Source organism: Gymnoscopelus braueri, assembly GCF_963280865.1.
Source record: "Gymnoscopelus braueri genome assembly, chromosome: 3".
Classification (NCBI taxonomy): Eukaryota; Metazoa; Chordata; class Actinopteri; order Myctophiformes; family Myctophidae; genus Gymnoscopelus; species Gymnoscopelus braueri.
The window spans coordinates 34,094,232-34,238,410 of record NC_137612.1 but is presented as its reverse complement, the minus strand read 5'-3'; the positions used below and the strand labels follow the sequence as shown (position 1 = coordinate 34,238,410).

The following is a 144,179-nucleotide window of genomic DNA, read 5'->3' as shown; positions in this document are numbered from 1 at the left end:
AAGCTGTAGCATTTCCTCTCTACCACAGCAAGTAAGTTACCATGGTGCAAACATATTTATAACTAGAACTGAGCTCATTTAGCAGCAATGCATTAACAGCAAGTACAGTAAGCATTTTATCAATTAGAGTCAATTAACATTTTTATTAGCCGAACAGAGTGTTGTCCAACACTGTACAGGGAATCCAGGGATTCCACTCTCTATCAGAATGATTTATTGAGCTCCAAGGACGTACAATAGGCTACCCAGCCCAGGGGCATGTAACATCACAATAACAGTATGTTGCGGTGGGAACAGCACACATTGGGTCAAACCTTGTTGCACCCCCTGTCCCAAGGCAATTAGAGAAAAGAGCAGTTTAAAGCCATTTTTGTCTATCCGTGCATTTATTTGCCGTCTGCGTGATATCACAGATGTACAGTAGTATGAATCTAAAAACCAGCTAAAACAAATACTGTAATATCAGGAGGGTGAGAACTAGGGGTGTGCCGATACTAATACACTAATTTCACCAAACGATACGATACGATATTTGGCTCACAACTTTGATACGATTTCGATACGATACGCACTTTTTTATCATGAAAATATATGGGGGAGAAAAAATGCAAACAAATAATTCAGTTTTTGCATTATTCAGACGCAAACTTGTAGCTTTTCAGCTACAATAGCCGTTTTGAATCCAAATAGGGCAATAGTGTGACACCTGACCCGAAAAAAAACAACATGTTGCCACCCTTTTCACCTCGGGGCTGTTTGCATGCCTGATTATTATTGTTGTAAAAAAAAAAAACGATTTATTTTTTTTCCAAAACGATACATATCGTCACGAAAACGTATCGCGATATATCGCGGGACGATATATCGGCACACCCCTAGTGAGAACTATGAGGCAGAAAGTCTCTGATGGTACATACATTATCCTAAGGCTAGGAAAACCGACATTTAATCGAAACCGACATTTAGTACCAATGACCAACTTAATGCTTGCCCATTTAGGTCACTCAACTAATCCAGAAGCAGGTTTCTTTTCTTATATATCAATGAATCGACACAAAAAAAATCTAAAAGATTGACTGAATTAATTTGTCTTTGTCTGATTAACCACTTAACCCTGTATATAATATATATATATTCATTGTACAATGGTGGCTTGTAAAAATAGCGAAAACACGTCGCATTGTGAGCTTGTAGATCTGCTATTTTCACTTCTTGCACACTCCTCATTGCTTTAAAGGACAGCCAATGAGGAGAAAGTAAGAAAGCGACGACTAGTTGCAGCAACTGAATGTAGACCAGCTTTGCGAGCTGGTAAAAAATAAACCTTCACTAATCGAAATCGAGGTAAATGTTTAAATAATCGTGATACTGATTTGAAGTCATATTGTCCAGCCCTAGTGAGAACTGTGAGGCAGAAAGGTTATGGTACATTACACTCTCCTGGGAATGACGAATCGACAAGCCAGAGAACTCAGTAGGAACCCAGTAATTAGGATCATCCACCACTACTAGTGGAGCCAAGCTATGTGTCTATGGGAATGTTAATGAGGGCTAACTCAACACAGTCATTGCAGCAGGGAATAGAAGACAGACACAATTGCTGTAGGCAAAGTGGCCCCATTGACAAAGGTAAACAGAACCTTCCAATTTTCTGGGTCCATAATTTTCCATTGAGTAAATTAATAGTAAAATATATATCATTAAAATGCTGAGAGAGGAGAATTGGGATTATTATTAAGCATGCAAATACAGACAAAATACAACCATGGTAATTTGTGGCAGTAAATACTATAGTTACGTACTCTACCCTTGACATACTTTCACTGGGGAAAGTGACTAAGCAAAACTGTCAAAGGCAACAAGGTAAAATCACCTTAATTCTAAGAATAATTTAACCAAGACTCTTCTCTTGCGTTTTCTGCCCCTCATTATTTCAGCTGCAGCATGTGAGTCACATAACCAACATGACATCACACAGAGGGCAGCAGAGTAAAACACACAGCTGCTGAACAAACTGTGTGGTGATAATCCCACAGAGTTCCTCACACCTGTGAGTTTCTATGTTTGTGTATCACCGTCTGGGAGCGCATGCGTATATGTTTGTGTGCATGTGTGTTGCCCTACGGGTGGTGCAAAAACAGGGGTAATGAAGCTTGTCAGGCCACTAAATGTTGACTACAGGATGATTGCAGAGTTCAGTTTAGGAAACACTCCCACTGGGGCATCCAGCAGACCGTAGAACGCTCAGGAGGGCCTGTCACAATTATTACATAATCGTCTGATCGCAATTATTTGAGATAATCACAATTAGTTTTTGCATCGTCATAATCGTCATCGTCATAATCATTTTCATGTTCAAAAATGTTCATATGTTGCCAAAACATACAAAATGATACAAGCTCAACTTTTGTATAAAGTTATTAAATTATGCGAGTTATTTGTCATCAGCCCTGTGCAACTTTTGTTCTAAAAGCCAAACAGAAAAGTGATTTTTATTCATAATGTTCCAATGTTCAACGAACACAATTAAATTGTTAATCGCAATTATTTGAGCGACAATTAATCGTTAAGTAAAATGTCATAATCGTGAAAACAGCCCTAGAGGTGTGAGGAACACAAGACTACAACAGTGATTTCCAAACTGGGACCTGGTGCCCCAATGGACATTCCATGGGTCTCAATGGAGCCTCAAGAGAGGCCTCAGTAAATTTGAGATAAACACAGTCATGAATATTTAACCAGGCCTTGCTAAATTAAACCTTGGTTAGAACCAAAGTCTGTTGTGCGAGAACGAAGATGGCAATCAAATTCCATTCAAGGTTGGAGTGTTACAACCTCCAGCCTCCAAGCACTGTTAAAACTGAATTGAAGGGGGGGGATTTCCAAATTGACTTGCTCAAACACTTTCCCCACACACTCCCCTTTATGTTTTCATAAAATAACACCATACAACAGAATTCACATCAGCACGGCGGTATTAGAGTTGAAACAATAGGCCCATTTGTTCATTTCCATAATGGTCTCCAACATTTTGTCTCCAGAGAGACAAAAGGCCTTCAATTTGCAATGTATTGGTAAGCCAAAAGCTGAGGCTAGTCATTTTACCATTGAACTGCACACTGACTTTGTTGAGTCATGTTATTTAATTTTGGGCATTTATTTACATTCAAGTCAGCTTTTTTCCACTGAAATGCAGTCATCAGCTAGAACAAATGTGCAGCCACTGTGTCCCAGAAATGAGCCTACCATTCTCTGTTAATGCAGCAGAGCCACAATTTCACTCGATGACATCATCATCAAGGCACTCAGAGACTAGTCTTGGCTCTCTTGATTCATGCTTAAGGGGCATCTGACCCGAGTCCTCATTCAGTAACCGTCCCCACTCCCCCCACTCCCTCTTTATAAAAAAAAAGGCATAACAGCCCCCCAAAAATAAAATTCAGTTCTGTCAAATTGATGTCACTTTGAAACATTTTGAGGACAATACCCTTGAACTGATCATCAGTAAGACAAAGAGCTGTGTTGTGAACTTGTGGGGAGTGCCAGGCACCTGACACCCCACACCATCTCTCTCTCTCGGACCACTCAGTCTGGGGGGGCATGTGGTGGAACAGGTTGAGATCACTGAAATCAACTACCACATGTCCATGCGGACAGGGCAGAGTCCTGCACGGGTCCAATTTTGAGAACCCGCGCCCGCCCCGCCCGTCAATACTCAGATCCGTAGACCGACCCGTCACCCGTGATTATTTCAAAATACGAACCAGACCCGCCCCGCCCGTCAAATAAACGACCCGTTGTCCGCCCGTTTACCCGTGTAAAATGTAAATCCTATTGAAAAGTGTGTTGAAAAAGATAGCAGCCTTCAACAACAGCGCTACATTCAGTGGTCAGGTTTGTACAGAAATCAAGTGAAGACGGAGGAGGAGCGAGCTTAAGCCACGCGCGAACGCGCATCTACGCAGCAAACATGTGTCGTTGTTTACGTCAGCAGATAGTTTTAATTTGAAGGTTTAACAGGATGTTCAATGTGTTTTTGTGAGTTAAGATAACTGACCAGCATGCTCCATGCAGTTGTGCTGTGTGAAGTTACACAAGTGACGTTATTTGGGCGGAAACAGTGCTCTCTGATTTTCACAATAAAATGATACCCGCCCGCGATTAGTTCAGTACCGCCCGTGCCCGTACCCGTGATCTTATCAAAGTAACATTTTCACCCGTTTTCACCCGTCAAACGCGGGTACCCGTCGGGTATCCGCGGATACCCGACCCGTTGCAGGACTCTGGGACAGGGTCTACAAAAATACCCAACAGTGCATCATGTTTCTGCTGAGGAGGCTTTAATGTTAGACAGGCCATTTTAACAGCAGTATACCAGTCATCAAATCAGTCCTCACATTCAACAACATTGCATCCTGGTACAACTTCCTCACAGAGAAAAGCAAGAAAAGCTCTCAAGAATCATCAAGCATTCAACCACTGGTACCACTCAGACCTTTTCAGTCGCCCACAGTAAAAAATCTAAAAAAGGCGGACTACATCACCACTCCTTCCAGTTACTCCCATGACTCCCTTGGACAACTCCCTTACTCCATTGGACAACTGTTATGATTGACACTATGATTATTATGAATAATAGTGTAAATATATTAACCAAATGAATTAATTGTATGTACATATACATATTTTTATATATATATATATATATATTTATCTATTTTGTATTTTGTCCAAAGGAACTGAAAATAAAACTGAACTGAATGCTGCCACTCAGAGCACCTCTGGTCTAAAAGAAAACTCACAAAAAGTATTTCTTAAAAGTATCTCTGCCAGGCTAAATCTAGGCCAGGGACGGCCTAGATTATGTTTTCGCTGTGTGTGTGCACGCGCGCGCACGCACGCACGCACACACGCACTTTTCAATGCGGCCTCATGATGGCGCTATACCAGTCAACTTTACACTTTTGGCCTATAACTCTTGAACCTAGCTAGATTTTCAGCCATTATCTGTGGGGTTATGTGATGACGAACATACACAATTTTTTTTTTAATCCAATACCAATTGGCTATAATTGGCTTCCAAAGTTGCAGGAGGGGTCTATTTTTGCAAAACATGTAAAAAATCCTGATTGCATCATCTGATCGACACCATTTGAATGACATATTGAGGGCCCCCTCTAAACAACAGAGCCCATTCCACACAGTTCCATACTATTATGCTTGATATTCCATACTGTGTGTGAAGAAGGCAAAACAATGCTTTTACTATCTCAGGCTGAGGCAACTGAAGACCTTTGGCATGGGTCCCAAGGTCCAGTGTACCAACGAGAGCATCCTGACAGGCTGCATCACACCGCCTGGTAAGGGAACTGACTGTACTGACCTCAACCACAAGGCACTGCAAAGTGCACATGAGTGGATGTGAACTTCCTCCATAGACATATACGATGAATGCTTTTGTCAGCTAGGCTTGCAGAATCATCAATTATTGCAGTCACCCCAACCATGGTCTGTTTCAGTTGATGCCACATGGAATGGCTCAGAAGCCATAAGGCTACTGGCAGTAGATTACTTAAGAGCTTCTTCCCCCAGACTATGAGGCACATGAACAAGCCCCATGTAACAAAAGACCACCTTGTACTGTGTAACATTGCTTGCCTGTAATTGGTTTCAAAATGAGTAGGAGGGGTCCATTTCTTACAAACAAATACAAAAACGTGGATCTCTCTGGATCCACATGGGAACAGCGTGGCTCTAATGTGGATCTCTGACTTCATGTGGCCACTGGCCAGACTGTGACATCAGTCATCTTTGACATCATCTATGACTTCTGACACAAGGTTTCAGCCACAACAATGTCCCATGGACTTTATTATAAATATTATACTAAATAAATAATATGGAAAGGAATTTGTCACTGATCAGTCCAACGTTTTGCGTAACTGTGAGATTAGCTCCGGAAACACAGACAGACCCTCTCATAGATGGCTAGCCTCCTGCAGAGCCATGCTCTACAAATACCATATATCATGAGCGCAACCAATCAATCCCAAACTGGATCACATCATTGAGGGGTGCAGCTCCAAAAACGCTTTCACTTCTGACCATAGGGGGCATTACAAATGTGAAATGTTGAAGAAACTCTACCCTGCAACTTCCTCTGGTCCCGACAAATTACACATCCCTGGGTAGGCTTTTTTTGTTTGTTTGTAAACACCTTTAAGCATCTTTATTGTGATAGACAAAGATTTTTGAATCTTTGAAATGACAACCAATATGTTTTCACAATATGCAATATTATATTATATATATATATATTATTATGTTTCTACCAATTCTTTTAAGAAATTATGTATTTATTATAGAACCGTATTTGGGCCTTGAACGAACACTAAAGAAAACACTTTCATCTAGCCGATCTATGATTTATACTATAACACAAATGCAAGAAAACATACAAGCTTAAAATTAATACTCCAGCATGGTTACAATAACATAAGTCCCATCACAACAGGACAAGCCAATTTGATTATGATTACAAATACTGTTAGATAGCAACACTGTGAGACACTGTTACTGTAGCTCTTTATAAGTATTCAAACAGAGTCAGACAAACGCTATGACACCGTTACCTCTGTAAATTCATACACACACACACACACACACACATGCTGTTGACATATGCTATTCCAGGATACACGACTACTCTACAGGCATGTCTGAGGGGAGGCCAAGGTTTCTACAGTATGGGAATAACAGCAATTGGCTCACTAACAGAGATCTGCCTTTCTCTTCACTGCCGCTTGTTTCAGAGCATTCAACAGCTTACTGCACCAAACCAAACCTCTGCAGCCTGTCTCTCCTGCTTTCTACCCAGCCTTGGACCAGAGCCCACAGGCAGTCACACATGTACCACACACACACACACACACACACACACACACACACACACACACACACACACACACACACACACACACACACACACACACACACACACACACACACACACACACACACACACACACACACACACACACACACACACACACACACACACACACACACACACACACACACACACACACACACACACACACACGGCTGTGGGCATGCATGCGTGCACACACATAAATAAATTTGTGTGGGCATGCATGCACAAACGCGTCGCACTGCACTCACACACGCATACACACACACACAACACCCACTGCTCCAGCCACCGGCTCAGCATGAACCCCCAACCCAAGCACACACGGTGTGACAGCATAACACATGGCCAACTGTCACAACCTCTCAAATGCAGTACACGCAGGTCAACAACTTGAGTTTAGTTAAAGCCCAGCTTCAGGGTGTTACTGACCCTGTCTGCAACTGCAACCAATGAGCACTGCAGCAGCATCAGGGGCAGATAAGGCGAAATGGACGCAAGCCTTCTGTGTGTGTGTGCTTTACCTTCTAGAAAACCTATTTTAAGCTACCTTATTTCTTATTTTTTACAACTGGCAGTATTGGCTGGTCCCTGGGAAGAATTCAAGAGGGAGGGGTATGCATAAAATATGACATGCAGACAGAGACCGTGAAATACATTCCAGTGTAATAAGGTATGCAAGGATAGTTCTCAATGCAGCAACGGCCAGCATACAGAGACGGCGAGTGGGAGAACAACGCAGAGATCTAGACGGGCAGAAAAGCCCTACGATCTACGATACTGTTAACCATATGAACCCTAGCATCCCTTTGCTGCGGCGAACATTCAGCGAAAACAGCAGATCCACAAGCTCACACCGCGAGAATGTAAATCTGCTATTTTCAGCGAAGATATTTAGTGTAGAAGAAAAAAGGAGGGGGCCTGGTATAGACCCGTGGGGGACTCCGTTCAGCTAAGAATATAGGGTTTAAGTCATTAAACACTACTGCCATGCAGTATAGCATCTGCTGCTCCTCTGGAAAGAATGACAACACACACACACACACACAAGCATCACAATGCTCACTGTCATAGGGGAGGAGTAGAGAAGGAGTGAGAGTGCATGAGAGAGGGACCGAGAGGTGTGAGAGGGAGACGGAGGTAGTTAAGACCTATAGAGCCACAGACCTGGCTGTGATGCTCTGAACACCCACCTCAGTCTGCTGCTGAATGCCTGACGCAACGATCCCAGCTCCGAACGGAGGATGGCAATGAGATGGAGCAGTAGCCAAATTCCGAAGAAAGAACGAGAATGAGGGAAGCAAACACAGAGCGGAGGAAAGGAGGAATGACACTGACCCTGCACATCTGAGATTCCCTGTCTGTGCCGGAGAGCCGTGTGTGTATGACATGAGACAGAGAGACGGAAAGAGATAGACTCAGACACGCACGCGCGAGAGACTGACCCACAAGAAATGCGGGGGGGGGAGCAGGGAGAGGGTGAGGGAAGAAAGAGAGAAAGAAAAATTAAGAGAAAGGGGGAGAGAGAATGAATATGTCAGCCTAGATAGTCGCAGATGAATTAAAGGCAATGCCCCGCCCCTCTCGTTCCCTCCTTCCTTACTTTCTCTCTGTCTCCTTCTCTCTCTAAAATGAACACACCTCCCTTTGCATTGTCAGCACTAGAGTAAGCAGGTATTCAAAATAGAGGGAGAAGGGGTACTCAGAGGAAAACTGCAAGAATGATTTTGAATAAATCATAAGGCACAGGCTTCTCTGCCTTTTCTCTCTCACCAAGGAAACACCAGTTATATAAAAAAACAAAACACCCAGGGCCGTTTCTCAATATGCGTACTTGTCTGTAGGCCTACTTGTGTCCTCGCAAACTTGTGAAACGTCATGCAACGCGTTGTTAGTTTGTAGAACTGCACTGAAATCTATGTTTATGAACGATATTCTGCGACCGAAGCTATGAAGAACAGAAATAGTGATGTTTATTGATGTCGGTACGATGCCTTAGAGCAGTGGCCAGTCTCGACATTGCACATTAGAGACGGTCAGCCAATTACTACAAATCAAGAGTGAGATGATACACAACAGTAATAGTTACATTTGGGCTTGGTTGTGATTGTGAACTAGCATCCTTCCAGCCAATGGAAAAAAAATCATGTTGCCAACCAAAGACAAATTTACCTTCTGTACGTTTTTGACACTATCAAGTTTTTGGCAGGCAGTAGACTGTGAAGAGATTTGGTGTAGACGGAAAAAAGGAGGGGGCCAATGACAGACCCAGTCAATTAAGTACAGTATATACTAGTGATGAGGTCTGATTTTGAGTCCAAGATGGCGGCGCGTGTAGACGCAGCGGCCCGGTGCTCCGCGACACATAGCAGTGTAAAGAGAAGAAGGACTTTTACCAGAACGGAAATTCTGCGTTTAAGAAACTACTACACTGACAGTGTACCCGAGGTGTTTAATGCCTTCCCGGCGGAGATTATACGCTTATCGGGACACACAAGAAGGAGCCACCGGCCAGAGAGAAGGCACAGGCGGCGTTGTGAGAGGAAACAACGGCGGGGCAAGCGGGCTGGAGTCCGAGCTAGACTTGCGGCTGCCCCGCACAAACCCTCCGTCCCGAGCCTCTTCCTTGCCAATGCACGCTCTCTGGTCAGTAAACTAGACGACATCCGACTACGGATGACAGACGGACACAGGGACAGCCGCTTAGATAGCTGTGTCATGGTGATTACGGAGACTTGGATGAATGAAAACACACCCGGCCAAGCAGTGGAGCTAGCTGGCCGCACCATCTTCCGAGCCGACCGCACATCTGACTCCGGTAAGGGGACAGGAGGAGGTGTATGTATATATGTTAATAACATCTGGTGCACGGATACCGTTGTTGTTGCAAAGCACTGTTGCCCGGACCTAGAATGCCTGATGATTAAATGCAGACCATTCTTCTTGCCTAGGGAAATGTCGGCAGCCTTTATCACGGCTGTTTATGTACACCCCCGAGCTAATGCTAAAGTAGCCATGGGCAAACTGCATGACATCATTAGCAAGCAACAGAATAAACACCCCGAGAGCCTTTTTGTGGCGGCGGGTGATTTTAACCATACGAACCTTAAGACTGTCTTGCCCAAATTCTATAAGAATGTGCACATCAAGACCAGAGGAAACAAAATATTGGACCAAGTGTACACAAATGTGCCTAGAGCCTACAAGGCATTTTCCTCTCCTGAACTCGGGACAGAGACAAAATCTGACCATATGTCTGTTGTCTTGATTCCAGCCTATCAGCCCCGCATCTGCAGAACCAAACCACAGTCCAAGACGGTGCAAACCTGGACTGAGGAGGCCTCATCAGCACTGCAGGATTGTTTCGAGGATACAACGTGGGAGCTCTTTGAACACCCTGACATTGAGCAACACACCTACACGGTACTATCCTATATAAACTTCTGCATTGACATTGTGAGCACAAAGAAACACATTAAGATCTACCCTAACCAAAAACCGTGGTTTACCAACAGGGTGCGATTACTGATGAGGGCCCGGGATACTGCATACAGGTCGGGAGACAGGGAAGCCTACAGCAGTGCCAGAGCAGCCCTAAAAAAAGGCATTAAAAACGCAAAGCAACAGTACAAACAGCGTATTGAGGACAACTTCAGAGACAACGACTCTCGCAACATGTGGCAGGGCATCAGGAACCTCACAGACTACAAACAGAGCCCCAGTATTCCCACTGTGACAGACCCCACCCTCCCAGATCAACTCAACACGTTCTTTGCCAGGTTTGACAACAGTAATGATGCAGGCCTAGATATTAACATCTCAGCAGAGGGGGGTCACCAACTTACTCTCCAGCCATATCAGGTGAAACAGGCCTTTCAGAAAATCGACGGCAACAAGGCAGCCGGACCTGACGGTGTTCCAGGCCGTGCACTGAAAGTGTGTGCTGCCCAGCTTGCCACAGTCTTTGCAGACATATTCAACCTGTCGCTTAGGCAGTCGATTGCTCCAACCTGTCTGAAAGAGACCACCATTATCCCTGTACCCAAGTCCTCGACTATCACCTGCATGAACGACTACCGGCCGGTCGCTCTCACGCCGGTGATCATGAAATGTTTCGAGAGACTGGTGCTGGCTAATATCAAATCCTGCATCCCCCCCACTCATGACCAACACCAGTTTGCCTATAAAGCTAATAGATCAACTGACGACGCTGTCGCCCTAGTACTACATAAGACCCTGTCTCACTTGGAAAATTTCGAGAGGAGGCCCGACATCTATGTAAGGTTACTATTTGTTGACTTTAGCTCGGCATTTAATTCCATCAGCCCCCGTAAACTGGTCATCAAACTAAAAATGTTGGGAATACAGCCAAAACTCTGTCTGTGGATACTGGATTTCCTGACCAATAGGCCCCAAAGGGTCAGGTTAGGCCAACACACATCACCCACAGTGACATTAAACACCGGCGTGCCCCAAGGATGTGTCCTCAGCCCACTACTCTACTCTCTGTTCACCAGCGACCTGGTCTCCCATCATAGCTCAAACACCCTGGTTAAGTTTGCAGACGATACCACTGTCATAGGTCTGATAACAAACAATGATGAGGAGGCATACAGGGAGGGAGTCAGGAGGCTGGTGGCAAAGTGTGAGGACAATGACTTGATCTTGAATCCAAAAAAGACCAAGGAGATGATCATAGACGTCCGGAAAGGACAGCCATGTCACAGAGGTCTGTGTATTGGAGAGGAGGAGGTGGAGAGGGTCTCGAGTTTTAAATTCCTCGGAGTCACCATCACAGAGGACCTGACCTGGAGCCTCAATACCACAAGTTTGGTCAAGAGGGCCCAGAAGCGCCTCTTTTTTCTAAGGATACTAAAACGCAACAGACTTGCACAGAACCTGCTCACTAACTTCTATCGCTCCACTATCGAGAGCATCCTGACCTACGGCTGCACAGTGTGGTATTCGAGCTGCTCCGATGTAGAGAGGAAAGATCTGCAACGTGTGGTTAAGACTGCACAGCGGATTATCGGTGCAGAACTGCCTCATCTGTGTGACGTTCACTCACGCCGTCTCCACAAGCGAGCCTCGAGAATTCTCGAGGACCCCACACACCCCAGCCACCACTTGTTTGAGACCCTGCCCTCGGGCAGACTGAAGGTGGTTAGAACCAGGACAAACAGGCTGTCCAACAGCTTTTTTCCAAGGGCGGTAAAAAGTCTGCTGGATTATGACTCTCAATCACGCTCGCGTACTCGCCGAATATGAACTAATATGAACTAATATGAACAAAAAAAAATAATGAACACACCATGGATTTTGTTTCCTTGATCATGATGACATATACATGATGATATGTTTTTAATTTATGGGGGCCTCCTTATTCTTTTCTAATTTATTTTATTCCTGTTTTAATTATTTTAAAATGACTGTGGGACTGACTGACCTGACTTTGACCAAGGTTTTTTTTTATTGTTCCTTCAATGTTCAGTGCTCTTCTTTTAATACTGTTGTTGTCTGCAGAGGTACCAAACTATGTTTCGTTGTGTATGCAATGACAATAAAGCTCTTATCTTATCTTATCTTATCTTATCTTATGCGTGTTTCTTTTTTTTTCTTCCCAGGACTCAAGCGTTAGTTTCTCTAACACTTTTCAGGACTCAAGTGTTAGAGTTAATATTCAATAGGTTGGTAGGGGGCTGAGCAATGGAATACTGCTCCAACTCTTCTACCACCACTGTATTATCAGTTACCTTCATTGGACATTTGGCTAGCTCAACCTTTCCGCTTGCAAGACCCCCACCCAATGTTCATTATTTATTAGTTCACTTGACATGAATATACAGTAGCTCCAATTCCCGCTTCATGGGGGGTCTTTAAATAAAGACACTGTGATACTTTATGACTAAATATAAAGCTACTGAAACATGACCAGCTTGCGAATCAAGGATAGTCTAGATTGAGACGTGAGTGCCCATTGCTTTCGGCCTCACGTTGAATCATGGACTCTGTGGTCCTTTGGGAACGGCTCAGAGAAGGCCATTAGACCTGCCCGCCTTGGGGATTACTAGATACATAGCAAGCGACAGGTATTAAGCAAGCAAATGGACCCTTCGCTAAGCCCCACCCACTCCACTCTGTGACTGGTGGTGCGAAGTTAGTCACACCCAGGCCTGGCAGCGCCTGGCAATCTCTGCTTCTCACCCATTGACTTGCATGTTAAATGACGGCTTTTCCCCTTAAAAATAATCGATCATTTCAGCAGCAATAGCTTCAAAATCTCTTCTAAATCTAGTCAACAAGGCCTGCAGTAGGCTATGCACTGGACAAATGTGCATGACATTATTTCAATAAACTAAAAACACGGGAAATGTTAGAGGGCGTAATAGCCATGGATACACGACGGTCGTCTGTCTCGACCGTCATGGATGAATTTCAACCTGGTGTTTGCACTTTCTCCATTTATAGCCCGTACATCTACAGAAACGTTCATATTTCAAACATAAAGTGCTTATCCCATGGCCATGGATGTTACATTTATGTACGGGCTCTCAAAAGTACCCTTATCATCCGTATTGTTCAATAAAAAGCATTTTAATCTGATTGGTGGCCATTTTCTCCATATGCTTTCAACTAAGCGACCCTATCGGTTGGTAGGTGTATTGCACTCTGATACATTATAACTCTATGAGAAAATGGCCACCGATCGGATTAAAATGCTTTTTATTGAACAATACAGAATATACGGGTACTTTTGAGAGTCCCGTGCATCATTTTAACATCCGTGGCCATAGGGTAAGCAATTTATATTTGAAATCTGAACGTTTATATAGATGTGCGGACCGTAAATGGAGAAAGTGCAAACACCAGGTTGAAGTTGATCCATGATTGTAACAGGAGTTCTCATGTACCGCAGGGTAAGACTACAGTAACAGGTAATAAATAGACGAACAAATGAATGAATATACTTTAACGTGCGGAATCCGAAACAGGCAGTGCTGTGATTCTGAATTTTGTTACGATTACGGTGATTAGTGACACCACCTGGGCGAGTGAGTCGTGTAACTTTCCCGACGTTAAGCTGTGTATGTGTTCAACAACTCAGCCATGCAGCCTTGCAGTTTAAACGCAGATTTCAGCTTGGGAAAATAACCATCCAACGGTTTTGGGTACGTGGAATCTGTTGCTGGTTCATAGTCACCATTGCGTTATCGTGGTATGATTCCTGTTCTTGCTATTATGTTGCAAATTATTGTGTGTGTGTGTGTGTGTGCGGGCGAAATAACATTGACAGCTATGGCAGGTGACGAAAGCTTGCCAGACCTGTGCCAGGCTAACAACGGTTGCTAAGCTGGCATTGGACAATCGCTTTTGGGGTGGGGTTTAGCGAAGGGTCCATTAAAGGCTCTAGAGAATTAGTCTATAACATCAAGTATAACTGTAACGCAAAGTTCCACCTAAACCTCGCTCAGCTCCTGACATGGTAGATTTATAGCTACAAGGTGCAGCATTGAGCAATCTCAAAGACAAACAGCGCCACTGAGCAGTGTTGGAATGCAACTGCTATAGCACTATTTCTAAGGTTGTGTTGTTCACCCTGTTTTCTGAGAGGAAAAAAACACTGCCTGGCAGCGGATTTTGTGCCATATGGGAAAAAAAGCCCCAAGCACATTGCAAAGGAAGGCTCAGCTTATTCTAATTCAATACATCAATTTAACAAGTCATCAAAAGAAGACACTTTACGTATGTACTAGGCCTGACCTCGACTAAGTCGACTAGTCGACTGGTTAGTCGCGGGGGGTCCGAGTCGACTGCGTGTCTCTTAGTCGAATCTAGTCAAAAAAAATAATAATTTGTTAATTGTTTTTTGGCCAAGTCTACACCTGCAACCACACGTAACTTCCACTTTATTCTTCTTATTCCTCGTCTTTGTATTGGTATTGTTTGTGTTGGAGCGCCTCAGTGCGGCTGCAGAGTTCATGTGCAACCTCTTCCAGAGAGAGATAGAGACACTAGAAACTCTGCTGGAGACACAAACAAACTGTGTAGACTTGGCCCTTTGAAATAAAATGTATTTTGGCCATTAAAAAAAAGAAAAAGAAAAAAAAAAACTTTTTTTTATTTATTATATTAGTCTATTAGTCGACTGCCAGTCGACTATTGGCAATTAGTAGCCAATTAGATTCGACTAAACAAATCCTTAGTCGGGGACAGGCCTAGTATGTACAGACTCGAGACCATACTCCACAGAGGCCCAACTTCAGAGACAGACAACAAAGAGGAGGGTAGTGCTTCTGGATGTGGTCGTTTGTCAACAGATACTTTCACTTTCTCTGTTGCCATTCTGAGAAACTAGAGGTTTGGGCCATTATGCGGCCCTCGCATCTAGAGTTCGGGCGGGCGGCGGGCCTCACACCTACGTCGCACCACCGATCCATCAAACCAATGTCTGAGTCATAGTGTTGAGGGCTTTTACAGAGTAAATGTCTGAGTCATAGAGACATGCCTATATATGGGCGTACTGGGTTTGTTTATGGTTATATCTGAGTCATAGTGATATTCCTATATATGGGCGTATCAGGTTTGTTTATGGTTATGTCAGCATCAGAATCAGCTTTATTGTCACATCACAGGTCAGGTTTACAGAAGTAAAAAAGTGGGTGTCTGAGTCAGAGTGACGCGGCCGTGGTCCTGCCTATATGCATGTATGGGCATATCGGGTTTGTTTATGGTTATGCCTGAGTCAGAGTGACGTGGTCCAATCGCCGGCCGGCCGGCCCTCCCAGTAGGCAAATTTAATATAGGATTGCCCTAATCAGTATTTTTGGCATTGTGATTGGTCAGCTCATGAAAAGCGGTTAATGTAACAAGCTCATCTGAAAAAGGGAGTGCAGCGAACTTTAAAGAGCTGACGCATTCTGAGTACCTTGCAGCTCGATCCCAGAGGGTTACACACAACAAGTCTGCCATAAAGAGCTGGCTGAATAGCAGCTGGACCTAATTATAACCTTTATCAATTAGTTGAGTCGTAAGTAGCATGCTCCATTTGCAGTACCCACGTTGTTCTTTGCTTTTTTTAACTTGACCTTGGGTCTACAGCTGACTTATCGTGACATCACTGGGTTGACACGAGCATTCTAGCAGACAGCATAAAGCCAACCGCAGCCTCAGAGAGAGTTCGGGACTCAAACAACGCTCTGAATTCTCCAACGATCTCTTACAGGACTCGAATACTAGCCCCAGACACTCTGGCCCTGACATATTATGTCCCTAAATAGCCCTGTAGCTTGTAACCCATTTTGTTTATGGAAATACTACTAATTAGGTTATATGATCACAGGAGCAGTGCAGCCAGTCTAATGATCAATACTGAAACACTGTAAGTGCAATGTGGGCGGGGCCACAGAGATCAGCATTTTTTCATTAACTCTTGCTTTTGGAAACGTGTTTACATCAGAGACCCAATAGCAATTTAGCAATTGTCTTGTCATAATCTCTTCCACAAATAAACATCCAGAAATCAATCAATCAACCCAAGTACTTGTGACGTTAAATAATCTCCTATGACAAAAGTCCATTGGTGTCCATTTTTACCCTCAGAATTAAATTGACTGACACTGAGGATTTTCTTGTGCAGATGATACAGTATGTGATCTATGGTAATGGTGTGTAGACTGCAATGGGGTATACTTGTACCGTACCCATAGCTTATGGAATTTCTACATTGTTTTATTATAAGACCATTATTATTTATAAATTACCCCATTATCTTGTGAACATTTTCAGCCAATTACCTGCAAGGGCACCTTAGACAGATGTCTTCTTCATATTTTTGCAGGCCTATGCGATTTGGGAATCTATCTAATGAGGAGATGCAAAGTGCACCAGTGTAATTGCATCATTAGCCAAATCAATGACTCAGTTATTGTTGTGACTTCACCCGACCATCCTCCCCCAACACACCCTCCCTCCTATATCCAGAAATAGGGAAACAGGCCTCAAGCTCTTAACTGTACATTACAACTGCTCAAGCAGAATCAAACATGTTATGTGCAACAGTGCAAAATGTTAACATTCCAGAAATAACTGAAAAACTAAAGGGGCATTAAAGAATGTATTTCTTTATATTAAAAGCTATACATTAAATCTATACATTAATCTCCTGAGGTAGGACAAAGAAATTAAATGATGTTTCCACCAACATAATAATTTGATAAAAGTATACCATGGATTACACAGACAAGAGTCAAACTAGCCTCTGCATTATTGTGCACCAAACATACATTAATAGGTGCATTAATGTATGTTTGTGATATTAATAGGTTAATATCATGACCTTGATGCGAGTCACAAAACTGTGGCAGAATGCTTGAGGTAGAGACTCAGAGAGAGAGCTTCCGTTTGGTTGCTGTGCTTATTACTGTATATGTGGTCCATTCACAGTTGTAAACGACAACACTTCCGTTGTCCTCTTGTTTGTGAAACCCCTTGAATGCTCTGGTTAGGTATAAATGAATGACTCAGAATCAGAAACACCGAGCAGAAGAAACCACAGTTTTCAGCGGCTACAAGTGAAACAAAGATTTTAGCTGTACATGATTTCCTGTAATTGATTCTACTGAAAGAGATGATCCCAACACTTGCCATCATCAGCATCACTCATGTTCCAGGGGATAAGTAGCCTACACCAGTGGTTCTCAAACTTTTTCATGTCAAGGACCCCCAAAATGTAATGTATTTTGCGGCGGACCCCATCTCAAAAATATTCTGTGCCAGGGATTTTTCAAAAATAGCAGATCTACAAACTCATAGTGCAGCACGAAGTGACATGCTATGAGCTTGTAGATCTGCTATATATTTGAAAAGCCAAAGTATCAAATATGGTTAAAATTGTTAAAAAATATTGATACTATTAACTAATTTAGCTGGGGACACCCTGGTACACCCCTGGGGGTCCCCGGACCCCACTTTGAGAACCAATGGCCTACATGCCAACCTTCTATGATGAAGCCTATTGTTAACAAAACGCCGCATTACTCTGCATTTCCATAATGAGAAAAACAACCGAAACATCCCCAGGAGTCAGGACATCATCATGCAGTGCAATATATAATATATATACTATATAGTATGAGACTGTCATTTAAGTGGTTGCTACAATACTGCATCAATCATTTCATATTATGCGAGTTATTAAGGGGTAAATAATCCTGCTCTGTGTAGTATAGAGGTGTCGCTTGCCGAAAGGAACAGAATTAAAAGCCAACACGTTCGCATTTGTTAGCTTGTATTTCTGTTCTTTACCACAACAAGCGATTCATGCCATGTATAGCGTTAGAAGGTCTCCTTCTAACGCTATGGACCAGACCTTGCCATGCACCTCAGAATGATGAGGTAACGATACATTATGGCGAAGGAGCGATAGATAGCTGCTGATGATACATTGTATCAGTGATGATGACACTGGGAGATGGGTGCCACATTCTGCCCGTCCATGTCAGCTAACTTACAGCATGCAGCTAAACAAAGCTACGGCTGGCTATGAAATCACTGCCCATACAGCGTTATTATTAGCCGACACATGTATGTATGTATGCCGCTGGGACTCCCTCTTTCATTGGTGTGTTGCCCAGGTTGCGCCTATAAACCAAACCATAACATTTAACTTCACAAAAACTATGCCTAAACCTAACTTGGACCCTAACCTCACAAACACTATGCCTAACCCTAACCTCACAGACATTATACCTAAACATAACCTCAAAACCCTGTCCACCTAGAGAAACACCGGGAAGACTCCCGTATGCTGCTAGTGTTTAAAAATGCCCTTTCTACATAAGTAGGCTATAAAAAGCTCATAAGACGCATTCATTAACAAGGAAACTAAATCAGGGTGGCAGGTTTTATAAGGTCTTGTCTTGTAGTGCCCAGAAACCTTACCGCACTGTGTAAACAACAAGTACACAGGACGTGTTGACATCTAGATATTCTACATACTGTACACTTACCCTCCTCTGCTAAATCTGTCCTCTCCTTTGAAGTGAAGCGAGCAAAGCCTTCTGTTCTCTCAGTTCTGCCGTCTCTGCTGCTGTTTAGACATGGAGACCACGCGCTACTGCGGAGCCCTGCCCTGTTGGCTGCGGCGCTGCTGTGATTGGCTACTGCCGTTTCACTGCAACCGCCCACATATTTTAATTGGTCAGACGAACTGCCAGTCTATTTGCGTTATGCGTTTCCCGCGCTCTATCTGGTGAGATCTGTCAGGTTTGTCCCTGATCATAGAACATTATGTTTCCTCATTAACAATAAAACAGTTCCTAGTACTGCAGGCCCGTCACAGTTAAAAATAGCAACGACTATGACGTTATTACTGTATTTAAGGCAAGACCAAGGTAGCCAGAGCATTCAGTTTTAATGACACACATGGGTAATGACATAGTCTGAACACAGCAATTTAATTGACATTTGGAAAAAGGTAGCCTATTAATACATCAATGAGGGTTTGATGTTCCAGGTTCAAGGTTGTTCTTTATTGTTACATCTTGTGTACATAAGAGTAATGGATGGATTGTCATTTGTATGTGAATATAACTGTTCAACTTATTTTGAAAAAGCTCAGTGACAAATACTAAAGTGCAAAGGTATGTCTTCCTCACAAAGTAAAGAAGAACAAAGAGCATAACCCATCATCATTACAAAAATAAATCCCAGTATTTCAGGTGACAATTATTTAAATTCCATTAGTGCTCATGACAGTAGCTAAGTTCACTTTGCCCCACCTGACAGTGCAAGGGCTAGGCTGCTAGCAGTTACAAGTGCTGCTTCCAACTCAATGGCTGAAGCAAACCGCCTTCAGTCGTCACTCAGTCTTTCAAGATCAGAGGTGCTTTGACTTGAGATACGACCTCAGCCCCCATGAGCTCCTCGACGATGGCTAAAGCAAATTCAAAACTGGTTCCAGGCCCACGGCTGGTGATGAAATGGCCGTCCTTCTGTACTCGAGCCTCAGAATATTTATAGTGGTCTAGAAAAAGAGAGGAGATAGGTAAAAATCCTTGCAACTCCTGATATATGAACCTCGTACTTGTAACATACATGATGCAATGATTGGCAATAGATACATTGGGCAACATTCCCAGAGCCAAATATAGACAACAGAAAAAACTTTATTTTATGTACTACCACTTAAATTGACCCACTTATTTTCTGTCAGAAATTCCTACACCCACTATCACTTCTGAGTGGTGTGCTCTCCTCTACCGCATACATTGCAAGGGTGCAGGGCAGGAAAATGAAACAGTTGTTAGAGCGCCATCTGCTGAACCTAATGAACAACTGTAATTGCCCTGGTGTTTGAAATCTCTAGCAGCATAGCAGAAGGTTTCAGCTCATGTTTTGCCTTACAGTCATTATACACCGGGAGCATTTATTTGTTTGTGCTTTTAATTTGCATTAATGTAAACTGCTCTTTGTGACATGAGTACATCCACACAGAACATGAATATTACGTGGCAATAAAGCGACATATTTATTTTTCGAACCAAGGTTGATTTTGAACGGCAAATCAAGAAGCATCAACCTGTAAGAATGATGCATAGCGGAATGAATAGTTTGATGTGAAATAATCGCAGATGCATTTTTGGATCATTTATTCGTCATGCTCCCGGGTGTAAGGACATTCATAGTTTCTAAAGAGATTTTCTGTAAATACCTCCAGCCATCATCTTTTCCTTCATGGCAGGGTGGGTGGTGACTGTGATACCGTAGCCAATGCCATGTGCCAGGAGAGCAGTGGGACCTGTGGGAAAAAGGAATGTTAATTTCATGTTTACATCCTTTGGCTTTTCTTGATCGAAGACTGCGTCTAATGTGTGTCCTTCTCATTTTCACAAAGTTCTAAATTGGAGAAAATATCCCTTTGATGGAGCAACAATGGCAATACGTGAAGCAACACGCACATATTTCAATGTGTATACTGTAGAAGGGGTTTATTTTGATGACCACATTAGAGAGCTTAAAATAGAAAAAAGGTGTGAAACCATATTATGCACAAAACAAGAATTTATATTTGATACAGTAGTGCCAACAAAAAAGCATTAAGAAGCTAAGGAACTCAAACAGCTTGGTGCATATAGCTACTCGACTGTAATGTGCTTCAAGCTCAGTGCATTTCCTCATAAAGTGTCCAGGATAGCAAGCCAAATGTTTATGTTCCTACTGATGATACAGCTTATTTTGTTGGAACTGCTGTAGCGAATAAAATCACTTGTTTTGTGTCATTATATGGTCTCCCCCGTGTCCCACCTTCTGTGTTAGTTATTTGATGCCAGACTAACTCTAAAGGTCATGGTCGCCTACAAAACAATGTAGCAGTATGTGCAAATAGAAATTCACAGTGATAAACTCAATACACATATTGTAGCGTTTGTAGCTCAAACCAATTTTCAACAACTGTCCCTTGGAGGGTATTTGCCTAAGAATTAACACGTACTGTATACCGTTTCAAGACCTCGCCCCATACTCAAGAGAAAAAGATATTGTCTGCTCCTGCTGTAACTTTGGCAACATCCTACCACTGCAGTGAGCTCATCCAAAGACTGTTCATAAATAGAAGGTTATTGATTATGCTGCTTGGCTGCCTTCCCATGCAGTCTAAAGATTACGCCTCTCCCTGGCAGCAGTCTGCCAGTTCAAGCCAAGCTATACATCTGTTATTGCCAGTCTCCAACCAGAACTAGCATGGAAAAGAGACTGAAACCCAGACAGCAAGGGAGGTGATGGAGGCAAGTGGAATTATATGCACCCTGCTGTCTCTGATGAGTCCTAATGTGTCTATGACCCGAGCACATGTTCAGGTAAAACTATTGCTGTGAGGACTGCTACTGTGATCCTTGATGCAGGTGAACTAATTCAAGTATACAATGCCCCTACACACTAAAACCAGACCCAATTATTGCAATGAGTAATTTATCATAGTGGTGTTCAATCAAGTTATTTTTAAACTCCTTTGTGAACTATGTCAGAACTGGAGATCCATTTCCACCTTAATGTCTGGCTACAGTTACCAGTGGTGGAAGGTTCATTATACTGTTTCATTCCATTGAGGATTGCAGTGATTTTCTAGGACGCCCTTCACTCCACTCTGCCACATGGGTCCCATGACCCAATTCAAGATGTCCTTCCATTGTCCTTTCCTAAACCACAAGCTGTCAAATAAAATATTACTGGTGCTAAATCTTAAGTCAATACATGTTGAAATGTACCTTATAAACATAGTAGCCTATATAAAAACAGTATGGAGAGAAAATGTTAATTCAACGCAGCCCTCATGTAATGCTAATCCCACAGAGTTTAGTTCACTGAGAAGACAGTACCTGCACAGATTGCAGCAATCAGGCCTTTTCTGCCATCTTGATCTTTCAGCACCTCCTTCACCAAAGGAGACTATCAGGAAAAACAGCATGGACACCAAACACACAGTGATGAGTCACTCATTGTCTATATATAATGTGTGTGATTTCTTTGTATAGTATGTCGTGACTTTAGTGTATAAGGCCGAGTGTCATAATTCTTCATAATTGCTGGCCAGATCATAGTGTATTGTAATTATCATAGTTGTAATATATTATAATGATTGTATACATTATAATAACAGTTATAATGCATTACAGTGTGACTATATAGTGTGACTATAAGTGGTCACTGGTTGGTTTCACAACAATACATTGTGAATGAGCATTGTAAGGTAAAGTACTGTATTCTATTAATGGTAAACTGCTTTCAAAATTACTCTGGGATACAGTTGTGAATAATACAAAGTTAGGCATACATTTCAAAGGGTTTGATCCTACTACTAATCCCTCTGAGTACAGTACAGTAGTACTACGTTCAGTAGTAGGATTATTGTGTGGACGGCACCACATCTTGTCTATATCGGGCACCCTTTTATTGGGGTGGACCTGATCACGTTTTTTTGCCACCGATCCGATTCCGAACATTACATTTTTTGTATCTACCGACACAGATCAAGTCCCGATCCAATATTTTGCGAATGCATTAAGAAAAAATAAGTTTTTGTTTATCTAAACGACAGTATCCAACATGGATACTTTTATCACACGTCTAATTAGTGCAGCATTGGTTCAAACCAAGCAAATTAAATCTATTCTCTTTATAGCTTAGTGGTGCAGCACAAATAAATAACCATGTAAACAAAATATAATATTTTAATATCTTGTCTTGAACAGACTAAGATGTCTTCAAAACAAAACCTCAGCTATTCCAATGCAACAAAACTCCACATCTAAGCAGTAGCAGTGATGTTAGGTTGTCAATGTAGTCAGTGGGTTCCAGGACCCACAAGTGGTCATTTGAATGGGTCCCAGGGAAATTTTGAGCCCCAGGGAAATTCTATGAGTCCTAATCAAATAAAAACGTTTTCCCATTCAGACAGAATGGCTATAGTTGTCCCCCTTTCATTGTTTTCAAGGCAAAAAACAAACCATTTTACTCTCTGCCTTTCAATTATATTCAAGGCCTTATGCCACTGCTATGTGCAAACTGCTAGCCCCAGACTTTGAAGTGGAGCATGTGGATGTAAATATACATGCATAGCGAATTAAAACTTTAAACACTGAAAACACTGTTTTGACATGTTACACGTCAATGACACTTTGGGCGTTGGGAAAAAAAAAAGTGTTACACATCATTGGCACTGAATGAGTTAAAAGGGTATGATGAACTGTATTTACCCTACCATTTGGTCAACACTAGCTCTGTTCTTCTGAGTGTTTTACAGTTAGGATACAGCTAGGACTTGTTTCAGGGTTAGGATAGCCACTTATCTAACACAGAGAGGTAAACTAGCCATCAAAACTGTACTTGTCTACCCTCAGCTGCCGATAGCAAATTAGTCAGGTCTCTCTTGCGCCTACTATGAGCACCTTGCTGTATCTCATCACTGTGTCGTCTCCCCTGTCTGGGTGAGTGACTCGTCTGAGGGTGTGTCATGTCTCTGCGAGTGTCTATTGGTCATGCAGTTCACTTTCCAAGCTCGGCCATGGCAGATGTCCGACATCACCATATCCTCCACTTCCCCTTCTACACTTGGTCAGGGCTGTGTGTCCTCGACCGATCTGTATCAGACAGCACGATATTCTACGCCAATTGTCTTGTGAACCTTACCGACGGTCAGAGATCACCTTCCCTTACCAGCTTCCCACCAGCCATTTGTGTTAAATCGAGCACCCGGTCAAGTGGTAAACACTGTGCAGAAACTTTAAACCTGCACCACCTGGACGCACCCTTCTTATCCTACTTAAAATCAATCTGTACCTATTCAAATTCTTGCAAGAGGTGGTTATAAAAGGCAACATGTCAGATAAAAATACAACAAGTATAATTGTGTATATTACTCACCTCTGCCAAACTCTGTGCCCCTGGTCCTCCCCCTGGGAGAAGCACCACATCATATGGACCCTGAGACACAACATGACTGTTATAGCAAGGCGAGGTTGAACATGACACAACACCAGCCAGCGGGGCTCAATAGTAGGGTTGGGTATTGATTGGGATTGTATCTGCGATACCGGTGCAAAACCAGTATTTTAAAAACAGATCAGCCAAAATCATCAAACAAGTACGGTTTGATGATTAACAATACGGTACCTATTTGGTACTATATTACAATACAATATTGGAGGTATTGGACGTAGCGGTACCGGTTCTCTGTACTCAACCCTAGTTGTGTTAATGAAACTATAAACTGAGAAAATATTTCAATTTCTATACAAAATATTAGATTTGGCTTTGAAACCTTATGCGTTGCTTTAGCATAATGCATACTTCATTGTATGGCCATGACAATCACCAGGTATTGTAGCAGGAACGGTAACACACACCCAAGGGTTTGGTGAGGTGCTGACCTTCGGGAATAATCTTAAAAAAGGAGGAAAGAAAGTCGTACACTCGGCACGTTTCGGCCTATTGGCCTTCCTCAGAGTCAACAAATGTCAACGTGGTATTGAACAAAAAAATGTGACACATAGCACCACAGTTTCCAGCTGCTATTTTTGGCAAGCGTCACAGTTGGACAACAATATAAGTACATATTTGTCTTAAAGCCCTAGTGCCACAGGCCCAGTTCTGCCTTGATAATGATCTCTAAGTATTACTGTTATTTCTTATTTTAAAAAGTGTGCATTTAAGTGTAATAATAAAGCTGTAAAAACTGACTGTCACTAGGGCTTTAAGGCTCCTGTTATAATAAGGATTGATCTCTCTCAGGATGATGATTTTGATTTGATTTGATTTTTGGATCTCTTTTAGCACATTGGCTAATCTTCCAGTCCAGTCCACATAAAAATATAACAGCACTAATGATAAAAACAACAACCAAGCTGATAATGATAATGATGATGATGATTCTTCCTTACCTGTTTGCTGGCCTCCTCCAGGCTGGCATCTGGGAGGATGACAACATTTCTGCTGCACTCAACAGGCTCTTTACCCGTCAGTCCTGCTAAGGTCACAGCAATCTGTAGATGTGGCGTCATAATTGAAAAGCGTTAGTAGAATTACAATGAAACAAAATGGCATATCATCAGTCAAGAAATAATGCATTTTGAGAATAGTCGTTTTTAAGTAAATTTACTTAAATTTTTGAAAGACAAAACAAAGAGCTACCAAACTTTTGATTGATTGATTGAATACTCTGTAACAGTTTGCAACAACAAAAAAGTTACAGTGGCACAGATTTATACAAAAGGATGCTAAAAGGATAACCCAAAAAAGCCCATGGCTTATTTCCATTGAGGTCCTGACACAGGACTCCTATGTATTCAAGACCAAGACAGCTACAGTGACAGGCAGTTTAAACTTTGACATTTCACTTTGGCCTTTCCTTTGCACCAGTCTTCCGTGCTTACCAACACTTAATGGAGGAAAACATTTAGCTATCTTGCCAGTGCAACTATAGCTAGCCTAGACAGAGTAACTTTTACTATCGAATGTAAAAGAAGAAAAATACGATAAATAATTACAGCATCTGCATAATTTGGCTCTTTGCAAACGCAACTCTAGTTGCTGCTTATCATTAGCGAAAATGCTGTCATGAGCTCACTCACGTTACGCAGATATCAAGTAGCTAGCTAAAGCCCCCATGCTGGCTAAGTAACGAGTAACGTTACAGACCCCAGCTCTACGCATGACGTCCACAGGAATGACCGTTTCCATCTCCTCTGCACCTTTTGCTAGGATCACTAGTGCTCTCTTGCCCGCCATGATGATGATAGAGCTGGTGGTGCAGAGGGTTGAAGACTTTCAGCAGCTCAGTTCGTGTCGTAGTGTGGCGAGAGAATGTGATATACCGACACCGGTGTCCTATCGAATTCTGTGGCTCCAGACCAGAGGTCCGGCTCCCTATCACAACTCACAATTTCGCCGTTGGTAACTTGCTTGTTTAATCTTTGGTGAGTGCAACACCGATATCAGATAACACACCGATACAAGATAATATAGAAACACTGAAGCACGGATTTGACAAAACGCAGAACACCCACCACCACCTCACATAAATCGATAGGTTGCCAATGTTGGTGTAACATACACATGGTGTAACGCCAGACAGCGGGTTTATTGACATTTTACGTTACATTATCCCCCTGTCAAAGTCCACGTTACACTTGCATGATACTTGACTTAGCACAACATTTTAAAATACGTGATGAGTTGTCAAAAAAAGTCAGATATTAAATGTCTTATTTTGTTTTGTTTACTTTTCTAATATTGTAATGTGCATCGTCACGTACTATACTTCGTCCAACAGGGGGTGGTAGTGACCTATAAATGAGAAACGTTATGTCAAATATAACACGAAATAAAGGTTGCCTTTAGGTGACATATTTCATAACTCTATGCAAATTTCCTGTCAGTTAATCACTAAAAGGTATGGGCAATACTCTGTTACAAATAAAAGTCCAGAATTAAAAATTGACTTCAGTATTGGCATCAAAATATACTAAAAGTACCAAAAGTAAAAGTACCCATTATGCAGAATGTCCCTTTTCACAGGTTTCAAATGTATAACATGTATACAAATCTTTTGAAAATAGCAGATCTACAAGCCCACAATGCATCATAAATACGATAAATACGATAAACAATACGATAAATAGAGCTGAAGTGGTTAATGTATGTTTTGTAATAATAATCCAAATCTACAAAGTAACTAGTAACTCAAGTAAGTAAAAAGTACAATATTTGACTCTGAGATGTAGTGGAGTAGAAGTAAAGGTATTGAAGTAAAAGTACCTCAAATTGTACTTAAGTACAGTACTTAAGTAAATGTACTTAGATACTTTCCACCACCGAGGATAACTGGGCCCTAGCTGGTGCGAAGTTGGTCTGGGGGAGAACTGGGTCCTGTATGCATTTTTGTCTTGAGCATTTAATTAGTTAAATGTGCAGTAAATATAATAGCTCTATATTCTGATAATAATCATTGCTACAGTATATAGAGTGTTTGCTCAATAACAGGGGTCTCTAGCTGGAGAGGCTGGGACTGGGAGAGTCTCCCTGTCTCTCCAGCTAAGCAGAAAATGTATTTTCAGGTCGGGATACCAATTTGAGAGAGAACTCATACAGGATACAAAAAAAGTGAAATTGGAAGTGATGCCTCAAAGAGGTGAGCATATCAAATTGGGACTGGAACACTGAAGCTGATAAACGGGTTCTCTCTCCTGGTTGGCTGAAATTGGTATAATTGTATCTGACTGTGTCTTATTAAAGTATTATGCTTATTTTACTTTATTTTATTTTTGTTTATTTAGTTTAGTGTAGTTTTGTACTGTATTACAGCTGAAAAATAATTACAAAAAATATTAGAGATGTGCTGAAGAGGTAGCCGTAAGCAACTCTTAGATTCTATTTTTGGGCGGTGTAGTGGGGTTGGGACACCTCATTAGTACACCCTTTGCTGTACTGTGATTGGCTCATAATTAGTACACCCCTAGCATGAGTACACCCCTAGCTGTACTGTGATTGGCTGACTCTATTGGCTGACTCTATTCAGCACTGTGATTGGCTAGCGAGATACATGATGAAATCAATAACCTATAAATAGGACTATGCACTTAAAAAAAAACACTTTTTTTGAAGTGAGCTTCCATCACTGTGATGACCACTGTGATGACCACACCGCCCACTTCACACTGGGTGTGATTTTTGCCAGACCCAGGGGGTCGGGCCTACATGAGGCTTTGTCGGTCCCCTTTTGCTATCGTTTTCGTCCATATACGTGTCCCATGTGTCATCAAGTGCCATTCGTAGCATTCTTGTGTAGTCTACATACACAGAAAATCTGTTGTGAGATTCCTTCCACTACATTCATGGTTAAAATGCTTCTTTAATAATCTTATTTGACCACCATTCCATGTCAAATCAAGTTTTCCTGTGACAATTCCCCCCTCTTCTCATCTCAAGGTGACTGTATGTTTATCAGACCTGAACAATATGAAATGGTGGGATTATAAAAAGACCACCCAAGAACTCTGCATGGCTGTCTTTGATTGGAAGGCAGGTCCTCTTAAAGGCTTTTGTGAACATAAGACTGATTGGGACTGTAAATATTTAACAAAGATGCTGACTTAACTCAGTGCTTAGTGTTCACCTGTTGCTTTTGTGTTATTCTTTACAGAATTCATGAGTGCCAAATATGCCATCTCCAAAGCAGAGGTGAGAAAACCCATTGACAGAAATACACCGGTGAGTCTCAGCATTGTTATTGTTACAGGACTTCAACAATAGATAGAGCTGTTGGATTCAATGTTTTGCAAATTTACTTCAAACATTTTGCACACAAGATGCTTAAAGGTGTAGCCTACTGTTGAAATAATATAACCTACTGTCATATCTTGACCAGCAGGGGATCATTATGGGTTAGAAGAATTGCTGTGTTGTCTCATCTCTTTGGAATATATTAAAGTCAGTTTAATTTATTTTAGGCTACACTTGCACGCCCACCTCTATCTCTACCCACTTCTCACAATGGATTTAAATACTGTATGCATGATGGCTTGCGCGTTTAAAGTGAATTGTCAAAAAATTAAGAGATTGAGCAAAATGAACCCATTGAAAGAAGTATTGTACTTCTTCCAGCAGGTGGAGGTAGTTACCCATAAATCAGAAACGTGAAAGTTTATGTGGGCACAAGTGCTTTATCAATAATAGTAAATGTCATGCACCCATGCTGTTTTGATTACAGAAGAAAAACTAAATAACGGTTGTCTTTTTACAATGTAAAAAGGTACATTGAAAGGTACACAAATTCCCTGTAAGTTATGGCAACGGAACTACTTAAGAGTAATTTAAATGACTTCACAAGTGTTATTTTAAAACTGACACAAGGCAGCAGGTTGCAAAAGGTCACCAAGTTTTTGTTGCTCTGTCTGAGAACTTCTGCACCACCAACTCTTAAGGCACCTTGGGGAATCATATTCCAGTGTAAATCCCAGACTTAATGTCTGGGGCTTTAGTGTGCAGGCACCCATCCCAGTTAATGTGCCTCTGTGCATTCTGCTGCAGAGATTTACTTTCATATTTGTGCGACAAACTAGAGCCCAGTGAAACGGCAGATTAGACAAAAGCGTAGGGGGTGCTGGCAGCAGGTTGTTTATTGCGTGCCTGTGAGAGAATCCAAGAGGCAGCGGTGATTACCAACATATGCAGCTGGGGATCAACTTAACCAGACCCACAGTGGCACTCAAGCTCATTTCCATTTGTTAATTCATTTATGTACATTTACTTATTCCTTTCATGCAGCCCTAAAGTGTGTGAGCTCACAGAATAAATATGTTAAAGTAACCCGGGAAACAGCAGGAAGGATGAGGTTTAATGCCTGAAAGAAACACTGTCAGCAGTGTCAGGAAAAAAAGTGGCATGAAGATTGATAAGGCTCATTTAGTTTCTCTCCAAGACCTTCACTCATTTTGTGTATTGCGGTAACATTTGTTTGCCCTGGCCCTGACCTGTTAGAACTGCTGAAATGTTTAAATATTATGTCATAAAATGGACATTTGGAGGTCAGATTGTGTGTGTGTGTGTGTGTGTGTGTGTGTGTGTGTGTGTGTGTGTGTGTGTGTGTGTGTGTGTGTGTGTGTGTGTGTGTGTGTGTGTGTGTGTGTGTGTGTGTGTGCGTGCGTGCGTGCGTGCGTGCGTGCGTGTGCATACTTACTATACATGTGAGGGCCCGTCCCCACAAGTATAGTAGAATTCGAGAAATAGACATCGTGAGGACCATTTTCCTGATCCTCGCAAGAGAACTTTTTGGTGTGTGTGTGTGTAGAAAAATAGGGTGTTCATCAGCTAAATGTGCTTTTATATTTAATATTATTCTCTACCTCTCCCGTTATGCCTATCGCACCAGGCCTGCCTTGTGCTCTGCTTTATCTGGCCCACCACAGAGGTCTATTCAGAAACCTGAAGGGCTTCTGGAATCAAACCTCTGTGGATTCTAGAATGCAGGATATTTTTAGAGAGAGAGAGAGAGAGAGAGAGAGAGAGAGAGAGAGAGAGAGAGAGAGAGAGAGAGAGAGAGAGAGAGAGAGAGAGAGAGAGAGAGAGAGAGAGAGAGAGAGAGAGAGAGAGAGAGAGAGAGAGAGAGAGAGAGAGAGAGAGAGAGAGAGAGAGAGAGAGAGAGGACTGAAATGAGGGAATTCCACAAATTACTGTTTGTCACAAAGTAATCCTGTTACTATTGCAACGAATATGAAATGGTGTAAACATGGAAATAAACTTGGAATGTGGATGTCGTCGCTTCCATGCTTAGGCTCTGTTCAGTTGAGATATACAGCTGCAGACCCTGTTTCAGATTCCCAGTAAGGAGGTGCTGCGAAATGCAGTGGTTTCAAGTGGTTACAGTCAATTTTCTTCTACAAGGACAGATTAAAACACTGAGAATATTTCCTCAAATGTATTTGTTGAGTTTGTACATTTCAGCCCAATTTGCACCAAAACCTGTGATAACTTGCAACTGTTGCCAGTCAACTAATGGAAGTACTCAAGTGCTTGTGTTGCAGCAGTCAGATGAATGCTGACAAACTGATGAATATTTAGGAGCATTTTATCTGCCCATCTGTGCAAAGGCTTTACCTTGCGTTCACGCATTGTGAGCCACTGAGTACATGGAATGAGTGACAAGCATATAATCTTGATTGCAGATTGATGTTATTACCTTATGCTGCCAAGAGCCCAGGTGACAGCTGGAGGAGGGTGAGCAAGGGTATCTGGGAAAAAAAGGTGACATTGAATGCACCTGTGTTGGCAGATGACAGCCACAAGTACAGCCACAAGATGGCGCCAACATGGCTCAGTTGCTCAATTGTAGTCAGTCAATGTATGAGAAAGATATAATAAATCTATAGTAAAAATGTTGCATTTGTAAAACTTCATAACACCTGCAAATCTGCAAGATTTTAGGATACATAGGAGACATTAACATGCACAAATCAAATGAAATACTTTGATGTACAGTATGTCTCAACATTCATTAAAGAATGTGTGTTAAATGCTTAAGAATTATCCAAAATGAGATTCCTACAAATCCAATGCATAACTAATTGTTTTCAAGCACAGACGCAGTATTACAAATTAAGGCAGCACATTAATGTGTTGTTTAGATTATTGAGTATGTGTAACCACATAAACCTAAATTGCCTCACAGCCATCCACTTGCAATAGCCTAATCTGCCTACCCTCAGATTATGCCTCTAACAATACTATTTTGAAGGGGGGGGGGCTAAGTGACTCTCCTTTCTCTCATTCTTGTTCATCATTCCTGCATGTATCTCTCTTGGTTGCCTTGTCTTTGCCTCTATTAGATGCCCTAATGTCGTAGAGCAGGGCCTATCTTTAAGCGGGAATATGCTGATGACACTGGCCCCGCAGCGGTGCAACCCCACCACCCCAACCCCAGCCCACTCCTCCACAGAGAGCGTAATAGAGACACAAGGAGGATTAGTGTTGTGTGCCTTTAACGAAGTGGTTGCCAGAGAGCGAGAAGGCCATGCCCATGGGCTCAACCCCAGCCCTGCACGGCTCTCCTCGGTTCTGTAGAAGCCCCCCCACCCTGAGTTTGGGCTTCCCTAAGGTCCGCTCTCTCTCAGGGAGCTCTGTGCATGTGTGATAGACTCTGAGTGGGTGAATTCATGCTGATGCTAAACAGGCAGAGAGACGCGGACAGATAATCCATGGCTTAAGCAGTACTGTATCAACTTTACCCCCTCAAACAAACAAACAAGGGAACACATGCATAAATAAATAAATAAACAGTTTATTTTAATTCCATCATATGCTTGTGTTGTGCTCGTGTTTCCCCCTCTAAGACGTTGCCACAGTAAAGTCCTCCAGTGTGTTCCAACAGTTAAGTGTTTTGAACCTGGACCGTAAATCACCAACAACAACATTATCATGACAGTGTATTTAGCCCACACAGACCAACCTGTTGGTCTGCCAGAGACCAGGCTGAGTCACCATGTGTTTGAAGTGATTTGCCCCGTGGACTGTCCAGTGCTAAAAGCATGCTAAAGATCTACATATTGGTTTGTTACAGAGTATTGGCTCAAGCCCCATGTTTATGGCTATCACTCTTAAACACATGAACCCTAGCAACCGTATGCAGGACATGCTATGAGGCCAACATTAGGCGAAAATAGGCAAACGTCCAGTGAAAATTCAGCGAAAATAGCAGCTCAACAGGCGCACAACGGGTCGCAACATAATGCATCGTGAGCTTGTAGATCGGGTAGCTTCGCTGTTGATGTAAAACGAAATAGGCTATACAGCGTTTAAATGGTTAAACCAGTGTGTTTATACAATTGGAAAAGCATATAATTCTACAAGTCTGCAAAACAGTGGGGCTGGGGCCTTGTAAATGTTGTCACATTAGATAGGACTGTTACATGTGAGATTACTCATGGAGGAACATGGCTGTAGGTGCAGACCTGTGAGGACATGCGCCTCTGCCTTGATGGAGAGCCGTATATGGGACAGGACAGGTGAATGAAACAGCTGCTACCCCCGTTACTCCTTAAAAGCCCCACCGTGACAGATCAGACCATGGCTCTCACACACAACGGCCGGCTTTTCACACGGTAGCTGTCTCAGGCCACGTTACGCACGTCTCGTCGATGGGCCATTTTGCGCACTGGGTAATGTAATTTACTCCTGAGACCCCCAGAATATGCACACATATGTTGGCTATTAATGCTCCTCTCTCCCCTTCAGCTGCAGCGCTCTCCCCCAGTCCAGCTTGTCTGTTGTGGGCCCTCTTCCCTCCTCAAGCTGTTTGCCTTTTACCTCTGTCACGCCAGCCAGGATTCACACAGCAGCATGAACCACAGTGTGTGTAGAAGAAAGGCCAAGTTCTGTTAATACTTGGCTAAGTTTACATGTTCATTCACACTTGATTATGGGGAAAAACCCATGGTTCTGAATGGTTTCAGTGTGTACGAGAAGCAAAAAAACTAGGAATGGCCCATTCCTTCAACAAGAAGCACAAAGGAAATACATATTACAGAACTTTGCTCAACTGTGTATGTTATACTGTAGGTGAAATTCCTAAAGCAGAAATATTAGGCAGGCTTGCTATGCATCTAAATTTGGGGAAATCTGTTCAACGTTGCAACTTCAACTACCGTTTGATAATACTGTAGTGTAATAGACATTACTATTACATTTTGAGTTATGTTTACATTTCCTACATTTGTAACCATAAAACATAAATTAAGAAAAAAGGCCACACCTTTTCAGGTCTTCCAAAGGCAGCCAAAATGGTGGCAGCTGTATGCAATGTACCCAAGCTACTCAGAAAAGGTCTGGCAAAATATCCCTTGGTATTGGAAAATGGATGCTCAACAGTTAAGTCAACTGTCTGAGAACGTAAAAAGGCGTGAAGGTGTAGTCTATTTTTGCCTGCCGTTTACCTGTCCCTGCATAGTTTTGGTACACTCCTCTCTAACTCTGAAATTAATCCCATACTTTTTTTTAAATATAAATGTGTATTGCATTATCTGACTTAATGTCTGAGACGCCTCCAAACAATCTGTCCTGAAAACTTCTTCGAGCTAGCATGAAAACATTTCCACGAGATGATGGCTTCTTTATTGTTGTCAGAGGGGATATTTTCAGCTTGGAGTGTAATTTTTCTGGGTCTTGGAGGACACAATCCACCTATAAACATAGACTCTGGTATCTCAATTATGTCCTCCTTTCCCCCACATTTCCCACACTTTTGATTTCCACTTAAAAGAGGAAAGTGATATACCCCTATACGATTGGAAATGTTCAATGCACTTCTGGAAGTGGGTGCACTGTCCTGTGCAGATAAGGTTGCGAATGCGAGATCCGTCTTTCTGAAATGGAACCCTGACAAACAGCGCGGCCTCTCCCAGACACAGTGGGAGACGAGAGGGGTGCGGGATGGAAGCCTTTGAGAGCAGCCTTTTTAATATCTGCGCTGCTGTAACATCAGTAAGGTGACATTTCAGCAGCACCATCAAGATCCAACGGTGACCATGCTGCTTCCACAATCAATTATCCATGCATAACATCCCACCAGTGTGAGCGACATGAATCAGCCCTGGACCAAGGCTCTGCCTCTGCCTTGATTCCCAAGAAAAGAGGGACCTTTCATTCGACCCTTAAGAGAGAGTGGAACGCTCTATGCGATAACACTGGTGGGAGAGGAAAACTCATGGAAAACAGACAAATCAGAGTTAGTATTTATTTGCATTATACTGGGAAGAACTCAGATTAGTTTACTCTGACGACTGTGAATTGTGATCCATACCTCTGCTTTTGATATCCCCCACTCATTCGTATTTTTTTTGCTGTGGGAATAATCAGGTATTTTATAACTGCTTGTGGTCAGACTGAATTAAATACATGTATTTCCTTTTGAGAAATGTAGGCTATCTGATATGTTTGATATTTATGTTTGATAATATCACAATTTAACAATTTGGTGTCCCTGTTTGGGTAAATCTGTAAAAATAAAATAAAATAAAAAAATACCACAAATCGTAGATCTACGAGCCTGTAGATCAGCTATTTTCCCTATTTGTCATACAAAGAGATAGAGCTTAAGTGGTTTAGGAAATATACATCCCTCTGCTTTTTTTATTTTGTTTGTTTCATGTTTGTTTTTACAAATCAAACCCTGATCCACAGAGCTAAATGGCCATCTCCAGTAGAAACTAGCATCATGATTGACTGGACAGAATGCATTCTTTGAACTGCATGGTGGACTGCAGGGGGGAATGCACATTTCCTCTCGCCCAAGGAAAAGGAAATATATTTCACAGTAGATATAAGTCATATCAGTTTTTGAGGCCAGTCAGTTGTTACATGATTGTTATCAATGTTGTGGCAATAACTTACTTCCACAGATAACTGACATGAACCACATCTTCGATTGATAACACTACTTCCATACCTATAATTCCCTTCAGCTTAGAATAGTGTCCTTCACATTAAAAGTTTGGGAACTCACCAGAGCAGAGAAAGTATAACCAGGGGCTAACATAAACATCTGGGCTAACATAAACATATAAAGTGTATGGAATAGGCCTTTGGCCTATAGGCTACACTTAACATAAGTGTACTGTATGCCTCACACACTTTACAAGTTTACGGGCATCTTGTATTATAAAATGTATGTTTCTTTAACATCAGCTTGCAGTTGATAAGAGAACATAAGTTGAAATATGCGTCATATCTACAAGAAAGAAACAACGTTCCAATAAACATTTCCTACAGTGCAGCAACCTTTAAAAATCCAGATTGTTATGTTCGTTCATACGTTTCCGCCTATGTGCTTGTAGAAAATAAAGCTACTGTGTCATCTCCCCACTTCTGTTTTGCCTTTGCAGTCTCGTAAATACTGTAACTTCAAACCAAATTAGTCTATATCTAGCTCCTTAGCAGAAAGAGATATTGTAAAGATATTTAACCACTTTAACCCTATATGCTTTTTGATCGGGGTCCCCCAGGGGTCTATTGGTCCCCTCTTTTCCCCCTACATCAAATCTCTTTGCCAACAATATCCTCTCTCCAAGCTTACAACGCATTGCAATGCATCGTGTTGTGAGCTTATAGATTGGCTATTTTCGCCTAACGTTCGCCCCCAGAATACGGACTCTATAGGGTTCATGTGGTTAAAATACATTTTCATGAAGACTGCGTTGTGATTTGTCAAATATGCTTCCAGTCTGACATGCATTTGACATGCCTCCTGTTCTCAACCTTTTTTCAGGCAAAATGAAAGACTCTCTGTACCATTCAAAGATAGTGAAAGAGATAGTCTGGCTTGAGAGACTAACACTATACTGATCAGAGATCATAATGGGTTAATGACCTGTTTCAGGTGTTTATTTGGAGTGAGGTTTTGGGTGATGAAGCCTTCCACAAAAAGAAGAGAAGTTAGTGGCACAGGACCCAGTTTAGCGCAGCGCTCTGCTCCCTGAACCCAGAAGCCTTCCCTCCTTCTCCTCTTGTGCTTGACAAACAGCACCATTCTGTCGCTCGGCTTCATTTCCATCTGTATGCTATCACTTGGCTGTCAGCGGCTGTATTGGCCTGTAGTTTGCAGGATGAAAGGCAGAGAGATCCTGTTGAGTGAATAATCTTGCCAGTTTACAGAGCAGAGTGAATGTCAACTTGACAGACTGTGAGTATAAGCACACAGATTTGGAATTCATGGGCAATCCCATAGTCCCTTTAAGTCTGGACGTGTGAATGTGAAATCAATGGTACATCCATACAACAGTTTGTTTGCTGGACCCTGAGACGCTTTGTGATGAAAATAAGAGTCATGGATCTTTACCTCACGGATTGGGGACACAGAATAGGGGGACTATAAACCTGTGATTTAGCCATGAAAATCTCCACTTATTCTTACTGTATATGAAAGCATGTGCTATTCAAATGCATTGATTCATCAAAACAATGTAATATAGAGAAATGAAAACGCAAAGTATAGCTACGATATTATAATGAATATGAAATCAGTGACATTAACCTGTTATATTAACATGACTCTGTTTTAAGAGAATGGTTTGCCTGTAATCAACCGTTTCCACCCACTGGTCTCAGTTAAAAAAAATCTCAGACCCAGGAAGTACCAGCATTTATGCATCTTCTCAATCCCTTAGGAGGCTATGATTTCCATATTTGACAGAGGACATTCAAGTGGTAGTAGGCTTCAATGACATCTCAGTAAAAGCGTGCATGTGCCGGGGTGTACATTATATGTACATATACATGTCAGGGTTGGCACCGCTGGAGTGCCCTTGCTGCTGTTTATTTGATATGCAAAGGAGCGCTGCGGTGCGGCTCCACGGTCCCTGGTAAAGTACTTTACTCCTCACATAACCCAAAGTGGCAGCAGCTATGTCAGGATGAGCTCCAAGAGCGAGGTGGCTCTCTTCCTCAGTAATGTATAATGCACTTAACTCCTCTACCCTGTTGATTGTCTGCATTACCAAGAATCAAAACAAGGAGGCAAAACAAATAAAAAATGCCACTTTTTATTTTGGCTTAAGACTGCCAACAACACAAGTCTTTCATTGCATTGCTCCTCATTCAGACGAGGGTCTGTGTGTTGAACAGAAATGGGGATTACAGTGGCATAGGGAAAAAAATCAGCTTCAAAGTGTCTCCATAAACACCTTCAAAGAATAGTGCCTTAAAAAGCTTGAGCAAATAATGAATGGATGAAGAGAAAATAAAACACAAAACATGAGTTGGGAAGTGTGTTCCCAATGAATAAAGTTTGGAAAAAAGCCAACGTCAAAAATTGAATAGAAAGGGGAGCACATGTCTCCGCCAGGCTGGGTGGCATACCCAGGGCTGTAAGTCATGGGTTTCAGTCTTGGGAAGCTGCAGGGGAAATGTTTCTACAACATTACGGTTAAACTTTTGGCATTTGTGGTGCCCCCTATGGGCAGAAGTGAAAGTGCTTTTGGATAAGTGCTCTATGTAGGGCCCCCTCAACATCCAATTTGGGGTTGATTGGACGTTGCGTTCATGATTGCGTGCATTTCTTGTAAGATTAGGCCCATCCCACTAATTTGTATGGAATACCGAAAAGCAGTTTGACGCTCATTGTCACATGACTCCGGAGATCAAGTGTACCTAATTTGGTGAAAAAATCATGTTTCTGCAACAACATGACATTTGACGCATTTGTGGCGCCCCTTTGAGTCAAAACGAATTCAATTTTGGCTCTGTATTGTTTGGAGGCCCTCAGTCTCGGACAATGGGTTCATGATTTTTGTCATTCTTTGTAAAATAGCTAGCCCCGTTCCGCAAACTTTGAAAGCCAATCGGTATGGAATGTTTTTTTTTTTATCAGTATGATACATGTTTATCACATGACTCCAGAGATAATGTGCTGCAATTTAGTTTTGGACCCAAAAAATGGAAAAAGTGTATTTTGAAGAAAATGCAACATGACAGAAAATGGCAGAAATGGACGTGGCATATATTGGGAGGTGCATCATGATCCAAGGAATCCAGGGGAAATGAACATGGCAAATTGCACGACATACGATTCAAAAGTTATAGACAAAAACATTAATCTGTCTTGAATAGTGGCAAAATTATTTGAAAAATTCCTTGGCCTACTGGTACACCTACCAGTGGTTTGTGGGATTACCTCCAGATTCACACACACACACACACACACACACACACACACACACACACACACACACACACACACACCGGGGTGAAAACATAATCTCTGTCCCAGGCCTTCGGCCTGGTTAGGGTTAGGGTTCTCTCCTCAGTGGTCTCGTGGTCACGCCCTTCATGCCTTTACTGCACTGCAAACTATTGCCACTCCATGTGACTGCAGGTATGTTGCTGGAGGTGGAGACCATTATTAAACATGCTCTGTGGAGGACCTGCAGGTAACTCCCAGGACCACGGAGAGACGGGACTGTTTGGCTTAAGTGTTTTTTATTAGCATAGATGGAGACCTAAGCCCCATAACGGCACTCGGGCCCTTTCTCCCAGACAGGGGCCCTCTTTCCCCTCTCTCTCTGTCGAGTCCACAGCGGGCCCATAAGAAAACATTGGCCCCTCACAGACATACAGCGTAAAGCTGGTGCATTCTCCTTTTCACTTGGCTCAGCTTTCTCCCTGTCAAAATACAAAGACTGTGTGCTGGAATTCTGCAATTTCCTTTATCATTGACAACAAGCCTAAATCTCAATTGTTAAACCCATAATTATTATGACAGAAAATAAACTGAAGAAAGGATTGACAGGGCTTGTTTGTGTGCGTGTGCGTGTGCGTGTGCGTGTGCGTGTGTGAGTGTGCGCGTGTGTGCGACACTGAGACGGCTATTAGTACATCATAAGTGTGTGTGGGGGGGGGGGTATTCACACATATGAGCGTGTGTGTTTGAATGCAAATGTGAGCTTGCGTATTTACATGTTGCATAAAAGAGTTAATATATGCAGCTATTCTTTCCTTTTCCACAATTCCACAACTATCGGTGCTACAAGAAATGTCATGAGAAAAGTAAAACATAATTTGTCCAATGTTTCCACCCCTGTTCAAACATTTTCTCACAATGGTGCAGCCTGTATTAGAGCCAGCTGGCCTTGATGACATAACTTCCCTCTTCAGCTGTAACGATATGGTGATATGAACACATGTAGACCTGCTTTTGTCCTGCCCACCACTGGAACACTCCCAACATCTGCTCTGAACAAGGGCATTAACAACGACGACCTTCATCACTCCACTTTAGCTACCAGAATGAGCGTCAGACCATTTACAACCTCTTCGTCTTGGGAGCAGACCTTCATGTGAACTTTAGTCAGTAAAATTGTACTGATGGACCACACAAATGGATATGAAGCAGTTATTATAACCACATGAATCCAGCCCATTATGGGTATGTCAAGAAAGGCAAACATTCAGTGAAAATAGGCAAATATTGAGTGAAAATATAAGATCTTCAAGCTCACAGCGTGTCACGGCAGTTTTAGATTGGCTATTTTCAGCAAAGAGACTTGGGGTAGAGGGAAAAAAGGAATTCAAGGGGGCAAGTACAGTCCCCTGGGGTCAACCAAGTATACATACTGTAAGATTTTGGTGATTAATAGCCATCTTAATAGTTTGTTTGTGACCAAAATAATAAATACAAATGTTGTCCATAATATACAGTACAGTGCAATGTCCAATCAAAGTTATTAGCAAAGCCATCCAGTTGTTACCCCATTGTTGTTAACTGTAAAGTTTCACTGCACATACTTGTATGAGTGTGTGATAAATACATCTTGAAAAAGGCTTTGATATGAGAAGAAAAGAAAAGATTTGCCCATCTGGCCTGTCATCACTCCAACGCCTGCCTAAAATATGTGGGAACTACAGTGGTCTGGCACTGGACGCTGAGAAGGAACAGAAGCTGTGGGTTGAGAAGAGCACTGGCAGTTGAAAGTTTCAGCTGTTGGGGGGGGGGGGGGGGGCGCAAAGGTGCCAAGTGTGCCAGGGTCCCTTCGTCCTCGCCAACACCATCCGTTGCAATGAATGTTCTTTACTTCAAATAATAATACAAGAAGACATTTGTCATTTTGACCACTTGAGCCCTGTCTCATATTTATGCTCCTTACACACCAGGAGTGTTGGTTTCATGTGATTAATTTGAACTGTTGTTTAGGTCATTCACACAGAAAGCACATATTATGAGCCCAAAAAGCAACGTAACTTTTATTTGTAACAAAGCCGATAGAGCCTTAAGTGAAAAGTTTTGATATTTTGCAAGGCGTACAACGGTGTCCGGTGGCGAAAAATAGCCAATCTACAATCTCACAAAACATTGCGATTTGATGCGTTGATATAGAGTGGCTATTATCAAAATATTGAAATATTTTTGCCTATAATGACGTGTCCAAAATAGGGACGCCAGGTTGAAAGTGGTTAAAAGAAAGTAGGGTTTGTATTAGTATTGTCTTATAAACACAACAAGGTGAGGGAAAACTATTGAAATGCTGTGCAGTGCAGGTGGGAACACTGTGTATAATACTGACTTCTCTATTTCTGTAATGTTTGATTGAATAAAACAAACACCCAACCCCTTGATCCAGTTTTATCCATAACCTCTGAAATGAGACTTTATGTTTCATACAAATGGCATCTCGGTTACACCAATAATCCTGCAAATGAAATCGATTTCCCCTCCCGCTCTTCCAATTCGGATCACAGCTGGGTTCCCCATATGGAGTATTAATGGGGTGGAGCACCCTGAGCCTGATCTAAAGCTGGAGAATTCTGGGCACACCACAACATCAAATCCCACTGTAATTACCTTCATGCAAACACAGGGGCCCTCTCCAACACAATATGGGTTTGAATAAATGGGATTTGTGGGCATTGTTCTTGACGCTGGAATTGATCTTGAAAATTGTTTGGTGCAATATCCCAACATGCTTAACAAAATGAGAGAGCGCTGTGCACCATGCAAATGCCTTGCTGCAAAGTGCGGTATTGTACTGACGCAAGGTGGTCCGGACCGTCGACATTGTTTTTTGTCCAGTAACAACGTTCCGGTGACACCACACACAATGCACAATGTGTAAGTGTTTTCCATAAATTCCAATTACAGAGATCACGCACCTGGACGATCACCGCTTATGTTTTCACTTGACATGAAATTTCGTCAAATCAGAGATGAAACCAATTTTATCCATGCAGATTGGTTAGCAGTGGGGTTTTTTCCTCAATTAACATTCACATGTATTTTCTTGCTTAATTCTAGCACAACAAATAAAATGCAGTTTTGTCGCTAGATTATGTTAGCTGGCGTACAGCTTTTGTCTGAATTGCCTTAGGCTGTGGTGGAGAGGAATCACTGAATATGCAGAGGACCAGTCACCAGACTATGGGCCTACCCTGTCTCATGGACGTTCCTATCCCGTCATGCTCATCCCTGCATGCCGTCTCTGCTGAGCAGGTGGGGGTGGTTATGCACCACACAACACGGCTATGGGTTTAAGTCTAAAATCTACATACTGAAATTACTTCAGCTCTCTCTCTCAGAATGCCAAACTTGCTGGAAGTCAGAGCAAGAGAGAGGGAGTGAGAAAGGGTGAAAGTGGTGTGTGTGTGTGTGTGTGTGTGTGTGTGTGTGTGTGTGTGTGTGTGTGTGTGTGTGTGTGTGTGTGTGTGTGTGTGTGTGTGTGTGTGTGTGTGTGTGTGTGTGTGTGTGTGTGTGTGTGTGTGTGTGTGTGTGTGGGGGGGTGTGTGGGGGTGTGTGTGTGTGTGTGTGTGTGTGTGTGTGTGTGTGCGCGCCAGAGAGAGAGAGAAATGAAAAAGAAAATCTATTCCTGATATTATGTTTCAGTCATTGTCTCAATGACTGTGTTCCTGTATGAGTGCAGGCATGTGCAATGCAAATTTATATATGCATGAGAGTCCATATAGCGATCAACATAGACTGCTACATTTCTGTTGCCTACTATATTTCTGTTCCGTAAGTTTCAAGTGAATCTTGTCTGCTCTCTCAGTTGTACAGTGGCCGAGTGGCTGTCCGTCTGGTGCAGGGACTCAGGTGTGTGTTATCTCCTTTTGTGCCCCTGGGAACTTTCCACAGATATGCCAGTCAGCCGGGGCTGAACTGCTCTTGTAAATTACTCACTAAACAGCCCTGCCCTGGATTCTGCATTCGGGGGAAAAATCAATTATTTGACCCCCCCCCCCTCCCCTTACATTTCACAGTCCATTTTCTGCATGCTGGGGCCAATTACACCCCAGCAGAAAGACCACTCTTTAAGTCATTCCCACGATGACCTCCATCTTGCAGCTCCACACGGAGCACTGTTAATGCACTGGCTACAAGCACTTATGCCACAAACTCACGAAGGAGCGTATTAATGCACTGGTTACCCACACTTTAGCCACAGAGAGAACGCAAATGAAGTAGCTCAGAGTCAGGACCATAGCAGCCGCACATGGGCGGTTTGCGGCATCTTTCCGACTTGGGATGTGATCCTCCCGTGTCCGGTGCGGTAAAAGTGCTCCACCGCTGATGGCTTGACAGCCCTAATGAAAGCTGATTACCAGGAGGCGTCTATTAATTTGTCCTTAATCACGACAAAGAGGGTCTGTGGCTAACAGCTGTGAAATGGCAGCCGCCGCGCGGAAATGAGGCTCGGGGAGAGGCCGGGGACGAGGGGTTAGGGCCTCCACTGTCATTAACTGCCTGCTATTGTGTGTGCTTGCTCAGAGCTTAGCTACAGGTAACTCAATAAGTGAACACGGAAAGGGCTCTGGCCCGGCCTTTGTGAAGGGACTTCGGCCGAGGATCCTGGGGTGGCTGGTTGAAGAATAGAAGGATATTGGTTTGCATGCGTTGAGCAGGAGTCGTTTTGATCCAGGTGAGAAGCTGACAGTAACAAGGTTAAAGCCCTCTTCTTTTATCTGTTGAGAGGGAGGGATTGGTCATGGAATCTCTCTCGACTGCCTGCTAAGCGGAAGTCAATCATTGGACAGGTCAGTGAATGCGCAATTCAGCTTGAGGAAAGGGAGGCCGAGTGCAACAGCTACAGTAGCTCAATCTCTAAAATGAAAAAAATATATATAAATGTTTAAAATGTGTAATGTACATGACATTTTAACTATATAAAAAAGGAAATACACAGATGTCCTGCAGAGATGTCACGTCGTTAATACAGTCATCACATTTGTAAATATCTGTATTTGTGTCAAATCCAAGTCATTGTGTCTTCTTCAATCTCAGAATAAATCCATGCACAACCTCGAACCATCACTCACTCTGCCTTGGTGGATTGGCAGTGGTGTTCAGGGGAAGCCCCTCTCATAAGCCTAAATGAACTGCCTGGCTAGAGTGGTTAATGTGGTTTATAGGGCCCAAGGGAAGCACTGGGAGGGAAGACGATTATTGTGGCTGTCACAAGGTCTGTGATCTAACAACACCATGGAGTATTTAACCAATGCAAATAATGTATCATACCACTGAATAGCACACACACACATGCATGCACGAACACACACACAGACACACACAATTTCAACATTTTTGGAAACAGTTTGTAAATAATTACAACAATTATTTGCAGAGTGGATAATGGCCTTGAATAGTACCAATGTACTATGTCAACTCAATGTTAGGTAGAACTAATCCTCTAGGACTGTATTGGCAAGAATGGCTATGGAATGCATTTACATTTCTGCTATGGAATATAATGCACAGATCATATGAATATTTTAAGCCAGAACAGTTTTAGTAGCTTTTGTAGCTTCTGTGTGGAATATGAACGTTACAGAATATCACTACCTATTTGATAAACCCCAGCCCAGTCTCATATTGGCCTTGACATAAATTAAAAAAAATATATGTATATTTTAATTACAATTATTAGTACTTTAAAAATATAAAAAGTATAATATATAAATATATATATGTATACACATACACACACACACACACACATTTTATCAAATGTAACAACATTATAACAATACTCAAACATTAAAAACATTGTATAATATTCAGAGATGACAATACTGATTTACTCTTTATATCTGTAAATATATGCTAATATTTTATTATCACAATATTGATAATCAACACAATGTAATCTTTCTCAGGACTTTCTGCCTCTCTGTCTCTATTTTCACTTTTGACCTCGAATAGTCATAGAGGGCGTCAGCGTAGTGTATATTGTGGGGATCTGAATATTGCCATATATTAGAACATACAATATAATTATTGACATGCGTATGTTAGAGCAGCAAAATGAAGCTCACTTGTGTCAAATGCTGTAAGGCACAATGTTCTTAGATTTTTGACATATTTAGGGACCTGAGGGGTCAGGAGAAAGAAGCTTTTGACGTTGTTCTTTTTGGCTGTATCAAAATTGGGTTGGGGAGATAATTTAAGAAGGAAACCTTATAATCAGAAAAGTACCAAAATTATTATTTTTTCTTTTAAATGTGAGAAAACCAAAACCCTAGTATAATGATTTAATTTAACTTGATGTGAGTCTTGATAATACAGACACCTGACAAAGACCGTTGTGTTGTCTAATAATACATTTTTCTGAGCTTTATGAAGACGGTGAGAGGATATCTTTTCTCAAGTCTCTTTTTTATCCAGCACCCGTCGCAAATTTTGGAATATGCGTGCAGTGCACCACCTGCTTTGTGTCTTGTACATAGTACATAGACTACTTTGCTTTTGCAAAGATTTTACTTCTTTACACACCTTATTTCCTCCTTTCAAATTGTTTGCAAATGTCTAGGCTATAAATGATTGGTAAAGAAATTAAATCTCTCCTTTTTGAACAAGCATTGTCAAAAACTGAAAGTACGAGCTCCCTCTCATTTGTGATCTGGGCTGGTGAATTGAACTCTAAAATTAATTCAATGTAATTTGTTTTATACAAAATGTGTTCTAGTTAAATAATATATACATGCATGGAAGCAACAGGTAAACAACAGGGATTAAACAATGGACATGAAAATAAATAAATAAAGAAAATCACTGAATTGCTGCATTCTAGAGCCTTGTTTTGCCTAATAATATAAAAGCATTGATACATCCTGTCACTTTATAGGTAAACACTCTGTTTGAATTTAAGATGTTGCCTTGTAAACAATATAACACTGGCCATGAGATAATGGAAAGCATTACTTTTCTGTGTTGACAAAACTTGACATGTGGGAAACCAGAATCTGGGCCATTTGTAGGCCTACTGCTGACTGTCTACACAGTATGAGGGAATGATTGCCACAGAAGCGGGAATGGGAATTCAGTCAGTCAGTCAGTCAGTCAGTTAGTCAGTCAGTCAGTCAGTCAGATATTGACAATTAGGCTTGCCCAAAGATCCAGTAGAAATATACAAAATATTAGTGTTATTTATGGGATGTGGTTGTTGTTATTATTAGAAACATAATTCTGATTTGGGTGGCATGTTGTGTATTTGCATTTCACAACTCCAATTGCCCCGGTAGATGCTGAATGTGAGATGCTGAGTAACTTTTTGAGCCAATTTGAAAATTCTTCGAGGTAGTGTACCATTGATAAGGCATTAGCCCGAGAACATTCAATTTGGAGGCAGGGCATGGGAAGGAGTGTCGAGCCGGGATGTAGTAATATGACAAACAAGGCAGAACATTTCGTTTGGCTTCATATGAATTAATCAGTCAAAATGAGCAGACATGTTGAGCAAACAGTCATTTAAGTCTCTGTTGAGACACTGATGGGAGCCATGATTCAATTAGATACTCTCTCTCACTCCTCCTGAAGACACAAGTCTTTTAACACGCAGCACGTCTTTTAGCCGAGAAGGAGGACAACGATCACTGCCGGCTTTCAGCAGAAACCCAGTGCTTACTGTCACTGACAGCCAGCCATGCTTCAGAGCACTCTTTAAATATACTGGCTGATGAGTAGCATTAACAGTATGAATCAATAGGAACGGAAAATGTGGTAATGTGTTGAAAAGAAGAAACGAAGCCTTTATAGATTTGCTTATTTAGAATATGTCTTGGATTTATTATTCCAAGGATTCGTAAACTAAATTGCTCAGTCAGGATATTACAGTCTTAGCATAAGACGTTATCAATCAGGGAATCATTTTGTGCCGCATTTGACAGAGGGGTCTTCTCACTGCCAAAGTTTAGTGCTAATTAGATTTTCACTGAATTGCAGAACATATTGAAGTAATTATGGGTTTCAGGGAATTGCAATCAAAATCTGTGGAATCGGTGAGGAGGACGTTTTATTCTTAATTTTGTATTGAATGTTATTCTTGCTGACGGATGCACCATTTCACCCAAGGGCAGAGACCTTGTCAGTGCAATTGTGTTGCCAGGGAACAGCTTGGGTCTTGAGTTTAATTCCTGTCAGCTATTGACATTCTCTAACACTGCAACAGGAAATAAACATAGACCCATGTTGATGTTGTCCAGTGTGAAAAGGTCTAGAGCCAAAGATTTATAAGTCCTGTTATTACCATGAGAGCCTTATTCACCCAGACCCAATTTTAACTGAAATTTTAGTACACATTTAACTTTATTAATCAGGTAATTTTCAAAGCAAACTTGTTAATAGAGTGTTACTGTAAAGCCTATTTACATAACTGTCTGAATGTACGTGATCAAGCGCCATATCGTTTACTCAGTGTAACTTATTGAAATAGGCAATAAATACTTTTAGTGGTTTAGCAATCAATTTAAGCATTATTGCATGAGAGGGAGTGCTATTATACTGTATCAGCACACCTGTGATTCAACTGTATTAAAAACCTGATGATAACAATCTCAAATTGAAACTCCACAATTGGAATCCACTGAGGTTCCCCAATGTATAATGATGATAAACCACTGATATGCTAGGTTTAGGTTAGCAACCAACGTGTTTAGTTAAAATAGGTGAATCTTGTTGCTAATTGCTGGTAACTGCATAGCAATAATACACTCAAGGCCGCTGTATTGCCTCATAACCATATTGTGCCAACAACACCCATAGCTGTGACATTATCACGATACCATGGCCTATGCTGTGGTATTGATTAAATATGATATCTTTCTGAGGAATCTACTAATGAATTGACTAATGAGGGTTTCATTAAATCGTTACAGAATTGGAATGTTTGGAAAATGAAATGCAGAGTGTTCAGGTTCTATACTGCTGTTTGTTTGATGTGGGGCGAGAGTTGTCAATTTGAGGTTGAGACCAGCGGGGGGAGGGAGACAGTGATGCCGAGTGCCTCATGCTGAGAACCCCCCCCCCCCCCCCATACCCCCCATACCCCCCCGGTGATGCCCCCTCTCATCTACGAGAAGAGGCTCTTCTCCCCTGCTAAGTTCGCAAAGTCCAATTTTCAGGCTAATACGGAGGTCGTAACAGTGGGCGCAGAGGGCGTAGTAGGACATAATGGCTACGGGATTGTAAATATTGGTTTTAGAGAGACACAATTGGAGGGCAGGCGAAGGAAGAAATTTCCATAAGAGTACGCTCTAGCACCACTGGAGGCCTTCGGCGCGGCGGAATAGATTTTCCATTCCAGTGTGTCACATTAGATTTTCGGAGGTGCTCGGTGGCAGGTACATGTCATTAGTAACACTTTAGCGCAGTAATGAACCTTTTTATTTATCCGGTGTGCCTCTCATGAATGAATAAGGAGCCGCTCTCCAGCTGTGCCCAGCCGTGAGGAGCAGACAGAGGGAAAAAGGGGTTGGGGGGGCATGGAGTGCCGTGGAGGGGCTAGGGGGGCCCGGGGCCCCGGGGAATGCTGAGGAGGGTTAAACAGTCATTATTGTGACACTCACGTGTGCACACACCAGTACACACATAAACATATGCATGGGTGAACTAAACGGCGCGCACATTCACGCGCACAAAAATACACATAAACATTCTTGGACAGACATACAAACACAGACGTGCACGCGCGCACACACACACACACACACACACACACACACACACACACACACACACACACACACGCGCACACACACACACACACACACACACACACACACACACACACACACACGCACACACGCGCACGCACACACACACACACACACACTCCCCACCTCCGTTCCCTGGGGTCCTGATCTGACACTCTATTTACACACACATTTACACAGTCTACACCCTCCTTTATAAAGCTGACAGGTACTTAAGCGGTACATTACTCTGAGGAGCTCAAGCCTCACGGCGGTGGAACCAAAATGTCCATTCATAGCCATCATTGTCTCAGTGCTCATTCAATAATGGCCTTCCTTTCCAGAAAGGCAGCGGTTCACATGGGTGGAACTTGTGTGTGTGTGTAGACCTGATGTTCTGACGTTAAACATTCACAGCCCTTTAAAGGTGGACCAACTTAATTTACGGGGGGTTCAAAAAATAAATTTGTCAGCGTTCAATGCCGCACAGAGGCTCCACATTCTCTCTCTCTCTCGCTATTTTCTCTGTCTCTTCTCTCTCTCTCTTTCTCTCTCACACTCTCTCTCTCAGCCTGCCAATGCTGATGCACCAGAGCGGTGGGCTGAACTGATGTGTTCGAACTCGGTTGTGAAATTGGCTGTGCAATTTACCATAGTGGTATCCATGCAGCAAAGCAGTCATGACATGTCAGCGTTTTGGTCAGCCAACGGACAATTATTATACAGGTGGCAACCAACCCTCAGTCTAAAGTCTGACTTATACGTGTCGTATGACGTGTCGCATGCTGGAAAATAGTCGATCTACAAGCTTGCAAAGCGTCTCGGTTCGGTGCGTTGCAAGCTTGTAGATCAGCTATTTTCCCTGCGCGACGCCGTCGTACGACGGAGTTGCATTACTCCCTCCTCCTCGGCTCATCTCAGGTCCGAGCTCGGTGCAGTGAAGCGGTTAGCGTGGCGATGGCCAGCGTGGTCAGGGCCCCCATGTCACCCCCAGCATCCTCAGTGTTCATTTCCCTTTCATCTTGAGTGTGAAATCGCTGCCGGTGCAACGCTGACCCCAGCATTAAGAGGTCAACTATTGAAATCTGATGTGCACCTCTCTGGCTGAGGGACTCCAACAGATGGAGGGAAAGAGAGGGAAAGTATGTAATGGTAGGAAAAGGGGGAGAGAGAGGTTTACAAGACATCACTGTCTGAGCTTGAACTGCTCTCGACTGGACTGGAAACAATTGTGGTGACGGGATGAATTGACCATTATAGCCTGAGCATTCGAAAGTTATTGTCATTGTAAATCTCCTTTAGTTTATCAACGACATTGGGCATGCCAGGTTTGCTTCTCCCTTTTTTGCTTATTTTTAATCTATTTGTATTTGAATACAAATTCATAAACATGAGTTAAAATTAATAGTTTTTTTTTTTCCTCCATCAAGACACTAATTTACCATATTTCATCTCATTCTAACCTGAAACTTTGGAGCTTTTGGCAGCTTTCATTCAAATTACATGAGAGAGTTTCCTCCTGCCATATGTTTCGGACACAAGGTTCTGCATTTAAAGTCAATTCAACACCTCTTCTCAGGATGAACCCCAGCAAGCAAGCACATGTGATATAAAGCTCCAGTGAAGTTTGAGGTCTTGTCTCGTATATTTCCCATGGGCTACACTTTCATCCCTCTTTCCCTAGCAGACCACCCCCAGCACTGCTGGCCAAACACAGTGCTCTGCCTTCAATGCACGCCTCTCTAAAGAATCTCAAGAGTTCAGAATCTGCCCAAACTTTGGACCTCAAACACAAACATCTTTTATTCAAAGGGTGTCTGTAATCACAAATAAATAGCATTCTGGCGATGAGCACAGGGCTGGGGGAAAGAAAGAGAGGGAAGGGGAGCCTATCTCAGGAGTAGATAACCAGTAGATATGATTTCCTAGATAAGGAGCAGTAATTTGGCTTTTAGAGATAGCTCCGGGGGTCGCTGTGCTGAGCTGCGCTGATTTACTGTGTGTACGGGAGGTTGTTTTTTCCCCACATTTTTATCTCTCCTGTTGAAGAGCTTTTCATCTCTGATGATTCTCTCTCTCTCTTTTTTATGTATTTCCCCCCAGAAGGTGAGATCACAAACCCACAGAAGGCAAGAGTGGCATGTTTTAAAGCGATGGACAAAATACAAATATTTGAAAATGTATTTCATGGTAATTATGTCAAGTTTCATGGCCCTGGCACAGTACTGAGGCACAGCCTGGATGCCTTAATTTGTATAGAAATTGTAATCATTTGTTCATTTCAAGGTGAAAATTGCATTTTTTAATTTAAATTGTATCCTGCATGATAGGCTATTATCTAGAAAAATTGTCTCTGTGTATGGCAGTCTATGCCCTGGCGTCACGCCTGTTTGAGAGCCCACTTCTCCTGAGAAAGGGCTTATGTATGTATCTCCTGACTGAATGCACCCAGTTTGTTCTTCACTTAGGGCCGCCACTGTGCTCATTTCCATTTTTGTTATTAATATTAATTAGTTGGAGAGCGCAGCTCAGATTTTAAATGTAAATCAAGCCAGGCTTCACAGCGATTTTTATCTCACTCCAATCTCTTAGATTTACAACTTCACTTGGCTTTTTTCCTCTCGCCCCTTTATCCTTCAGGGGAGGTGTGTAATGATGTGTGTGTGTGTGTGTGTGTGTGTGTGTGTGTGTGTGTGTGTGTGTGTGTGTGTGTGTGTGTGTGTGTGTGTGTGTGTGTGTGTGTGTGTGTGTGTGTGTGTGTGTGTGTGTGTGTGTGTGTGTGTGTGTGTGTGTGTGTGTGTGTGTGTGTGTGTGTGTGTGTGTGTGTGTGTGTGTGCGTGCGTGCGTGCGTGCGTGCGTGCGTGCGTGCATGTGTGCGTGCGCATAGTGAAATCCTCAGTGTTCATTTAGCTCGAGCGCAATTTTTACACTTTCAAAAAGTTAAAGAATTTAATTCTGTAGGTATACAGTATAAGTAATACAATATAATATATTATGAGCTAAGACTAAATATAGGTGAACTTGAGCGTGTTTATTTAACATCTGAGATACTGATTCTGGCACATCACAGTTTTTTAAGCTATGACAATACCCTATTTCAGACTTAGCATTTTTGCTTATACGTGGCAGATTAGCTATCTACAGTATAATACCCGAGAGGGGCAACCGTGAAATTCAAAGTATCCAAAATATTCCTAAAATACGTTTTCTTTCCTCCCCAGTCCCCATGCAAAACACAAAGTTGAGTGGGAGATAATATATGTGTGTTCCCAGCTGTGTGTGTGTGTGTGTGTGTGTGTGTGTGTGTGTGTGTGTGTGTGTGTGTGTGTGTGTGTGTGTGTGTGTGTGTGTGTGTGTGTGTGTGTGTGTGTGTGTGTGTGCGTGTGTGCGTGTGCGTGTGCGTGTGTCAGTGGGATCCTTGAGGTGGTGAGTACAAAGCTGAGGCTCAGGTACATGGCGTATGTTGGCATAATTACCGGATTTGGGGGATTATTATACTGTAAGGGCTTTCATGGCGACAGCTGGGAGCTTTTTAGGCCCAGTGACACGTAATCTGGAAGAATAAAACCAAGACCCCCAGAGCGTCACTTAATCAATCCGCAGCATACCTGCACACGTCTCCCAACTCTCTCTGAGGACAGAATTATAACATTGAAATACAATTACCATATCTTTTATAAATCATCAACCATTTCTAGACTTTTTTTCTCCTTCTTGTATAATGCAAACTTATATTTTAGCAAAATTCTGACATTGAAATTTAGGCCCAGCAGCCACCTAGACTGAGAGCTCTTTGTGGCTGTTGGCTGACGTCCTACCTTCTCATTCTCCATGGCTGCACTGGCTCTTCAATAGCAGGTTATTTATGACGGCATGGCTAGCTTCAGGGTCCCTAGGTCCTAAATGAGATCTGAATCAGAGCTTCTATTCCATGGATGATTGTGTGCAGTGAATACGAGCAGGCTGAGGCAGGGACTCCTCCATCCCTGCCTCCTGAGCGATACGGGGGCCTCCTGGTCTCAACGAGCGAGGCTCAGGAGTTCCATTTCCATCCCTGTGATCTAAACAAACCCATTACCGCCAGCCACGTATATGCACAGGGGCAGGACGCGGGGCCCTGGGCCCAGGGACACAGCCCCACAGCTAAGCTACCGTGGCACACAGCCACCTTCAATGACCGTACGTCCATTCAGTGCGGGGGTGGCGGTGGGGGATGGGTGCCCGGGCCTCTGCACTTTTATCTAAACCACTCCAGAGAGGCGAGTGGAATCGGCTCTTGTGGGTTCTGTTTATCCTCCGCTCCTGTAGTCAATCAATTAGGGGATCAAAGGGGGAGAAGAGTGAAGTGTCACAAATGCTCTCCCACATTGCGCCGTTACTGTCTGAGTGACGGGGAGCACTGAGGAGGGACCTGCTGGACCTCTGGGAGAAGAAGTGGTGCAGAGAGGGGACAACCAGAGCCCATGGCCCAGGTCTAATCCGGACAACCAGAACATGTGGCCCAGGTCTAATCTAGACAACCAGAACACATGGCCCAGGTCTAATCTAGACAACCAGAAGAAAAAACTTTAGCAGAGTATTAAGACATACACCAAGCAGAGAAACACATACTTTTAAAATGCACAGTGCGACTATTTCACTGGACAGATTTACTGTAGGAACAGCACATAGAGGAACTGTTGTTCATGTGAATGTGTAGGCTCTTTCCATTGGAATTGGTTTTCTAATTGACCATATTTTTTCCTCATTGATATTCGTCTCCTGACCACAAAAAAAATCCTTTTAATGTTTGGTTTTGTAATTGGCCGCTGAATAAAAATCTACATTTGCATTTTCTATTAAATTGAAATGAGCCTTGATATAATGTAGCGATTACCGTATGTTGTTTTCGGAGCTGACTGGAATCAGTAATAAGCCTATAGAATACACATTGTTGTGTTTCTTTTAGTACCACTGAACTGTTTATACAGACAAGTATTTATTGTATGTCATAAATGTATTTATTATTACAATGTGAGGCTAGTTAGTTAGAGACATGCAGCTATAGGGTCTGCAGGGCTCAGGAATCGAACTTGGGACTCGCTGTCAGGCTGTGTCAGAGCCTATAGTATGTGGTATGTGCCTTAACCACTAGGCCATCAGCGCCCATCTTTCAGCATGTTTAATTTGGTTATAATCAAATTATCATGACTTTGCAGAAGTTAACTTGTTTTGCCTTTCGGAAAACGGAAATCATCAACACTTTGACCAAGCTCGTCTAAAGATACACATTTGTTGTTAGACAAAACATCGCAATACTGGCAGCATAGTGATGCTTGAAAAAGAGAGGAAGGCGAGCGCTCGTCAGTTGAGTGGTTAACAGTTCATCGGGTGTATCGGGTGCACGGTTCTGGCAGAAACAGTATTTTTTCAAAGTTTAACGATACTTAACAGCACTCAGCACTGAATGACTTTAATAACTGCTTCACATACCTCTGACACAGCACTGACGCCGTGCTCATCACACCTTCCTGTTCTACACTGAGCAGCTGATGCCTCCAAAGCCACACTGGATACTTCCCCTGCATTCACAGCATACCACTGAGATCTGCTGTGAGTGAGTGTGCAATCATTAACACCCACACGCACACACACACACCATTCCAAAAGTCCATGGATGTGGGCCCCAGCCAGGTCCTAGCTGGCCAAGCCGGCGGTGGAGAGGAGAGCCTCGCTGGACACCGGACACAATGAATGACTTCCTACAGCTGTGCTCAGCCGAAGTCCAGTCCAACAACCCCCCCCCCCCCCACACACACACACACCACACCACACACACAGTCAAACAGACAGACTCTCACTCTCTCCAGAGTGAGTCTGGGATGCCTTAGCTCTAGTCTCGAGACACACTCTTGGCTCGCACAATTTTCAAATGCTTCTGCGTGACAGTCTGTACGTCGGAAGCGCTGAAAATGAGTAGAAAATGAAGTGGATGCCACCCCCCCCAACCCCCCACAGTTCTGTTTTTGCCTTTGCAGTCGCGTAAATATGTCCTACTGGAAACCAAATTCAAAGCCTATACCTACATACCTTCCTGGCAGACATGGAGATTCAAAAATATACTTTTGCGAGGCGGGGCCACAGACTGTGTGTATCTAGGGTTGCCAACCTCCCTTGAAATAGCCTACGGAATTGTCCCTTATTTGGAAACTAAAAGATGTGTTTTGGGAATCAATCAATGACACACATTGTTCAAGTTCAAGCAGCTCGTATACTGTACTAGCTATAATACAGGTTGTTTTCCACTTAAACCCCCTAGACTTAGTAAACTGGACCTGAGTTTGTCTCTGCACTTGGACCACTTGTTTCTGTCTTACACCATCTCTTTGCCAAAAATAGCAGATCTACAAGCTCAACGCGGTGCGCTGTGAGCTAATGTCCCCCCCCCGAATATGGATGCTGGGGTTCAAGTGGTTAATATAATATACAAAAACTGTACATACAGTATATATAGTGAGGTATCTTTTTCTGGGCGTCGCTTATTTTTGTTGGAAATAAGGGACGCCGGCCAGGTGTCCCTTATTAAAATTTCACACATGCACATCTAAAACATTCATTAGGTATGCTCACATCCAAATATACACACAAGCATAGCCACTGTAAGGCCCGCAACGCACAATGGGCGTTTGTTTCGTGTGATTAATTCGCCCAAAAACAACACAAAGTTGTATGTGTCATGAGTACATCCGCACAGAACGTTGAGTATTACACTGCAATAAAGTGACACAATTTGTATTCTGAATAAGGTTGAATATTCTGAGCTTCCGAATAAAACACAAATAAAAACATCAACCTTCATTAACTAACCCATTAACTGCCAGAGGTATTTTCATATTTTTTTAGCCAGTGCCAGAGATTTTTCATTGAAAAAGAAAAAGTACTCAGGAGCCAAGATACAGAATTTTTAAGTTTTAAGTTAACAAGGAAGTGGATAGGAGTCCAAATCTTCGAAAAATCATATCTCCTTGGTCAAATTGAAAAAATATATATATAAACATTTATTTATTTTTTTATTTATTTTTAGTTCACGTAGATCTACACGATTGGCACGTGGCGGCTTTAAATAGGTTCGCGTAGATCTACGTGTTAATGTCCGGAGAGTGTCAGATGAAAGAAAAATGTTAGCATATGCTATGTATTTGCTAAGCAAGTTGAGACTTCAATTTTGCGTAAAAAAATGCACTTCACGATGAAAGAGAAAAGCAGCAGGATCAGTTTTAGATCTTTAATTGATAACAGTTACGCCAGTGTTACAGTAAACACACCAACAGGCTGAAGGTAGTAAATACCAATACAAGTTTCCCACTACTCTAATACTTCATACAGCAGAATAAATTATACCATGATAATATACACACATGCGGAACAGAAAGGGAATAAAGCAAAACACAGATGTCAGAAAAGCAAGTAAACAGGTTAGGGGGTCAGAGGGAAGGGGTGGGGTTGGGTGAGGGGTGTAGGGTGGACGGGATAAGCAGTCCTATGCTTTAAATATCCAAATGTTGTTTGACGCAAGTGTTAGAAAGGGATTTGATACACTAGAGGCAATTCTAAAATTCGTCCTTCTTTTTTTTTAAATATACACAAGAGGGAGGCTTTTAAAGCAGGGCATTTGGAACCGCTCTAATTCAGTGCAGAGTCAGCGGTACTTTTAAGCAAGACTTTCTCCCAAAGTCTGCGGGAGTTGTATTGGTCCTTTGAATCAAATGTGACTGTATTCAATTTCCCAGAGGAGAAAGGCTGGTCTTCACTGGCATCAACAAACAGCTGAAGCAGCATCCAACACTCAGCGACCCAGAGGTCAGGGTGTGAATATTATGGTTCACAGTCTGTACGAGTTATCAGTCTAGACTCTAAGTGCTTGTTGCTCAAAACACCCTCAAATGCTCTGACACTTGAACATGCTTCCTCCGGTCACCTTTCAAATATACAACAGTCCGAGAAGAAAGCTCTGTCAGCTAGCCTTAATAATCCTTTTTTTATACAGTTTTAAGTTGAGTAAATTCAACGGAATTAATCCATTTTTCTTTTCCTAATTTGTACAAATTTTCCATACTTCACTGGGCCCAAAACACACACTTCTGTAAAAAAAAAAAAAAAAAAAAGCCAAAGTAAACCAATAAAATATAGTACAACAAAAACCAGTTAAGGAAACAAAAAAAAAACATTTACTTCTGATCTCTTGCTTATCTACCACTCAATGTTGTTTTGTTTTAGTATAAAACATACTTTTTATAAACAAACAATACACATTCTGCCCAGTCCAATGTACAGTTTTCATTTAAAGGTGACTGAGAACCAAGTCGGTCTTAAGATATATATTTGTGTAACAAACCTTTATGTGTAATACATCATTGCCACTGGAAGTCACCCAAGAATGAAAATCACTATTATTTCAAGCTAACAGTTGGCCAAAAAATAAAATAAAAGTAAAAAAATCTACTACGAATGCTACACAAATGTCTCATTATTCTCTATAAAAAAAGGTTTTCTTTTTTTCCTTTTTTTTTTTTACATTTCAGTCAATGCGTCATAACAGGAGATTAGAGGGGGAGGGCTTCAGCCTAAACCCGAGAGGGGGGCTGATCTGCGCTGTTACCTGCTGATCAGTGCTGTTACCTGTGGCCTTTCACAAATGACTGGATTATATGATTTACCAAAGTGCATGACAATGGCACAGCTTGCCTACTTTTAATCTCACAACAGAAAGAGCGGGAATGCTTATATATATTGAATGTGTGTGTGTGTGTGTGTGTGTGTGTGTGTGTGTGTGTGTGTGTGTGTGTGTGTGTGTGTGTGTGTGTGTGTGTGTGTGTGTGTGTGTGTGTGTGTGTGTGTGTGTGTGTGTGTGTGTGTGTGTGTGTCTGCGTGTGTGTGTGTGTGTGTGTGTGTGTGTATGTGTGTGTGTGTGTGTGTGTGTGTGTGTGTGTGTGTGTGTGTGTGTCTGCGTGTGCGTGTGCGTGTGTGTGTGTGTGTGTGTTGGCAGTTTTAATGTTTTGACCAAGTACACATTCCTTTGACACATTCCACAGACAATATATATATATATATATATATATATATATATATATATATATATATATATATATATATATATATATATATATATATATACACACGCACACACATACATACATACATAAAATGTCTGTGGAATGTGTCAAAGGAATGTGTACTTGGTCAAACATTAAAAGGGAATGTGCCTCTAGAAAATGTGTTAATTACGCCAGGAAAATAGAAAATGCTGGCTGGCAGCGGGAAGGGTCACTGTGAATTAGCTTTGACATTATGTTTGTGTGATTTAATCTGCTTTACCCTGTTTAAGTCACACAGGAGCTCCCCAGCAGATGGGATTTGGGAGGGGTGGACGGGGGGGAGAGAAGCTAGTCCTACTTGGCAAGGTCCATATTTCTAAACAAAATACATTAATTTCCCCAATCCTGTTTTTACAAACAATGCTCCCCTCCCCATGGACTGCGGCTAAGGATGGGATGGAGGTTAGGAAGGGAAGCTATTGGCCGCTAAAACCGTTGCTTTAATTCCCTGTAGAATCCACCCGGCCAGACTTCCCACAGAGTGGCCAAGATCTTTAGGAATGTCAAGTCGAATATGAAAGTGGGAAGGTCAAATCGCTCATGAACATTAGCGCTCAGGGAACAGACACGGGAACAGCAGCCTGGAAAACAATCATCCTCCCTGGTCTGACCGGGCCGACGCAACGCGCATGCAGGCACGCAGGCACGCACGCACGCACGCACACTTTATTCCCAGGTTGCCTCAGTCGTCCCGTTGTGTTTTACACCCTGACACCTAACGGAGGGAGGAGCTACGAATGGAATCGAACATCAACATAAAACCACATTAATCATAACCATGTAACAGCAACAATAATCTTAACAATATCAAAAGGGAACAAGGTTGAGATCATTCAAATGACAATGGCTTTGTTAACTACTATAAACAGCAAAGGTCAAAGTACATGTTGTTGATGGCTCTAAATGCATGCTGGACCACAGCCATGACAAAGTAGAAGCCGGGCCATCCTGTCTGGGCCCCCCTGTGTTTATCTGGAGTTCGGAGGTGCAGGGTTCGGGGGGCATAAGCAGTGGGCAAAGCCACCGAAGATTGAGAACAGAGGGCAGAGGTGCCAGGCAGTTCATAATGGCAATGAAGAAAAAAAGAAGAAGGGAGAAAAAAAAAGCTCAGTTCCATTCTCATGAGAGCATTGTCCCAATCAGGGAGTGCGCTCTTGCACACTTTCTTGGACGTGGCCCACGGAGAAAGTGTGCATGTGCTTGTGTGCTGGTGTCATGGTCGGGCTGCGGAGGAGGAGCATGAGAGAGTTTGAGTCCCGACTCTTCGGAGCATGGCGGTGCACTGGTGGTGGTGGAGGTGGAGGCGAAGGAGGGAGGTGAGCGGAGGAGGAGGGCGGTGGAGGGCTGGCTCAGTAGGCCTGTCCTGTCTCCACCTGCAGCAGTCCCAGCACCGCTGAGTGGTCCCCCAGTTTCATCCTCCTCTGGGTGGACAAGCTCACGTTCTTAGCCAGGTAGTCCACGGCGGCTGGAGCGGAACGGAAAAGAAAGAAATATGTCAGACGCACGGACAAATGCACATTCACAAATAAGAAATATATGTCAGGCGCACGGACATTCACAAACATTCATCATTTAAATGTTAGATGACAAGATACCTGTATAGCATCAAAATAACAACCTGTGGGAAACATCTACCTTTCCCTTTAAGAACATCTGCAGTCAGGGTCTTCCTAAAAAGTGGTACCGGCACCTTTAACTGGAGAAGCTTTTGTAAGGTTCTATGTTGTGGTTGCCCAATTTGAAAAGTTTACCAGACGTGTAAACAACCCTGGGAACTTTTAAAAGTAGCAGCCTGCGGGAATTTGTTTGGCAACTACTAACTGTAAAGTTAAGGAGGGTAACGGTAACTGGGCAATTTGCACAGGATTGCCTTGTAAATAAAAACACAATGTGTAGCTAGAGAAGGCCATTCCTCCGCCAACTACAACGATGGGTGGATGATCTGGCATTTGTGATAAAGCGCAACACTGCATGATAAACGCATGAATACTGTATGCACTCACACATGTGAATACCCACACGCAGATGCACACGCAGACGCACACACGCGCACACGCAGACGCACACGTGCGCACGCGCACACGCACACGCACACGCACACACACACACACACACACACACACACACACACACACACACTGACTCCTGAAACATATCCCATATCCATCCAATTCACTCACATTTCATTCCTCTGACTGAGGCTGAAACAAGTTGTGGCAGAGAGGTGACTGAGCCAAACAAACAACAAAAAAAAATTCAGAGAGAGAGAGCTGCACTGTTACAATCCTGAGTGTTCATTTAACCCAGGGATTGTAAACGGAACCTTTCAGGTCCATTTCTACGTGTGATTTTACTATGTGAGGAACCGAACCCTCCCCTGTCTCTTTGTCTGAGGTTGGCACGCTTCTGGCATGGAGCACGTTCGCCCTGGTGAAGTCCCCATGCTGTCACTCAGACGGGCCCGTGTGTGCGCTCGATGTGCCAGTCTTCATTACACTTGGCATCTCTGATTTCATGCCCTCCACGCGCCACACTCCCCATGGCCGATCATTTTCATCTACAGACAGCGGCTCTCTCTCTTCTCTCCTCCATTCATTACCCATCAGCCACTGTGCTCAATCAGCAGCTTAATTAACCTCACATCAGCTCACATCCGGACTGCCGTCAGTCTCCGGCTGCTGACAAAACACTCGCACACACGCATACACGCACATGCGCACGCATGCACACGTGCACACACTCACACACACACCCACACGCACACACGCATACACACACACACACACACACACACACACACACACACACACACACACACACACACAGTACATTGTACATACTCCGCACACAAAATATAGAAATAACCAAATGCAACAAACGCTAAACACACCACGCTTCCACTTCAAACTGCCATATAAATAGACACAAATGATGGCTGGATCATGGGGGAAGTGTGCATCAGTTTGCTTCTTGTGAGCGGTTGTGACAGCATCAGTCAACAATTATGCTAATCTAATAAAGCTAACTCTTTCCTGCCCTGTGGTGTGTGTGTGTGCGTGCGTGTGCGCGCATGTGTGTGTGTGTGTGTGTGTGTGTGTGTGTGTGTGTGTGTGTGTGTGTGTGTGTGTGTGTGTGTGTGTGTGTGTGTGTGTGTGTGTGTGTGTGTGTGTGTGTGTGTGTGTGTGTGTGTGTGTGTGTGTGTGTGCGAGCGAGCGTGTGCGTGAGCGTGTGCGTGAGCGTGTGCGTGTGCACACACAAGCGAGTGTGTGTGATAGAAAATAGGGTAAGAAAGAGAGAGGTGGGCGAGGGGACACTGTGGCCCCCGGGGGTGTGCCGATGCCTTTGAAGTAGCCCTCTCCTCTTTCCCATCCAAGTGGAGTGGGGTGTGACTAAGCCAGCTCTAGACAAGGATGTTGGGGGTGGGGGTGGGGGGCTGGGGGGGGGGCTTTATCAGGAGCACGTGTATTTGCTTCAACCAACTGGGGGGGCTAAGGGTCAGAGGGCTCTCTGTCCGGGGACTTGGGCATCACTTCCTCTTGTGTCACCTCCATCTTTCAAATTAGAGTCAACCCGAGAGATGTTAGCCTGCAGGCGGTGCCATTTCCACAAACAGCGGCACACACAAACACACGTTTGTATTGCTATACGTGTGAGGACGTCAGCCTTTTAGGATGGCGATTGTTTTAGGCCATTTTTGGCCATTTTTCACCCTAACTCTAAAGACCGGCAAGCTTGAGCTTGTAGATGAGCTATTTTTGGTGTGTGACACTACTAGAAAGTACAAGTTTACAGTATAAATCAGGCATAACTGCTACACTAATCTCTAAACCTATAATCTCTAAATGTCTTAATATTAAAAAAATATCTTATATTAACCCTAACCTGAATCTTTTCCTAATTGTAAGCCTATATAACACCCGAAATATTTTTGGGGTGTTTAGTCATAAAAAATAAAATGATCCTCACGATGTCTATTATGTATTTCTCGAATTCTTACTATACTTGTGGGGATATTTGGCCCTCACATGTATAGTAAGTACACACGCACACACACGCACACGCACGCATGCAGGTTCCAGGCTCCACACCCTATTGACCTCCAACCTCATTGTGAGCTTGGAGGTCCATTCAGCTGTTCTTAAGAATCCTAACCTCCTAACTCCACATTTTGTTCTGTTTCTTCGTTTCCTGAAAAATGTACATTTTGGAGTTAACTGGTATCTGCCCGACAGCAGCTATATATATATTTTTTTTAAAGTGAACATTTGTAACTCTAATCTTTGCTTCTGGGGTGTGTGTGTACTCACTCTGTCCATACTGGCTGTACTGGTAGCCTGCAGTGACGGGGTCCACACTGTAGCTGGTAGCGCTGTAGGTGGGAGGGCAGTAAGACTGGGAGGAAGCCAGGCTGTCCACACCCTTGATGGGGTCAGAGCGCTGGCTGCAGCTGGCTGAGATGGGGTTGGAGCCCTCTAGGCTGCCGTGCAGCGGGGAGATGGAGAAGTCATGCTGGGACTGGGAGGGGACAGCGCTGGGGTTACTCAGGATGCTCATCACCTGGGGGAGGGCAGAGGGCAACAGAGATGTGGAAAAATGCAGGGATTGAAACAGTGACGCACCAAAAAAAATACCTTCAACCTGGCAATCCCTATTTTGGGCAAATGTTCAAGTTTTTCTGGAATTCAAAAGTTCCAAAAATGCTGAGAAAAAGCTAATCTACAGCAGTGGTTCTCAAACGTTTTCATGTCAAGGACCCACAAAAATATATGTATTTGGCTGCGGACCCCCCATCTCAAGAACATTTTGTGCCAGGGACCCTTGGAATAAAAGTTTAAGTTGAAAATGTAAAAGTATATAAGATTTAGATAACTAATTTTGCTGAGGGTACCCCTCCACGGACCCCTGGGGATCCCCGGACCCCACTTTGAGAACCAATGATACAGTACAAGCTCACAATGAGTCGTAATGGGACATGTTCTGAGTCATCGTACGATGAAGGTTGAAGTTAGAATAGGTGAAAAATGCTATTTGACCATTTTAGTTCACATCCCCGCTCATGTTGTGCTATTTAGCCAAAAAACATCTTTGTATTCTTACAATATTATCAAAAGCGATCACTGTAAAACTAAATAAAATAATAAAATAATAAACCTAATATAGGTTTGAGCCAACCAATTCAACCGATAATATAATGATGATATCCAACCCATCAATCAACCTTCAACTTCAAACTGTAATTCTCCACATTTGTTATGAATCAGAATCAGAATCAGAATCAGTTTTATTGTCACATCACAGGTTTACAAGGTAAAAAAGTGGGTGAAATTCTTTTTTGTACATCGTTCCCATCGCAACGTTAGTTTCCATAGAAAGAAGAGGGGGGAGGAGAAGAAGAGGGTGGGGGGCAGGTGGGAAGGAGATCAAAACAAGAGAGCAACAGAAGGCCAGACAAGTTATCTACATATTTACAAATTACCTGAGATAATAAAAAAAAACTAAAAAAACTAAACTAAGGTGCCTGAGCATAGCAGCAATGTATTGTATACTGTGCATGTTATACTTATACTGTGCATGATAGACAATGGACGTTAAGGTGCTTAGAGGAAAAAGGAGCACAATAAAAAAAACAAAAAAAAAATGACACGCCCACTTTTCAATGCACAAATCAAATTCCTCCTAAGGTTGTGTCCCGCCTGCCTATCCTGTTTCACTCAGAAATATGGCACGATACGGAAGATAGAGACTCTTGAAATACCATTTCACTTTTGCTAAAAGAAGCCATACAGTACAGCAATACAAGCACAATTTAACCTCTGGAAAAGGAAGGAAAAAAAAAAAAAAATTGAAAAGTAAGTGGAAGGATACAAGGAGGGTGATGAGGTTAACCCTGCCAGTGTTTTTTCAGAACAGTCTGTAGCCTCTGCCAGGGTTTTGACCGATTTTGGTACCTTTTCGCATAGCCACAAAATATTTTTCTCAAGTATGATTGATCCCCAGAAAATTTCTAATCACAGATGAGATTCAGGTGTGGTTTCACAAATGTCAACGAGGTCAATTTGACCTTGTTGTCATGTGTTGTTTGATGTTTGAAAATAGCTCAAAACCAGTGGTTTCAAACCAAAAAACATTGTGAATTGTTTGTCCGTTTCAATTTTAACATTGAAGTGGATGGAGCAGCAAATCTTTGGAATTTTTTTTTTATTTTTCAGGACGTTTTTAAACGTCTTTGGCAGGCAACAGCTAATTTCTCAAAGACGTTTATAAACGTCTTTGGCAGTTATAGAGTTAAAGAAGTAGAAAGGGGAAAAAGACAGACTGTTTCCATTAGCTGGCACTGCCAGTAAGTGTTCTGCGGTGGGACAGAAGGGTCCCAGGGTGATAATAGACCCACCATCAATGCCAGACAGACCTGTCCCAGAGCCTGAGGCCTGAGCCTCTACAGCCTACAGCACAACAAGCACCGAGGGAGTCCCTAATCCTCTGCCCCGAGCCTACCCATCTCATGAATAGTAATGCAGTTGGAACTGGTAAATGATCCCTCAGATCCCCACACAAAGTAGGCTCCACAAGCCTTACTGAGGGGGCCCCCGCTGATATTGCAGGTTGGGGGCTCGCCTGAATATTACAGTGTGTACATTATTCATAGCTCATAAAAGCATTCCGTTTCAATATTCTAGTTTAATGTAATAGGATGTGACATTGGCATACCTGCCAACATTATAGACAGTGAAATCGGGAGATTTTCAGATGGTCCTCCCCCAGACACTTTTTTAACACAGTAGATGTACGTAACTTCCTGTATACTGGTGCATTTTAACAGGGAGTTTGATTGCCCAAAAATCAGGAGAGATTCTGGATACATTTCAATTCAGGAGCCAAGAAGGAGACAGGGTGAAAATGCCGGAGTCTCCTGCTAAAATCAGGAGTATTGGCAGGTATGGACAGTGGGCAGGAGAAGGCCTTGTGAATGTTAGGAAGAGACCATATTGGAACTCTGTGGGTATATCGCTACTAGAATCTGAACCACTGGGCCCAACACCATGGTGCACAACTGTTTTGTGTTGCGATATCCAAAGCAGTTACTTTTCAGGATATGGAAAAAATTACCCGTGTTCCAATGGATCCAATGTACTTATTATTTAGTCACATGCTCTCATTGATGTTTTCAGAGGTTAAATATTTGTAAAACCCACAGACTTAACTACTTTCACCATTTCTGAGAAATAGCGAAAATAGGCGATCTACAGCGTGTCGTGATGCAACGTGTTGTTGTGAGCTTGTCGATTGTCTATTTTTGCTACCTTTTTACACTATTGTATGACGAAGTGGGGTATTAATTTACAAAAAAAACAAACAAGTTGAAATATGTTTCTAAACCACTAGCAGAAAATAACTCCTGAAAACTGTAACATAAAATAGCAGATTGACAAGCTCACAATGCGTCGCAACGCGACATATTGTGAGCTTGTAGATCAGCTATTTTTGGCGAAGAGATCTGGTGTAGTAGGAAAAAGTGGTCAAAGTACAGTTGTAACTCAAGTCCAGTTCTCTAAGACTATACAGGGGTTTAAGTGGATTGGGGTAAAAGGGTGCAGTGCAGTGTGTGGGGGTGAGAAAAGGGGAATGGTCCCACACATGCTTCCCTACAGGAGGAGAAGACTCCTTCTCAACATCAGGTTCACGTTGAGATTGGTTACGCTGGGCTGGCCTTTGGCCTCCAGGCTGCTAAACCAATTAGCCCATCATGGAGGCGGTTATACAGAAGTGACATGCGCACACGCACGCACTCACGCACTCACGCACTCACTCACTCACTCACTCACGTACGCACGCACGCACGCACTCACTCACTCACTCACTCACTCACTCACTCACTCACTCACTCACTCACTCACTCACTCACTCACTCACTCACTCATTCACTCACTGCGTGCGTGCGTGTGTGCATGGATTTCCTTTGGGCTGTCTCTTTCTCTCTCACACACACACAAACTATCTCAATGCAAACACCATACACCAAGACAACATGAACCATATTCTGAAAATGTATCATATTGTCATAAAAATATATATTTTTAAAAACTCTCCCAGGAATTATGAAGTTTGGCAGTTTCCTTGTGTTAATTCTATCAGTATGGAAATCCCCCTGTCCTGTCCTGTCCAGACGGAACATGTGACATGTATCCATAAGAGGGAGATTCATGGAATTCTCCATGCAGGACACATGTGATGGGTGATGAAGGGTGGGGGTTTGGGGGGTGTCAGGGGTCCAGAGAGAGAGAGAGAGAGAGATAGCTGGAGGGCATGAGTCCCATTTAGTCACTGGTTAATTGAAGCTTGATTACATTGCCTCCTTATGAAAATGAATAGCCAACAATCAGCCCTGTTGCTATTCCTGGACTGTACAAGTTCTTCAAAAGACTTCTTATCACTGACGATGCTGGGGTTTTCCTCATTTAGAAAGTGAGGATAAAAGTTGGCTTCTCTGGAGCAGATCGCTGTTATCCGTGAGTTTGTGCGCTTTGGATGTCCTTCCCATGAGGCAGTTGCTCTGGTGATGGTTTTAATTTTATCAGAGGGAAAAGCCAAGCTTGCAGATCGCCACAATTAGCAGATCTACAAGTTCACAACACGTCGCTTGTGCATCTGCTCTTTTCGGCGTGCACCACTGGCATGCAACAAAATATAAATCAAGCCTTTATAAGCTAACTTCACATAACCAATCTATCAGTCTAGTGCAGTGGTTCCCAAACGTTTTAGCTCGAGACCAAAAGACAAATTTAGACGTTTGCCCGGGACCCAAACTAGTGAAAATAGCAGATCTACAAACGCACAACGTGTCGCTTCGCGCCCCGTTATGAGCTATAGATCTGCTATTTTCACTACTTCTTAAACCTTTTCTTTATTTATCTATGGAAATTATTAGATTTTTAAATTTCACCGGGTGAAAAAAATGGGTTACAAAAAGCGCGGGATAAAAACATTTAGCTAAAAAAAATTATTAGGAAACGGAAAAGATGAGATATTTACGAAAAAATCTACGCTATTTCACCACTTACTCCTTATCTAATGGTGGAGCAGATAAGAGGTAATCTGAAGTGTGAGCTACAGGAGGAGCAGGACAGGGCTGGACACACAGCTAAACATTACTCAAACTGGCCTCGCACCTTTTAGACCGGTGGTTCACAACCTTTTCTGGTTCAGGGCCCACTTGAAAATCTTAAAAGTGTCCGCGGCCCACCCATTTGACCACTGACACGGCTGTTGTTAGTGTTCAGATGGGTGCAGTTTAATGATCAATCAATCGATTGTGTTACAGCTTGGATCGTTGGAACTAACGTAGTATTTATCGGTATCACATTCACAATGAAAACAACATTTTTCAAAGAAAAACGTTGTAGTGTTTTTGCCAAATGTATTTCGGGGCCCACTTGCAATATCCTCACGGCCCACCAGTGGGCCCCGGCCCACAGGTTGGGAATTGCTGTTTTAGACCATTTCCTTCACTGCACTTCTGTGTTGGTTCCTGAAGTTTCAACTCACATCATTTGATTGTATGACATTGAGTTTTTATTTATACAAAATGAGTTATACCTATTAAAACAAGTAAGTACAGCACATTGTCTATGGATTATGGTTTATGGATTGTCAAAGAAGCCTGGTATGTTTGATTGACTATGCCTGAATTGGAACATATTCTAGCAAGGTGCCAGAACTTTGAATTACACATATATCTCATAACATGTGCATTAACATTAAATAGTCTGAAGGTGAAAGTACACTGTGAAATCCTGAGTATTCATTTAAATCTGAGAGTGCAAAAAAAACATACCCGTAACGGTGTTAAATTAGCACTCAAGGTTTTGAATAAACCACATTTTAGGATGTGAAGTTTGAGATAACAGCGTTTCCTTCAACAGACTCTTCATACCTTTGCAGAGTTCTCCACTAAACCTCTTCCGCCATGTACGTCACCTCTCTCTCTCTCTCTCTTTCCTCACCTCCTCTCTCTGACTCTCATTTCATTCTGTCTCTTTCCCTACATAAAGTGTCCTCAGCAGCCCAGAGTTCGTTTGTTGTTTGACTTTGTGTGAGTGCTGGTTAGGGAGATAATGGGAGCCAGGACCCAGTTTAAAGGACAATGCTCCAGGGCGTTCCCTGCCTCCCTCTCTCCGCCTATTCCCTCTCTCTCTCCCTCTCCACAGATAGATTACTTTATAAATAATAATAAAAAAAAGTAATTAATTCTCTCAACTTCTGAGCCTCCAGCCTGCGGCGAAGTGAGTGGGGGAGTGTAAATTGATACAATGTGCATCCTTTCAGATAAATAAATACCGCATTTGAAACACAAAAAGAGGTTTCTTTTATACCTTGCTAATTTCTTCAACAGTAAAATTAGATTTTTTTTTGTCTGTGCCAATGTTTGACGAGTTGCTCTTTGTTGGTATTCATCCAGAATAAAATATATTGACTCCTGCAGAGCTGAGAGAAGTGCACTACATAATAATGCAATTATTAGGACAAATACAAATGTGCTTACAAATACACAAACAAAATTTGTCAAACTGTATTTCATGTATTTAAATGTCATATTGCAACCCACACTAAATACACAGTACTACACAGCAGTTGGGAATGAACGCACTTCAATTCCACCAATCTCAAAAAACATTTTAACACCTTGGCACCTTTGAGCATCAACGCAACGTAGCTATTGTATGACATTACAACAAATGACAAATACAGAAGTATTAATGGCGGAAATAAATAGCGCAGTGAAAATATGACAGTCGATAGGATGGGACTATAGTGGGGATTGAGGAGGGCAGAGGAGAGAAGGAAAAGTGAGAGAGCGAGAGAGAGAGGAGAGTGATGGAGGCTTTGGGAAGTACAAAGACTCCTGTAGAAGTGTGTTGGCCTGAGGGCTAGCCTGCCTGGAGAGCTGATAGGAGTCCCCTCTGTTCCGTTCCCAGAGCTAGAGCCAAACACACCCCACTCCACAAACACTCTTAATCTGCGCAAGACTGGATTAGTTCCTCTGTCACCGATAGCTCCCCTGTTATGCCCAAATCAAATGCCCCCAAGATGTACCTTTAAGTTAGGCAGAGGTCATCGGGGCACAGACATACTCCATATGTCTGTAAGTTATCTGAGTGCTGCAGAATTGCATGTTGCACATTAGCAGATCTGCCTGGCTGATACTCACGTTGGGCTTAGAGTGATTAAAGATCCACAGTGTGATGACACAGAATTTCAGATCAATATTTGAGGACCAGCCCTTGAGGGCATGATTACAGGAGGAGAGAGTCTGGTGTCTGCGAACCCGGAGTCAAACTGTGTCTGGAAACTGTGTCTGACTTTAAGGGCAGCATCAATACGATTTTTGTTTTACAAATTATGTGGAGAAAACACAACATTTCAAGGATTTTAAAAATATGTTTTAACTATATAACTTTAACTAAAATATATATATTATTAATATATAATGAACAAATCAAACACAGATGTAACCTAAAAACAACTGTGCTTCTACCACACCAAGGTAGAAAATGTCAAATGATAGTATCAGAGTCTGTTCCTCCTAAAGAGTCAATAGACTCCTGCTCCCCCCAATCCCCCCCCCCCCATCCCTCACATGAGAGGGCCGGCCCAGCGGGCAGTAAGGCCTCTCATCTGAGCAGACAAAATGACTATTTAAAAATAACAGTGATTGCATAAATTGAATTAGAGCGTTTTGGTCACGGTGGAGGTGGTGGCAGGGGGTGGGCGGTGCGGCAGAGGGGTGGGTGTGTGTGTGTGTGGGAGGGAGGGGGGCCCGGCACGGGGACCAGAGCAGACAGCCTGGGCTGGTGGCAGGCAGCAGATGACGGGCCCTGGCCTGCGTGTCACTGCGTTAATTGGCCGCGGCGCGTTAATAAAAACTGAAAAGTGTCTTCTGCCAGCGCCATAGGATGAGGAGACAGGGGCAGGGTGAGAGCTAGAATGACGAAGGGGGGAAAGGGTGGAGGGAGGGATGGCGAAGTTGGAGGGAGTGAAATGGTCCTTTGAAGCATTGGGGGGCATGGGGTGGGGGAGGGGGGGGGCTAATTGTGTTCAATTAAGGGCCTGATTGGCACTGACAGAATCTGGGCATTGACAAGCTAGGCACAGATGAGGACGATTAGCGGGCACGGGAACAAGCTGTCACTCCTCACAACATGTTAGATAGCCGTCCCAATTTCCCCTCTCTCGCCACCGTCGGTCCAAACGAGGAGAACAAATCCACACATGAAGAAACCAACCCTTGCGACGATGGAATGAAATATGTGTTTACTCTAAGGGGGTTGATAATTCTTAGTTGCGTGCCGCGTCGCGCACCGCATATAGCTAATCTACAAGCTCATAAAGTGCTGCATCAGAACTGCTATTTTATTGCGCAACACAGGTGCGCAACTAAGTATAAATTAGGGTTTTAAGTGTTCCCGGAAGGGAACCATTTTCAATGGACAGTTACTGGTTTGTGTGACCCCACCGGCCTGCTTCTCCCCTTACCAACCTTTGTGTTCAGCAGAGCACAGCTGCAGCTCCAGCCAGGGGAAGGCCTGGCTGGCTCCCTCCTAAATGTCCCCCAGTATGAGCGTGGCCCCTCACTAACCAGAGGTTAATATGCCGTCTATTGGGCTGCAATTGGAGAACGTGTGGGGAGCAATCCTCTATTCTCTGCTAGTGATATGCTTGAGTAACTAGGGATGGATTCAGCCATTGGGAACAAGACAACCTCCTCCAACAGACACATGCACACGCACACGCACGAGCACACGCGCGCACACACACACACACACACACACACACACACATACGCACAATCTTCACAAGCCTCGCACCAATGCTTCTGCTAAATTAAACGGCCGATTTTCTGATTCCAGGAGAGTGGGTTTCAGTCAGGCAGAGCCTGTGTGTGTGTATAAGTGTGTGTGTGTGTGTGTGTGTGTGTGTGTGTGTGTGTGTGTGTGTGTGTGTGTGTGTGTGTGTGTGTGTGTGTGTGTGTGTGTGTGTGTGTGTGTGTGTGTGTGTGTGTGTGTGTGTGTGTGTGTGTGTGTGTGTGTAAGGGAGAGCCGCGCTACAAGAAGAAGCGAGGCAGATTGGTGAGCTGGGGTATGAGAGACGCGTGGGGAGGGGGTTTGTTTGCTAAAAACAGCAGGGGCCGGGCCCAGTGAAAAATGTCAGGTCAAATTGTTCTTGACAGTGTTAATATCTGCACCTCATAGCCATAATTACATGTAAATAAATAGTGAAATAGCTCTCAGCTGGAGACTGAGTGGGAAGCACTGCAGCAGCAGGAGACAAGCAGCTGGGGACCCAGCCACCTCTCATTTTACTGACACAGAGAGAGAGAGAGAGAGAGAGAGAGAGAGAGAGAGAGAGAGAGAGAGAGAGAGAGAGAGAGAGAGAGAGAGAGAGAGTGAGCGGGAAAGCGAGGGAGAGCGGGAAAGAGATCAAGAAAAAAGACTGTACAAGAGAAAAACAGAGAGAGAGAAAAACATGTTATGAACTGCCCTTGTAAACGTAAAATCCAACATTTTTGAATACCAAGAAGTCATAACGCTCTCTCGTAGAGCTCTGCCTTTTTTACACAGAGACTATGAAAATAGGTCAGAGACTCCAAAGTGAATCATATACCACTTGCGGGGTTGGGGGGGGGGGGTTGAATCGGGACCCAGAGACATGCACTGCCAATGAGGGACATAGACAACGAGAAAAAGGGAGAGGCTTGAAGGGGGAGGGGGGGGGGGGGAGGGGTGAGAGAGATAGTCCGAGGGAGTATTAATCACGTCTATGCACCTGTCAGATTGGCATCTGGAACTAACAGGAACCACATGCAGCCAGACAACATCCCAAACCTCCAGGCCAGCAGCAGGGCAGGTTCACAGCAGCCCAAGGCCTCCTCTCTCTCCCACAGTCCCATAACCCTGTGAACCCTGAACCATGGCCCCCCGAAGATGACGGGTCCCACCACACATATGCATCCGTGCACATTTCACCTGCACTTACAAGTGGTCTCGGAGTTTGAAACCATAAAGTATTATTATTATTAATATTATTATTAACTACTTAACGACTTAAACCCCTGTCATCTTAGAGAACTGCTTGAATTACAACTGGACTTTGACCACTTTTTCCGTCCACGCCAAATCTCTTCGCCAAAAATAGCCGATCTACAAGCTCACAATGCGTCGCAATGTGACGCATTGTGAGCTTGTAGATTGTAGGCTAATGTTCCCCCCAGAATGTTGACGCTGGGGTTCAAGTGGTTACTATTTTATACTTTCTAAAAAAAAACAAAAAAACAGCAAAAACAGCTCACAATGCAATGCATCGTGACGCATTGAGCTTGTAGATCTGATACATGTAGAGCTGTGAGCTTGCAGATCTGCTACCTACAGTATAAGGGCATGCCCATAATGGCATGTCCAAAATAGGGACACCGGGTTGAAAGTGGTTAAATAAAATGCACGCTCAAATGTTGTGTGTGCAATATAAAGCCCGGAAACCTTTTGCAATGGAAACTTCTCGAGCGCGAGTGTCTGTAATTGGTATTTAAGATAGGATCAATGATGTCTGTGCCTATACTTTAATAAAGGCAATACCACTATCCATCCCATAGGCACTTCAACTGCGTGGGACACCACAGCGCCTGTGAATCAGTCTCAGTCGTCTCCTGCTTAAATCCCAATCTTCTAGGATTTACTGAAATTCATATTGGCTGCCTCTGCAAGATAAATGTAAATCACATTCCCTTATATTTACTATTTATCAGGATGCAGCAGCTTCTCACTTTCTGCAGGAAATATCTCTCACCCGCATACAAACACCCTTGCATTTAAATAGCATTTTTATTGTCCGCCATAGCCTTTCATCTGGGTGTAGGGAGAAGAGCTGGCTCTCCAGGGGAGAGAGAGAGGTGGAGCAAGAGGGAGAGAGAGAGAGAGAGAGAGAGAGAGAGAGAGAGAGAGAGAGAGAGAGAGAGAGAGAGAGAGAGAGAGAGAGAGAGAGAGAGAGAGAGAGAGAGAGAGAGAGAGAGAGAGAGAGAGAGAGAGAGAGAGAGAGGGAGGAAGGGAAACACAGAGAGAAAAGCACTATTGGCAAGGCATCCTGGCGTGACAAAAAGCCAAATAGAGGGTAGGAAGGTTGGTAGGTGAAAATAGATTATGAATACATGAAGCTGCATCCAAATATTTTTGGAATGGACTGAATGCGGCTTCACTTGGCTCCTACAAAGAATTGGAAGATGAAGCACAAGCAACAAATGATCCAGGTACATAAATTCCTAATAAGCTCCCTCTAAGTCACTACCAAATTGTTGATTATAGCAAGAGACAAATCAGCTCCTCGCCTACCTGGGATCATCATTAATGGGTGGCACTGTACTATGAACCAGTTTCATGTAATCTGGATGGATTTTCTAACTGACAAATAGGATGTCATTAAGGAATGGGTCTACCTGACAAATGAACAGAAATCACACAGAGTTGCATACATGCAATTCAGACAAAGCAGGATGTGATACTGTACTGTCGAAGAACACTAGTACTGTAGTCAAACCAAGAGGACTATTCTGTGCTTGTATGAATTTTCGGGTGTCACACATGGGGTGTCCCCCCCCCCCCCCCGTCCCGCTCCCCGCCCCCCCAAGAGTTCAAAAGTGTTGCAAAACAACAGAGCAACACTAATAATCTACGCAAAAACAGTATAGCCAGTGGATATGATTTACAGTCCCTTGATTCTCTTGGCAGCTGCCAACAGCAGGTCTCTCTCTCTCTTTTTTTCTAAAAGCCTCTTACATCTTTTTTTATACTTGCCAAATTGAAACAGTATTTGTTTTAATGGGAGTTCTAATTAAGCAGTATGTATTCCCCCTCTTGCTCTGCGAGTGGCTGAGCTATGAATGCAGGCTATGTGCTCATCCGCTTTGATTTGTTGTCAGTAGAGCTTGCCAGCTGACACGGTGCCCAGTGAGAGGCTTAATGCCCAAGTTTTAATAATGTGGGGGACTACATGAATCTCCCCCTCTCATTGGTATTCAGGTGCAGAATGTCTTGTTAGAAGTCACAAGGCAGAGGGAGGAGGAATGAAGCCAGAGCTCCAGCAGATTGTTCTGTACATTTCCCGTTTATTTATTTATTTATTTTTTGGCAACGACAGAGCTTGCTTCTTAAATATAATTCATCCCGGGCTTTTTTTCTGTCAATTTTTTTAAGAAGCGTCTGTGCTCACTAATGGAAGAGCGGCAGCACAGTTAGGAGTCTCCCCTGGCTTATCTCTCTCAGACAGTTGTGGGGAGTCGCTGGCGAGCGCGGTGTCAGTGTGCGCGGTGCGGTGCGGTGCAGTGCGGCACGGGCAGGCAGGCCCGGGGACACAGATCAAAGGGAGGCAGGGGTGAGAGCCACTCCGCCTCTGATCCCACGTGTTTCTGTGTGTGTGTGCGCGTGTGTGCGCGTGTGTGTGTCTGTGCGTGTGAGAGAGAGTGTGTGCGTGTGAAAGAGAGAGAGAAAGAGAGGGAGAGAGTGGAGGCCCGGCCCACTCACACAGCCCAAAGGCCATCCACGCACGTGCGCGCACACACACACGCACACACACACACACACACACACACACACACACACACACACACACACACACACACACACACACACACACACACACACACACACACACACACACACACACACACACACACACACACACACACACACACACACACACACACACACACACACACAGACTTTTATAAAACTGTGAAACTGTAAGCAAACGTTTCTCACAAAAGTTCCAAAGCACCTTCGCCGCCACGGTGATAAAATGTGTATTCGTGATACCTACTGAGTGACCTCGGTACCCACTCTGCTTGTCATGCATACCGAGCACAGTGCTAAAATTCAACAGTGTATTTCTCTTCTTTAATCTACAAGACACAACAGCTGTGTTCTTCACAGTCCATCATTTTAATCACGCAGAGAGAAAGAAATGTCACGACCCAATGTTGGCATGTGTCTGCAGCCGAATGCTGTTTGCATTTTAAGTTTACACTTAGTTGCAACCCAAACTCTGTCACTTAGTACCTTGTATCTCTGGGATTCAGCAGAAGGGTTATTCTCAGTACCTTGTATCTCTGGGATTCAGCAGAAGGGTTATTCTCAGTACCTTGTATCTCTGGGATTCAGCAGAAGGGTTATTCTCAGTACCTTGTATCTCTGGGATTCAGCAGAAGGGTTATTCTCAGTACCTTGTATCTCTGGGATTCAGCAGAAGGGTTATTCTCAGTACCTTGTATCTCTGGGATTCAGCAGAAGGGTTATTTTCTTCCTTCTCCCAGCAGGTGTCCCTCTCATGCAATAATGAGGAATTTCAGCCCCCAACGTCTGCCAAACAACAAGGCTCCCAACAACAGTGCTTCAGAGAACACTATCAAACCAATGGTGCTCAATGTGGGGTCCGGGGACCGGCTCCAGGGGTCCTTGAGGGGGTTCCAGGGGGTCCCATGCTAAATGACTGATAGTTTGGAACCAAATGGACCCTTATGGGTCTGTGTACGATTGAATTTAACACTCTCACACTTCAATGAACACTGAGGATTTACAGTAGATTGGGGTCCCAGAGAAAAATAATTGTATCAAATTTGTGGTCCGTGGCCTAATGCACATCAAATTGGGGATCCTTGAAATTAAAAGGTTGAGAATCACTAATCTATCTGTTGTAAAAATAAACAAAATAAAAGCAAAGAAAGGGAACCATATTTTGCTTAACTGCCAAGAAAAGTTATCCACCAAAGTTCCTCAGTTAGGGAAGGGGAGGAACTGTCTCTCCATGCCAAGATCATTTACAAATGTTCTGCTTAGTTAAGAGGTTAAGAAGCAATATCAACAAAGTCATGAATTCAGTCAGTTGGATGACGATCAAAACACAATCAACCTTCCCAAGATGCTATTACAGTTTCAAGCACAGTCAAATAAAAAGAATAATACAAAAATACAATCAAATAAATTGGTGTGCCCTTGCCCGTCTCTCTTTGCATCCTGCTGTGCCACTAAATGAAACAAGGCCGGCAATAACAGACTCTCCTCCTGGCCTTACACCTTTCTGACCAGCCAAGTACAGGCACACTCAAACCAGCCAAAACGTATATCCTACAATGACAACAATCACTGTAAGTTCAGATGGCTTTTCCACCGCAGCCGTAATGGGAAAATGTGTGCTGTCGGGATGGGTTATAGGATTGGGACGGACGTGAGCACCTGTCGGGAATGCTGAACGCTGCAGGATTCCATTACAGACTTGGCACCTTGCCACCACAACCCATTTACTGGGAATCAGAGAATTTTTTGTCAATCTTTACCAGTAACTGCTAGGCCATCAACGCCAGACACTGCACAAAATAGCTCACACATACCAATGCACAAGCATATCTCCCCCAAACAGATGCTGTCTTGACACCTACAATATCAAATTCTCATTTCCATCTCGATGGCGAGTCTGTTTGTATTGCTTTTTCCATTACATGGAGGAGTAGAGAGGAGAGTAAAATATATACTATGTATGACATAAAAAAAATACATCTCCGTCAATGACATATTTCAAAGACTGAAAATGAGTTGCCAGTGAGGACACTGTAAGGTGACATTTGCGTAACTCCAGGCAAGGTGAAGACAGTGATGTATTAGCTGGAATTGAGTGCTTCTGTGGTGTATGTGGTGAGTGCTACGCTATATGCGTTACAGCTACCATATTTGTGGCTCTTTGCTTAGTGAAAACGAGAGAGAGTGAGTGAGTGAGTGAGTGAGTGAGTGAGTGAGTGAGTGAGTGAGTGAGTGAGTGAGTGAGCGAGCGAGAGTGAGTTGACCCACAGCAGGGCTCTGGGGTGTGAACCTTGATTCCACTGTCAGGACACCATTCATCTCCATGTTGAGAGATTGATAGGAATGCCACATGGCATTCTACATACATTCTATTCTCTCCCCACATCCCCTGCTCCCAGAGCCAAGTAAGCATGCCCCGCAACAGCATGCCCCCCCCTCAACCCCAAAAGCATAATATGAAGCCCTTCCATAACTTAGTTATGATACTGATATAATAGTTATTATAGTGGAGTGAGTAAATAGATAAACCCGTGCGAAATAATCTAAAAGCTCAATAAAAACTTGCTTGACAGAATATTGGGAGAAAAGGAAAAAAGAAATCCCTTCTGTAAAGTTGCCCAGAGGCAGCCTTGTCCTAATCCAGAATACTAAACAGGAAATATTTATTATCAAAACGCATTCTTGAGAAGAGAGAGTCAGACACACACACAGAGAGAGAGAGAGAGAGAGAGAGAGAGAGAGAGAGAGAGAGAGAGAGAGAGAGAGAGAGAGAGAGAGAGAGAGAGAGAGAGAGAGAGAGAGAGAGAGAGAGAGAGAGAGAGAGAGAGAGAGAGAGAGAGAGAGAGAGAACTATATAGTCAGTAGTACTATATTATATACCAAAGCAAGCATTAAGAAAACCTGTTAATGAAAGAAAAAAGAGGAGTCAATATTCCTGTTGTGTTTTTTCTGCAGGTTTGCAGTGAGAGCATTAGCTCTTAAAGCCCCTGTGCCGCGTTGAACAATCAAACACGCTGGGAGTCTCCATGTTATCCGCCGTCACTCCAGCAGGAGCGAAAAACCATTTCAATCTTATTTTCTGCCTGTTAACCACATCTTGTTGGTGAGGGTGGGCAAGACTGGCCAGTATTGATGGGTAATTGTGTATAATTCACTCCGCACACATGATTTGCATCAATACAAATCATTTTTCATTCAGTGCTACTTAAGGCTCAACCCTTAGCATAGAGTCGCAATTTAAACGCTCGTTAATAGAGGTGCCCAAAGAGGATAACATGTGGAATCCCCAGCTTTGCGGAAAAGGCACACACATGCACACATACATGCACTTACAGTGTCACATAGTAATGTAACAAAGGAAAGGCATTTTCTTTGACAGAGGAGGATCGGTTAGGTAGAGACATCTCAAACCTGCTATAGATTTATCCTCCAATATGATAATGTAATTACTGAACCCTGCAGGAGGCTTGGCTTTACTAAGAGCATAGAGTCGGTGTGAGGGTAAAGTGGATAGGAGAGGTGACAGGATACTATACTACATTTGTAACGTGCACAACCCTAAGCTACTGTATATACTGCAGTGGGTCGGCTAAAAGATGAGTGAAATCACATATAGTAATGGAGTCTTCCAACTGCAAACAATGACTTGGGGAAGATTAGCGGTCTACATTATAAGCTTTAGCTAATTATTTCATCCGCATGTGTGCAGGATTTTGACGTCCCAGGAAAGTTGGAACCACTGTTTGGAGCAACGTGAGCAGTTGCAGTGCTATCAAGATGAATTTTAATTTGTTGATGATAATCCAATTGTTTTACAAATGTAGCAATTTAGAATAACTAAAGGAAATCCTGGGGTTTAGAAGCAAGCACAAAAGCCCACACTGAGCACGCTTTTCCCGATTTTTAATTTCACTCAATTACAGCTGCATATTCTGAACATCAGCAGCTTTTGGGAGGAGGGGGGAGGGGAGGAGGAGGGGGGAAGGGGGAGGGGGTTGAAAGAGGAGAGAGGAGTCACACTCTCCCCACATGAACATTATAGATCATGAAATTGTCAAAGTATTACTCTGGGACTGACCTGCGGGGAGAGCCCATTGCCGACTGAGTTCATGTGGTTGCTGGATGCTGAGGGGCTCATGAAGGTATCAGAGTAGCTGGAGAAGCCATGGCGATTGGACGAGAGGCCATATGCGGAGCTGCTGTCAGCTGTCAGACCTCCCTGGTGCATGGAAGACGGGGGCAGGGGTTGGGGTCTGTGTAATGTGCTGCTGCCATCTGACACCAAAACAACAAACACACAGAATTGGTGAAAACGCAAATATGGGAAATCAAAACCACAACATTACACAAGGACCTTCATGTTGTGACTGGAGCCAAATGCTACAGCCTCGAACAGTGTTAATAATGCTTAATCGCTGGGAAAAGGCATTGACAAACAGTACTGGGAACAGTAAATAAAGGGAGTTTTTCTGGGACTTTGGATTGGTAACATTAATTAATCCTAAACATGGAGCATCAGAGAAGACGTATCCTGCTCTTGTAGACCACAAGAACTTAAGTGAAAGCTTGTGTCCACTCCCCTGTAACAAAAGAGTGGTTGTATACATAACGACTTGGTGCATGGATCCTATATGTGGCAGCACATGGGTTTATACATGATCTGAAATGTCGTTAGCATACCATTACCATTACATATGACATACCACAAATAGCTCTATCTTAAGATCTAGTCTGATTAGATTAAACCTATTTAGTAGAGAACATAAGAGTTTCAGATGACAGCATGCTCTAATAGTCACCCCACATAAAGGACGTTTACATGGCTGTTGGTCTTACCCTGTGATAATGTGGCACTGCCATAGCCGGACTCTTGTAGCTGGTATGTGGGTAAATTTGGCATCCCCTGCGGGAATCCTCCGGGCAGCAGGTGGTTGAAGGCTGCTAACTGATTGGCACCGGCCTGCTTGCGCCACCTGGCTCGTCTGTTGCTGAACCACACCTGGAGGGAAAAATGGAACACGTCCATAAAAGTAGAAGAACAGAAGAAGAAGAAGAAGAAGAAGAAGAAGAAGAAGAAGAAAGAACCCCCACACACACACACACACACACACACACACACACACACACACACACACACACACACACACACACACACACACACACATCACACACACACACACACACACACACACACACACACACATTCACTTTTGACTACTTCTCAGGATTAAAACAGCTAAAGTGTTGTCTTATGTTTTCAATTTACAGATTATTTTCTTTCGATGCTTTCTATAAGTATTTTACAATGTGGATCTAGGAGTGCAAAAGTTAATCAAAATAGTGTATTTAATTAATCATTTAAAAGATTTTAATCAAATACATTTCCAAAATTAGCAAATTCAGACAAATTCAGACCTACAAGCTCACAAAGGCGGCTTGATGCAATGCGTGAGTGAGTTTGTAGATCCGCTTCTTTCGCTATTTCTGTACACAAAGTATAAAATAGGCCATAAGTGGTTAATTAGGCTAATCGATTTAGTATATTATAAAAAGTTTGATTCCAATTGTTTCTTCTTCTTTTTTAACACACTTGGCTGGAGCCCTATCTGGATCAATAGACTAGAGTGTACTTGCTGCTGCCACCTGTGAACAATCTGTTGGTCAGTGTGTGTGTGTGAGTGAGTGGTGGTAGTGATGGTGGTTGAGAGGCTAGTCCCTGTGGGAGCCATTCTAGGCTATGGAGGCTCAGTGGTCCAGCCCTGTTGTTCTTCTTAAGTGGCTGAGGCTGTGATCTGTGTAAACAGGCTGCCCTGAGCCCCCTTCAGAGGGAAGAAGTCATTAAGGGGTCAGAGGTAGGCCACTAGCCTGCACATCAGACATCTCAAGTATGTTTGTGAGCCTATAGGTACTTTGAGGGAGGCCCGGGAAGGACTACCACCACTGTGCATGTACACGTGCGTGCCACACACACACACACACACACACACACACACACACACACACACCCCCCCACACACACACACACACACACACACACACACACACAGTGCAGTTCTTTTAGAGGGGGGCTGCTGACACAAAAATGGTACAGACAGACAGTAACGTCGGAGGTTATTCGTTTGTATATTCAGCGTTCAAGATTCAGGCACGTAGATGGCTTAAATCCACACAAAATATGCAGCAGCGTATCTGACGTGCAACCACAGACGCACAATGTCAACACCCTGAATGAAACAGACAAAATAGGGGCCTTTTTAAATCACCACGATTTACACATAAAAAAGGCTTCTCCTTCAACAAACCATAGGAATATAATCAGGCCTTTTGAAAAGCGAGGCCATACAGCCAAGCAACCTGTTCCATTTAACCAAGACAAGGCCTGTGCTAAAGGTTGAAGGACATTGATCTATGCCTCGCACAGGCAATTCATCAGAGTTTAATACACTGTCAGCGCAGTTCATCTACTGTTGTGTTTCAAACGGCTCGGGCCATTGTGAGAGCACATGAAAGAGGGGGACAAAAGCGCTTCCATACGCCACAGAGAACACTGGACACAAAGAGGGGGCGTCCCTTTTAAACAGGTCTTAAAGAGGGACACTTTCAGAGGGACTTTACACAGAAGCACAGAGACACAGAGACACACTCTCGCTGCTATTGGGGCTGACACTTTTTTCAACACACAAACATACATATAAACTTGCATAGGACTACAAGGGATCTTAACCCAACAGAGATCTTAATTTGAATGTGGTTCTTTTTTTTGCACCCAGTCAAAGCCTTTGCACAGGCCCAGTGGTTGTTGCTCATACAGTAGTTCCGTTAAGTCAACAGAGAGAAAGTGACGTTCACAAGGCTACACAGGAGAGGTTGACGATTACGACCAGCAACATCCTCAATTGCGCCTCTTAAAAAGCGACAGGAGGCCTTCGTCTCAATCCCTATCACTGCTAAAGACCTTGTTTCAGTTCTTCATTCAACAACACGCTGCACGTTGGCTACAGTGAAATCGCTGCTATTGGGACGTAGTGGAGCGTGGTTCTTGGAGGGAGCTAAGCTCCTATACCCGGCCAGACAAACAGCTGCCTGGCTCAGGGGAGGGGCACGGACGCACACCCCTTTCCTTCCACACACCGCCCATCACCCCACCCCGCCGTGCCACTTCACCTCCGACCTCTGAACCTCATCCACTCACCCCACCCCTCTTTTATGTTCACTTTAACTTCCTTCCCCCTTTGTCATCCAAGCTTAGGAAGGAGGTGTTCCATCATGCCAAACAAAAAGACACTTAAATGTTAGATGCATTCTTTCTGCCCTTACCTTTTTTTCCCTTTTTTTTGTGGCTACTCTTGTTCTTCTCGCACTTTCGGTTTCTTTCTTTACATTTCACAGTTCCTGTTCCCATATGTAGCTGTTTGGCTGGCGGCTACACTAATGAAGCTGTGTTCCTTGTGTTCGCATTTGCACGGGACCTCTTACAGCAATAATTCTCAACCTTTTTAATTTCAAGAACCCCCGGCTTAACATGCATTATGCCACGGACCCCCATTTGATATGGTTTTTAGCTCTGGGACCCCAATCAACACCGTAAAATCCTCCATGTCAATTTAACTGTGAGAGTGTGCAAATGGAACCAAATTGACCTGTAAGGGTCCATTTGCTTCCATTTGTACTGAGTTACAGTCCTGTAAGTAAGGGTCCATCAATTAGCTGGGGACCACCTGGAAACCCCTGAAGGACCGCTGAGGGTCCCCGAACCCCAAGTTGAGAACCAATGTCTTACAGTATTATATGTTGTATCTTCCCCGACTCACTCCAGCCTGCCACCACAAATACCGCATGACAATTTACCTTCCAGAAAACCTAAAATGATTGCACACTTTCTCCATAAGATCTTAGTAGGAAGACCTACACAAGATCCGGAATAACATGTAATGCATAATGCATTGCTCATAAGCGGTCCCCATTCCAATTTTCAGCCTACTGCAGATTGCCTTTTTGAGTCTTGAAAGCAACGATGTTTCGACGTCTCTTTAAAGTCGCCGTGTTGTCAGCATAGACACCCACCCATCAACATTAATCAGAATGGAGCCTGTGAAAAGTATCTGCCTAACTGAATTTAGTCTGAGGCTTTGAACAGGCTTGCTGCGACGCCAATACACTAAACGCGGCTAGAATGCCAAGGGCTGCTGCCCTATTGAGTTAGAGCAGACAAACATTGGGCCCAATGTGCCAGGTCAATACTGTATTGTTAGGCAAGAGGGGGGCATGCGTCACTGCCTCTGAGGAGCTTGAATGACTTACTCTGACAATTATGGGCTTTCAGCAGACACCGGGATAAACACACGTACACAAGAATGCATGGACATGCGCAGAGGCGCACATGCGTAAACACATATGCATGCACTCGCATGCAAGCACATTCATGCATGTAAGCAAAAAGACAGACGCACGTACGCACGCACACACACACACGCGCACACACACACACACACACACGCACGCGCGCATACACACATACACACATACACACACACACAGATACTCACGCCCGGTCTCACACAGAGTGACACACAGCCTGAAGCTGAGGATTTGAGGCTGCGCTCTGGAACATGATCACAAAGTCACCTTGGACCACATATTCTCCTCTGCTCTCCCCAATCCGGGTTTAATTCCCCTGCAATACAGAGAGCTGCTTTGCTCCTCCATGTCTCCATATCTACCTATGAGTGTGCTGTGCAGACTCCATGTTCCTCGCTCAGAGGCTTGTAGGTTGCTTTGCATCCAATACACTTGGACAAGACTTTGTATGGTGCACCTTTGAATCATTCTGGAGGGCGTTTTCAGAGGGGATGCAAAATGAGGCAGCACCGAGGGAATGTCTGTGAATACAGACATTGTGGGACCGGCTGTTCAAGAGTACAAGTGAGAGAGAGTTGTCTGAAGGGACCACACTGTGAAATCCTGAGTGTTAATTTAATTCTGGGAATGTAAAAATGGACCAGTGAGTGTCCAGGATTTTGCACTGCACACACAAAAATAAGATACAGTACAGTACAGTACAGCAGCATCAACCAGCCATGACATTCACTACAGTAGCACAATTTTAACGCTTTATCTCAAATTTGGCTGCCGATGAACAGAGCAAGCCATTGACATACATCTCAGCCTCGCTTGCTTCCACTCGAACCACAACTCTGTTCTAACCGCAGCGCCTCACATGTTCTTATCACTTCAATCAATCGTAATGCGATCACAATATCGCCATGCATGATGACACTGTACGACAATGCTCATCTTTAACCTAAGTAGGATCATTCGCATTTCAGTGTAGACAATCCTCCGTGAAATATTTTTGTCAAAGAGTAGCGTTTGAATGGGTGATGCATTTCAGGAGCCAATTTTCAAATATTGTATAGGAATAGGCCTATATGCCATACCGATATGCGCTCTCAACCACATATCCACATAAAAACGAAATACACAGTGATGCAATCTGTTTCAACATAGAAATCATCATCTGTCTTATACCACGCAATACCCCCCCCCCCCACACACACACACACACACACACACACACACATTCATGCACGAACATGCATCTCACACACACACACACACACACACACACACACACACACACACACACACACACACACACACACACACACACACACACACACACACACACACACACACACACACACACACACACACACACACACACACACACACACACACAGCTCCCTTTCTCTCGCTGATTCCCTCCCTCCTTGCCTTCCAGTCTGGCACTATGCTAATTAAAGAGCTGGGAGTCTGAATTTGAGAGGAGAGTGGGATTAACTTGATAAGTATCAGGAATACAGAGGCACTGTACCAAAGTCATTTAAATTCTAATAATAAGAAACTGTTAGAACATTCACACTGATGCATTGCAACAATTTCTTCTCCACAATCTACATAAATCCTATTTATTGCTTTATGAAACATAAAACCATACTGGCGGGAATAGTACAGTTGCCTGTTGGGTTTGGTTGTCACCACTCAGCTCCATTGTGCTTTTTTTTGTATTCTCGCTGCGGGTGAATAACAAGCTATAGCTGATCTTACAATACCCATACGAGGATGATTACCTATATACCATAAACCTGGAAATAAAGACGTACATCTGCATGCAGCCAGAATGGTTTCAATGATATTCCCACATGAAAATATCTTTGACAATATATCATTTTATGAAAAGGATTCTGCAGTGTAATGCAGCAGGAGCAACAGCACAATCTCTGAAACATAGAAAGAGTGCAATACATCCCCAAAACACCATGAGGCCAGGGTATAGTGTAATACCTAACCTGAGCTAAAATGGTCCTCCTCTCTTTGCATGCCATGCATCAACACCAGAACAGAACAAGCCTGAGATAAAGAGAGAGACTTCTTTCCAAATTGATTTGTACGCTTCATAAAGCCAATGCTTATACCTTATTAGATTCTACTAACTATAATAGCTACATGCAGAATGTTTATTGGTGATGAAAGGGGATCTATGTGACAGATTCAGTAAGCGAGCCGGCAGCGTGCTCAGATCAGATGATGAGCTCGGGCTGAGGCGGAGCCGTCCGACTCTTAAAAAACTCCTAAATAGGGGAGAATGTAATTCACTTCATGTGTGAGAGTTGATTTACAGCGGCCCACAACCTCGCGCCTGCTCCCTCCCTCTGTTCTGTGGCCCGGGCTGATAGCGGCCCCCACCTGGCCCACACTTCAGAGGGAACAGACACAAATGATGCTCTATTCTCTTAATAGCTTGTGGAATGACTTTGCTGCCTGCTTCTGTTAGCGGTGAGGGTCTATCAGATGGAAAGTGGCAGCTCACTTTGCCTCTGAGGAGGGAGAGGTAAGACTCTAGCAGTCGAGCCCTCCTGTTGAGACAGCCTGGAACTAATTGTTGAGAGATCTGGATCATATCCTACAATTTGTCAGTTGGGGTGATAAAACCATTGCGGGGGCCAGCAGTGGTTTTTTAGGAGTGCTGGTAGCCCTGTTGAAAGGGCCAGTGGGTCTGATGAAGATGGATGGTCAGTGTGCCTCGGAACGGCAGGGGAGGAAAGACACAGGGAATTAGCTGTGTTTATGAGGCGGTGAGTTTGGGCAGCGGGTCAGCTCTAAGCCAAACACTCATCGCTTATGCAACAAAATTAGTGGCTTCGTTCACACGCCGTAGCGCTGCACTCTGACTGAGGTGCACCAATGGCCATCGTGGTGTTAAACTGTGTAAGCTCACATCACATGTGCCATCCGCCACAGAAAAACCCTGCATGCTTTACAGATTATCACCAGTGCTAGCAATAACAAATGGACAACGGAGATCCGTGTCCACAGCTACACATTGTGTGGAAAATAGGGATCTATATGACCTTCCGACACCCTGTGCTTATGGTTTCTCCCTCAATCCCAAACACAGACTCCCCTCTGACTGACATCTGGAAGATGCGTCATTGCAGCTGTGTCCGAGCAGCTTTGCTCTCGGGCCAAAGGGTCTCCTCTCCCCTGGACTGTGATGGGATGATGGGCCATTTGGGCACCTAGGTGAAAGCCCAGCTGGTGGACATTGTCAGAAATGCTTTCTTTCTCACACACACGCACAGGTTTCTGAAACCACATAACCCAACGTCCCTATACTGGGCATGTGGGTGAACATTGGGCAAACATAGCAGATCTTCAAGCGCACAACAACCCGTCGCAATTGACGTGTTGTGAGTCTGTCTGTACATTGGCTATTTTCAGCTAAGAGATTTGGTGTGAAGGGGAAATAAGGAGGGTGCCAACTTAAGTACGGAACCTTGGGGGACCCCAGTCAGTAAAGTACTGTATATAGGGTTTAAGAGGTATTGTTTTACTTTTACTTTGCCCATGTATTCTTTAGAAATGTTTTCAGTAACGGCCTCAGCTTACTGTCGTACCGTGGTGTACAGTATGACTCCAATTAATCAAGTATTCTGTTCATATTATCACTAAGACAAAGGCAAAACTTTTAATTGAATAATTCTACAATGGCTGCCACAGCACATGGCTTCAAATCCTCTCTTGAAATACCCTTACCACACTGCCTGGCAACACTGGTCATTATTTACTTTGGTAACCAGGGACCCTTTCTTGCGTGACCTTCTCAGAAAATTAAGTTTGAGTTGACCTTTGGAGACTTTCAAAGCCTTTCAGAATTAGATTATGAGGGAAACAGCATTAACAAATTATAGCCATGACTCAAATACCTTAGGTTTTCACATGACATCATTTAGCTCTATTATCTAGCAAAAGAGAAAAGTGGTCTCTCAGTTTTTTTCTTCTTTCATTTTCATATTTGGATATTTTTGTCAGTAGCCATTAATACGCAGACACAAATTACAGCACAGAAGCCCTTGAGTTGGACAAAAACGGAGACAGAGGCCCTGCTCTGTGCATTTCTGTGACCACATACATTGCTGAGCAATTCATTGGTTAGTTGTTTTTACCAAGGCCAATTGCAAACTCAACCACATGAGACCTAAAGTGTCCCTGTTCTGCGGCAAACATTCACAGAAACTAGCAGATCTACAAGCTCTCAACACATCGCAGTGCGACACATTGTAAGCTTATATACTGGCTATTTTTGGCCAATAGGTTTGAAGTGTGAAAAAACTGAAGAAATAAACTTGGGGGACTCTGGTCAGTGAAGTATATAGTGTAAAGAAAACAACAGCTGTTCTTAGGATTTTGATACAACATGAAAACATTTTTTTTTTAAACTTCATAAGACTGTCATAATCCATAATCAAGGAACTCCTGCAGGAGTCTTCTCTCCAGATGTATCATTCATTAGAATACATTGGACAGTCAAGACTCTCTCTGTTAATTCAGATTAATCTGACCTGTCCACGCTTGCCCCTTGTGTGCATCTCAAAAACATTGCGAAAGCTAATTTATTGTGTTATAATAAGCCGTGAGATAAGAAAGGAAATTTGCCGTTCTCCCTTGAGTAAGGCATTAACCACTTAGACATACATCTTTTTGCGTGTTGGGGGGTTTCAGGATGGACAAAGACATGTGTGGAATCAGTTACCCCCAAAAAGCATGTTTGTAGTGTGTGGAACATTTAGCATGCGGCGAGTGAGTTTGGGGGGGTTTCAGGGGGGGAGCGTGAACGACTGTGGTAAGAGGAGAGGGGGTGCCCCGGACCTTTCCTTTACTACAGCCTGATTGATTAATGTTGTTGTCGGGCCATGGGGTCCCAGGAGAGGATGATGGACCCTCTGTGATATGTGGAGGGGTTTACAAGCAGCGGCAGGCTTGAAAGTGATGGGGAGAGAGATCCTGGCCAAAGGCCGAAATGAGAAATCCATCAGGAATGCACTCTCTCTCTCTCTCTCTCTCTCTCTCTGTCTCCCTGTCTCTCACAGCTGCTGCTATAACTCTACTGTACGTATGTTCTTTGGGTCTTGCATACAAACATATGGCACACACAAGCTGTCAGTGCTTCCAGGTTGGAAGGCCTGGGGTGTGAACTGTGAGGATGAGGTTCATGTCAGAGCCTTCTTAGGGCTGAGCTGAAGGTCTGCGGTGAGCAGGGACCTCTCTGACATGAAGAATAGGGTGGATAGGTGGTATCTTTCTGACAAATTAATACATCATTTCATAAAAGAGTAAATCATTATTTCAAAGCAATGGAAAAATAGGGAATAATGTGGTTGAGAACATTTTTATGGGTGTGTGGGCGCGTGCGTGCGTGCGCGCGCGCGTGTGTGTGTGTGTGTTTGCTTGTGCATGCATAAAGAGTAAACACAACACGCATACATTGTGTGTGCGTGTGTGTGTGTGTGTGTGTGTGTGTGTGTGTGTGTGTGTGTGTGTGTGTGTGTGTGTGTGTGTGTGTGTGTGTGTGTGTGTGTGTGTGTGTGTGTGTGTGTGTGCGTGCGTGCGTGCGTGCGTGCGTGCGTGCGTGCGTGCGTGCGTGCGTGCGTGCGTGCGTGCGTGCGTGCGTGCGTGCGTGCGTGCGTGCGTGCGTGCGTGCGTGCGTGCGTGCGTGCGTGCGTGCGTGCGTGCGTGCGTGCGTGCACACGCATGCACGCCAAGTGTGCATGTGTATATGCAGATGAACACAGTGAAATACGGGTCAGTTTTTACATTCTCAGAGTTACATGAGCTTTTTCGTTGAATCATGTATCATCTAATCCACAGGCTCACAACGTGGGGTCCGGGGACCCCCAGGGGTCCTTGAGGGGGTCCCAGGGGGTCCACAGCTAAATGATTGATAGTTAGGAACCAACTGGACCCTTTACGGGCCTGTAACACCGAGAGTTATAAGTGGTAGTGGCTCAGGAGGTAGAGCGGCTACTTGCGAAACAGAAGGTTCCCGCTTCGATCCCTTGAGCAAGACAATGACTTGCATGGTTTCCTCCGCCGTCGGTGTGTGAATGGGTGAGTGTAATGCACATTGTAAAGCTGAATGGGTGAGTGTAATGCACATTGTAAAGCGCTTTGGAAAAAGTGCTACATAATTATGCTATATAAATGTACCTTTTTTTTTTTACAGGCAGAATATTACAGTGTAGATTCGGGTCCCAGAGATTAAAAAAAAAAGAATCGAAAGATTCTGTGGCCTAATGCAGTGGTTCTCAAAGTAGGGTCTGGGGACCCCCACGGGGTCCTTGAGGGGGTTCCAGGGGATCCCCAGCAAAATGTGTTAATATAGAATAAAAATCAATGTAATAACTTTAACCATACAGTGGCTATTTGAGGGTCCGCAGCCAAATCCAAACCAATTTTGGGGTCCTTGACCTGAAAGACTTTGAGAACCACTGGCCTAATGCATATCAAACTGGGGGTCGTTGAAATGAACAGAAAAGGGTTGAGAGAATCACTTATCTAACCTGTACTCTGGCTTCAGTGAGTTTGGTCCTCTGTGCCAGTTCTTCTCTGGTGTAGATGTCTGGGTAGTGTGTCCTCTCAAATGCCTTCTCCAGCTCCTCCAGTTGCTCTGCAGTGAAGGTTGTGCGACTGCGCCTCTGCTTCCTCTTCAGGGGCAAGTCCGGCTCTGAATCCACATCTGAGCCGTCGTCTGTGCGATTACCTGCAGAGGAAAATCGAGAGGAAACATCCGGGTCATTATGGATCGTTACAGTGAGAGAGAACCTACTGATGTACCGTGAGATTTTGCCTCATCCTATATTCACCATACACAAAACAAAACAAAAATGTGCTAAATAGATCTAAAAGTGCTTCTTTGGCTCGTAATCATAGGGGAACCTCATTTGGTTATTTGTACAGCAGCGGTGCTATTTAGCACCTCAACCACTCCAAAGAACCACAGAAGAACCGCTGAAGAACCCTCATTTCTTCTTTGAGTGTAAAATTCAATTTGAAATGTCTACAAAACAGTGTGAAATGTGGTTTGAAGCTGATCAAGCATCAGCTCTAAAGACACTAACTGTATTTGGCCCTCTTTAGTTACTGTGATGCCTGCTGTATATATGCAACTGGGAGGTAGGGGGGGGGCTGCAAAGACGATTCAAATGACAGCTACTCCTCTCTCAAAGCACAACAGAGCAAATATTATCTTAATCTGTGGATATTTATACAATACAGGGGAGGCCTGATACCCAATCCCATCTCTGAGCGGCGCCCCAGCGGCCGTTAATGCAGAGGGCCGCGGGCAGTGAGAGGGGAGGCTGTGGGGGTGGGGTTAATCTACACAGGCCACCTTGCTGCTCCTCGCCCCACTATTCTCCCTCACTGGCCCAGGGCACACCGCTCCACAACAGCATAGAGCCCCGAGTTTACAAAATTCAACGCAATATTACACCAAAACCATTCATCCCCATATGTTTCCTGTGTATGCTGTCATTAAATGAATTAGAACATATCTTATGTTACTTTTTAGGCATTCAACTAAGCTGCGTACATTTTAGCTCGAGGAACATACGGTGGATAGATACAGCGCAAAGCTGCACAATCCAGGCCGACAGGGACATTTCTGACAGCCAGCAAATGTGCATTTCCATTGCACATTACCATTATAACTGAATTTAGAAAAATTGCATCATTCTCACCTCCTCTGCATGTCTATTCAGACTATGTGGCCCTTTTCATTCCATGTCATAAAATTTATACTTTCATAATTTCCTCATTGAGACACTGACAAGGCAGTGTGTGGCGTGCCAGTGTTGCTCTAGGCCTGGTTGCATTGCATCATGCACAGTCCAGAAAAGAGTGGGAAGCCTGATTTATACTTTGTCGTGTGACAGGGTATCGCATGCCAGTTGATGCGACGCGCTGTGCGCTTGTAGATCTGCTATATTTAGTATAAATGATGCAGGAGCAGGGAAATAAAGGAAGACATTGAAGGGGGTAGTGCATTAAGCATCTTGGTACCAACCTTCTGTGCTCAACCAAAATGCACACTGAGCCCAGACAAGCATCTAATTCATCGTGTCTACTTAGCTCGACGAGTTTTTTAAGCCAAAACAGTCCACAAATAACAACTGTGAGAACAAAAGAGTAATACAACTGGCCGAGTCTCAAGGCCAGCACCGGAGTTTAATTAAACAAGGAATTATGGGATTATATGGAGACTATCATTACAGGCCACTTCACGAGTCTTCTGCGAACATCTTTTTGTCCCCCTGAGCTCACGCTCAGTGATTCTCTGCGGATTACACGTGGCCGCAGGACATGAGGCCGCATTCATTAAATCAATTCTTCAGTCTTATCCTTTTTAATAAAGATTGATTCTTGAAACCGGGGGTGGGGGTCTTCGCTACACGGCAGAACACCCTTGAACATACAAAGTTGAATATGTACATATACCACATATCCCTTTGTTGGTTTTCATGAGGACGCGCACATCCATTTGCCCGGTAACTTGCCATGACGACACTTGAGACCAGCACGGAGGTGTGCGGATGGCTTTCCATCCAAAGTCACCTCTCCGTCCTATGGGCTCCAGAGGGGGACGCATAGCCTCAAGAGGTTGTGAACACAGAAACCCAAGAGCTCTCCCTAGATTGTTTTCTTTTCCTCATGTTTCCTTCACACTTTGTTTGACCACTTATGCCTGCATTTCATCATGCGACATACAGCGACAATAGCTAATATACAGGCTTACAATGCATTGCATCTTGTATAATGACATGCCCAAAGTAGGGACACCAGGTTGAACGTGTTAATTTAAGAAACATGGGAATCCAAATGGGCCAAGTCATTCTGTGTCTGCACTATTTCCATGTCATTAGCAACATGCTGTCCAGCTAATGATGACTGATGAAGTAGATGGATCAAGACAGCATGTACTATTGCTCACAATTAAGCCCTTGTAGCACCATGTGTGTTGTGCAAGCCAACACGTCTGCTCTTGAGCATGAACTGCAAGCACGCTCAGGGCTGAAGGTCAACAGCCCTGCCTGTAATGAGCAAAGATGTATGGGAAATGGTGCTCCCTGCTACCAGTAGATATGGCAGAGGCAAGAACCTGTCTATATGATGACCGGATTTGTTAAGATTAGGCAATTAAGATGCAATAATGTATAACACACTAGTCTAATTAAACATGCCACTTCTTTTGTTTCTGAGATAAATGAAAACAGTGGAAAAACATAATTTCTTCCAGTCTTGGGGAAGCAGGCAGGTATCTTGATAATCTGTGTGACTGTGAGAGGAATGAAACAATCTCCACTCACACTAATCCTCTTCAAAAGACAGAAAAATAAGATTTACATTCTGTAAAGTGGTCTGTAAACATAATAACCGCTTTCAACTTGTCGTCACTGTGGGCATATAATTACAGTTGAAAACGTTTACAGATTTTCAAAATGCCGCAAGTAGAAATAGCTATTTTACCATCATAGTATAAATTGGAGGTACTAACGGACACCAGCCTACTCGGGAATGATGAAAGTCAGGAATGATACAAGTTGGAAATGCATGCCCCACCCAGTTATGTATATCCGTTGTACCTGTTGTCAGAGTACCCATTGTACCCATCTGTATCCATTTTATGCCCATACTGTATATGGACATTTCTGTATCTGTCTATCTGTGTCCCTTTTATGCCCATACTGTATATATATGGATACTTCTGTATCTGTCTGTCTGTGTTCCTTTTATGCCCATATATGGAGTTCCGTACAAGCATACCCAAATATGGAGCCTTGGCCAGTCTATGACGTCAAAGTGATGACATCAAGGTACTCCATTAGGGGATTTGCAGATTTATCAATAATTGTTGGGAGATCCGCTGATCCGACCGACTTCTCCAAAGCGTGCACCGAAATTGAAGTCACTATGTGCATGCCCACATGGGCATAGCGGTTGGATCGGCTGTTCTGGACAACCGGATCTCAATAAATGCCTATATATGGGCACAATCGGTCGGATGAGCGGTTCTGGACACACCGCTATCCGACCGACTCGTTGCCGGGCACAGCACTCCCTCAGGTCCTCGGCAACGCACGTACCAAGTTTTAAGTCGTATGATCGGATGGTTCACAAGATACGTGAACTGCAGACCGATAGATGGACGGACACACGGGTGCATTTATAGTAGGATAAAAGATGACATATAGGACCTTGTCTCATGGTTGCTAGCCTCGGAAACCCAGGCTTTTTTTTTTGTTACAAAAGAAAAAAAGCCTGGGGGAGCCATGCAGGAACGATGGTCTTGGACCTTGTTATCTCCTAACCAATCAGAGTGCAGAGGGGCGTCGCTCTAAATTTGGTGACGTCAGCGTGCTCCGTGCACAGGCCGAGGGGGGGAGGGGAGGGGAGGGGGGACATAGATTGGTGAAGCAATAGGAAGCCACGCACAAATCCAGGCGGCTGTGTTTGGATCCGCCCTTCAAGACCATGGATTGAGCTCGTAGCCTCAGGCTACATGGTTGCCAATAGTAAGACAATGTAATGAATACTTTTTATTTTAATCTGTTAGCCAGGAAAAAAAAGGAACCCATTCGTCTTTCTTTCTTTACATGTCTATCAGGTTTGGCTATATAGACTAATCAGAGAACAACCTAAATCCCTGGGGGCTAAGGTCAATTCTCCCACAGTCATACCACTCAGAGAATGTAGAAGTGCAACAATAAGGTAGATTCTGATTAGACCTTCACATAATACCGTTGGTGTAATTCCATTTAAAGGTTCACAGGTTATTGATAAAGCACTTATGCCTTTCCTCATCAGTTATCTTCCAATTAGAGCCCAATTATGTGCCATCCACAGGGCATGATTACTGCCATGTACCCTGCTGCAGGGCCGCTCTGAGGGTGTTTGTTCATGATATTGATTTTAAAACACTGGCAATTTAAATAGGAATTAATGTGGTGTAATTGTGCAAATAAGCAGTTGGTGGAGATTCAGGCTAACATTTATAGGGAGGGATCATCCAAACAGGGATTTTGTTCAAATTTCTTAAGGAGACATCCTCTTTTAAACACAAGAACATGTGATTTTGCATAAGAAATAGTATCAGTAATTAGTTTAATTCCATATGCATCTTAACCACTTAAATCCTATGTACTGCACTTTGTATATACGTAGGGTTAACCATGATCCCCCAGGGGTCTATACTTCCCCTCCACACCATCTCTTGGAGGGGAATTATAGTCAATCTACAAGCTCACAATGCATCACGTTGATATGCCCAGAATACTCTAGGGTTCATGCATGTGGTTAATGTTTTGTTCCACATGTATCTATTAAAGTAATAGCAAATGATGATCGCCTTCTGAAAAAACGAAACAAAACAATCTACAGAGTGATTAGCATTGTTATTAGTCAATTCATCGCAACAATAGAAAACATTGTTTTGGGGATCAGACCAACATTTCACAGTAACTCATATAGTACGATTAAATAAATGGTCCTTGGTAACATACGGTTTATTGGTCTTCAAATCCCTCAATATTCGCTGACACAATACTGATTTGGTTATCACTGTTTGGGCAAACTGGATGGATTCCATATACCTGGACTCTCATACTCCACATAAGCACAGAATCACCAGCATCTTTCACCGTGTGGTCTAGCTTTGCCCGAATGATTATTTTCATTTTGACTGCACCGGTGCACCCTGTAGAAAAAACACTCGATCAGTGTTTTATCTACTGTATATATGCTTATGTTGAGGACCTGGGTAATAGTTTTATGGTTAGTGTAAGTGTTCAAGTAAGTTTAAAGGCTGTTCCGTCCCCTGCTGGTCCTCCACTGACCCTTCAGTCAGACAGTTCAGACTATAGGCAGATGGAATTCTCATCACCCCATTTCCTCAAACCCTTCTCCTCCCCCACCTAGTTGGGTCCTCTCCCTCCTGGCCTGTGGACTCACTCACAATGGTCCTCCCCCTGAAGGAGGCCCCTGTCCTTTGCTCCCAACACACTGAGGTAATGCTACTTGAACGGACAGCTGTCCCAGTCAATAAAGGCCATTAGCAATGTAATCTGTTAGGACACAGATTTATGACAACATCAGTAATATCAATGTCTTACCATCTACTCTGATGACAGAACCTCCCACAACAGCACTTTTTTATCAATATCAAAGTATGTCAATAATAGCCAGTGGATAAAAACAAAAAATGCATTAAAAGAAGATCAATGGAAAGGTGCTTTGTTATTATCTCCCCGAATGAAAATGTATCTCACATCAGTTATAGAGAAGCTGTGTGTGGGGGTGACAGGCCGGCCATCTTCACCCTCATCCACACACAAGCGGCATACCCATGAGTCAGTATCACCCATAAGCCTGAACTGCACTTGCCATGCATTCACAGCATCTCACGCTACAAACCGTGGCCTCGATATGAGCCGTACCTTTGCAAACTATCCAAGACAGAGGGACAAAAAACACAGCTTTGGCAGTGCAGCATTAGCTCATAATGGCTCATTTTGAAAAGCATATTAGTTCCAGCATAATTACAATCAGGCCTTACGCTCGGTGTTTTGCAGGCATTCACACAGGACCAGCCTCTGAGCACCGAGTCACACCAGTTGACTGTGACTGACAGCAGATTTAGTTTTAAAAAACGGTGCGCTTTTCTCCCCCAGCTCCCCTCTCCATCACCCCCATCCCACAGGACAAAAATAACTACCACGTCTTTTCTCCCTATTTATGTTGACTTGTTTATTTTGTGCATACCTTTTGTCGTACTTGATATTGCAATTATACTTTTTGTCACTCAGGGGCTGAATATCCAAGGGCCTAATTATGCAAACAGGGCTGTGATAAGAGGCATCCGTCGGAGATGGGATCTGTTATCTCTGACATCCATCTGTCTCAGTGCTGCTGTCTCTGCCGCTGCAGGCCTGCATATAAACAGCCTCGTCTGTCCCCGGGACTGCATGCAATTGAACCACCAACACTTGGGGTGGAGGAATGGTTCGGGGGCGGTGAGCTGGATCACGCAGCAACATCAAATAGCTATAACAACTTCCAAATTTGCATTTTTCAGAGAATAGCATCTCTCTTGAATGCCTGTGTTTCCCAAAGGGGATGCCAAGTTAAGGGAGCCATCGTGTGATTCAAAGTAGAGCATGTAGCTGAGATAGGGACCTTGCATGAGTACAAGATAGACTGCAGTGATAACCACAATGGTTAGTGTTTGAAGACGAATTCCCAACAAATAATCACTATAGTTACATCCCTTCAAGCGAAAATGAAAGAACATATAGAAAAGTGTAGGCCATCACCATCACAAAGGCATTATCACTTTATGTACTGTATATATGAATACACCATTGCTGATGCGCTGGCACTATCGCGTATGTACACTTACTGTACTGTACATGTTACTGCTTCTAAGTGTTGTCTCTACTACAAGAGACTGTAATTCTGCCTCATTTTATTACTATTTTGACCACCTTATGTATTATTTGACATAGTGTCCTGTTATCTGAATTTGTTCTCTATTTTTGCCTATTTTTGAAATCGCAAAACATTGAGAACTGAGAAAAACTATTTCACCCACTCTTTTACACCTCTAAACTTGTGATGTGACAGTAAAGATGAAGTAAAACTGAGCACGGCTCACTACGCTGTAGCTGATGATCCATGGGAAAGTTCACATTATGAAGGGCAATATTTATATGGAGCAAAATGACGTACAGTATTTGCCTTGCATGGTAGCATTCCGAATTCCATATCCATCATCATCTACCCTGTTGCCAATGACCTTCTCTGAGCCGTGATTTGACATTTAGCTGAAATTGCATCTGGAATGTGTTCTATAACTACAGCGAAACCAACTGTATAAAGATCGGATAACACCTTTTGGGATGGATGCCATATTGGATTGAGTCTATATTGGGTCTATCTATTCCAATGACCTGCTTAACAGGTTAACAGCCTTAAGGGGTCAAGGGCAGGCGTCCTAAAGTCGAGATAGGGGGGGGGGGGGTTATACAAGTTATTTAACATTTCTCTAACTTATATAACAAGGAGTCAATAACCTATAGAAACTAGAAAAAGGGAGCATTTTCCAGGGGGAGGGGAGATTGTTTTACAGCTTCACCCAGCTGATGGCTGCTTGGATGACTATGATGAGTGCACAGGGGGAGCTGAGTGTCTTGCTCAGGGATACGTTGACACGTATACTGGCCGAGCCGCTGCGACCACCCTAGCCTTGCTTTTACTACCAAAATTCAGAAGAAGCCCCGTCTCATTGCCAATGTCAAAGTTAGACTCTTCAACATTCCACAGGAAAATACCAATACTTTTTCTACTCTTTGTCTCAGGGGTGGAATCACATTCTTTAGAGAAGGAGAAGGGTGCTTGAAAAAGACCAGGGGGAAAAAAGGGCAAAGGGCTGAGGAAGGATGGGAGGCTCTATAATCTTTGGCTCTCACAACAAACAATTAGCCCCCTTTTCTTTCTTTGAGGTGGGTAGAAAATGGAAGGGAGGGGGGGGGGTAAGAGAAAGAAGAGAAGACAGAGAGAGAAGCGGCAAAAGCGATGCTCTTTTATGGCTCTTGTCATGTGGATGAAGGCACAGCGCGTCCATGAGAGCGCACGCTCACCTTCAACAACAGGGCGTCCACTGGGCCTCCCGGCCCTTTCAGCCTGGAGAGACGGGCTCCTCGGGGGGCCATTAGAGCATGAATAGGGGCCTGACAGCCCTGTGCAGCTCCGCGGGGCATCCATAAACGCTGACATATTGACTCCCCATGCATCTACTCTGCCTGAGTGTGAAAGCGTGAAGGGCTTGAAGGGTGGGATTCTTTTTCTTTAATATACTACTACTGGCTGGAACGAGGATATTACTGACATAATATGATTGTTTGCGTTTTCATTTTCGCATCATGCTCTCATGGTCCATGAATGAAATACTGCTGTTCTGAGAGTTATAGAAACAGTGTACTGTGTATTACATACACACATACAGTGTGTGTGTGTGTGTGTGTGTGTGTGTGTGTGTGTGTGTGTGTGTGTGTGTGTGTGTGTGTGTGTGTGTGTGTGTGTGTGTGTGTGTGTGTGTGTGTGTGTGTGTGTAAAATGTTAACTTTATTTATACTTTGTTATTCTTTAGACTAAAGACTTACTTCATTTATTGTATGTGTGGGCTGCAATGAATCAATACCAAGCTATTACATACACAGTATGCAGTTGTACGATTTACCATATTGCATTTTGCTGTGGGATTCTTCAGAACAAACTCAGATTACAGAGCAATCAGAGCCACGAAAAGACATACAGTATATCCCATAAAAACCAGAGTGTTTGATTTAATTCTTAAAAGTGTAAAATTGTTGCGGTGTACACAGTAAAATTCCCAGAATTAATTTATACATTTGTAACCCTGAGAAGGTACAAATAGAAACCAAATGGACCCAGATGTGTACCCGCTCAGAGTTAAATAAACACTCAGGATTTGACAGAGGCTGTAAACCGTACACCTTGTTAGGAGGTCTGGTGGCCCCTCTCAGTTCCTGAAATTCTCACCAGGTCTCTTCTGTCAAACAGAATGTCACTCCCTGGGCTTAAGTCTTTGCTAATTGAGGTCACAGTGAAAGTAATGAAATTAACAGAGAGCACAAAAAAGTTTTTAAAAAAGAGAGAGAAAAAAGAAGCCCATGGGGGTCTCTGCCAACTGGCACATTCAGAGACCCAGTCCCCCAGAAGAAGAAAAAAAGCTCCAAAACCTACGCAGGAAATCAAACAGTAACGTCTCAGGGCTATGAGCCGAGGTCTCCTGGAGGAACAAATCATTTTCCCAACAAAGCCAAAGAGAGATTACTGGGCACAGTATAGGAATGCACCGCCGACATGTTTTTGTGCCCCAGGGAAGGTTCCTAATTTTCTGGACAAAGCTACAAGCCTGCAAATATGGTGGAAAAGTTTGTGCGAAACGGAGAGCAGTGGAAAGTATATAGGAACATCTAAGGAAAACTGTGGAATAATAACAAAATTACATAAAAATAAATTAATTAATGAATGGAATTTATTAAGTTTTGGAGAAGTGTGCAGTTGTCTCAGCCCTATAATGGGCCCATGGAGACTGACCTCTCAGTATTGATTATGGCCTCACTACTATTGAGCACCTGGGACTTGGTGAATTGTAATCAAAACTACATCATTTGATTACAGTATAACAGGCTTGTAAAACTGAGCACTGAAATTGCTCAGTGATTTTCAAGTCATAAAAAACCCTATACAGAAATATCAGTATGTTAAGTCCAAGGACATTCAATTAATTCTTATTTAACACGATCTACTACCAAAGGGTTGCTGTGATTCCGCAATTGACTATTTCCTGTAAGGGAATGTTTTGCTAGAGTCATTGGGGAGGCATTACAGTGGTTGGTATTAATTTTTGAGAGAGCTTCTCCATAGTGAGGGGTTAAAATGTAACACAAAAAGAAAAGCTTTTAATATTGAAAGGACATTTTCCCCAAGGAGAAGATGACTGAGGATGCAGAAATAAGCCCATTAGTTGAAAATAGAGGACAACATTTGAAGTTGTTGTTTTGCCGGCTAGGACAGCAGCTCCACCCCATGCTTGGACAACCCTAGCTTTCACATTTTAAATTGGTGTAGAAAAACACATTTCTGATTTGCAACACTGAAGCCCGACTTATACTGTGTCGTACGACAGTGTTGTGGAGTGAAAATAGCTAATCTATAAGCTCACAATTCATCATGGACGCGAATTGTGGTGAGCTTATAAATCTGCTGTTCTCAATCCGCAACACCGTTCTACGACGAAGCATAAATTAGGCATTGGGGAACATGTTTATTGTCTTTGTGAATGTAATAAAAAAAAACATGCACAATTAAAACAAATGAAGATTGCAGTGGCAAGGCACATCAAAAGCATAAAATGTGAAATGTTCTGGCCCTAAGTAGCATAGGCTAATGGTGATTTTTAAACTAGCAGACCATGGTCAATGTCTCTCATTCATCAGTGTGAGAGCATGGGCACACTGTGCTAAACGTAATTACTGTTGCACATTATGTGGGCTATTCCTGTATTGTAATAAAATTAGCCAGAAATGCTTTTTCTCTTTTCTAATGCAGCTCCGTGGTAACTGGTGGATCGGCGCAGGCTAATGCGACACACTGTCCTGATCAGTGCCAGTTGTCAGAGTTTGACAACCCTGGCTGGCAAGGCGAATCAGCAGAAATAAAGTTTTTTTTTTCTTTTCAGTAAATTCAGAAGATCTGACCTGCTCACCCATTACACAATTTAACATGGGCATAATAAAACCCTGAACTGTCCGTATTACTGCTCTCACTCATATCCTCATTTTTTGCACTCTTTCAATTTTATTGTTTGTCATAGTAATGATGACTTTATAATAATCACCAGGAAAAGATACATTTTTGCCATTTGTTCAAGTTATTACATTGTCCATATTGATATTTTGCTGAGTTTATTTGAGAAAGGTGTGGAATTTGATTGGAACGATGGAAAAATCTGAATACTAAGCAGCTCAATGCATCTAAATACAAACCACAAAACAGCATCCAGATCTTTCAAAAACAAATATGAGATGCTATGATCGGAAAGAAATAAACGGAATGAGAAATTACACAATATATCAATCAATTTATCAGCTATTATATAACTAAAACAATTGGTGCTGAATAGCACTCAACTTGTTTTTGTGTTTGGCAATGATGGGCGAATCCCTTTTGGTACTATAGGGCCCTATCTTAAAGGTGCTATATAGCACCTTTGTGAAATTGCACCATATAGAACAATTGGAGGTGCCTAATCTAAGCTGAAGAACCAGTAGAGAAGAACCCACAATTGGAATGAAATTAACACAGAGAATTCTACTGTGTACACATATTATGCAAATGGTTTGAGCAACAGTCAAAGGACAGGTGTTTAGTCTAATGGACCGTAAATAATAATTACAAAAAATCTCTCTGTCATTTATCCCCTGGAAAATTGTACTTGTGTGAAATCAAAGAGGCCATAGTATGGCTCAGCTCGGCTTAAGATGTGATCTGTAATGCCAACTAATGCCAACAGGGATGCATGCTATACAGACAATACAATGAACGTTCAGATTCATCATTCACAGGGCTTCTTCTTTCCTGGTCAACTGTGACTACTTGGCACACTTGTATGGCATTCCCTATCTATCTAGCAAAGAACTAAGAGTTGATTTAAGAACATGAACCTTAGGGTCCCAATTCTGGGTATGTCATTATAGGCAAACATTTGGCGGAAATATGAGAACATTCTCTGAAGAAGGCAGTTAGCTGCCGAAATGTTGGTTTCCATTTCTCTGCGTCCAGAATACAAAATTGGCACTTTGGCTACCAGTGTGTGCGGCCACCTTATTGTCTCTTAAAGACTATCTTTTGGAAATAGGAGAACAGTCTGTGAAAATAGCCAATGTACAAGCTCCAATGCACTGTGTTGTGACATGTTAAGATAAGCTTGTACATCAGCTATTTTGGCAAGTAGAGGGCCAAGTACGAACACCTGGGAGACCCTGGTCACCTTAGTATATAGATGGGGGTTAAGTGGTTAAGTAGTCCTACCCTGTCTACAGATTTTTTTAATTTACTTATTTCTATTCTACAGCAGTTCCTGTAAAGCTTTGGTTTTATTTTGTCTAGAATATAGCAGTATAATACAGTATCTGAATGTTAAAGTTGACAAGTTGACACAGTCGCATACAGTTCCAGTGGGCACCTAAACCTTGTGAGCACCTCAATGTTAAATTGGCTCTATATATGTAAATTGTATGCTTTGGAAAATGAAATAATATTAAAATAATATAAAGTATCATTATCAGACCTAAATTTACCCTTCAAGTTCTTGTTTATCCCCATAATGACTGGCTACAGGTTTTGTAGCGATTTGTAGCATTTAGAGGTATTGGGGCTTAAATGTAATAAAGAATATAGTATACTGAGTAGGCTATTTGGTGCCTTATTTGTAAAATAAATGTATATATAAAATCAATAAAATGTAAAATGTAAAAATGTTACATTTAAATGGTGCCCAGTGTTCTCAATGTTCCGCTTACCTTGAATTATACAAGATATTCTCATTGAACTTCTGAAGTGCTTTTACATACCTCTTTAGAGCTCATCCCTAATGTTTAACAGAGTACAAATGCCATGAATTCAATGAATCATTTTATTGCTAGCTAACATTATTATGGGCACTTTTAAACAACCACCACCATTGTCTGAATGTCTGAGAAGGTCATAAAGTGAGTTAATTATGTTTGTCTGTTGTGGCGAAATGATGACGACTTACTTTAATGATGTGAGCAGCAACTGCTCAAAGGGGTTTATTTTAGGGGCTGTTACATGACAAAATATATTTTGTCTTATAAGAAAGAAATATGTTGTAGCATTATATAAAGTTATCAGTGTGGTGACCATACAGGTAGTTGTGAGATCATCCCTTTTCTACAAAAGCTACGAACCCCTTTTCATCTGTGCTTGTATATTTTATTCTACATCAAAATTGGTCAAGAGAGCCTGGGTGAGGAAGCAAAGAGGATATTTCAAACCAATTAGATAAGAGGTTTTTTTTTCTTTCCCCAGATAACTACACATTTCCCCCATTAAAACCTTCGAAACAAATCTTCCCCACTGAGAACACTTGTCTCTCCTTGTGGCATGGCCTTGAATAAGCAGTGAGAGATAAATAAATGGCCTTTGCAAAAACATTGGCCTTCGTGTCAAGACAGATACCCACTCAAGAGCAGCAACCCATTCTTTTCTCATTTCCTCTGCTCTGTTTGGAACGATACTTCTGTCTAATAAAGAAGAGAGACTGCAATCCCACAGGGCCAAGCAGCGCTCTGTCAGCCATGAGTTCTGCTTCCCCTCTGGACAGCCCATGATTGTCCACTATACAGAGATAATTCTCACCGACCAGGATTCATTACAACAGCAAATCTATGAGTGATCTGCCCACCACAGGCTGAGCGAACGAACTGGCAACTGCAGAGAACTACCCAGAAAAGAAAACAAGAAACAGGCCTCCCAGGACTGCGCCCCCCCCCCTCCCCCCCAAATTGGATTGTCAATAACGGCCCACAGACGTTTGTGAGAAGTGGAGAATAAAACAATGGAGCTGAAAATAAATACTCCAAAGCCACGATGATGACTCCACTTGGTAAACTAACACAGTATTGATCGCCTTCTCTCTTTTTTTTGTGTTTGTTTGTTTAGAAAAGCCTCATCCCTGCTAATAGCTGTCTGAGAGTGTAATCTCTCCCCTTGTCCTCCCCCATCTCTCCTCCCCTCCTCATTCCCTATTATGTGCCTCCTTTCAGCGCGCCTCAAATAGTTTAGGTTCAGTGTCGCACTGGGGTACAGAGCATGGGACTGGGGACCAATTGTGTTGCTAATGTTGACACCTGCCAGAGCGGGCTCGGTCTATGTGGGGCCCGGCGAGCTGCGAGCTGGATGCTCCCCCTCTTTAGCGAGATTAAGTGTGGGTTGCTGGGGGTCACAAATCACTGGACTCCCTCTGATGTTGTGAGGCACCGAGCCAGAGACGAAAAGGGACTAAAAAGGGAGCTGAGGAGAGCGAGAGAGAGGGACAGAGGAGGGAAGCGAGAGGAAGAGTGACAGTCTATTGTCTACTGAAAGGGAAGGGAATAATGTATCTTCTTGGCTGCATAACTAGTGTGCCCCATTCAAAATAATAATAATAATAATAATGTAATAAATAAATAAATAACTGTGATATAGCTCTTCCATGAAAAGCATGAAGCAAAATCTACCTTGCCAGCTCTGTTAAATTACAATAAATATGAATATTTGAAGACATCAACAAGTCAGAGAATAGCTGCTTCAGATGATGATTTGGTCCAAAGTCAAATTGTCAATAGGAAATAGGAGGTAGTGCACTGGTTCACCTCATGAAGATTCACAAGTGTAGGCTTTGAATTTTGTTTGACTATAATGACATAACTGGTGCACTTATCCTTGGCCACTGCAGTGTGCATAAAGAAGGGTGAAACACACAAGCGCAATGTTCTGGTAGACGCAGCTGAAACAGCAAATAATGTGAGTCTAAAACTCCATATGAGCACACGGCTCATTGTGTTTTACTCACCTATAAGATAACTGTTCATGCGAGGTCAACTAAATTGCTGTCAACCACTTAAGCTTTTGAAAATGCTCGCCTGTAATGACATGCCCAAAACGGGGATGCCAGGGTGAAAGTGGTTAAGTGTTGCATGTGTTAAAAACCCAAGATAGAAAAACCACCATGGCCACGAAAGACATAGTCCACCTCCACACCCCCCCCCCCTCTCTCTCTCTCTCTCTCTCTTTGCAGATGTACATTAATGCAGAGAGGCAGAGATGTGATTTGCAGCAGAAGCACCCTCTCCCTTTAAAGCTGCTGCTGTCCAGGCTGATCGTGTCAGTTTGAAGGCCCTATTCAAAAGTATTCATGCATCTGCCTTTGAGGCACAATGGCAGCTAGTTTATAAACTGTCTGCCCAGGCACCCAAAGGCTTTAGTTCTCATTGTTTTCGTACCCTTAATAAACTTTTTGGAGGAGTTCATCAACTCGCCTGAATAGACTGTGCAGCCCAGTCTCAAGACAGAAAATAACAGAAGGGGTCTTTTCTCCTCCCTCCTTCTTCTCTTCCTTTTCTAGTGGCTCTGGGTTCAACAATGGCGAGAGAAGGCCGTCAGACATCACAGGGCTTTTTGTACCAATACAACGAGAAAATTATTCAATAAAAACAGAAAGTGCTTTCTCTCTCTAAAAAAAATAGGGATTTTGACAATTGATTGGAACAACATGAAGGGATGTGCTAATTCAAGCAGCATTATATGGTAAAAGAACGTTTACAAATATAAAACACAAGCAAACAAAACGATTTGCTTTGTGAGCAACTTTGGCATTCTTGTCATTCCTCAATGCTGCACTTTATATTTTATTTTCAGCCATTGGTATTTTATAGCATGAGTAGCCTATAGTGTTCAGTCAAAATGGCAATTGAAAACGAATTGACAATTGAAAAACAAAAGTCAGCTGAAATGAGAAAATATGAAGGAAAAAAAAAACTGCATTAAAAAATATATGATTGTTTAACACCTGTTAGACAAGCAGTTTGAATGACCAGGATGCAATAAAACGTCATATTGGCTGTAAGCCTTTAATCCACTGTCATAGTAAGCTACCTTTAAACCCTAAGGAAAAACATATATAGCCAAAGACTCTAATAGATGTCCACTCTAATTAATTTCATACATAATTAAAACACGACTAGAGTCCAGGCTACCCTGTTTAGCCCGCTGGATGGCCATAATTGGAGTAATAGCGGAAAAAGCCTGCTTAGAAATAAAAGCCCACAGCACAACATCACCACATCACCGTCAAAAACATGCGCTCATCAGTGTTGCCAGGTTTTGTAAGAGAAACAAGCAACCAGGTCTAGGAAAACAAGCCCAAAAGAAGCAACTGCAGGCCACATCACAGGAGCACTTTATCGTACAAGCTCGTAGATCTACTACTTTCAAAAACTCTTGAAATAAAATGTGGAATATTTGGAATATATATATTTTTTGGAAGCAAGCCTAAATAAGCAACTAGGACCTACACTTTAGAAACTAGCCCAAAAAAACGCAACCACCAATTTTTACAAGCAACTTTACAGAAAAAGAAGCCCAAAGTGACGTCGCTTATAAAAAAGCCAACATGGCAACACTGGCGTTCATCCCCCCCATCTGACCGAAAAGTGCTGGAAAGTCTTATTGGCCCCTGACCGACCGCCTACTGTTTCCCACCGACACACATGGCGCGTTTTAACACCCTAATTAGATCTGACAAGTTCAACGAGCTGGTTGGAGAAAAAGGAAAAGCCGGTCAGGTTATGATTTCCGAGTCAGGCTCCGTCACAGGGGAGCATCAGGACAGCTGATCCCTGTCAAGCTCGTTCATCTTCTTCCAGACAATTAAGCATCGCTGCTAACCTAAACCAACCCGTGGCTACTTAACACGTACATTGATGTAATAAATATAATAAATGTAATAATAATAAATGTAATAATAATAATAATAATAATAATAATAATAATAATAATATTAATCATGCAATAATAATCATATAATAATATTCATATAATAAATAATAAATTTAAACACTATAGCACTTTTATTTGGTCAAATTCCTCAACGATTCATATAGGCAAATGGGCTATGAGATTACAGAACAACGCAATGATTAGTTAGGGCAATCTCTAAAAGAATATAAATTAAAATGGACTTCGTTTTTACCAACACGACACTCAAGATACATTTACTGGACGCCAGTAAAACATACAAAGGCCATAAAACACCATAATGCCTTTAAAAAGCAGGGTCAAGTTTATAGGTCAACTAACCTATCAATCTACATTCTAAAACACTTAAAGGGGAAGACCACCCATTTTCAATATTTAACTATGTCATTAATATAGCATAAAGGAGTTGTGTGGAAATAAGAAAATTTTTAAATGTTAAAAATTTTAAATGTTAAACCCAAATTGATTTTGGGTTTAACATTGCAAATTACACCATGATGAGTCATCACGGTGTAATTTGCAATGTTAAACCCAAAATCAATTTGGGTTTAACATTTAAAATTTTTAACATTTAAAAATTTTCTTATTTCCACACAACTCCTTTATGCTATATTAATGACATAGTTAAATATTGAAAATGGGTGGTCTTCCCCTTTAAGCAATACTGATGATAATTGTTATACTCCCACCCCACCTGTTGACATGAATTATGGCGTGTGCTGCATGTCGTGTCGTGTCGTGTCTGTGTGTGTGTGTGTGTGTGTGTGTGTGTGGTGTGGTGTGGTGTGGTGTGTGTGTGTGTGTGTGTGTGTCAACCGGAGAGAGAGAGAGAGAGAGAGAGAGAGAGAGAGAGAGAGAGAGAGAGAGAGAGAGAGAGAAAAACTTGCAGGCAATATAGTGTATGAAAATGGACATTCTTGTATTTTCAGCTATAAGCCCGCGGGCGCGCGCGCGCGCACACACACACACACACACACACACACACACACACACACACACACACGGTGAAAATTTGCGGAATAAAACACAGGCAGAAATGAGAGCAACATCCTGCATTGACACATTGAAACACCCTTCTGTTGTGACAGGAAACCTGGAGGCCGAAGCTTCCTCTTTAATGTGTCTCATATGGTTTGAGACCCCACCAGACATATAAGCTCTTCTGGGTCTTTATAAAGCTAGCCTACTGAATTCAATTCTCGATGGTGAAATGATAGGCTATAATTAAATAGCCTATCATTAGAAATGTTTAGTGGAATGGAGTAGGCTACCTTTAATACCAACTTTCTTTTATGTAAAATCTTATAGGTAAAAAATGGACAAAAATCCACCTAATAGGCCTATACCTAATATCAGCCCTATGATGTTTTCCGCGTGAAATGTTAACCTTGAAATGCTGCTATCTGGCCCTTACAATGTGTGATCGTATAACCCTATAAATGAGGGAGGGGGGAATTGAATCCTTTTAAGTTATTAAGCAGGAAAGGATTATAATAAACTCGTCTTCATAAATGAGCTAGAAATCCCCATGTCTTCCCAGCCGTACACTTTAGAATTTCCCACAAGAAGCTGGAGAGGGAAGATTGTCCCCTATTTCACGAGACGAGCCCCCACAAGAGATCGAGAGAAAGAACATTTTTCGAGTGCAGCCCAGATAGGGACACGTCCCACCGCCCCACGTGAGGAGCTGCTGCACTTTAATTAATATAGAACAGTGGTTCTCAACCTGTGGGTCGGGACCCCCAGGGGTCCCCACGTGATTTTTTTTTTTTGGGGGGGGGGGGGGGAGTCCCCAGATGACAGTGAGTGAAGTGACATTTTAAGGACCTTTAAGACCTTTTTATACCTTAAAAAAGAAAGAAAAAAGAAAAGAAAAGGACCATTCTACTGTATCAAAAGTAATCAACAAACTATGGGCCTACAATAAAAACTGGTCAAACATTGGCCAAATAACATAAGATAGAGGCAAACATTGTGAAAATAGCAGATCTACAAGCTCACAAGCTTTGCAACTCCTACAATTCCAAGTGCTTGCTGGGGGCGGGTCCCTATAGTTCAAATATGGTTCTTTTGGGGGGTCACGGCCTGAAAAGGTTGAGAACCACTGATATAGAAGGGCTTCGGAGCGCGGCTGTCAAGTTTGAAAAATGGTGCACCAACTGTTTAGTGCCATGAATGTTTTTTTTACGCTATTGAAATTGAAAGTAGCCTACTGTCTGGTTGAGTTTTTGCAGAACTTTTTTTTTTAAAGGTGCCTTGTCGCCTGCTGAATGCTGCTCATGATCTGTACAGTAGCAGTGCCAGTAGGCTACCCCTCAAGTTACAGAACACACATATATAGAGAGAGAGAGAACACTTGAGAACACTTGCACATACAAACATAAAACTTGTATTGCTATACCATAACTAACCATATAGCTGTCAAAGTAATTTATTTGACCATTAAGTTTAATGATTTTCTGTCTTTCAGTTGCATACCAAATATTTATCTACCAATATTTAATTGTTATAGCCTACATTTCTCTTGTCTACAGCATATTGTAATCATTTGCACAGAAAGGTAAATTTTTACAATCACCGATAATTAATTGTATTGTTAAGTATTCATGGGGAGTTTTTTCTATATCATTATTATTATTACTATTATTATTATTATTATTATTATTATTAGGCTATTTGCAGTCATTTCCAGCCCACGCCCCTTCCATGGGAGAGGCCTATAGGCCTACCGATGTAAATTCCAGTGAAATGTGGGGACAGAGGGGAGGTTAATCCCAGTTTAATGCAGGGTCTGGGCTGTGATGATGGAAGTATGTTATCTCTGCCCAACATTTGGGTCTCCCTCAATTTCCACCCAGCCAAATAGCTGCGAGAAAGCAGTGCAGATGGAGTCACTCTCAATGCCTGAGGAAAAAACGTTATTAATAGCTAAATAACTTCCCCATATACTTTCACTAAATCTCTCTCACACACACTATATTCCAGATGGATTTGTTTGAAGTGGTCTCTCTCTTCATTCCCCTGTCCTTCTCATTCAGTTCGGCTTTATAGACCCAAAATATAGCTGCATTTTATATTTCCATATAGAAACACTCTCTGCGCGTCGGTATGGCTGTATACCTGCATGGAAACGGAGGCGGTTGCCTTATAACAGTGATTCTCAACATGTGGGTCGGGATCCCCACATGATTTTGGGAGGGGGTCCCCAGATGGCAGTATAAAGTGACAATTTAAGGACTTTTTAATACTTAATAAAGAAAGGGAAAAAAGACCATTACTGCATCAAAAGTAAATCAACAAACTATATTGTAAAACTGGTCAAACATTGACCAAAGGAGGAGTTGTGAGCTTGTAGATCTGCTATTTTCACAATTTGTATCTGTGGAATTGAAAATGTAATGCCTCAACTCCTACAATTCCAAGCGCTTATCAGGGTGGGGGGTCCCCAGTTCAAATATGATTATTTTGGGGGGCCGGTCACGGCCTGGAAAGGTTGAGCACCACTGCCTTATAACAGGGGGCTGGGCTGGCCTTTAATTATCATCACTATTATCACTTTATCATTCATAACCAACAACCGAACAATGCTTCTTTTGTGTTGTGTTGTTTTGTTTTTGTCAGAAACATGCTTGGATTTTCTAAATCTATACATCCGTGGTCATTTAATTGAATGTATGCACGCGGAACCCTAACCTGGAGCTTTGTAGCCCATTGTCTGACTTCATTATCTCATCCCAAATGCTCAGAAATCCCGCCTGCATGGCCGCTGTTTGATTAGATTAAGAACCGCAGGTAATCCGGCGATTTGCTGAAGTGTCCGTCGTCTGTTGCCATGCATGCAGCTCATAATGACAGTTTGTTGGAACAGATTCACAAAGATGTGCAGCCTGCTTGGGAAAACCAAAATATCTTAACAAAAAAATGTAATATTTAAAAAATATGATTTTTGTTTTGCCCGGGCGCAACCTTTTGCTCCGTTGCCTATAAATGCAGTAGTTCTCAATGTGTGGTCCGGGGACCCCGAGGGTCCTTGAGGAGGGGGTTCCAGGGGGTCCTCAGCAAAATGTATAGGCCACCTATCAGAATCACTTTAATCACTTTAACCCTATATAAACTATTTGAAAATAGCACATCTATACCAGCAACAATTTTCAAACAACATCTTGAAATATAGCCTATATATAATAATAATTTTTTTTTTGAAACATTTTAACAACATAGGCTAAATCTTTTAAGGGGGTCAATGTCACACAAATATTTTCAGATGGGGGTCAGTGGCCGAATACATATTAATTTGGGGGTCCTTGACATGAAAAGGTTTGAAAACAACTTGGCATTGGCAATCAGCTCCAGCTATAGACTACAACACCACGGTGTGTGTGTGTGTGTGTGTGTGTGTGTGTGTGTGTGTGTGTGTGTGTGTGTGTGTGTGTGTGTGTGTGTGTGTGTGTGTGTGTGTGTGTGTGTGTGTGTGTGTGATGACCCTGCTCGAGAAACTGGTTTCCCGTTGTGAAAAATAGCATGTATGTTTCCTGAACATGTTCTTTTTTCCTGCTTCATGTAGCGACGTTGCATGTTGACAAAACTATGCCTAAAACCTAGCCCAAACCCAACCCTAACCTCACAAAAATATACCCAAACCTAACCCTAATCCTAACCCTAACCTCACAAAAATATGCCTAAAACTAACCTTAATCCTAACCCTAACCTCACAAAAACTACGCGGAGAGAAAAAAAAAGATCCCCACACAGTGGGATTCGATCACCGGAGGATGCGGCTACTAGCCAAGTGCTGCTACCAGGTTAACAACCGACGCATTAGGGAGTGAAAACGACAGAGCGGGAATAACTGACGCCTATCTGTGAGAATGTGTCACTGTTCACCTTTAATAAAGCAAAGATTATATTGGGGGGGGGGTACGTGATGTAACCTCTGAAAAAATCAAATAAATCCATAATACATACAAATAAACAAATAGATAAATAAATAAAGTCTTAAAATCTGGATAAGTAAACCAAAAAATCTCATGAATTTTGTGCCCAGGGCGAAGCCACTGAGCTCCGCACTGAGATGAAAGTGAAAAGAAATAAAGGGCTCTATTTAATCTGCTTTAAAACCCCTTTCCACACATAAGGGCTGTGCTTGAAACTCTGAGCGAGGGGCTGATTGGGGATAAATACATTTTTTACCAATGCCTGCGAGCTATTACACCCTATAACACAGCCACCTATTCACCAGACATCGTTTCCACTACTTACTCTAATAAGTATTAACATTATTAAATGCCATCCGGATGGCAGTCTATAAACTGCATTACGGGGGGAAACGCGTCTCTTTCAAGAATGTAATTTTGTTCCAATTTTAAACACAAGCAAAGCACTAAAAATGGAAACGCGATTAATAGCCTAACGACAGGCATTATGGGCATTTCATATCGACATTAGAAAATCAATAATGATAATGCAATGACAGGCTAGTTAGCGTTTCAACTCATCAATTAAACTTGAATTAGTTCAAGATTTCTCGCCTACTGTTCCATACATTTTAACCCACAATTCTATAGCCTGATATTTGTTAAGCAGGAAAGGAAAGAAAGTTTGCAAAAGGTAAATATTTCATAAACAGTAGATATAGCATAAATATTTTTGGCTCATAGTTGCATGGTGGGACAGGAGAATGGACCGTTTCGCACTATTAAACGCCTTCTACTCCAACAGGCTATTATTTAATATTACAAAACTATCTACCAGCGGGGCGTACTGAATAATTCATGTCCTTTTATGTCCATCCTTGCCCTTTGTCCAAAGTTCTCTCTCTCTTCTCTTTGCGATATTTTTGAATGAGAATAGACGGGCCTATATTCCCCTTTTACCCGCTGCCCTGCTTTCCAGGATTTTGCTTTTGAACCTTTGAGTCTTCACTTTAGAAAAGCATCAATGAAGTGAGGTTCATCTTCAAGTTTGGAAAAAGTTTGGCAGTGTCGTTTTAAAGAAGAAGGAGCCTTTGTGGAGTCTTATCTAAACCCAATTCACACCATGTTTGATGATCTAAAGGGCAACCTTTGTATCGTTTTGGAAATGCACGGTGCATGCATTCTTTTTCCATTAGCTCAAAAATATGCATAGAATGCTAGGCCTATACACAAAAATGTGCATAGTATAAATACAATATATATATATATATATATATATATATATATATATATATATATATATATATATATATATATATATATATATATATATATATATATATATATATATAATTATTATATATAGATTTTTTTTTAATGTCAAAGCAACTGCCATATTTGACTGGATTAAAAAGCATGATATTTGTTCTCAACTTTTCCCATTTTCCCATGGGCTGACTGTAGGTCTTTGGTGAAATAATTTGCCCCGCCTATAAGCGGACGTAGATCTTTACGTTAACTGACAAGTGGTGATCTGTCACTGACATTGATTGTGAAATGGGTCAACTGTCAGCTGTCGTTTAGAGCTCGTTAAATCAGTGAAAGGGGAATTTGTTACACAAATTAATTTTCTGCCGTTAAATGCCCAGGCTCTCATAAATAAATAATTAAGTGATCGGGTAACTGTTGGCTCGGAGTTAAAGGTAAGCAGGGATACATTCGCCAGCTATTAGCCCACCATGGATGTGAGAGAATCTCCCAAGAGGATGAGAAGTATATATCCATCTTAATGTGTGCAGCTTTGAGAGCTGGATTTGTGCTGCCATTAAATACCTTCAACAGTAACTAATAATAATAAAACAGAAACTATATAATGATAATTATTATTAGGCCTATTATCATTATTATTATACAATCCACGAAAAACTATGATGAGTTTAATGTAATTTATTGATTATTGAAAATTATTGATTGTTAATAATATTACACCTATTATTAACAATACATTAATTAATACAACTGATTATATAATATTAGCCTATTATTATAGCTGACTTATAGCAGTACTGCTGTTGTTATAAACTTACCTTTATCACCGAGGATGCCATCGATGCTATGCTTCGTTTTCTTTTCTCCATCGTCATCCTTTTTATCACAGTCATCGTCGTCATCTTTTTTGCCAAACCGGGCCCTCAAAACGCGACTGATGGAACTCACTAATGATGACGAAAATAAATAAATCGATGATTAGGCCTGAAAAGGCATTAGTCAAACTTAAGTTTTTTTTTGTTTTTTTGTTACATAAATATAGCCTATAGCGAACAAAGGTACCCGATATCAAACATGTTTGTGACAGTGGGGTCATAATATCTAATTGATTTAGTTATTATACTTATTATATTAATCAATTGAAAGGTGGCCACATTGCTCGCCTATGCTGTTCCGTAGCTACATTTTAACCCACAATTCTATAATATTTGTTAAGATATCGAAGTCAGGAAAGGAAAGAAAGTTTGCAAGGTAAAAAAAATAAAAGAAAACGATTTTAGATTTCTTTGGCTATTAAAAAATAGCATGTATACAAGCTCATAGCGCGGCACCGAGGGACTTGCTATGAGCTGGTAGATCTGCTATTTTTGAAAAATCGTGAAAATGTGGGCAAATCTTTGAATATATTTGTTTCACTGATAATAAGAAATGGAGTGCTTACCAGAGGGAGCCTCACCTGAAGGAACCGTGCTTCTGTCGCACACCCCGTCCTTCAGCAGCTTGTCTCGGATCTCCCAGCTGAACATGCCGGGGTTCTCTCGCTTGTACTCCTCGATCCGCTTTTCAACGTCCGGAGTTGCCACCTGCTTTAGTTTGGAAATTGTGCGATGGAAAATAAAATGAAATAAAAGAAATAACCAAGAAGGGCAGGGGAGTGGATGGATGGGACATCGAAACACATTTTAATATAAAGGATCACTTCAGGGATCTGCTGTGAGCATTGCAATAATTTGACACATTGTCAATTTGAAGAGAATTGTTTTTTCACTTAAATTCGACCGCATACAAAAACAAGAAGTAAATCCTCATTTATATATAGCCTACTACTAATACTCAGTACGACGGTGTAGCTTGCTTTAGGCAAGGGACACCGTCGTACGGTGAAAATTAAGCTAGTCTGTCAGCCTACTACAAAGTTTGTTGTATAGCCTAGCTTTCCCAAACAGTGGGTCGGGACCTTTTTATGGGTCACGAGTAAATATCTCTTAACATTTTGTTTTTAGTTATTATTATTTCAAAACATATGCAAAAAATGCATATTCAAAGATTTTTCTAAAGAATCTCATGAATAAATAAAACAATTCCATAAATTAGAAAACAAACGTTCAATGAAAATAGCCGATCTACAAGCTCACAATGCCTCACATTGCTATGCCTTGTGAGCTTGTAGATCTGCTATTTTCACTAGCTTGGGTCGTGAGAGCTCGAGCTAAAAAGTTTGGGAACCAGTGGCCTCTATAGCCAAAGATGGATGTTGCTACAGGTAAAAGGCCTATATGCTGCTACATGTCATGATGCCAGGCCAACGGGTGGCCATGCATCCTGCCTTCCATGGGTCCACTCACCCTGGGTTTACTGCCTCCGATGGCCCCGGGCCGGATCGAACCGGTCTCCTGATACCGACAGAGGATCTTGGAGACACAACCGTGAGAAACACGTAGCTGTCGCGAGATTACGCAGGGTCGGATGCCGTGGTGGGCCATCTCTACTATCTTATGTCGGATATGGTTGGGCAGAGGCCTCCCGTTGATGAACACTCCGCCGAGCTGGTTGACCCGACCTTGGCCCAGGGGGGTTGACACTGTTCCACAATAAACAATGCAAGTCTCATCAAAACTGTCATATCCTGAAATGTCAAGGCAGAGTAGTCAAGTTAGGTGTTCACTGTCTGGAGAGAAAGATGAAACAGTGTTTATTATTAGGCCAGTGGTTCTCAACCTGTAGGTCCCCACAGGATTTTTTTTTTTTTTGGGGGGGGTGTCCTCAGATGAAGTGACAATGAAGTGACAATTTAAGGACATTTAATACAAAGAAAAAAGACCATTACTGCATCAAAAGTAATCAACAAACTATGCTATAACAACTTGTCAAACATTGGCCAAATTGACAAAAAATATAAGAACGAGGCAAAAATTGTGAAAATAGCCTATCTACAAGCTCACAATGCCTGTAAGCTTGTAGATCTGCTATTTTCACAATATTTTCACAATTTAAAAAATATAATGCCTCAACTCCTACAATTCCAAGTGCTGTCAGGGTGGGGGGAATGGTTATTTTGGGGGGTCAGGGCCTGAAAAGGTTGAGAACCACTGTATTAGGCTGTAGAATTGATCAATAATATTACATGGCTCTTTTTGTATATAGGGCAGGCCTACTCTTAATTGTTTCACAAAAGTGGTATGACTATTTGATAACACGGCCTCAACGTTGTGTAAAAAAACAACAATTACACATGTAGGCTATACAAGTCATGTGAAATCTACCACCATAGAACTGGGCCTATTAATTGGGCTATATAGAATGAGTCACCTCAACATTATCATCTTATACATTTTCAGAGGAGCATATCATGCTAAATTCGTTCGCGGTCAGTCTGGCTGACAGGATGCATCAAAGCACTTCACTATCCAATTTCACATTCAAGAGACACTAAAGAGTGTGCCACTTGGCACCTTGATTATTCCTAGGCATGCTGTACAAATATTGATGTGATCCTTTGAGTCCTCTCGACGCTGTGTTGTATTATTGCCATTTCCAGCAGCCGGACACTTCAACAAATCCCAGAGCTTGAGCAACTTGCGAGCTACGTGGTTTTTGTGCGTTTTACTTCGGAGCTCTTGAGCACGAACTGGATGTAATGGGAAAACTGCTCCCATAAATGCATGCAAATACAAATTGATCTTTTTTTTCCGCGCATGTGTTTAGACGTCTCGAACGTCTGGCAGCAAACCGCGTACGAAATTAACGATTTGGTTAATGTAATTTGTAGCTATAACAGATTACAGGCTATAACAACGTGCACTAAATGCAGCATTCAGACAGTAGGCTATAGGCTATAACATTGTGCTCTAAAATGCAGCATCCAGACAGTTTCCCTATCCGTTTTAAAAAGCACAATTTTACTACAATTTAAAAAGTGACTATGTTAAAAACGATGCTAATTCGTTTTCATGTTAACACTGCTGTCAAAATAGCTCAACTTCTGTTAAGAGACTATCGTCTACTTAGCATAACAATTGGTTATGGTCGTCATTTAGCCTAATGGTTGAATACACACCTTGGATAAGTATCAAATAGGCTGATAATATAGCTGATGGGTATATGGATGGTGGTGTAATTAATTAAAAGTGATTGATTGATTGCTTACCTTCCAGAGGAAAGCCATTGCGCGGATAGTTCTGGCCTGGCACAGGGCGCATCATTCGAGGCATTGTTCCCTGTAAAGTAGCCATTCTAGCCACTCAGAAAAAACAGCGATCTATAGTTCTACAAAGTCCAGTCAAAAAAATCCGCGTGGATGTGGAAACAGAATATCTTCAAATGCCAAAAAAAAAAAAAAAAAAAAAAGAACAGGAAAAAAACAGGTCTCAACAGTTATCGAAACATATAATCCCAAACGGAGAAAGTTGTGGATGAAGCCTGCTTCCACGGGGGGAAAAGTGATGATGCTCGTCAGTGAATTGCCAAATTAAAACCTCGATCAGGGAAGAGTGTGTGTGTAGCAGGCTATATGCAGAAGGGAGGGGGTGCAGCCTATACCTACACTTTTGGGACTGAATAGTGTGTTTTTTTATTCTTTGTCTTGATATGGTTTGTGGTCAGTATAGTTTTGATATTAAACGTCTGCTTGCTGGGGTGGAAGTTTAAGGGGGCAACTTTAGAGGCACGTTGGAGGAGGAGACATGCAGCTCTCCCATAGGCTCACCAGCCTTTCTTTTATGTACGATAGAGAGAGAGAGAGGGTTTAGCCAGCGCTCTGCCCACCAATCAGCACACAGCAACAGCATCCAGAGAGCACATTCCACTTTTAATTCATCGCTATACCTCCCAAGTAAGACGACCTGGCTATACAGAAACATTCCAAATATATTATATATCACAATAACATACAGACATTTGGCTTTTATTGTGTTCTCTATGCTTTCTGGTTTTGTTTTGTTTTATTTATTTATTTGCACAATAAAAAACAGTACAAAGGTATAACATTATTAAAAGACAGAGACATAAGTGCAGGTGAGAAAGGAAACCCATATAGGGCTTATACAAGGTTCTCACCTGAAATAATAAACAAGTAGTAAGTTAAACATAGTAATCAAACGTTCTCTCTCTCGCTTTCTGACATTTTCATTATATTTCCTGATGTATTTCACATGCAGTTTCGAAAAACATACTATACGGATTTAAAATAATTTAGTTCCAGCCAACGTTATTATTTTTATTTATTATTTTCAGATTTGACTTTTGCTACATTGATGCAGGTCTGCCAACTCAAAGAGTAACAATTAACAATCATGAGTGCCTCACCTTTTGTTATATATTCAAATGAATGGCCGAATTGTTTCCTAATTTGTATAGGTAAGAAAACAAATTATGATTTTTAAGACTAGTGCTAAATCATATATCTGCATACCAAATATCACAACCTATATTTTTTTTAGAACCATAACGTGTTGGCTACAGCCTAAATCTTGATCCACCTTCCGTCTCCTCTGATAAATTTCCCACCCAGCAACCTGCTGCAATTTTGTCCCCCATGCAAAATGTCTTGTGAATGAAACATGCTGCCCATTAAGTTCATCGCCTATGATGTGATTTCTGAATGGGCCAAGACTTGCACAAAAACTACCAGGCTTAACCCAGACAGAAGATGGCTTTTGGCTTCTTAACCCCTCAATTAACTCAATTTGCGTATCAAGAATGCTAAAATCGTTTCTAGCCGCTTTTGTGGTAATTACAAGACTTGCATCGACCCGCCTATTGATGACAACAGGTTGCCATGCCCTGGATTATTCCACGGGATTATATATTGAAGAGTAATTGCTTAAAGGTAATTGTTCTAAAATAACGTGCAACTATTAAAGTCGAATAAAATAAATCAGGTAAAAAAAAAAAAAGGAAGGAAAAAAAAGTGCATGTGTCAACTCTGTGGGCCCACCGTGCATACAAAATTGTGTGACAATTGCCGTGGCAAACACTCCTGGTGGAAGGCAATTTCACAAATAATTTTAGCAACAATTAGGGAGTGTGGAGGGGTGAAATGGCGATTTCACATGCAGATGTGCCGGTGGGGAGGACCTGGTACCCTGCCGAATAGCTATGACCCTCACTCTCCCAGCTTTGGTTTGCTTCACATGGGATAGAATAGCACAAAGAGACCGCCTCAGCCTCCTGGGAAGGCTCAACGAGCATTGGATTAAGTCAAGCATCAATCAATGTGAAATCCAAACAAAAGCAAATTTCAGAAACTCTTATATGGAAAGCTCACCATGACCTTTTTTTTTAGGAGTATCTCTCTCCCTCTCCCTTATACCCTCATCCCCCTGTTTGGGTTAGTGGTCATATCTTCCACAGGTATAGCCTATCACAGGTTCTCAACCTTTTCAGGCCCTGACCCCCCAAAATAATCGTATTTGAACAGGGGACCCCCCAGATAAATATTGTGAAAATAGCCAATCTACAAGATCACAAGCCTTGCAACATTGTGAACTTGTAGATCGGCTATATTCATTTTTGCCTCTTTCTTATATTATTTTACAATTTGAACAATGTTTGACCATTTTTATAGTATAGTTTGTTGATTACTTTTGATGCTAATGGCAACAAAAAGAAAAGGTAACCCTAACCCTAACCCCAGATGACACTGCTTCTATCACATGAAAACCACACATGTCCAACAGCTAAGCTAATATCCCTGCAAGCCTGGAAACGTAATATTGTCTGACCGTTATAAGTTGTGTAAACCATTATGAAATTGGTAGCATAATATTAATTTGCTACAGCAGTTAGGCTATGGATAATTAAGCCCAACCCATGCCTTAATCGCATTTTTAGGGATAGTAGCCTACAATAATAAATTACAAGGCCATTATTGATTATCGAGTAAATTAAATTAAATTAATCATTATTATACTATTTACACCAGTGCCTTTTGGCATGTTTGTCAATGCTATTTCAATTTGATACATGCCAAGTCTATAATTGCATTCTTCTTTTCACGTAAGAAATATGTGCAGAAATGTAAACAATAGTTTAGATTCAAGTTCCACTGAACTAAATTCAATTTGAAGTCACATTTTACTAATCAAATTTAACTGAAACAATAATGTGCCTATTATAGCCCATTTATGACAATTATGTTTTCAGCCTAGAACTATCAGAACATTTGCATTTACTAAACCAAAACGATAAGATCACACATGACAATAAATAATTAATTTGGTCTTTCAGTTATATTTTATCACTAGCCTATACTACTAGCTCCAATAATCACTCTAAACTTAACACACTGGTCCAGTGTCCACTAGTGGGTGACTACATTTCATTCTGTCCATCAATTTGTTTGTGTTGGGAATAGCAAAAACAGCATAATGTGACCATACACAGAGCTATTCCACATGCACAGACCTTTCCTATAGTGAAGGATTTCCAGACTGAACATGGCCTGTGGCGTTTACTTCACACCCTAACCCAGTTACGAACCTGTGGGCCAGGGCCCGCTGATGGGCGGTGAGGGTTTTGGAAGTGGGCCCCCAAATAGGCTAATTGTCAAAAATAGTGATAATATTAAATTAAAACATTTTAATGTTTCTTTAAAACCTTGAAAATTTGGTTTTCTTTATTATACAGATAAATTGGAACTTCAAGTTTTCCATGTTGGTTCCATGAATCCAACCCAGATCACAATCGATTGATCATTAAAAAAAAAAAGCTCTGAAAATGCACAGGGCCCACCCATCTGTCCTCTCTTAAGTGGTCAGATGGGTGGGCCGAGAACGCTCTCAAGATTCTCAAGTGGGCCCTGATCACAAAGGGTTGGGAACCACTGTCCTAACCTGAATTCATCCTACATCTGACTCAAATGGAACTCTGTCACTTACATTTCTTTTTCAGTTCTTGCAGACAGAGATGAGCTGAGTACACGTACATTTTCTTTCAGGATATTGTCTGCAATCTTATCTTGATCAGGGCTGCTCTTCAAACACTTTCATAGCCTCTCATTATTTGTGCCATGGCAATTATACCCAAGTTTTCATTTTTGCTTGTAGGTGCAATACTGCCATTTCTCTCCCATCTATTTTCATTTAATCAGTTCATACACAATGTTTAGCTATTCATATGGAGGTGCACAGACAGAAAACACCTTTGATGAAAGGCATTGCCAATTTAGACCTTATCTTTCACTAAGCTGAACAAAGGCAAGAAACATGGGGATTAAACCCATTTAATATGATGAAAACTTTCATTTTTGTTTCCATTTAACAGATAGCATGAAGTAGTAACCAAATTATTAACAATCATTAGACATTTTCCAGATTATATTTAGGCCCAAATATTGCAATATTATCAAAATTAACCAAAAAACAAATCACACCTTTTCCATGCACTCAGAAATTCTCTATTTCACTGATGTACAACAAATCAATTCATATAAAGCTTATTGATAAACTACAATTCACATTTACTACTCACTACAATATGCTTATAGCAAACTGGGTTCAATTTACCAGACAGGTTATAACACAGACAGAATACCACAAGCTCTCATGCATTCATGCTCTGTTTGCAATCGAGAGAAACAATGAATAGAATGGCTCATAGAAAAACTACAAAAAATTGAAAATATTGTACATCTTAAATCATAAAGAAAAACCTACATGCTGCAGATACAGTATGAAAGACAACATCCTGAGTGTTTATTTGACTCAGAGAGTGTGAAAAGTGACCCTTATGGGTATATTTTAAATGTATACGTTTAAATCAATACTTTTCCAGTGAATGAATGGAAATGTGATCAATTGAACGTTGTTCCATTTGGTAGGCATGCACATGCTTAAGGCAAATTCACCCAGTTTTGTTGCGGACATGCTGACCACCCATAACTAAATAGTCTTGTGGTTGAGCTTGGTAATTTGTTGTTCAGCACACTGACGTATGTGAGTTAGTGTGGCAATATCTGCACCAGTGCTTAATAGTTGAAAACCAAGAGAAAACAAAACTTCTGACAAAGATCATAGGGTTGATGCAACATATACGGTATGTCTCACTGATATAAATCAATGGTCACTAGGGGTTTTGAGATTCAAGAGGTTTTATTCATAACATGCTTATACAAGTACAGTACTGTGCGATGAAATGTTGGGCAGACTATGCCAGACTGTCCAAATAAAAACAAGGTATGATAAAAGGTGCAAGGTTTCGAAGTAGTAATATAAGTGTAAAATGTATAAAGTGTTGTCAAGTGTAGATATTTTAAATAACCTCTAGAACTTGGAATGGCACCTTCCCTGGATTACTGATACTTAACTATATGTTGCAACATATGGGTAAAAAAATCTAATCAGTTGACTGATTTACACAATTAACTACCATTAATCCAGATTGTGTTTTTCTTCCTTTTTTTAACAGTATTATTCAAATCACCTCCCCCGTCAAATCAAACTCAGCTTCTTCTATGCAACAGTAGAGTCTGTTCTCCTCTATGGCAGTGAATGCTGGACCCTGAAGCCAACCCTGCAGAAGTCTCTAGACGGATGCTACACCAGAATGTTGCAAGCAGTACTTCAGCAAGAGTGTAAATGTAACCAACAGGATCCTGTACGAGGGAATACCAAGGGTGAGCGAGAAGATTGCAGCCAGGAGAATGAGACTATAGCAGGACACTGCCAAAGGCATCAAGAGCTGCCAGCCAGCAAATTGGTGCTGTGGGAACCAACACACGGGCATCGGTCACGAGGACGTCCCACACTAACATACATGGATGTACTCAAAGATGCAGGAGCACAAAGTACCAATGAACTGGCCAGATGTATGGAGAACCGGGATGGCTGGCAGCGACGATGGAGGGCTCGTCTGAGGATGACCTAGAGAGAGATTCAAATCAGACTTCAGAGTACAAATATCCAGATGACTGGATGTCTTTAGAGCAAAAACAGTACACTCAACTTTTTTTTAAATCAATAATGATCTGTTAATAATAATGAGTACAATGGGACTGTCTGCAGAGCATGGATCAAATGATGAAACCCTGCAGGCAATCCTGTGCGATATGAAAAAAAAAGAAAGAATCAACTGCATCCCATATACTATCACCTGATTGATGCCAGTTGCAGATCTGCTGATCAAAACCACACAAAACGACTTTAAAAAAAAAATCAATATAAATGTAGGAAAATCATTTTTGTTGTCTAGTGTATTCATACTATCATAAAACATATACCAGAGATGGTGTATGACAACACATGGTTTAGCTGTAACCTTCTTTGTTCTGGCAGAGCTATGGTAATCTTTTGCCACACCAAAGGCTCTGCATGGAGAGACTGCCCTCAGTGGTTCTCAAACTTTTTCATGTCAAGAACCCCCAAATTATTGTGTATTTGGCCGCGGACCCCATCTGGTAATATTTTGTGCCAGGAACCCCCATACAAGTAAAAATGCTGTTGCTGATAAAATGTTTCAAAATGTGAAAACTGCTGATCTACAATCTCACAACATATTGTGGTCATATTGTGATGCGTTGTGAGCTTGTAGATCGTCTATTTTAAAATAGCCATTGTAGGGTTAAATGTTGGTAAACAGATTTTTATGCTATATTAACTAATTTGGCTGGGGACCCCCTGGAACCCCCCCCCCCCCCACACACACACACACACACCTGGACCCCATCTTGAGAACCACTGCCTTAGTCCATGGCATATTGTAAAAATCCTGAGTGTTAATATAATTCTGGGTGTGTACAAATGGACCCTTACCGGTCATGATTTTGCAAGTGGCAGGCAGCTCCCAGAGTGACGGTGTCTCCACTTCCACCGGAATCTTGTTAACGTGCTGAAGCATGTTCACATCTGCTCAGAATTATCCAAATGGGTAATCGCTTCCTTATGGGAATTATTTTATCAGGATGCAGAGGGAGAGCACACATACACTGTGTTATTTGGGAGAGCCTGCTGAACTGCTTACTTTGTGTTATAAGTTTAATTAGAGGAAACTGATTTGAGATATTCCTCTCATTAGGAGTAACACTTTAACAAGCAATTGAGGCATGACATGGTGATTTCTATACTAATAGGGGAGTGCAAGGTGGCTGTCATTCTATACAAAGCTTTGGATAAGAAGACCCACAGCACAGTTTGAACTGGCTTCGTGAACTCACACTGACGAGTTTCCTTTTTGCTGGATAATAGCAAATAGGGAACCATGTGTAATTCTTAGAACAATGCATACGAAACTACACGGGAGGAAAATCAAACAAGAAAAACTGACGGTCTGCTATGAACACTAGAAATCAAGACCATCAACGGTCCTAAAAAAAAAAACATTGTTTGGAAATGTTCATACATTCTAAAATAACTTGTTTAAACATTAGAATCTTTTTTTAAAGAGTTTATTTCATGCTATAAATCCTGCATAAGGGCCTCTTCAACTGTTAATATACAATTTCAGACATTTAAATGCCCATTAAATCTATACAGTTCCCCAATAACTCTTCCCTAGAGTTGATTAGAAAAGAAAATATTTAATTATCTAATGCAAAAGGAAACCTAAAAAAGTCTTTCCACATTCACTTTGCACATAATGTGTGGCAAGAGAAAGGAACAACAGCATATGTTGTGATGACATCTTGAGTCTGGTGTTTGAGCTACGAGTCATGGAGACATCCATAACTCAACCAGTGATCAAACGCAGCCAAAAGGCCACTTCAAGAGGGCAGCTCTCTCTGGATTTCCACAGAGGTCAGTAAGAGGTAGTACCAGAGACACGATCAACTGGACAAGGACACCTGGGATAATTCAGACAGACACTTAAAACTAGGCCAAAGAAATCAGCTCATCCCTCGAGTGTCGCTTGCCAGAAATAATAGATTAGCAAACTAACAATGCGGCTCATCCATGTTAGCTCACCATTAGCCTACCAATTCTATTGAGGGTTGAACCTGTTTTATACTTAGTTAAGCATCAATGTGCAACACCGGCGCACAACAAAGTATAAATTAAACATTACCGTGGAAGAGTGTATCGTGACAGTGACATGAAGCAAACAAGCAGCCCCAGCTGGATGGGTGCAGGTGGGTGCAAGGGGTGGCAGCAGTGGGGTGGGGGTGGTTCAGTTGATCTAGGGCAAAGTGGTTGACATCCTGTCACTGCTCATTATGGTGTGAATTCTGTATATTCAGAACAACAGGTTTACTTGGCACAGGCGGTAAAAGATACCGATGTGACACTCAAGACAAAAGGCTTGAGTTGGAAAGAAAGAGGCTGAAAAACTATATGAGCATATGAGAACAATAAATCATACCTAGAGATCTGCAGTACAGCACACAACATTAAAGGGGAATGAAACCCTAGGCCGATTTTGTAGTTTGTTTTCCTGCACAGGTTAAAAACTACAGGAGGGTAAAAACATGGCAGGCAGACCTTTAGCACACCGTGTGATGTAAACACACTTGCAACTAATAACGTAACAGGCGAGTTAGATTTAGGCATGTCATTAATGTTCAAGCATTGACAATAATGTTGACCGTCATTGCTTGCACACTGGCACAAAACCTAATTAATTTATTAGCTGCAGCTTCTACATCACAGTGTATTAAAGATAAGCCTACTATGTTTTTATCCTCCTGTACAGGAAAGCAAACCCCTTTGAGCATTGAAAACGGTCCCTAACACTTGATGTCCTTTTGAAGTACATGTAAATAAACTGGACATGTTGAGGATATGGCTTGATGGGTTTTAACCACATGAACCCTAGCGTACCTATTCTGGGGCAAATGTTCAGCAAAAATAACCGATCTACAAGCTCACAACGAGTTATGAGCTTGTAGATCGGCTATTTTCGGCAAAGATATTTGGTGTAGAGGGGGGAAAAAATGAGGGTGCCTACTGGTATAGACCCCTGGGGGACTCCGGTTAATATGAATATAGGGTTAAAGACTTTTTAAGTGGTTCAAGTGTGAAAGGAGAAGACATTCACGATACACGGCACAGCCCCGGTGATTAAGTGGTGGGTGCAGGGGAGTGAGGTGGAAGGAACCTAAAGCCAAGCCGCTGGGGCAGAGCTACAGCGTTCCTTCGCTCTGAGTAAATAAGCCACTAACACATAAACAACCAGGTCCCTGTGTACCCCGAGGCTCTTATCGCCCTGTGGCAGAGCTCACCTGTCCTTTTCTATTAAATGCTACAGCAGCAGTCCCAATAACGGACACTTTTCCATTTCTCCGTCACATGAAATCACGGAAGGCCAACCTAACTTCCACTTTAAAACAGTGTCTCCGTTTTGTTTATTTGACGATGGCGTTGGTCGGACGCTGGTGAGTTATCACTATGCCTCTGCTTCATAGTTCTGCAAACAACAAGGTATCATAGCATTGCCATGGTGTTTCGTTTTATTCAAGCTGTGGATCTCACAACGTCTTTGATGATTCGCTTCACGCCGTCACACAAACGCACTGAGATAATGGAATGGAACATAATGGAACGTTTTAAAAATGGTGTAGAACCAGTCATCATGGCTTTGCAAGCTGTGTTTTGAAGAGGGAAGACGCCTACTACACCATCCCTGAGACAAGAGTGGGTGTCAATGTCCTCAGACAAGGGCACCCTCTCACAGAGTAAAATCTTCAGTGTAACTTTAACCACATGAACCCTAATGCCCTTATGGGCGTGTCATAATAGGTGAAATGTTGGCGAAAATAAGCAAACATTCAACAAAAGTAGTTGAACATTCGGTGAAAATGGCAGATTAGGTGTAGAGGGGAAAAAAATAGTAGGGGACCAAGTATAGACGAGTGAATAATGTATATAGGGTTTAAGTGGAATGAAATTGACCCTTGGGGATCGAGGTGTCCACCGAGATGTTTTTTTCCAATGCAGCGTACGTTTTTAATCGTAGCGCCGTGTTTTTGGAAACGCCAGCAGCGTGGCAAGGCGCTGAATGTTTATTTTGCGCTGCGTGTTCACATCTGACATTTTTATCTGGGTGCCCAGGAAATGTTTCCAACTCTGGGTGCTTGGAAGCGTTTTTTTAGCAGAGCACCTTGCGCTTTCAGCTGGGATAAAATGCTTTGGTGGTCACGCGGCCTTACGTATCTGTCCTTTTAGTTCACACATCACAGTTCTACAAGGAGTAGCCTCATTTTCACTGCTGGATTTGTTCCATTACGTTCACTGGATTTCCCATCAATAAATTGTTATTGTTATCTTGTCTTCTTTGGGAATGTTGTGTAGATATTTCAATGTCGGACAGACAGAGCACACACGAGGTTCCCTTCAGAAAGCCTGAACATTATGAGTCTGAAGAATATTCCTGCGTTTGTCTTATACTTATCAAAATGCTTTTTTTTATATTAAAAAAAAAATCCCCACTCAATAAAAACAGACATTGATGGCACCTTGAAACATTTTGTGAATTCTTTGTAAAGAACAGGTTGCTGGCATCATTTCATTACAGTGGCCAGTGTTGCAATCCAGTTAGCTTGACCAAGAATTGTGTGTGTGTGTGTGTGTGTGTGTGTGTCATGTGATACCACCAGCATGCTTGGGTATCACGCTCTGATGTGCATGTCAAATCCACTTGTACTCTCTCACAACCTATCAGTCTGACTTTGTGGCTTCAGCTCTACTTGCAGAGGTCTGTGGGACAGTAAGGTAGAGAGCAGGTCCTGACCCCCAATGAGAGATTACAATGAAATGCCTCCATGAACTATCTGGCTCATTGATTCATAATCTAAAAGAAGTTCTACTTCATACATATATGAAGTGGTTTGCCAGATATAGGGATAGGGACAAATTATTAAGGCTTCCTGAAACAGCATGTGTGAAAGCTAAACCCAAAGTATTGTTACATATTTTCACTGACTATTTGAGATTTTCAAATAGCTCACATCTTGTCTACACAAGTCATCAGTCTGCTGGACATCATCAGATTGCAGCTATGCTTTCCATCACCAAATCAGTGACTGCAGACAAATGTTGGGGGAAAAAGAGAAAAGGAACAGAAAAAGAAAACGTCTCTTTGTTAAAGTAGATAAACGGCCGCATTTTGCATGCTACCACAATCAGTCTCACCACAACCATCTTTAAGATCCTTGTGTTAAAAAGGAGATCACTTGACCCCTCATGTGTGTGACCAAGCCCCCTCTTCCATTAGATAGCATACTCTGCTGCAGCTGGACACAGTCACTTAAACCAGTGGTTCTCTAAGAGGGGTCCAGGGACCCCCAGGGGTCCTTAAGGGGGTTCCAACGGGTCCCCAGCAAGGAATATCTTAAACATTAAGCACCATTTTAAACTTCATCCAAAATAGTAAAAATAGCAGAGCTACAAGCTCACAACGCTCATTCATGAAAAGTTTTCCCTATAACAACTTACTTAATCCACTTCGTCCCAAATGGACATAAGTCTTTGACGATCTGCCTCCATTTTCCTACATGCCCACAATAATGCCTGATTGAAAGTGGTTAATTTGACCATTATTTCACCAGAAGTTAGAGGTTAGTCCAATGTATCAAGATCCCCATTCAGATCATACAGGTTTCACTCTCTCTATCCACATAATAGACAATGCTAAATGGCTAAATTGTCATTGTAAGGCTACTACCAACTGGCCAGACTAATATCACTGCCGAGGGTTTTTTCTTTTTTTACACTGGCAGATTCGTCTGGTTTCCAGGCTAACCTTTACAATAACCAATTTACCACTGTGATGGTCAGTCAAGAAAACAACATGCACTAATGCACTACTCAGTGGGATTAGCTTTGTGCATGTTTTACTTTGTCTAGTTTGTCAAATATCTGTATTGTGAATTCTATGCACTGTACTCCCCTCTCCCTCTTTTGATCTCTGTACATTCCAATTCAGTTACTGTCTGAGATCATGGGAAATAACTTAAACAATAAATGTAAAAAACATACTATATGGTAGAAGAATGTGTACACATCAAAGGTTATGTAAATGTGTGTGCAACTGCTCTCTGAACGTCAGGTTGATCCACTATTAAATGAATCAGTTGGCTAAGACTTGGAACACTGTCTAATAGCTTCATTCTAGTCTAATAAAAGTATGTTTATACCTCTACCAAACCTTACGTCCACTATAACAACAGTGTGACAATATGAACGTTTAGGTAAGGATGTGATATGTAACTATTAATAGTTAAGTTATTGTCCTAGGAAGTAATCTGAAAAGACGTCTGAGAGAGAGGCCTCATCTTGACACCTTGGCCCAATCTCTGCTTGACAATCTGCCCAATTTATTTGATTTTGCTACAGAAATAGTATAGTTTAAATCAATTTATATGGTTATGATAAGGAAAACAAATATTTCCAATTATCTCAAAGGTAATGTGTTTATACAATAAACTTAATTTTAATGGTTAAATTCTTCCACATCAAATACGAACCATTATGATTCTACAAAAAAACATAAGGTCTTTCTTGCTCTAAAATTGAGCAAGCAAGTGAATTGAAGAAATAGTTTAACTTTCACTATCAGAGCTACTGATAAACTGGTACACACACACCATAATAAATCCCATCATTCCAAAATGCCTCAAAGCAACTCCTGAAAGATGTATACCACTTTATGTGTAAAGCCACACAGTGTTTGGTTATGTGTAACCTCATGCATTTCATATTTTGTCTTAAAGAAAAGAATAAGTAGCATCTGTATAGTCACATTAAAAGACAACAATTAGACAACTTAAGGCACAAGGTTTGAAGCAGGCCTGGTCTAAATGTAGGCCCCGCTTTCTGCCTTTTCCATGTATATTATATGGTCATCTGAGCGTCTCTAAGTGAACTGTCACAGATGATTAGAGCAGGAACAACTTGTCTTGCTGTCCCAAAGACCATGGGGTCCTCACGGGAGAGTGAGACGCAACTGGAATCAATGTCAGCCTTCAGATAATCACGCATTACAGATTCACCATGTAAGATGCATTTTGTTTGCTGCGTGAGTATGTAAAGCCGCTATTCATTTGCTGATTCTTTCCACCGAAAAGTGGTCAGCACACAGTAACGAGGTGCTTCCCTTGAATTGCATCTCAATTGAGGGGGAAAAGAAGCGTTTTATCTCACATAATATTATTCAAAAGTTCCTTGAGTACAAGTCATGTCGTGAAAACGTGTTATTGTCTTCAATTACAGATGTGTAAACAGCAAAAACACAATATAAATTGATTTGTGTTGATAATGTGAAGAATTCTGTATTGTTCAATTTGACCCATTGTTGACTTTTCTCTAAGAATGCTTAAATAACTATGGTGAAAGATAGGTACACTCCATCACAACTGACATACAGTATTAGGGGACATTTTGGTATACAGTATTAGGGGATATTGGTCATTTCTTGAGAGCATTAAAATGAGAAATTGCATTACAAATACAGACAGTCAGGGATGGTATAAGATACTGGTATGATACAAATGGAAACTCCTCTACTTTTCATGTCTTCACTGACCTCTCCTCACAGACAACCACGTGTTTATCACATCAGAGTGTGAAATCACCATGTTCTAGGACAGGAGGATGAGGGCTTTCCAAAGGTCGGACATCCAGAGCTAATCAGACAAAGCACTGACCCCTCCATCCACGGGGTCACTTTCAGGAAATCAATGTTTTTGTCTTACTAGGGTCAGCAGTAGAAACTGGTTGAAACCAGTTGTAGGCCTATTAAGCCTAATTATAAAGATATTATTATTAGGTATTTTACTATCCATAGCTCTGGACAGTCCATAGCTCAGCCAATAGGAAACAATTGTGTAGGCTAATAATGTGTCATACAGTCCTGTTATCGAGTTGTTTAGTTTGACATTACAGTGAAAATATCATTAAATGTTAGTTTTTCTTCAAATAATGTAATTTCCAAATATCCAGTTTGAGTCAGAATCAACAACTATTTCATAACTTTGTAAACTGGATAATTTTATGTCTGTACGGTTCAAAAAGTAAGCGCAGAGTGTAGTACAACGTCGCCATCTAGCGGCCATAATAATTTGAGAGTGGGACACAGACGTAATGCAGTGGTGGAATATTTGAAGGAGATAGTGAGATATGATATAATAAATACCTAGTGATTTCTCCTCCCTTTCTTCTGTTTGACCATTATTATATAATCGTTGAAGTATTATTCCTATTTGCAGTGGTGGAAAGTAACTAAGTACATTTACTCAAGTAGCCTACTGTTTTAGCCTACAATTTTTGTATCCTACAATTTTGAGGTATTTTTTTTACTTAACGGGAGTATTTCCCAGTTCTCAGTACTTTTACTTCTACTCCATTACAGATCAGAGGAAAATATTGTACTTTTACTCCACTACAATATGCAAACTTTAGTTACTAGTTAGGCTACTTTGTACTAGATTTTGATTATCTTTACAAAACCACTTCAGCCCTTTTTTGGCCATTTGAAAATAGCAGATCTACAAGTTCACAATGTGACGCATTGTGAGCTTGTAGATCGGCTATTTTCTTGTGAAATTGGTCAGTCTGCATAATGAGTACTTTCTACTTTTGGTAATTTAAGTACATTTTAATGCCGATACTTTTGTACTCAAGTACATTTTGAATTCCGGACTTTTACTTGCAGATTATTTCTACATTGCAGTGTTGATACTTTTACTTAAGTAAGAAATGTGAGTACTTGTCTTTTTCCACCACTGTATTTGTCTAACGATGTGTGAAGTAATCCAGGGACTCGGTACTACACATTCCGGTACAGTAGGTGGCGACACGCACCTGAAAGCAATATCCCGCCATAAAACTAAAAGAAGAAGAAAAGGAAGAACCATTATGACCCTCTATGATTATGACGGGACTTCCAGTGTTGCCATGTCGGCTTATTATAAGCGACTTTGGGCTTTTTTGCTTGTAAATATGAATTGGTCCTTGCAGGTTGCGCTTTTTTGGGGTCTGGTTTCCAAAGTGTAGTTGATTATTTGAGCTTTTTTCCTAATGTTGTTTAAACCAGTGTTTCTCAAACCTTTTCATGTCAAGGACCCCCAAATTATTATGTATTTGTCCACTGAAAAAACATTTGTGTCAGGGACCCCCTTGCAAGATTTGCGTCGTTTCAGAAATATAATCTTTCAGATTTTTGTCCAAGATTTTTTGGAAAATAGAAGATCTATTCTACAAGCTCTCAAAGCGTTGCATCACGGGCTTGTTTTCATGGACCTGGTTGCTTATTTCTCACAAAACCTGGCAACACGGGACGTAACTTCCTGCGTACAGTAAACATGGCTGCGTCCTGAAAGTCACATTATTCCCAAACAGACGGTGCTAACAGTAAGTCTTAACTGTTTACCACAACCAAACGTCATTATATTATACATACCAAGCTTTAACAACAGACATATTTGAGCTTCACTTAAACAGCGGCAAAGGTATTTAAATCAACCCAATGTTGTGTGACATGTTAATCTAGCTGTCGTCTATCTATGGCAATGCCAGTTATGTAGCTGTTTAGCCCTAGATGGCTGTGATATTACATACATCTCTCATGTATTCAAAAGAATACGGGATAGGTGGGCACTATGGACATCGGGCATCTGGGCACCTCCATGTCAAATTGGCAATTTTGACCTAAATGTTAAAACATTCTTGTTTGTGCCACAAAATGACAGGACCGGCAGGACCGGTTTTGTAGCAACTGTAGAAATATTAGACCTTAATTCATTGTCGAATGTTTAAGCATGTTTTTGAAATACATGAAATGTATGTAAGATCACAGACATTCTAGGGCTAGTTTTAATCATGTATACTTTATTTATTTATTTTTATTTTTCCATACTGGAAAAGATGGGTAGCCAATTTAACACCTAGCTGCCCACTTTTCCTTGGTGCCTACCTATCCTGTTACCATTCCAAATACACAGCCATAGATCACACCTACTGTATGCCCGCCTGGGTAGCAGACTGATGTTGGCGGTGTTTAGGTACTCACCCAATAATGAATTCCTGCGACTTGGGAGTCCGATATTGTCCTTTAGTTTCATATCCATTTGAAAGTTCTGACAGAAAACATGTTTTTAGTAAAATATCTCCACTTTTCCACGAGCTGCACTCGGACAACATTCTCTGGACTGAACAAATGAAAACTTCCTTTGGGAACGGGGAGCACATATGTATGGTACACACATTTAACAGGTGCATTGTGATTGGTGTGTGGGGTAATTAATCACACCTGTTAATCCTGTGTCCCATACATATCATATGTGCTCCTTTGGGGAGTGCTCCCACATTATGTTCAGAGATTTGTTCAGTCCAGCAATCATTTTGGGCCCGTCACTGACAGAGAATGTTGGCCATGTGCAGTGCGTGGAAATGTCATTGTGGAGATCTTTTTACTAAACACAATAACACATGTTTTGTGACAGAACTTTCAAATGGATATGAAACTAGAGGACAATATCTGACTCCCCAAGTCGCAGGAATACATTTTTGGTTGAGTAGTACACACGCAGCGCATGTTAAACACTGCCAAGATCAGTCTGCTACCTGTGCGGGCATAGGAGCGATCTATGGCTGTGCATGTGGAATACATGAAATGTATGTAATATCACAGCCATTCTAGGGCTAGTAGTTATTCATGTGTTTAGTATAATATGTTATATTATACGATACAAGTCTGCTTGTTAACACTGCTAATTTATGGCATTTCTTTTTATTTCTGTTGCAGGATAATTCAACAAGCAACATGGTGCATCTTTGTAAGTATTTTAAAGTCTATTATTTGATGGCGATGTCAATATGCTATTTGCAAGGTCGGCTCACTTAGTCCTAGAATTCTGATATTCCTTTCATTACAATACATTACATGTATGACATTTACAGCCATAGAACATTCGATGCATTTTCACGGAGGGATTAGTTTTCTCAGGCATTCTAATTTGTAGTGCTCCATGATGTGTACTCACCCACTAATTAATTGCTGTGACTGGTCAGTTATTGTCATCTAGTTTCATATACTTTTGAAAGTTCTGGCCAAAAACGTGGTGTGTACGTCAAATGTCTCCACACACAAGGACCACATTCTCTGTACATGACAGTGACACTGACGGGATAACATTCACGGTGTACTTTACGGCAGCACTGAACACATGTAAACTATTTGCACATGTATGCGCAACACCTGGCAGTTTGTGTGCCTCATACTCGTGTTCATATTGAAGGAAGTTTGTATGTGTTTAGTGCTGCTGTGAATGTCATCCTGTCACATACAGAGATTGTGGTGCGTGTGTATCTTGTGAAAAAGTGAATCAGCTGAAATGAAAAATATGTTTTCACACTTTTAGAGCATATCCGTTTGTGTATTTTTATGTCAAAAGTCCCTAATGGTCCAATCTTTATTACTTCCTGTCAAAAAAAGAATGGTGACTAATAGGTTGCAATATACTACTACCGAAATGCAACGCAAACATCTTGTTAGTCGCTTGCAGCTAGCTGTAAACAATGTGTACAAATGTACTTCCCTACTTGCTTTATATCGCATTCTAAAGTTTCATGTCCTAACTGGGATTTGGACCCAATGTTTTTGCACTCAGTCAGGACATAATAATTATGTAATCAGAACATTCATTGCCTGATCCACCAGGGACGGAGTCAGTAAAAACAACTGCATGATGTCTCCCCTCCTGCTTATTGTGTCCATTTCTCCCTGCAGCGTCCATCCTCCTAAAGAAATACCATGGGGGGTATGTTGTCATCAGATTTGCCATGGCTGGCCATAAACAGGCCAACAGACCCTTTTACAGAATCGTGGCAGCGTACAACAAAAGGGCACGAGACGGCAAATACATAGAGCAACTGGGTTCCTACGACCCCCTCCCCAACATCTACAACGAGAAGCTTGTCAGCTTCAACTATGACAGAATCAAGTACTGGATGGGATGTGGGGCGCACACGACAAAGCCGGTGGCAAAACTTCTAGGTGTGTATGCACTGCACTCCATTCATATATGAATGGAATATCACTCATGTCAGGGTGGAACAATATTGCTCAATCTTAACATATTTCTTTTAAGGGTGACGTGTTTAATCAAGGAGGTCCATCCTTCGCTGACAGCCTACAGTACACCCCGTCAGCAATTGTCCCCAATAGAAACACATTTCATATTTACTGTTCCCTGAAATGCTTTATTTTTTGCTTTCCATATGAACGTGCAGTATATCATGACAGGAATCATTCGTTCAGTGTAGCCTTTATGGAACTCTGCCACACCCAGAGGATCGAAGAATGCTACGGTAAAGCCCATTATGTCGTCGCACAATAATAGTCCTTTTGTGGTCTAGCCATGGAACTGCTACAAATGATAGAGCCCAGAATTAATTATGTAATGATAGATAAATACAACTTCAGGACATTTGGGTTGGCTTCTTAACAAGAAAAGACAAGGAAAGAAGAAAAAACATGAACATCCCAGAAAAGATTAGAGCAGAAAGGTCTGCACAACAAATAGCTCCCATAAAAAAGGATTTTATTTAATGCAACAAAGTGACGTTTTGAGCAACAAGTTCTTCCTCAGCTCAGACTAAACAGAAAGTAACCATCTTAAGTACCCATAGTCCCTACTACAAAACCATGAGATGAAACCACATCTGTTGCATGTTGCCATCAGTCACATTATATATAATATTGCTATTCATATTTCACATACACATATGTTTACACAAGGTAAATCTAGACTTCTTTACCCCCATAAAGTGCTTGTCCCATCTGGGCAACATTGGACAGCTCTTCAGCAGTTACCCCTGAAATTGTGTAGTGAACCTTGTGATTTATTTTTCTTCTTCTCTGCAGGATTGGCTGGGTTCTTCCCTCTGCATCCCATGACTGTGACAGACGCAGAGCGTCAGCGTGAAGCACAGCAGGCAGCAATAGTGACAGAAACAGAGGAAGGACCGGAGGATGGAGAAAAGCAGAAAGAACTATGAGTGGCAGCTGGGAAGAGTGTGTGTGTGTGTCTGTGTGAGTGTGTGTGTGTGTGTGGGGGGGTGCTCATGGCAACATCCTGTATTGCACAGTGTGCAGTAGGCTATTATTGTTTTTGTAGGAGGCGAGACGTAAGGGTGCGCTTGGTTTTGGCGGAGGCGCGCCGTCTGAAGCGGATTTGAGCCACGAGAGGCACCGCCGAGCGAGCTCAGGCGAGCGAGTTGCCTTGCCGAAAGTTGCAAAGTCCGCTTCAGCCGACTCAGCCCCGTCCGAGTTATGTCCCCCCCCCCCCCCCCTATTTTCGGTATTTCCGAGACGTCTACACCGCCTCTTGCGCAGCCCAAGTGAACACAGCCGAGCGCTCCCTACCCCCATTTCAGCCAATCACAAGCCGCGTCTTGCATCCTACGAAAACAATAATCACGTGCAGTAGAGCTGCAGCTAGCATTTACTTAGCAATTATTAGTTTCGATTACTTTTTCAATTTATCAAATAATTGAGAGGGATTTGTATTGATAGAAAAAAATGCCACACGTCGATCAGCTTGTCAGATTGTTGGTACCCAGCATTGCCCAGGTTATTGCGTGGGTGATGTAGGCTCTCTCCCTACCCCTACCCCTCTTACTCTACCTCCCTCCCTCTCACTCTCTACGTCTGTATCTCTCTCTCTCTCTTTCTTGCTGATTGAGCTCTGGCCTAATGTCATACACAACAGAAACCGATGGCTAACCAGTAACCACTGATTTGAGCTAACATTGCAATTTCTGTCTGTACGACGCATTGACGGACAACTTGAACTTCATATAGATAAGATACATTTTAATGAATGAAGCAGCTCTTCTGATAGATGATTTTTTTTAATCTATTACATTGATTAGTTTGATTATTTGTTGCAGCCCTAGAGTACAGTAGTTCATGTGTTTATGAATCCATCCATAATCATATCACACTGAACCATTACCATGCCAGTACCACCACAGATGTATGTTTGTACATAACTGTTTTGTGTGACTTCATAAAGTTAAAACGATACTGTATTTTTGTGTTTTTTCCCCACCCCTAATCATTATCCATGCAATGACAAGTAAGAATTGTATTTACTTGTTTGGATCCAACATAGCATTATCCCCTTTCCCCTTTTTTGTTTCTTTTTCGGTCTCCTGCACACATGAAACAATACTACTTTAAGTGACTTCTTCAAACAGGAACATAATGGAAATGTGTGACAGGAATGTATTCAAAATTCGACTTGAGTAAAAGTATTGGCATTCATATATATTTAATATACTTATGTAGTGGAGTAGAGTGCATTCTGGGCTAACCGTCAATAAAGTAAAGTAGTTGATCGCTTGATAGCGTTTTCTTAAGTCAACAGTATATTGTTTTTCTATAATGAGCTAACTTAAAGCTGTTTGATTTTGGCTGAGGGTAACGGGTCAATGGGACACAACATAACTTTAACTTTACAAAATACCAGAGTTGGTGTAATCGAAGTTTGCATGTTGGGCCATTCATAATTAAATGCAATTGCTCCAGTGGTGCTATTAGTGGCCAGCATAGAGAAATATGGGTGTGCTGTAGGCCTACTTGTGTGATTGTTTGATAATTCTCAATACACAGACAGGACCAGCTCAAGGTCCCCAGGACAAGGCTTGTAACAGAAGGCAATAGAGCATTTTCCGCAAGGGCTCCACGTTTTTGGAATAAACTTCCATTGGACAGGCTACTTCAGTGGCCACTTTTAAAACTCTTAAACGTATTCCTATAAAATGGCTTTAACTAGAGGAATGGACAACTAGACTGTTCATTCTTGAATTTCGGTTTTATTGCCCCTTCCATGTTCTTATTGTTTGTTCTGTTTTTCCACACTTTGCTTGGCTGTGGTTTTTATGTCTGTGAAGCACTTTGTAAACATAGTTTTTAAAAGTGCTATACAAATAAAGTGTATTATTATTTGCCTGCCTACTGTATAGGGTAGCGTTCAAATGCAACAGACACCAAGGCCCTATAGAAGCTATATGATTTTGCTAGCAAATGGTAAATGACATAAGATGCGTTACTTTCTTGCTGCCTGATAAATAATCCAGCTGCAGCATTATATTACGACAGTTCATGTTATCACAATGAATTACTTACATATTTTGTTAAAGTAGCTTAGATTTTTACCCACAAAGAATTCACTTTGTTAGGCTATAGATGTGATTACATGTTTCTTCACTAGATGGCGTGCATAGTGCATACTTTTTACACATAGAGTAGAGTTCTAGGTCAGGTCCATGAGTAGGTCTACATCTATAATAATAGTAATAATAATAATAATATTGTAAAAATATAATGCATTCTGAATGATCAGTAACTACTCAAAATCTAGAGTTTGTTCAGCCTTCTGTTGATCTGTATAGGCTTTTTATTTAAACGTTATCATAGTAGCATATAGTCAAATGCTAAATCATTCTGTGAGTCATCCCTAATTTATTATTGATAGCAGGGCCTATTATTTGATTCTGTCATGTCTTCTTCATAGCCGATTGCGCTGACATTATTTAGCCCACTATAAGTCAAGGTATTGTTTGACCTAACCTTGATCCAAGGCTATGTTTGACCGTCCATTACAGATGGTTGTTATTGCTTGCATCGTCGGCCCATATTTTATTTCTGTTCAAGTAGGTTAAACTAGTTAAAATCATCGTTGTTTTTGCTGCTGACATTGTTGCTTTTCCAGACTACATTTCAGTCTGAAACAGCACTATTGCAGGTAGTGAAAACAGCAGAGGTTATTATATAACAATTCACTAACCATAATTCTTATCATGAAAATAATTGTATTCCACTTGGTGAGCCTTCTGCACTAGATGGACCTCTGGTTAATTATTATACCAAAACATATCTTGCACTAGAGTCCCAAAATGTGTCCTCAGTGTTCAAGTTCAAAATGAGCCCATGGCTTGAATGATGTTTTCAAAACCTCAGATGCATAAAAAACGTCAAACCAGCCAGGATGCTTTCCGCTTGCTTTCTTATGGGGTAAGCTAAACAGAAAGATAAAAACAAAGAAGATGAAGAAGTCAGCAATATTATAATTTGCAATTAGCAAATAGGGTTATTAATATAAAGGTATGGATCCCTCAAATCAGATCTAGAATTTCTCTGTGCTGTGCTCATTCAGCCACCACTTGATCTTTCTCTGACTACTAGACCACAGTTTAAATGATTAGCCCTTGTCCCAGTTGCCATAGACACCACATACTGTACATGCTGTCACCTAGCAGCTCACCCGAGAGTGTGCTAGGTGAATGGGTTTGCAGGTGGCCTAAATCTGTTGTTACCAAACAGTGTGCTGAGGCACACTGTTGTGCTGTGAGGCAAGAGGTGTGCCTTGGGATTTTGTAATTACAATTTACAATTATTTTTGTATGTTGCGTCCAGTAAGCGGAAAACAGAGAGTAATGTAATAAATGTATGGCGCTGGCCTTCCTGCCATTCTCCATAACAGGCAGGGTGACCACCCACTGTTCTGTATGCAAAGATTGGGGCATGCTGTAGGGATGCTATTACTGGGGGTGCGTAAACTGCCTGTAGGCAATGGCTCCGTAGAGGGTACTTTATTACGCCCCAAGGTACCCTCTAGGGAGCCATTGTCTAGAAACACCCTAAGGCTTAGGGGGTTTGTCCTCATTGGCGTAAGCCCGGCCTAGACAAAACCTCTGCTGACCAGTGGTGGCAGTCTACAGTCAGTCTATTAGACTCAGTGTTACGAAGATGACGACAGCGACACGGCACCACGTCCCTGACGTAGTCTTACGACCGCATGACATCATATCCTACTTATAAATGCTACGACGCCGTCAGATGGCAAGCGTCGGCAGTCATAAGTAGTAATAGTAATAATATTAATACCTATATAAATATCAGGCCTTTTCACCACATCAAGGTGTGTGATTAAGGACCCATATCCGGGCCTCCCGTCAACCACTCGTGGCGGTCAACAGAACGTAACCAGCCTATAAGAAATACAGTCCTTTAGAAGTAGCAACAGAAACCTCTGTTACATTTGGTCCTTTACGATCCTCCTCATAGCAAGAGAGAGGAGCCTTTCGCCTAGCCCCCGAGATCGATTGCGAGTGCATCTGACTCATTTATAGCCAGGGTAGCATACCTGGATAGCCGACCCTCAACCTTAGGACGGATTTAGACTAAATTGCCTTTTGCGCTACGTCCGCTGCAACCATGCAACAGACGCCACTCGCTAGGAGATATCCCGAACAAACCTACACGAACCTTGGGACTCACTTTTTCGTAGCCAGGGGCCAGGAGCCCTTCAGGCGAGCCCTTGGCTGGCAGCCCCTCACCATCCCCGAGACCCCAGCCAAGGAATATGACGACTTCGCAAGGTTCCTCCGGAGCGCCAGCAGGGAGATGGACGCCGGCAGGCATGATAGTGCCACCCGCGACAACCTCATGCGGAGCATCGTTATGAAGCTACCTTTTGCCGTAGCCACTATCGACTGGCGCCGTTATAAGAACGATATCGAAGACAGGGGGCACATCATAGCCTTTGCCAACTTAGCTGACTTCGTGTCAGAGTACGCCAGACGGCGGACGTACTACGATGCTGACATCTATGACCTCCATGGCCATGCCCACTTCAAGGCCGCTGACGCCATGCTTCGTATGGCGCGCGCACACACACCATCCACCACCGCCACCCACAGCTCGGATCCGGAGCCGTCCACCACCGCCGCCCGCGACTCGGACCCACAGCCGTCCCTCTTGGACACCGACTTGCAACGGCAACTGCTTCAGTACCACCAACAGACGATGGAGGTGCTGCAGCTCTTGACATCGCAACTGCAGCAGGCGAGACGCCTTCCCACCTCCACCATCCCACCCTTCGACGGGGACTATCTCGTCTATCTCCACTTCTTATCCAGTGTGGAGGCCTGCTCCGAACACATGGGCGACAACGAGAAATTCGACCTCCTGACCTCCCTCACGGAGGGGAGACCCCACCAGCTAGTCGAAGACTGCCGGTTCGACCCAAGCCCCAAGGCGGCACTCACTGCCGCTATCAAGATACTCGACGAGACCTACGGAGACATCGAGAACGTCCTCGAGGCGCTTCACAGCAAGGCCCTCAACTGGCCCGAGTTGAGAACAGCCGAGGACTACGCGCGCTTCGCCGGGTTCCTGCGGAACGTCGGTAAGAGGATGAAGGCCGGCACGTGCAGCACGCTCAGAGCCGGCTACTCCAACCTGTCGGGCATCGTGAAGAGGCTACCCCACGACGCACAGGAGTCGTGGTTCACGCTCGTGGCAGACATACATTCCAATCATGTGAAAGTCACCTTCGACGACCTGTCCTCCTTCGTTACGAAGTGCGCCATGCGCAAAGAATACGAATCCACCTACAGGGGACCGACGATAGCAGACTCACAGACATCCCGTGACGCCGCCAACTTCGGCTGGAACAACCGTTTCCCCGACACCTTCGGTGGATACAGGGGGGGGAAGTCCTACATTAATCCCCGCAACCGTGGGAGGTCCTCCCAAGGCAACTGGCGCCCCACCGCAGACAGACGTGGAGCACAGCCACCCCGGTCCACAATGTCCAACTACGTGGCCACCGGTGGCAACACAACACGTGAAGAACCCCAGGCGCCCGCCCCCTGCCCGTACTGCGACGCCAGAATCCACCTCATCGACACGTGCCCTGCCATCGTACAGCTGCCGGCACACACGAGGGAGTCATGGATCACAGCACAGAAACGATGCAGGAGATGCGGCCGCGAGCACCAGAACACAGACTGCGCATTCGAATTCTCATGCTCGGTATGCCGCAGGGACCATGCGTCCGTCCTCCACGATGTCAATCCCTGCAATCCCCCACGTCAGGCCCCGGCACCAACACATGCCACCCCTGAGGAGAACACCGACACCGCGCTGAGCACAACTATACCAGCTAGCGCAGAGCTTGGTCTGGACCCCGTCCTTACTGCGGATCCGCCACAATTTGCGCTCCGCTCACAAGAGGCAGCACAGGAGCAGCCTGCGGCAGAGCCCGCAGTCATGCCCATGCCGCACAGCCTAGGGGACAACCCTCCCCACCGTAACATCATAGCGGCGGAGACGCCCCACCCTCCACGGGGGAGCAGACGAGAAGACGCAGACAGCCCCCCGGTCCCTGACGATGCCGCGGACCTTAATGATGGACCCCTTACAGTTACTGCACCATCTGCTACACAGACTGCGCAGGGGGGAGAAGGCCCACCAGCAGGAGACCCCCCTCCAACAAATGCAGGAGACCCCCCTCCAACAAATGACATCGACCTACAGTCCGTCCTCGGACACGAAGACTCCCTGAAGTTACCACAAGAGGAGTCCATGCAATTAGTCCCGTACACAGGACCAACAGCCTGGCTGTCAAGCCAAGCTGGGCGAGGCCCGTTCCGACATCAACGCCAGACTTTGCAGCAATGCCTCCTCATCCTCCCTGACGCCATAAGGCCAAGAGCGATAATGCTATGGGGGGAGAGAGACCCACGAGCCGAGAGAAGGCCTCCCAAACTACCGCGATCAACGACGCAGAGGGCCCTTATAAATTCCACCGGCGCAGTAGGCATGCCACCCACCGTGGCCTCCTTCGAAGTGGAACGAGGCACAGGACCAGGAGGCCCAATCCAGAACAATCTACATCGAGTTCAGGTAACAGAAACAAGAGACGCGAACTCGATCGTCATCCTCAGCTTTGTTACCATGGCGTTCTATGCCACCGTGACTGCACATTACGGTCACAGGCTCCTCCTAAGCTTCCCCTACAGCTACACCGCTGCACCAGCTGCGTAGCACATCCACCCACAACGCTCAGACCCGACGGAGATGTAGGTACGAATCCCTTCTCCCGACCAAGCACTGGAATAAAGAGGAGAGCGCATTCACCTTGCCCGACGTCCGTCAGCCTACACCTCGTAGAGTGCAATCAATCGTGGCACAACAGCACAATAACGCAGTTCACCCACGCGAGACCAAACCGGCTCTCCTGCCGATCAGGTACGTCAGAGCCCCCAGCCCGAAGGGAGATGAAGGCCTAGCGCACCGACACGACGGTTCGAAGAGGGACTCATGGAATCCGGTCAGCCCGACTTACTCAACTAACCATCTGGTCGACGGACTCAACCAGGTGGTCCTATGCCACAGTGCGATGGAAGTGGACGCTAGAATGGGTATGGTGTGTAGTGAATGCCTTGCGGTATCTCTGACACCCCAAACCGAGCAGAGAGCACGCACAGGTCCTCCACCCCCCACCATCAGGAGGAAATCGAAATCAAGAAGGGCGGGAGAAAGACACTATAGCGGGACACCGCATCAGACATCGTCACTTCATTTGAGAATTATGAGAGTATGGTCACACGGCGGGAGCCAAGCCACCATCTCTCATAGGCAGGAGTGTTACGAAGATGACGACAGCGACACGGCACCACGTCCCTGACGTAGTCTTACGACCGCATGACATCATATCCTACTTATAAATGCTACGACGCCGTCAGATGGCAAGCGTCGGCAGTCATAAGTAGTAATAGTAATAATATTAATACCTATATAAATATCAGGCCTTTTCACCACATCAAGGTGTGTGATTAAGGACCCATATCCGGGCCTCCCGTCAACCACTCGTGGCGGTCAACAGAACGTAACCAGCCTATAAGAAATACAGTCCTTTAGAAGTAGCAACAGAAACCTCTGTTACACTCAGGCTGAGTCTAATGATGACTGGCAGTGGATGGGAAGGGGGGAGAGGTTTGGAACTTCAGCCTGGCATCTGCAGCGGACTGCTGTGATGGTACACAGACAGCCTCTGGAATGATGAGGGGGCTATTTAGTAATCATCAGCCGGGCTTGATAGATAGGCATGATTGGTAGATAGGCCTGGATTTGTGTGTTCACTTGGCCTGGATTTCTTTGGGGTAGTGTGTGTGTGTGTCTCTATGTTTCTGTCCTGTCCGAGAGAAGAGAAATAAAGATACAGAGGTAACTGTAATTTGCACAAATCTTGATCTGTGCAAGTCATACGTATGACTTGCACAGATCAAGATTTGTGCAAAGTTAATAATGATATATAGTTGAAACCATATTGTATCATTAATTATGTATCCTTTACTACCCAGTCAGTTTTCAGTCTGTTTGGAGGTCAACAAAAACAATATACAGACACACATAAGTCCTTTTCTTTTTGTCAAAACGTTCCTAATGCTACAACTGAGTATGGGGGAATGAACAAAAGCGTATTTGGGACAATACATTCAGCAAAATATATTTCAATGAATCACAAAACAGATGACGCTGGCTATATGTGCAACCAATCATCAGTTGACCATGCAAGGCCTCTGCAAGTCTGAGTTATTTCACTAAATTAAGCTCAAGACATCCTTTCTCTATTACAATGTTTCTAAACATAGCTATTAATCACACAGTACCTACAAACACAAACGTTTCGGGACGCTTAAGGGGGAAAATGTGTTTTATCACGCAGCCACTACTCTGTGGAATGCCCTCCCTTCAGCCATCATGGCTCCATCTTAACACTAACTGGTCATAGTTAGATCCCTACCCCGGATAGCCCATTCTACATTGGATTCTTCTCTTATACCTCTTGTCCTATATGTATTGCTCCCAGCTTTATATATAAGGATTTATTTTTCTATATTTCACGGTTGTTTGTACAGTTTGTTGCGTGTTGTTCTATGTCTCAAGGTGGACCACAATGGAAACAAGCTTCAGCTTTTTTGTGTATAATCCACGTTGGCGTTTTCCTAAATAATGACATTGTTGCGATTATTTTTAAACTGCCAATAAAGTATTCTATCTATCTATAACATAAACAATTAATTTTATACCTCAGACGGTGCATTTTACTACTAGCTTGCCCCTGCAGAGCTCATGTCTTTCATTAGTGCTCAACGGGATAGCATGGGATAGTGTTGCACTAGCAACCACTCTAGATGTCATGTCAAATGCGTGTCAGGGCAACAATTCCTTCACATGTTCACAGGGGAGGAAATAAGCAATATACTGAGGCTAGACAGGTCACTAATTATGATTGCCTACTCATGAATTAGTTACTAACTTTGCACTGCCAGGTGGAATACTTTGGAATGACGTAGTCTAAAGTTTCAGAGAGCAAAACCTAAATATTTCCAGAAAAGAACAGAGATCTGAATTACTCAGATTCATCCCTCCTCCTCGGCTGAGTCGGCTCCCTTGGCCAGTCCTTGACCCACTTGTACTGTACTACCAGGATGTACTGTTCACTGCCAACATTTTACAGATGCCTGTTAAGGATAACTGTTTATGGATAATTGTTGAGAGACTGCATACTTGCACTCATCAT

At 42.6% G+C, this 144,179-nt stretch overlaps 4 protein-coding genes across 7 annotated transcripts in view; 1 reads left to right on the top strand and 3 right to left on the bottom strand.

The window, feature by feature from the left end:
- kcnab2a (potassium voltage-gated channel subfamily A regulatory beta subunit 2a) overlaps positions 1–19,096 on the bottom strand; it is a 123,213-nt gene extending 104,117 nt beyond the window's left edge. For both annotated transcript variants that reach the window (XM_080423850.1, XM_080423851.1), the window contains exon 1: positions 18,940–19,096. The gene's annotated coding sequence lies outside the window, so the exon portion shown is untranslated. The remainder of the gene's footprint in view (positions 1–18,939) is intronic.
- Positions 19,097–19,326: 230 nt separating this feature from the next.
- On the bottom strand, positions 19,327–26,296 carry LOC308082183 (Parkinson disease protein 7 homolog). Its single transcript, XM_080423853.1, has 6 exons — positions 26,123–26,296; positions 25,366–25,467; positions 24,350–24,409; positions 22,306–22,375; positions 20,643–20,729; positions 19,327–19,955 (listed from the first exon to the last, which is right to left on the bottom strand). Exons 1-6 carry the CDS (start codon positions 26,210–26,212, stop codon positions 19,795–19,797), a joined length of 570 nt encoding a protein of 189 aa, XP_080279979.1. The 5' UTR covers positions 26,213–26,296; the 3' UTR covers positions 19,327–19,794.
- A 32,608-nt stretch (positions 26,297–58,904) lies between these two features.
- Positions 58,905–116,103, bottom strand: pax7a (paired box 7a; the record flags this gene model as incomplete). Of its 2 annotated transcripts, none has more annotated exons than XM_080423845.1 (9): positions 58,905–59,020; positions 61,863–62,112; positions 78,247–78,443; positions 79,005–79,167; positions 89,069–89,268; positions 112,690–112,818; positions 113,313–113,457; positions 114,217–114,452; positions 116,019–116,103. In XM_080423845.1, the coding sequence occupies 9 exons, from the start codon at positions 116,101–116,103 to the stop codon at positions 58,905–58,907; spliced, it is 1,521 nt and encodes a 506-aa protein (XP_080279971.1). The 2 variants fall into 2 exon arrangements, with proteins under 2 accessions (XP_080279971.1, XP_080279972.1); XM_080423846.1 differs by having other exon boundaries at positions 113,328–113,457.
- A 14,995-nt stretch (positions 116,104–131,098) lies between these two features.
- On the top strand, positions 131,099–136,136 carry mrps16 (mitochondrial ribosomal protein S16). Of its 2 annotated transcripts, none has more exons than XM_080423854.1 (4): positions 131,099–131,148; positions 132,542–132,572; positions 133,526–133,792; positions 134,663–136,136. In XM_080423854.1, exons 2-4 carry the CDS (start codon positions 132,560–132,562, stop codon positions 134,794–134,796), a joined length of 414 nt encoding a protein of 137 aa, XP_080279980.1. In that variant the 5' UTR covers positions 131,099–131,148; positions 132,542–132,559; the 3' UTR covers positions 134,797–136,136. The 2 variants fall into 2 exon arrangements, with proteins under 2 accessions (XP_080279980.1, XP_080279981.1); XM_080423855.1 differs by having other exon boundaries at positions 131,109–131,152.
- Positions 136,137–144,179: the final 8,043 nt, after the last annotated feature.

What these genes read in the sequence shown, in the direction of transcription:
- mrps16 (XM_080423854.1), top strand. An exon ending in GCCGGTGGCAAAACTTCTAG is followed by an intron (nt 133,793 to 134,662) that starts GTGTGTATGCAC and finishes TCTTCTCTGCAG; the next exon opens with GATTGGCTGGGTTCTTCCCT.
- LOC308082183 (XM_080423853.1), bottom strand. Translation starts at nt 26,212, where the DNA reads ATGGCGGGCAAGAGAGCACTAGTGATCCTAGCAAAAGGTGCAGAGGAG. An exon ending in TGGAGGAGGCCAGCAAACAG is followed by an intron (nt 24,410 to 25,365) that starts GTAAGGAAGAAT and finishes GTTGTGTCTCAG; the next exon opens with GGTCCATATGATGTGGTGCT. An exon ending in GGAAAAGATGATGGCTGGAG is followed by an intron (nt 19,956 to 20,642) that starts GTATTTACAGAA and finishes CTCTTTTTCTAG; the next exon opens with ACCACTATAAATATTCTGAG.